The sequence below is a fragment of the Ochotona princeps genome, chromosome 2, assembly GCF_030435755.1.
Source record: "Ochotona princeps isolate mOchPri1 chromosome 2, mOchPri1.hap1, whole genome shotgun sequence".
NCBI lineage: Eukaryota > Metazoa > Chordata > Mammalia > Lagomorpha > Ochotonidae > Ochotona > Ochotona princeps.
The window spans coordinates 104,757,438-104,901,616 of NC_080833.1; the positions used below are offsets into that span (position 1 = coordinate 104,757,438).

Sequence of the window (144,179 nt, forward strand, 5' to 3'; positions counted from 1 at the left end):
ATTCTGAGGATTCCTAAGATTTGCTGACTTTAACTACATGAGCCCAGTGAGTTACAAATTTTGTAAAATTTTCTCATGATGCTGGAAGTTCATTTCCTCATAGCCGAGGATCCAACATGTTTAGAGATGTACCATTATGTCGGAAAGATTGATCTCGGGCCAGACGTTGTAGCACGGTGGGTTAAGCTGGTGCCCGGGACACCTGCCTCTCATATCAGGGGGCTAGTTTGAGTCCCTACTACTCCACAATCAGCTCCCTGCTAATGTGCCTGGGAGGCAGCACACTCATACAGACCAAGTACTTGAGTTCATGCCACCAGGTGGGAGGCCCTGATGACCATCTGGCCCAGCCCAGTTGTTAGGGACACTTGGGGCATGAACCAACCAATGGACAATTTTTTTCTCTTTTGCCTTCCAAATAAATTATCTTATAAAAGTTGGTCTGAGTAAATAAAATCTCACACAGTATTTCCACTTTAAACGTTGTTGAAGATTTAGTTTTAATATATTTCTGTGCATTTGAGTGACTTAATGCCTTCTAGAGCTAAAAACACAGAAACCTCATCACAATCAGTTGGACAGTGTTCAGATGAACTAATCATAGATCTGAAGTTCAAGGGTATGTGCAGAGAAAATAACAATTCAATGTTATAATCTGTTGGCAAAATGATTCATCTACTCGTTCCAACTCCATAAGGTTAAAAATAATTTAAAAATATGCAGCAGAGATAAGATGTATTTATTCCTGTGAAAACAGTTCTGTTGTGGGCCTGTAAATTGATTGGCGAAAAAAAGACACTCAGTTTTAATACAGAAAAAGTCGCTGCCACTGTTTATGTAGTAGCTATAGTCAACATCCCTGAATAGAAAATTGTCCAGTGGTACCAAGGGATATAATATCAGGAATTATTAGATTCAGATTTTAAATCCCATTTGAAAAACATTTTATTGGTTCTTAAAAAGTCTTAAAATTAGAAATATTATACTACTCAACAAACATACCAGAGTTGAAGGAAATTTTTGGAACATGGAGACTAATAGGCATAAGAAAGTTAACTTATTTTCTAGAGGATTCCACAGAAACTAGAAGTGAGTGTTTTCAATTAGACAATCTACTTGATTTTGGGGGTCTCATTCCATCTTTTGTGTCATTATAGTGCTGTGCATGTTAAATAACAAAAACAAACACCACCTAGTGGCTAAATCCTCACCTTACATTCCCCTGGGTTCCACATGGACACCAGTTCTAATCCCAGCTGCTTGTTTCCCATCCAGCTCCCTGCTTGTGGCCTGGGAAAGCAGTAGAGGACGGCCCAAAGCCTAGGGACCCTGCTCCTAAGTGGAAAACCCGGAAGAAGCTCCTGGCTCCTGGTTCCTGGTTTCAGATTGTCTCAGTTCTGGTCATTTGGGGAGTGAACCAGTGGATGGAAGATATTTTTTTTCCTCTCTATCTCTCTCCTCTCTGTAGGTCTGCCTTTCCAACAAAGCAAAAAGCGTAAATATTTTTTAAATGAATGAATGAATGAACGAATTAATGAATTATGTATTTTGCATGATCAATATGTTGCAACATTAAGATTGGACTAGATAGTGCTCGCTTCGGCAGCACATATGCTAAAATTGGAACAGTACAGAGAAGTTTAGCATGGCCCCTGTGCAAGGATGATATGCAAATTCGTGATGCATTACATATTTTTTAAAGAATAAAAATAAATAAATAAATTTTAAAAATTGGACTAGATACAAATCTGCCACTCAACGGAGATTTTTTATTTTAAAGATTTATTTATTTGGGGCCCGGCGGCATGGCCTTGCAGCTAAAGTCCTGGCCTTGAAAGCCCCGGGATCCCATATGGGCACCGGTTCTAATCCCGGCAAATCCACTTCCCATCCAGCTCCCTGCTTGTGGCCTGGGAAAGCAGTTGAGGACGGCCCAAAGCACTGGGACACTGCACCCACGTGGGAGACCCGGAAGTGGTTCCTGGTTCCCAGCATCGGATCGGCGCGTACCAGCCTTTGCGGCTCACTTGGGGAGTGAATCATCGGATGGAAGATCTTCCTCTCTGTCTCTCCTCCTCTCTGTATATTTGACTTTGTAATAAAAATAAATCTTAAAAAAAAAAAAAGATTTATTTATTTGAAAGGCAGAGTTACAGAGAGAGTGAGAAAAGAAAGCTTCTAATCACTGCTTCATTCCACAAATGGCTGCAACGGCCAGGCTAGGGCCAGGCCAAAGCTTCATTTAGGTCTCCGAAATGGGTGGCAGGAGCCTCAGGACCTGGGCCATCCTCCACTGCTTTTCAAAGCACATTAGCAGGGAATTGAATAGAGAAGTGGAGCAGCTGAGACATGAACTAGTAGCTATGTGGGATGCAGGCATTGCAGAAAGTGGCTTAACATACTACACCACAGCACCAGCCCTATCTACTGTCAGTTTTCCCATTCCCTGCAATTTCACAGCAATTCCTCAAAAATATAAAAAGTATGAACAACAACAACAAAGTGTGAACAAGAATGTTTTATCTTACATGGGGTATAAACATTATTTATAGAGAACAGGCACAGGTTTATCTAGTTAAAAGTAATATAATTAATGTTATTAAAATATATCTTGTTTTATTTTTAAAGATTTAATTTTAATTGGCAGAGGGAGTTACTGAGAGAAGGTGAGACAGAGATACATCAATCTTCCATCCCCTGGCCACAATGACCAGAGCTGAGCCACCCAAAGCTGGCAGCCAGGAGCTTCTTCTCTGTGTCTCCCACATCAGTGCGTGGGTAGCCATCCTCTGCTGCTTGCACAGGCCATAAGCAGGGAGCTGGACCACACGTGGAGCAGTCAGGACATGAACCATGCCCATATGGGATGCTGGCGCCACAGATAGAGGCTTAGCCTACCGTGTCATAGTGCCAGTTCCACAACAGTATTTCTAATAAAGCAAAGGAAATAATTATATCACTTCCAGATCTTGTCAGTTTATTGAACCATGGAAGACAGTTTCAAACACAGTACAATAAAAGGGAAATAGCCAAGTTGGCTTGCATTGCTTTGGCATTCACTTTTCCTCCAAACAACCTAATCTTGATCCCTACAACACATAGCATGGAAGAAGCTAAACAAGGAGTGGGTGGCCCATCAAGATAATTAACAGGGAAGCCCACGGGGAAGTGCAGTCTCCCCCACAAACCTTGCTTCTCCTATCTCCAGAACCCAGCTCTTCCTTCCTCTCCATCTTCTTGGGTACATCCTCCCACCCCTCCACTCCAGGAAGAGTCCCAGTAACCTCCCTTCCTTTGTCTCCCGGCTACATTGTATTCTCTATCCAGCAGCCAGTTTGATCCTCTCCTCAGCGTCATCCATTTAAGCAAAATAAGTCAGCCTCCTCACAAAGGGGCGCTGCAAACAGTGTCTTCCCCAGTCTGTCTGCCTCTCTCACCACGGCCACCTCTGAGATGTTGCAACTATCCTTGGCTTTACCTGTAGGGTCTTCAGCTAGGTTCCACAGGACTGATTCCTTTCACTCCCTGCAAGTGTTTGCTCAATGTTTGGTTTTCAGCAAATGATTTCTAACCATCCTCTATATAACTGCAATGCCTACGCATTCCAACATTCTCCCCAAGTCTCTTGTTTCAACCTGTTTTGTTTTTCTCTGTTGAACTTACTGAAATAAATTGCGATATATTTTGGTTATTTTGTTTGTCGCCTGATTGCCCTTGCTAGACTGTAAGCCCCACTCAGTTAGGGATTTCTCTCTGTTTTGTTCAGTACCATATTTCCGTGGTTAACACACAGCAGGTGTTTTAGCAATGCTCCCCGCATGAATGAATTCCCCCCTACAAACCCTCTAGTAACCAGTGCCAAGAACGGGATGCCTACGTGGGTGTCACAGATGCTTTCCTGCAAGGAAATGCAGACATCTTAACTCAATTAAAATTAAATGCCTTAGCCCAATTAAAAATAGCTACTTTATACATTTGCAGAACCAGACAAGCCCTCTCCTCTTTCTTATCTTAAGCCTTTATGTCATCATTGACTTCCAGAAGGAGTTGCTAAGTGCCCTGTGGAAAGACTTACTTTGCCCCGAGGTGTGAGCAGTCTTCCCTCCTGAAGCTGATAAATTTCACACTCCTTCACTAGGAATCCAAGAAAGGAGATAAATCCTCCTGCCATGGAAGGAAAGCTTTCACCAAAATGAGAGAATGAGAGCTATCCCCAGGAATTCACGTATGGATGGAAAGGAAGCGCATACACTAAGAAGTGTCAAGGACAGACGACTCCAAGTCGTACATCAGTTTTGAGGGTTCCATACCCGTGCCAGGCAGGTACATGTTATTGCCAGATTTATATTAATACACTGCTCCCAGGAATTGAAGGAGACACATACAGTATATCCCTGTAAAGCAAAGAGAATGATTGTTAAGATACAACATCAAATTCATAGATTTATGGATTGAAGTTTCAGTTTCTGTCTTCATTTGAGAGACAGAGGTCTAGTGAGCTTAAATGAGTTCTCAGGGTCCGTGTTGTGACATGGCAGCTTACGCCATTCTCTGCAATGCCAGCAATTTAGATGGGCACCAGTTCAAGTCCCAGCCACTCCACTTGCAATCCAGCTCCTTTGCTAACATACCTGGGAAAGCAGTGGAAGATGACCCAAATGCTTGGGCCCCTGCCACCCACATGGGAGACTTGGATGGCATTCCCAGCTCCTGTCTGTGGCCATTTGGGAAAGCGAACCAGTGAGTGGAAATTCTGTCTGTCTGGCTGTTGGATAAAATCATATTTTTTTTAAAAAAATCAGTTCTCAATTTCATTCACATATTTGTAGTTGAAGAGTACAAATCAGATCACCTGATTTGCAATTCAGGGTTTGTTTGCCTGTTTGTTTTTTAATTCTATTCTCTAACTTTGAGAGGTCTCCTGAACAGGATTTAAACCCTTCTACAATTTCTGCGTTTCAATTACTCAAGAGATAAAATACCTAATTTCTTAAAATTATTCCTAAATTAAGTTATGATGAGTCTGGACATTACTGTACACTGGAAGGCAAAGGGAAAGAAACCCCAAACTCATTGCTATTTGCGTATTTTGTGCCGTGAATGGAAGTAACTGTTATTGTGTAAGACTAATTATAGATTTCAGTGTTCACACATTCAAGCTTGAATGTGTCTTGTGCAAATCTTCTTAATCTAGCTAAGATTTTATTTCCTAATTTAAAAAAGAGAGCACACACTGCAACGTATTATGTTGTATACAATAAATATAGTTTTGTCAATTAAAGAGGATAACAGTTCTACTTACATCATGAAACTGTTGTGAGAATAATGCAGAGAAAGTATTTAACTTATGGCCCAGCATCCATATAAACTTCAGACATCATTTCAGACATGAATAGAAATTACAATCAGATACCCATCTTAATGACTTCATATTTATTAGATACATCTTCTGAGTTAGAATTTGATTTGAATCGTCAATGATTACTTCTACCTAGTCTTTAAGAAAATAAAAATTTACCAATATTAAGCAGGCATTCACTAACCTTAGCCAAAGCAATCCATTTTTCCTCACTCCTATAACCAGTTCCCAGGGTCACAAAGCCTGACAGGTAACTGAAATGTTCTTGGTAGTGCAAGGGCGCCCCCTGTTGGAAAGCTGGAAACAGCCAAAGCCAAGTTAAACAAAACCTTATAAAAACAGCTGGTGTGGGCTCCAGTTAAATCGTTCAACAGTTATAAGACATTGAACCTAAGCCTGGCAGGAAAACAGTGTCATGTCATTTGTTATGGAAACACCTGAATGGTTAATTCTACATCCCTGTAACATCCCCGTGGCTTCAGAAAGAAATACTACCTTTTACTTTGTCAACTTTAATAGACCTTGGGAAGAATTTCTCAATCCTGAGCAACAAAACTAACAATCTCTCAGAACTTATCCAGACCTCTCAAGTAACATCCTTGGAACATTCTTCCCCACGTCGGGGTCTCTAAGGCCTCATCTAAGGACCGTTCCCATCCCTGGCTGCTGATGTGGTTTGACAGCAAGGAATGGCTCCTTCCCCCTCTCCCCTGTGGACACAGGAGAAAAAATAAATAAATAAAGCTGAAACATTTGTCCCACCCACCTTCCTCCAGTTCTGTCCCTCTCTATCCTAATCACAGACCCACATAGACATGCATCCCTCTCAACTATGTAAACAATATTAAAAATAAAATAAATTTAAAAAAGAAATATCACTTTTTTCCCAGAATCTATACCATATAACTCAATACAATTATTGGCATGAATAACCTGGATAATGTTTTGATCTCTTTGTTCTGTCTACATCCAGCCCTAAATCCTATTTAGCATGCTCCTGTAGCAGTTTGCCCAGTCAGGAGTTTCACTGACATTAAATATTCATTAGGTAGCTTCTGTGTGCTGGGCACTGCCCTACCTGACAAGAAAGTAACAAAATATTCTGTATCCTAAAAGAAATGGCAGCCTAGTTTTCAAACCAGACTTATATAAAGGATGTATATGAAGAAATAAGAAGGTCCCCTGGTAAATTACTTCTCTCAGGTTGTGGCTTGGAAGCCCTTTCTCTGTGGGTCCCTCTCAGTGGTTCATGGAGACATCTGTAGTCTCAGCTGCTAGGCAAGGCTCAGCACAAGATGGCTACCGCTCTTCAGTACTGCCATTAAGAGAACACTCTCGAATAACAACACTCTCTGCATAATGACACGCCAATTTCTTCAAGTGGAAGGATATTTGAAGAAAATATTTTGTATCTAATTTTTACAGTATGAAACTCTTTCCAGTGAAGAAAAACAGTGATCTGGATTAAACGCTTGATCAATAGTAAGTTATTTCAAAAGGAATAATTTCAATATAACAGTACATACATGACTCTTGTTACTAAGGAAATTGAAGCAGTTCTAGGAATATGACTTTCCTAGTGTTTGCTTCCTAGTTTTTCCTGTTTTCTTGAAACATTATTATTTTTTAAATCATTCTATTTGAAAGGCAGAATTCCTTTCTCAAAACGCCCACACCAGCTACAGCTGGGCAAGGCCACGACAAAACCAGGAGCCCAGGACTCAATCTGGATCTCCCTCTTGGGTGGCAGGAACCCAAGCCCTTGGGCCATCTTCTGTTTTCCCAGGCACAGGAGCAGGGAGCTGGACCGCAAAAAGAACAACCAGGACTCATGCTGGCACTGTGATCTGGGATGCTGGCATGGCAAGCAGCAGTTTAACCTGTTCCACCGCAGCGCTGGCCCCACAATCCTGATCTTAACAGGGATCTTAGCAATAACCTAGTTTGATTTTTTTTTTAAGGAACAAGAACTCTTTGTGTATCTCTTTAACATTAGAAACTATTTTGAAATTCATTTTGTGTATCTTAATAATTTCTCAAAGAGACAAGTGACCAATTTAGCTTCAGTTTCAGTTTTTGGGTGGGAAAATTTCAAAGTAGTAAAAAATTAAAGTAGAGAATATTTGAAGAGGGAAACTAATTAAAAATTGATTAAAGTCAGGCTAAAGACAGCACTGGATTCTTACACCAACCTGAGACAGGCGTTGTTTTCTGCATTTGCAATTGAAGAAACTCAGCCCCAGCAAAGTTTTGGAACTGGCCTAAACCACAGCAGACTCAGATCCACATTGGTTTGTCCCAGGGCTAGTAGTTTTTTTAATTTTAGTATTTATTTTTATTGGAAAGTTAGTATACAGAAAGAAGGAGAGACAGAGAGGAAGATCTTCTGTCCGATGGTTCACTATGCAAATGTTCCCAGCAGATGAGCTGAGCTGATCTGAAGCCAGGAAGCTCTTCCAGGTCTCCCACACAGGTGCAGGGTCCCAAGGCTTTGGGTTTTCCTTGACTGCTTTTCCCAGGCCACAAGCAGGGAGCTGGATGGAAAGCGGAGGAGCTGGGGTACCAAGCAGTGTCTATATGAGATCATAGTGCATGCAAGGTGAGGACTTTATTTTTATTTTATTTATTTTTTTTTGTTTTGTTCTTTTTATTTAACTTCATTAATTACATTGTATTATGTGACACAGTTACATAGATACTTGGGTTCTCCCCACCCCTCCCCAAACCCTTCCACCATGGTGGATTCCTCCACCTTGTTGCATAACCACAGCTCAAGTTCAGTTGAGATTCCCCCATTGCAAGCGTATACCAAACATAGAGTCCAACATCTTATTTTTATTTTATTTTTAAAATTTCTTTTATTGGACAGTCAAATTTACAGAGTGAAGGACAGAGACAGAGAGAAAGATTGTCCATCCTCTGGTTCATTCACCAAGTGGCTGCAACAGCCAGAGCTGAGCCGATCCGAAGTCAGGAGCCAGGAGCTTCTTTCTGGTCTCCCATGCGGATGCAGGGTCCCAAGGCCTTGAGCCGTCTCCATTGCTTTTCCAGGCCACACGCAGGGAGCTGAATGGGAAGCAGAGCAGCCAGGATATGAACTAGGACCCAATGGGATCCTGGCATATGCAAGGTGAGAACTTTAGTCACTAGGCTAACGTGCCAGACTCTGGGCTGGTATTCTTAACCTCTGTTTTATACTTCTCCTGTTACTTGAACGTAGTATTTTGCGGGCCCAGCGGCGTGGCCTAGCAGCTGGGGTCCTCGCCTTGAGCGCCCTGGGATCCCATATGGGCACCGGTCCTAATCCCGGCAGCTCCGCTTCCTGTCCAGCTCCCTGCCTGTGGCCTGGGAGGGCAGTCAAGGATGGCCCGAGGCTTTGGGGCCCTGCACCCACGTGGGAGGCCTGGAGGAGGTTCCAGGTTCCCCGCTTCGGATCGGCGCGCACCAGCCGTTGCGGCTCACTTGGGGAGTGAATCATCGGACGGAAGATCTTCCTCTCTGTCTCTTCTCTCTGTATATCTGACTTTGTAATAAAATAAATAAATCTTAAAAAAAAAAATAGTATTTTGCTTAAACATCCATGAGTGTAAATTTACTGAAGTAAATTATTGAGTAAATAGATAACATAGGAATAAGAAATAAGAGGGCCCAGTGTGGTAGCCTAGCAGCTAAAGCATTGGCCTTGTACACACCGGGATCCCATGTGGGTGCCGGTTCTAATGCCGGCAGACCCACTTCCCATCCAGCTCCCTGCTTGTGGCCTGTGAAAAGCAGCTGAGGATGGCCCAAAGCGTCAGGACCCTGCACCCACGTGGGAGACTCAGACAGGCTCCTGGCTTTTGGATGAGCACAGCTCCTGCTGTTGCGGCTGCTTGGGGAGTGAATCATCGGAGGGAAGATCTTCCTCTCTGTCTCTCCTCCTCTCTGTATATCTGACTTTGTAATAAAAAATAAATAAATCTTAAAAAAAAAAAAGAATTGTGAGGGACACACTTTGTTTGGAAAGGGGTTGATTACACAAGTTTTTGGTCATACCATCTGATCAGGGGCTGACTTGATGGATGATATTATTTATTTATTTATTTAAGATTTATTTATTTTTACTTCAAAGTCAGATATACAGAGAGGAAGATAGACAGAGAAGATCTTCCATCTAATGATTCACTCCCCAAGTGACCACAACGGCTGGTGCTGGAGCTGATCCAAAGTCAGGAGCCAGGAGTCTCTTCCAGGTCTCCCATGCGGGTGCAGGATCCCAAAGGTTTGGGCCGTCCTCAACTGCTTTCCCAGGCCACAAGCAGGGAGCTGGATGGGAAGTGGAGCTGCCGGGATTAGAACCGGCACCCATATGAGATCCTGGCGCTTTCAGGGCGAGGACTTTAGCTGCAAGGCCACCACACTAGGCCCGGGATGATATTATTTAAAAGCTTTTTTTTTTTTAGATTAAAGTCAACTTCATAGTAATAGTACACTGATGCAGAAGTAGAATTTAGTCTTTGTTTTATCTTTATATTTCTTTCTTTTGGGGGGTCTTTTACATTAAAATAGCAATTTTCTATGGGTCTGAGCAGGTGAAAGGGTTTTGTTTTGTTTTGATTTCAGCTGCTGGGTCTAGGGAACAAACATTTTATCAAGATGATTTCTTGTGCTTTGTGCTGTCCTGTACTGTATCTTGGATTACTTGAGTGGAGTGAATCTCTCACTATTGAGAGCTAAGACCAGTTCTTTAGTCACCCCTCTGCTTCAGTGAATGACTCTTTCCTACAGTGGATCTGGTTTTGTTTCAATCGAGTACCTTTGACCAGCTTCCCCAAATCCAACTCTATATGCCACATAACCCCAAAAGAAAGATTCTAAGGCATTGTGATCTGCTTGATGTGTTGTTTGGGGAGCCTTGTGAAATAAATGTGAAATCTTGAGCTGTGTTTATATGGAAATATTAATATGTTCCCAACAATTAAATAAAATTCCTAACAACATTTTTTAAAAAGATTGATGCAAAGGAGAAGAGGTACAAGACATATAACTAATGCTGTTTCAGCAGCTACCTTCACACACGATTATGCTGTCAGCATCAGTCCTGAAGAATCGGCTCAACAATCAATACATGCTAAGGGATAAATTGTGTCTCCTCTCTTTCCCAATTTACGTAATGAAGTACTAAACCCCCAGTATCTCTGAATGTTAATGAGACTACACTAGGACACTGGCTCATGAAAGAAGTGAGTACATTAACCCAAGGCCCTAATGTACCAGGACTGTCCTAATCTCCTCTATAAGAAGAGGCGATTAGGACACACACAGGGAGGAAGTCAGTGAAGACACTGGGAGAGAGGACACCCACAGGAGGTACCTCAGAAGAGAGCAACCTTCCACACCTTCACCTCGGCCTTGTAGCCACCATCCCAGGACGAAAATAGCATTCCATTGTGTAAGCCATCCAGCCTGCAGTAGTCTTAGGGCAGCCCTGACAAAGAAATACAGACCCTGACATAGAAAAGGGATGACTAAAGGGATGAATGTTACATTCTATCCTGTATTTAATTCTGTGCAAAGCTGAGACCCATGGCTGCCCTGCCACCAGTAAAGCCAGAGAAAACACTTATAATTAAATAAGATAGATAAAGCAGACAGTGACACACGAGTACCATGTGTCCTCCACCCATTATTAAAAATTAAGCATATGGAGCAGTTTTTGTTTTTGGGGAACCCCAGACTCCCACTCCAGCTGTGGAGCTCCCACCCCACCCCCGTCCCCGGCCCGAATCTGCATCAATATAGGCTAGCAGGCACCTTGACGACCCAAATAGGCAGGGAAGCGTGATTTAGCACAGGCAGCCCCTCCGGGTCCCGAGTGGCCGGGAGCATTACCCACCTTTCCTTCCCCTCAGTCCCCGTGGTCCCTCCCCTCACCGCCGCCCCCCCAAAAGGGCTAAAGACCCAGCGTGACCGCGGCCTCCGAGTCAGCTTCAAGCAAAAAGTTCCCCCTCAGCCTCTCCGCTAGCAGGCGGGAGGCACCCCGGCCTCCGAGCCCGGAGCCCGGCCGGGCGGCGGCTGCCCGACCCGCGTCCTCCCGCACCCTCAGGCAGGAGGACGAGGAACCACGGCAACGTCACCCACAGCACCCCGGACGCCTCAGCCAGCCGGCCCGGGACGCCGGACTCCGCCGCGGAACTACAACTCCCGGCAGGCTCGGGGCGGCCCGAGCTCCCGGAAGCCGAACCCGGCTGGGAGGAAGCAGCTGAGAGACCCAGCCAACAGGCCCAGGGGTTCACTTGGCCAGCCAAAGGGGGCGGGAAGGGCTCTGGGACACCTGTCAACTCGCCACCATGAACGTGGTGTTTGCCGTGAAGCAGTACATTTCCAAAATGATAGAGGACAGCGGGCCCGGGATGAAAGTGCTTCTCATGGATAAGGAGACGGTGAGTTTGCTTTCTTTTGGATTGCCCAACCTCCCTTCCTCTCCCTACCTCCGTCTCTCTTCCTCCTTCCCACTCTCCCTTCCCGTAGCGGGTCCCTGCGATTCAAGTAGAGATTTTGAAATGCAGAGGGTGTTGGAGTGGAGCTGCTGAGTTGCATGTGCACCGGCTTGCCCCAGTGCATTTGCAGTCCGAATGGCTCTGTCCACTTCCCACACAGAGAACAGTGTCCCTGCGGGCAAGTGGAGCCTATGCGAGAAAGCCAGCTCTTGGAAGACTTGGGGATGGTCCTGTTCTTTCAGCTCAGTGTTGGGTTTTCCAAGTCAAGTTGCTGGGCTGGCCACAGACCCAACACAGAGATCTTGGAAGTGATGGAAAAGATGCTTTGAGAAACATGTGCATTGTTCGTACTCAGCATGCTTTATTCCGGTCTGGGGCTTCTTGCTTTGCGCTAAAGAGTCAGTGTTCTATCAGATCTGAGCATTCCCCGTAGCGGGCCGGTCCGAGTCCTCTGGACTGTAATTGTGATTCGCTTTCTTCACAGACCGGGATCGTGAGCATGGTGTACACCCAGTCCGAGATTCTTCAGAAGGAAGTGTACCTCTTCGAACGCATCGATTCGCAGAATCGCGAGATCATGAAACACTTGAAGGCAATCTGCTTCCTGCGACCTACAAAGGTACCACCTGCACCCGCCTGCCACCTCCCTGGACAAGCACAGAGCCCTCTGGTTGGAAGGCATTCAACAGAAATAATAATAAACTTGTAAAACTGTCATTTGTGGCATCATGACGATCCCAGTCTGCCACAGTTGAAACCTATGGTCTCTTCCTTCCCCTGTCTCAGTTTGCTCCTGGAGGCTGATTCTTCCACCGGTCTTTTAGGTTTACAGCTGCTCCCAGCGCCAGGACCTGCTCTTAACAACCACATCACTTTACTCCTGGTTTATTGTTGCTGAATATCATGCCACTTCATCTTCTACACAGCTCTCTGTGTATTGAAAAGTTACGGTGTATTCACGTCTATGCCTGGGACCCGATGGTGGCTCAATTTGGCTTCAAGCCTGGGATCTGTGTAATAGTCCAGCGAAGGCCTTCTTTGGCTGCTCTGTTCTTGTCCCACAGACCCCGCCTTCCTGTGTCCCACTCTGCTCCTTTGTTGCCCAGGAGGCTACTTTATAACTCCTGTGGGTGTGTTCCCTCCTGGCGCCTCTCTGTTTTCTTACCTAAGGAAGGGCTCCCTACCTTCTCACCACCTTCTGCAACCAGTTTGAGTATCACCTACTCTTAGCACCTTCTGTTAGTCTTGTCTGGTATATTTTCTTGCTTCGTGTTCTCGTTCTTCCAACTCCAAAGGACTTTTACTATCATGTCAGTACATTCTATACTTTCCAAAATGCAAATCTCATCATGTCACCCTTGCTTGAAATCCTTGAGTGACTTCTCACTACTCTTATGAAACTCCCTCATGACCTGCGAGGCCCTGTGTGTCTGGCAGTCCATTGATATGCTGACCCTGTGCCACAGCATCCCTGTCTCTGAGCACTGTACTTCAGCCATACTCACACTTTAGTCTGTGGTACTCCCATCGTATCATGCCACAAGACCTCTGCACAGGCTCATCCCACAGCCTGGAATTTCTTGGGCTCCTGAAACAAATCCCCTGGCCTCCCCTCTTAGAAGCTGTTAGCAATATCATCTTTCCCTTATTGCTTGTCACAGGTGAAGTTGTACATGGTTGCGTATTAGTATTTGTCTTTTCTGCCGGCAGTAAGCTCTGTTTTTTCTCGCTGTTATTCTCAGTGCCTGCTGCACAGTGGACACTCAGCACATACTGCAGACTGAGTCATGCTGAGTTTGAGTAGTTTCCATCTACTTCGCATTTGCAGCTCTCAGACATGACATTTTCACTGAAGTAGGATGTCAGAGATCATTTGCTTCATTATCTCCTAATCTTGTTTATCAGAGAACTTCATTTGTGACCATAGATACCCAAACTTCATTAGGAATCTTCTACTTCACTTTGTCATTTTTACCTAGTGTATTATTTAAAGTAAGTTGTTTTAGGTTTAAAATCTTTATTATTCAAAACAAATTTTCTTTAAGATATTAAGTTCACAGTGCACATTTTGTCTAAATGACATTTTTAAAAAAGTGTATTTATTTGAAAGCCAAAGAATCAGGGACAAAGAGAGGTCCTCCATCTGCTGAATCACTCTCCCAAATGGCCACAAGAATCAGTCCTGGGTCCAGCGGAAAACAGCCGGGAGGAATTTCGTGCTGCTCTCCCCTGTTAGTAGCAGGTCCCACGTACCTGGGCCGTCGTCTGCCACTTTCACAGGCGCGTTAGCAGAGAGCTGGATCAGAAGCAGAGCAGCCAGCACTCAGATCCATTTTCTGATATGGGATGTTACTATTGCAAGGGGTCCTGAAAGGCCAATTAAAATTATCTTCGCATTTAAAAATAAATATGCACTGTTTACATTATTATTAATTCTGTAAAAAATGTTATTTTTATTAAAAAATTCAAAAATAATAGATTTAGCTTGGAGTTCCAGTTTACACTGAAATTTAGCTATGTGTAATACTATCAAGAATAGATAAAACCTAGTCCTAGTTACTCCTGTTCTGCCCCAACATTTTTTTTTTAAAGATTTTTTTTATTATTATTGGAAAGCCGGATATACAGAGAGGAGGAGAGACAGAGAGGAACATCTTCCATCCAATGTTTCACTCCCCAAGTGAGCCGCAACGGGCCGGTGCTGTGCCGATCCGAAGCCGGGAACCAGGAACCTCTTCCAGGTCTCCCATGCGGGTGCAGGGTCCCAAAGCTTTGGGCCGTCCTCGACTGCTTTCCCAGGCCACAAGCAGGGAGCTGGATGGGAAGTGGAGCTACCGGGATTAGAACCGGCGCCCATATGGGATCCCGGGGCTTTCAAGGTGAGGACTTTAGCCGCTAGGCCACGCCGCCGGGCCCCCAACATTTTTTTTAAAGATTCATTTATTTTTGTTGGAAAGTCAGATGTACAGAGGAGAGACAGAAAGAAAGATCTTCCGTCTGATGATTCACTCCCCAAGTGACAACAACGGCCGGTGCTGCGCCGATCTGAAGCCAGGAGCCAGGAACTTCCTCCCACACGGGTGCAGGGTCCCAAGATTTTGGGCCATCCTCGACTGCTTTCCCAGGCCACAAGCAGGGAGCTGGATGGAAAGTGGGGCTGCCGGGATTAGAACCGGCACCCATATGGGATCCTGGTGGTGCGTTCAAGGTGAGGACTTTAGCTGCTAGACCACCATGCTGGACCCTCTGGCCCAGTATTTACTGATGTGCCTGAGAAGGCAGTGGAAGAGTGTTTAGCCTCCTACCACCCACGTGTGAGACCCAGATGAAATTCCTGCTGCTTAACTTTGGCCTACCAATGCTGGCGGCTGTGGCCATTTGGAGAGTGAATCAGCTGATGAAAGACCTCTCTGTTTTTCTGTCTCAATCCCACCCTCACCTCTCTGTCTGGCACTCCTTCTTTCTTTTTATTTTATTTTATTTTATCTTTTTAAAATTTATTTTATTGTATTGTTGTTGACAATCTTTATTGTATTGTTGTTGGGCTTTAAAAAAAAAAAGGTTCAGGGGGTATAGGGAAGTGGGTAATACTATTATGTCCATATTGTTTCCATCATGTATCTGAGGTAAAGGAGGATATTGAGGGAGAAGCCCCACCCGGTTTCCCGCCTACTCCAAGTCCCGGATGTGGGGCATGCTCTGAGATATTTGCTCAAGTGGTTTTAATAGTTCTCCAATTCTGAATCGCTGCCAGTTTTGCTCGATGAGGTCGTCCACTGATTGATATGGTCCATCATAAAGTCTCCGTTTGCCCCATATTTCGCTGCCAACATATAGCTGCGATGAATGATTGACCTGTTCTATCTTCTGTCTTGTCTTGGTTAGAGTTCTGAGTCCAGCAGTTTGATTGGGGAGATCTCCAAAGAAACTTTGAGGTATTCCCAGATTAGTTTCTTGTATGTTCTAGCAAGCACAGGGCCAGGCACAGTCCATCACCCCGATCAGCTGGTGGTTGCAATTGCTGGGTTGGTTCTGTTTTCAGTCCCGACTTCCACTGGAACCAATGGGTGTTGCAGTCCAGTCTGGTTCTGCCCAGCACGTACTCGGCCCTTACATCAACCAGTGGGAGCTGCAGTCTAGTCGGGGCAACCCACAATAACCCCCACCAGGCCCGCCCCCTACCCTGGTTTGCCGGTATGTGTAGCAGTAGACCAGTCTGTCCCCCAACCCATTTGGCTCTTGTACTTGGCAGTGGGTATTAAAGCTTAGTTCCATCTAACCAACTCAACCATCCAGCCCTCACGGATGTTGTTGTGGCACTCCTTCTTTTAAAGAAATATTTAAAAATATATATATAAAGCTTACATTACCGTCTTTTGTAACTGAATTCTTATGTTTGATCATGTACAAATGGGCTTTTTTTCTACTAATTTTTGTGCTTTGCAATTGTAGAAAAGGCCTTCACTTACTATTTGTGAATATTCCACTGTTATTGCAGTTGTACAGTCTTAGGACGTGGTAAGACAAAAACGAAAGTGAAGGTTGATTTTATAGGAATTGAAAGATTTTGTTGTTCTCTGTAAGAATTTTGATCAGGGGGCCTGGTGCAGTAGCTTACTGGGTAAAGTCCTCGCCTTGCTTGCACCAGGGTCCCATATGAGTGCTGGTATGTATCCCAGTTGCTCCGCTTCCTTCCAGCTCCCTGCTTGTGGCCTGGGAAAGCAGTCGAGGACGGCCCAAAGCCTTGGGACCCTGCGCCAGTGCGGGAGACCTGGGAGAAGCTCCTGGCTCTTGACTTCAGATTGGCGCAGCATTGGCAATTTTAGCCACTAGGGGAGTAAACCAGTGGACAGATCTTCCTTTCTGTCTCTCCTTCTTTCTGTAAATCTGATTTTCTAATAAAATAAATACATCTTAAAAAAAAGAATTTTGATCAGATAAATGCAATTCAAATAGAAGTAACTTTAGGCACATTTGTAGCATTATTATCAATTTTTCAAAAAGATTAATTTATTTTTATAGCAAAGTCAGATATACAGAGAGGAGGAAAGACAGAAAAGAAGAACTTCTATCCTATGATTCACTCCCTTAGTGGCCGCAACGGCAGGAGCTAAGCCAATCTGAAGCCAGGAGCCAGGAGCTCCTTCTGGGTCTCTCACATGGGTGCAGGATCCCAAGGCTTTGCGTCATCCTCGACTGCCTTCCCAGGCCACAAGCAGGGAGCTGATTGGGAAGTGGGGCTGCCGGGATTGGAACTGGTGTCCATAGGGATCCTGGTGCATTCAAGGCAAAGACTTTAGCCACTCTGCTATCATGCCAGGCCCGCATTATTATCAATTTCATGTTATATACCAACATTTGTGTCCTTTATATTTCTTTAAAATTTTTTTATTTTAAATTTTTGATTTTATCGTACAATTCTATATAGTCTGGGATTTTCTTCCCCCTAATTTCCACCCCCTGACTGATTTTTCCCATATTGTCACAACAGTACAATTCTTCATGAGGAGTTATAATTCCATCAGTCTGCTATTTAAGTGTGCCCTGACATTGCTGGTACAGACAATATCATAGTCCATCATCCCATTGCCTAGATATATCCAACACTTTCATTGGGAGTCCATCTTTTGTTTGGAAGTAGGAATGCATGTTGCATTGTGTCTTCACATCTGGATATGGTAGTCTCCATTACTCCACCACTATACATTCCAATTTGCATGATGGTTTCCTTATATTAGAACATACAGTATTTGTCTTTTTGGAATTGTCTTATTTCACTGAGCATAATGGTTTCTAATTACAAATGTTATAATTTCCTTCTTTTTGATGGCTGAATAATATTCCATGGAGTAGATGAACCACAGTTTCTTTAACTACTCCTCTTTGGGTGGGCATCTGGGTTGTTTCTATGTCTTTGCTATTGTAGATTGTGTTGCTGTAAATATAGGATTACAAATCCCCTTCTCATATGTAGTTTTAATTTCTTTTGGATATATTCCTAGGAGTGGGAGAGCTAGATCATATGGCAGGTTTATTTGCAATTCTCTAAGCATTCTCCATTCTGATTTCCATAGGGTTGTTATAGCCTGCACTCCCACCAGCAGTGAAGGAGGGTACCTTTCTCCCCACATCCATGCCAGCAGGTTTTGTTAGTTGAGTTCTGAATGTAGGCCAATCTGAATGGAGTTAGGTGGTACCTCATTGTTATTTTCATTTTTATCTCCCTGATGGCTAGGGAGCCTGAGCATCTTTTCATATGCCTGTTAGTCATTTGAATCTGCTGTTTTGAACTATTCATTTCCTTTGCCCATTTTTTTTCACAGGCTTTTAAAAAATAATACATATTTGTATCTTAATTTGGGAAACATAATGCAGGTAGCTAAAACTTAACCTATAGGGCCTCACACAATGTCTCAGTGGCTAAATCTTTGCCTTGCATGTACTGGAATCTCATATGGGCGCTGGTTCTGTCCTGGCTGCTCCACTTCCCATCCAGCTCCCTGCTTGTGGCCTGGGGAGGCAGTTGAGGACGGCCGAAAGCCTTGGGAGCCTGCACCCACATGGGAGATCTGGAGGAAGCTCCTGGCTCCTGGCTTCGGATGAGCTCAGCTCTTGCCATTGTGGCCAATTGGGAGTGGATCATCGTCCGGAAGAACTTCTTTTCTATTTCTTCTTCTCTCTGTAAACCTGCTTTTCAAATAAAACTAAATCAGTCTTTTAAAAAATACCATAATATTGAATTATGTAAGATTCATAATTAATATATTTAATGTATCTCTTTGTCTCCAGTCCTTACCCCCAGCATATACATATGTAATCTAAATTCAGCATATGCTAGATTCTTATTTTTAAGATTTACTTATTTTTTATTTGAAAGGCAGAATTTCAAATAAAAAAGAGAGAGAAAAACAAACAGTTAGGGATATTACATCTGCTGGAACTTTCCCAAAATGGCCACAACAGCCAGAGCTGGGCTGGTTCTCAGATGGGAACCAGGAACTTCTTCCGGGTCTCCCATGTAAGGTGCAGGATCCAAGGACTTAAATCATCTTTTGTTGCTTCCTCAGGTGCATTAGCAGGGAACTGGATTGGAGGTGGATCAGCCAGGAATCACACTGGCATCCATATGGGATGCTGGTGCCACAGTAGACTTAATAAATAAATGAGTGACAGTTATTACTTTTTATGTAAGCACTTCATCTCACAGCTCTTAGTCACATCTTGTTTGTTCTCTGCCCTCTAGGAGAATGTGGATTATCTAATCCAGGAGCTGAGAAGACCCAAATACAGTATATATTTTATTTGTAAGTATATGAATTTACTTTTCCAGTCACATAACTGTATCCAAGCTAGTCTGTTCTGCTGAACAGATCATATCATTGATAATTTCACTGAGTTAATTACTGTCAACATCTTGTTTGTTCAATAAAATTTTTCTCCATTTGATTTCAAAGGCAGAGGGACAGAGACAAAGCTCTTCCAACTATAATTTACCCCACAAGTGCCCATTGCAGCCGGGCCTGAGTAAGATTGCAATCAGGAGTCCTGAACTCACACCACGTCTCCCATATGCGTGACACCTGCTGCCTCTCGGGGGTGTACTAGTTTCGAGCTGGGTGGCAAGTGGAGGAGGGGGACACAACCCAGACAGTCTGATATGGGAGCACATGCCCCAAGCAGTGTCTTCCACTACTGTGCTAAAAGCCCACCCCAAGCCTGGCTTATTTCAACCTCTGTCAAAAGATTAAAAGTCTGCGACCAGCATTCCTTTTAGAGAGCTAAATATGGTTTTTGTTCATCACGGATTGCTGAGGTAGATTGTGGCATCTTCAAGATGCCTTGTCAGTGCAGTTGCTTAATTAGTGAGATTTCACATACCACCTTCACCTTAAAACAAACGTGCATGCTTATTCCTATTTTACCCTCATAAATAGAAGCACACAAGCTGATTTATTTGTTTTGAGGGAGGGTACACTTGAGCTAGCTGTTAAAGTTAAAATTTATATGGTAAATGAAAACATTCTGCTTTTGTGCACAGCTTTTGGCAGGCAGAGGCTGTGGTATGGGGAGTCTTGAGACAAAATACATTTGTGGTTGCCACTCCATGTATAGGGTCTTTCTATTCCTTCCTTCCTTCCTTTCATTTAACACGTGCTGTATGGAAGTTACATCTGTTCTCCTCTAGATGTCATTACTGATCTTTATAGGATTTTTGTAGTGTGTTTGGTAAATCTCTAAAACCAAGGGTGAAATTTAGTGAAAGTAGGGCATTTGAGAAGTTTTGAAGCTTACTTAAAGGCTTTATGGTTTTAGGATTTTAAATATAGTCTAAGATATACATACTTTCTCCTTTGGCATTACCTGATAATGATATAAAAATCTAACATTTCTAATTAGACTTTTTGTTTTATGAATAGCTCTTGTGCATATTTTATTTAATTTAGCCACTGCAGACACCCAAAATGATGAAAAGATGATCAGCTTTGTTAGTCTGTAATCTGAGTTTTTATTTGCTTTTATTTTATTGATTGAGGGTTTTTTTCACAATTTTTTAAATTCGACTTTTTGTTTTGAAATAATTGTACTCTATCATATAAAACTGCAATAAAATAAAATAGTACTGCAGGGGTTCTTTACATTTTAACCCAGTTTTTCTGAAGTAGCATCTTACAATGACAGTATATTATATTAACTGGGATATTAACCCTGATACAGTCGGATACAGAATATTTGTACCTACAAAGAATCCCAGATATTGACCTAACTTTCATTAGCCTCCTCTCCTTCCAGTCCTCTCATTAACCTTGTCAATGACCTATCCCTTCTTCATTCTGAGGTACTGTCATTTCAAGAATGCACTATGCACGGAATCCTATAGTATGTAATCTTTTGGGTTTGATTTATTATAACTCCAGATAATTTTCTGGAGATTCATTCAGCTTGTTTGTATCTTTTCTTTTTTAAAATTGGTGATGGAGTATTCCATTTAATGGATGTACTGGCTTATTGAACATTTCACTGCTGCAGGCTGTCTGGGTTGTTTTTAGTTTTGACCTTAGAGAAAACTGCCGGAAACATCTCGGTATGAGTTTTTGTGTGAATGTCGGTCTTCATTTTTCTGGGATAAGTAATGCCCAAGAGTGTGATTGCTGAGTCATATGTAGTCACATGTTTAATCTTTGAAGGAACTGCCCAATATTTTCCAGAGTGACTAAGCCATTTTACATTTCCATTTACAGTGTATGGGTGATCCAATTTGTTCGCCTCCCTATAAACACTTGATGTTGTCTTTTATTTTACAGGCGTGCAGTCATTCCAGTAGCTTTTAGTTTTGTCACAAGCTAATTCCTCAGGAAAGCACACTGTTGTACTCATAAAATAGACTCTTTTGCTGAGTCTCTTGGCTAAAAATTGAATGAGTCATGAGGTGAAAGACCTCTTGTCTTCTAAAGAGTGCTTTCTGATATAGCAGATGAGGCTTATAAAGGATAATACATTCAGTATTTACTCTGTAGTTCCAAAGATTGACTTGGGCTTAAAGATCTATGAAGCAGATAATAAATTATATTAAATTAGTATGTCTATGAAAGAAAGACTGTTGAAGTTACCTGGTTGGACCAATCAATTTCAGAATTTTATTTGACTGGTTAAATAAAATGAATTTTTTTGTGTCTACTAAATCTTTTATATAACATGCCTCCCTTTATAAAAAACATTTTGTTATGGAAATCTACAGTGCATACAAATGTAGAATAGTATAATTAACCCCAGTGTATCAGTCATTCAGTTTCAGTGGTTACTGAGCCATGCCCCAGTATTACTTTAGCTGTATAGCTATAGCTACCCCCAAAAATATTATTTTGAAACAAATCTAAGGTGTGTAATTTCATTATAAGTGTATCGGTATGCATGACTAAGAGATAAGGACTTATTTTTCAAAACTACCCTACAATTATTGCATCTAAATAACAGTGAAAAGTAATTTCTTGCACTTTCAAGTATTCATTCAGTGGAAACTTTCAAATTATTCCGTTTTTTTCATTATTTATGTGAGTCAGGTTCAAAGTAAGATTACATGTTCGTGCTGGTGAATATGTTAAGTTTAAGTTTCTGTAATCTTTCATAGTTCCCTCCTGGTTCACTTTTGTGCAATTTATTCATTGAAGAAATGGTTAAGTTTTCCACAACCTGCAAGTCATGATTTCATTCCAAAGGGAGTTTAATCTGTTCCTTGTGGTTTAAAATGTTTGTGTTCCCTAGTTCCTGTGAATTCGATTTATAGGTGGATGCAGAACCTTAATTTCATTAAAGTTTGATTTATTTTTGGCCAGGATATGTTATTAGGGGTGTTATGTGCGTTCTTCTTGTGATGTTAGCAGCTGTTAAGACTCAGAGCCAAGGTCCATCCAGTCATTCAGCAAGGGTTGGAAACCATGATATCTTAATTCTTCTGCTAATATTCCTTGTTTGTTTTTAGCTAGCACATTCCTACAAAGAAAAATTCTTCTTATCTTCTAGCTACCTGATGTACAGTTTATACATGAAAGACAAGATAAAGGCTTGTTTCTTTCCCTCTACTTGCTAGTGTCAGTGTAATCACTTGCTTCCCTTGCATTCTCCAGTGTCTTCACTGTTTTTGTAGCACTAAGAAAACCTCTGGGGTTTAAATATACTTGTGCTTCTCATTCCAGTGGGAAGGTGTGTGACTGACATGCACCACTGTGTGTACTAAACCTCCCGTATTCATTGGGCTTTGACTGTCGGCCCTCTTCTGCCTAGTTGAAACAGAGATGATCTCCTTTGAGAGTGTCACTCGTGTCTGTTTCAGATTTCAGTAATGTGATCAGCAAGAGCGATGTGAAGTCATTGGCTGAAGCTGATGAGCAGGAAGTTGTGGCTGAGGTTCAGGTAAATATATTGGCCTTTTAAATATTTAAATTTAAAAAGTCAAGAAGGTGGGGCCAGTGTGGTGGCATAGTAGGTGGAGCCATCACCAATGATACTGGCATCCAAATGGGCTGGATTGGATTGAGACTTGGCTCCCATTTTTTTTTTTTTTAAGATTTATTTTATTTTTATTACAAAGTCAGAGATACTGAGAGGAGGAGAGATAGAGAGGAAGTGGAGCTGCCGGGATTAGAACCAGCGGCCATATGGGATCAAGGCGAGGACCTTAGCCACTAGGCCACGCCGTCGAGCCCTTGGCTTTCATTTCTTTTTCCTTCTTGTTTGTTTGTTTGTTTGTTTGTTTGTTTCTTTCTTTCTTTCTTTCTTTCTTTCTTTCATCATTTGATTTATTCATTCTTATTGGAAAGTCAGATTTACAAAGTGAAGGAAAGACAGAGAGAAAGATCTTCTGTCTGTTGGCTCACTGCCCTAGTGGCCACATGGCAAGAGCTGAGCTTATCCGAAGCCAGGAGCCAGGAGCTTCTTCCTGGTCTCCTGCACAGGTGCAGGGTCCCAAGGCTTTGGGCCATCCTGCTTTCCCAGGCCACAAGCAGGGAGTTGGATGGGAAGTAGAGCAGTCAGGACACAAACCAGGCCCATATGGAATCCCAGCACATGCAAGGTGAGGACTTTAGTCACTAGGTTACCATACTGGGCCCCAGTTCCTCCGTTTCTAATCTAGCTCCTGCTAAAAGCCTGGGAAAAGCAGTGGAAGGTGACCCTAAGTGTCTGGGCCCCTGTCATCTGCATGGGAGGCCTGGAAGTATCTTCTGACCACTGTCTTCGCCTACATTAACCCTGGCCATTGGGGCCATTTAGGGGAGTGAATCAGCAGTTGGAAGATTTCCCTTTCTCTCTAGAATTCCTGCTTTCAAATAAATAAACATAAAAAAAACATACAGAGCAAGAAGGTGCTGGTCTAAAAAGAAAGACTGTTATTCAGACAAAATGAATGTGCATTGCACAAAATATATTTAGTACATCTGGGAGAGATTCCAGTTGGATAGGACCAAAATTAAAGGAATGAGTGAGAATAAGGAGGGTGAGCTAATATAATGGCTTACTCTAAGTCAACATCTCCCTCGTGGACTACACTGGACTGCAGAATTCTTTTTCATCTGAGTGTGACATTGTATGTCAGAGGGCGGGTTTCACGGATCTCAGGACAGAATCAAATACTGTTCTTAGTTTTATGAGCTGTGTTCAACAGCAGAAATGTGAATACGCTTGGGAGAGAATGAGGTCTCTTAAAGTTCTGTTTGTGGTTCTTATGCTTTGAAGGTAATAACTGAACATTGGTTCATTAGGTTAAAAATTGGAAACTAGGGCCCAGTGCGATAGCATAATGGTTAAAGTCCTCGCCTTGAACACGCTGGGATCCCTTATGGGCACCGGTTCTAATCCTGGCTGCTCCACTTCCCTTCCAGCTCCCTGCTTGTGGCCTGGGAAGGTAGTTGAGGATGGCCCACAGCCTTGGGACCCTGCACCCATGTGTGAGACCCAGAAAAAAGTTCCTGACTCCTGGCTTCGGATTGGCTTAGCTCTGGCTGTTGCAGCCGCTTGGGGAGTGAATCAGTGGACGGAAGATCTTCCTCTGTCTCTCCTTCACTCTGTACATCTGCATTTCCAATAAAATAAATAAATGTTTTTAAAAAATTGGAAACTAAACATGCTGCATGCTGTGTGATAAATTATATTAGAACATTATTTGTTACCTTAAATGCCTTAGGTTTTTTTTTTTGTATGCTTATCACAAATATTTGAATAACTTTTATCTCCCAAGTGAGTAACAGTGTCTTCTGAGACAGCAGATAAACTAGTTTATAATTTTTCAGTGTGATGCACCAAGTGATAAAAGAATAAAAAGAATGACCTATTTTAAATCAGATTGTCCTTCATGAAATACATTGTACAACAAAGTTACTTCTACATGAATATAACATTGTACATATTTCAAAATTTTATTTATTTTTATTAGAAAGGCAGATTTACAGAGAGAAGGAAAGACATAAAGATCTTTCATCTGCTGGTTATTCCCCAAGTAGCCGCAATTGCTGGAACTGAGCTGATCTGAAGCTAGGAACCAGGAGCTTCTTCTGGGTGTCCCACGTGGGTGCAGCGTCCCAAGGCTTTGGGCCATCCTCTGCTGCCTTCCCAGACCACAAACAGGGAACTGGATAGGAAGTGGAGCAGCTGGGACACAAACCGGCACCCATATGGGATCCCAGTATTTAGCCACGAGGCTATTGTGCCAGGCCCAACATTGTCTATCTTGTCATCACTAGAAGTCCAATGCGCTATCCATTGTGCCACAGAGCCACCTCCAACATTGTATATCTTACTGCAGTGTTTTATTAGTGCTAATTGATAAATATGCTGCATCGAGTTCTCTAGAAATACTGTGTGTTTACAACTTCTGTCTTTTAAAATATTATTCTTGTTGATATTTTATTATTTTAATTATGCCACACTGATTACTGTTATTTTTTTAAAAGGGTCATTTGTTTATTTCAAGGGCAAAGTTAGAGAGAGGGAGAGACAGGAAAACAGATCTTCCATCCACAGGTTCACTCCTCACTCCCCAAATGGCTGTACTGGCTAGAGCTGGGCCAAGCTAAAGCCTGGAGCCTGGAATTGCATCTGGTCTGCCATGTGGGTGCAGGAGCCCAAACACTTGGGCCATCCTCTGCTGCTTTCCCAGGCCATAAGTAGGGAGCTGGATCGGAAATGGAACAGAGGGTACACTAATCTACCCTCGTATCGGATACCGGCATGGCAGGCAGTAGTTTAACCTGCTAGATCCAAAAGCCTACCACTGTTAATTATTAATTGAACAATTTTTGTACGTTCTATATTTGATTTTATCATGCAGTGTTATATCAGACTATGAAAGTATTGCTGCTTAATACAGTTAGTGTCATGGAATAACTTTGTGTTTTATTTGCAGGAATTTTATGGTGATTATATTGCTGTGAACCCACACTTGTTTTCCCTCAATATTTTGGGCTGCTGCCAGGTATGGAAGAAAAGAATGAATGAAATTAGTTAATTTATCAGGTAGGAGTTAATTGTGCAAGCGATTGGACTTACCAGAAAAAGCTCAAATATTTTCTCTAAATATTTATTTTTAACAAAAAGGGACGAAATTGGGATCTAGGCCAGCTCTCCAGAACAACTCAAGGACTGACAGCTCTCCTTTTATCTCTGAAGAAGTGCCCCATGATTCGTTATCAGCTTTCATCAGAGGCTGCAAAGAGACTAGCGGAATGTGTTAAGGTATGCCCTGTCCCTGGCTCCTTTACCTCACTGCCACGCGCGTTCTTGTCATCCTTGAGAAATGAAAGGAATGTTTATTTCATCTACAGCCAAGGAGATAATAATATGTTGGGTTTCCTGACAAAGAGGTCAGTATATTAAAACAAAAAGTCATATGTTAGAGCTAAGATTCTTAATTTTAGCACAAGAATATTCACAAGCTGTTTAACTCTGTGTGTGTGTGTTTGGTTCCACTTAAACCACCTATAAAATAGGGTTTCACCTCTTAAATGGTGTGGTACTAAACTTTGTGAAGCTTCTAAATCCTTTTGTGAAAGGCCCATCTGGGTACAAAGAACTGTTGTGAAGTGTGGTTTTTATTTAGTGATCTCCTATTTATAGCATGGCTCTGTGCAGCTAACTTGTTGACCAAATCGTTTTTCTTTCTTACCCACAGCAAGTGATAACTAAAGAATATGAACTGTTTGAATTCCGGCGGACAGAGGTTCCTCCATTGCTACTTATTCTAGATCGCTGTGATGATGCCATCACCCCACTGCTAAATCAGGTGCAGAATTCTTTGTTAGATTAATAGAAGGATGGTTTTTTTAAAATTTTAATACATTTTATTATTATTGTTATTATTTTATAATACAGTTTCATATTCCCTTATCCCCTCCCCAGTTCCCTCCCCCCCCAGTTCCTCTATATCATTACTAACGTATAGTTCTTCATAAAGAGTCATATGTCCATCATTGTGGGCATAGACAATGGCAGAGAGTCCAGAATCCTATTGTCAAGATATACTATACAGTTTCATTGTAAGTCCATCTTTGTCTGGAAGTAGAAATGCATACCACACTACATCCTCACATCTGATTGTTAGTCTCAATTTCGCAGCTACTGTACATCTCCTTAAATGAAAAGTCATGATTCAAAATCAACAACAAAAAGAAAAATAGAAATTTACAATGCCTGAAGTTAAATGACATATTACTAGATATGACAGTCTCCATTACACAGCTACTATACATCCACTTAAATGAAGAGCCACAAAACAAAATCAACATCTGGGAGAAAAAAGAAATTAACAACATCAAGAAGTTAAGTAACATGCTATTAAATGACTAATGTGTAGCTGAAGAAATGAAAATCAAGAACCTTCTTGAAGAAAATGATGCCACTTCATGATCTATGAGTCATTGAATGATTTAATCAGAAGAAAGTGTTTTGAAGAGATGAAAACAACAGAAAACAACAAAACCCATGTGATATAGTTTCCGCTGATCTTTGTTGAAGTGTGTCTCCTCCAGACATTAAGCAGATGGGTTTTGTTTTTTAATCCAGTGTACTAATCTGTGACGTTGATTGAGCTTAAGCCATTTGCATTCAGGGTTTAATATACATGGGTGTTACTTTGGTCCTGTCATTTTAGGAATGGGTTGTTCATTGGTTTAGTCTTCTGTTGTCATTTTACTGGGATGTTGTTCACCTTTGCCTTTGGTTTTGTTGGGTGCTATTCCTCTTTTCTGTCAAGGGAACTTCTTGAAGTATCATTTGTAGGGCAGGTTTGGAAGAGGCAAATTCTTTTAGCTTTTCTTTACTGTGGAAGAATTTTATTTCATTTTCAAAGACAAAAGAAAGCTTTGCTGGATATGTTATCCTAGGCCGAGAATTTTATTCTTTTAGAATCTGGAATATGTCATTCCATTCTCTTCTTGCCTGTAGAGTTTCCTGAGAGAGATCTCCTGTGAGCTTAATTGGCATTCCTTTATATGTCAATTGATTTTTTTCGCGTGCACATTTAAGAATCTTTTCCTTATGTTCGATTAAAGAGAGCTTGATTATCATATGTCGTGGTGAAGATCGCTTTTGATCAAGCCTGTTGGGAGTTCTGTGTCCCTCCTGGAACTTGTTTCCCAATTCTTTCTCCAGATTAGGGAAATTTTCCCTTATTATTTCATTAAATACATTTGCAAACTCAGCTTCTCTTTCTGCACCTTCTGGGACTCCCATAACTCTAATATTTGACCTCTTAATAGTGTCTTTCAATTCTTGAATACTTTTTTTGGCCTGATCCAGCTCTGCTTCCAGCTTTTTGTTTGTTTCCCCCTGATGACAGGAAATACCTTCCATTTCTGAGATTCTTTCTTCTGCTTGCTTCATTCTATTTTGGAGACTCTCCACTGTACTCTTAATTTGCTCTACTGTGTTCTTAATTTCTGATATGCCAGCCTTGATTTGCTTTATTGCTTCCTTAAATTCTTTGAACTCTTGCATGTGCTTCTCATTGTTGATCAGAATCTTTAAAATGAGTTTTATGGATTCTGTGTGCCCCATTTTCTCAATGTCTTCCTCAGTTAACTCTGAGGTAGGCATAGGGTTTTGCTCCTTTGTAGGGGAATCTTCGGTAATATTCATTGTGTCTTTGTCTCTTCTTTTGCTCTTGGTCATTGCACTTCTGGTTAGCAGAGTCTTGAATTCCTTGGGGCAGGTTTCTAAGCTTTGTCACCCACAGGTCTACAATGCGATGTTACTTTTGCGGTTTGTACACAACTTTTTCCTTGCAGCCACTTGTGCCACAACCTCCAGCGAGTTCCAGGTCTGGGTTCTACGTCAGATTTCCACCGTGGTCTGCACAGCCCCAGCTCTTGGCTCGCCACTCTCCACCTCCTGTGATACCGTGGTGAGGCTGCACTGTTGTCACTGCAACCTTTCTCCCACTTCTGGTTGGAGCAGGTCCCAGGATTAGAGAAACACCAGGTGTCCTATATAATTAGGTTGTTGGTGGTGCTGATCTTGCCAGAACCTGTTGGACTTTAGGTCTGGGTGCCACACGGACCTATTTTGACCCGTACGATGCCAGAGTCAGTATTATTTTCCTGTGCGACCAGTGCAATCTATGGACCTCAGCGAGTTCTCGCGAGATCAGCACATGCGCAGTTCACTATTGTCCCCTGCAGTCCCAAAGCTATTGCCACAGTGCCCAAAATGGCGCCTGACATACAACCACTATAGTTCTTGATCTGCTGGCCGTCAGGTCCGAGGGCTACCCAGACCTGTCAGGTCCGAGGGCTACCCAGACCTGTCTTGGGTGGAATCCGTAGAATGCCACGTTGTTGCAGTTCACTGAGACAGAAATGAGCTCACTCCCAGCTCAGGGCATGCTCCATCCCTTCTCTTGCCCTTTTCTTCTTTCGCAAAATGGCGCCCAATTCAGCTCTAAGGAGCTGATTGGGCTGTGAAATCCACTCTGTTCTCACACTTCCCGTCTGAGATCTGCTGCTCTGTCTCTGCTCCTGGTCAAATCAAACGGACCAGCAGAACGGACAGTTCTTTGTCTGAGTTCATCACCAGTGCTCCCAGTGAAAGTCTCTTCCCACCTGGTTGCTGGTGGAGTTCCGGATGCTGGTGGTGTTCAGATCGCCGTGCTGGAGTATCAGTCTCTGCAACACCACACTGTTGTGTCCCCTGCTTTCCTGTGTTGGTCAGTCTCCAGGTACCCCTCTGCTGTTGTTCTGTCCCTTCCTATTTCCTGAAATATGTCCTGTCTGCTTCATCCTGATTAAATGTTTTTCTGTCCTCATAAACGTGTCCTTACCCTGTTCTGCCATCTTGATTCTCCTAGAAGGATGGTTTTAAGTGGTAGTCCTCAAAATAGAAATAGGGAAGCAAACAGCATTCTCTGTTTGTTTGCCTCCTTATTTTCAGCGCTTCTTGTTCTGGTCTTGTATTTCACCAGCTCTTTGGTATCACTGTTCTTCCAGCCATAATCATTAATTCTTTCTTCTGCCTCATCCCTCCTGCCCCTTTCTGCTACTATCCCTACTCTTAACCAAGACCATCTCTAAATTCTGTCGGTCCTGATTTCCAATGTTTTCTCCATTCTTCTTGTTTTTTTTTCTTTTTAAAGATTTATTTATTCTTATTTGAATGATTCACTCCCCAAATGGCCACACTGGACACGGATGAAAGCTGAAGCCAGGAGTTTTTTCCAGATTGCCCATGTGGGTGAAGGGGAACAAGGACTTGGGCCATCCTCTGCTGCTTTCCCAGGCACATTTGCAGGGAGCTGGATGGGAAGTAGAGCAGCTGGAGCTTGAACCAGTACCTTTATGGGATGCCAGTGCTGTGGGTAGAGGCTTAGTCTACTGTGCCACTGCACCAACCCTCCTCTGTTCTTTTCCATTTTTATTGCAGTTTCCTTGAGCAGATTCTAAACTCTTGTAGGAATACTGACATAGTCATCTACTACTTTTGATTTCTTCTTATTCTAATATATCCACAGATACAATCTCGTTAATTTCCTTTTCCTAAAGCACAGCTCCAGTCCTCATGCTCCTGACTTAAAAATTTTGATTGGCTCTCATTTTCTCACCAGATTAAAAACCTCTTGAACTCAGCATCCGAGTGCCTTTATAGTGTAGGACAACCCTCACATAAAAACCTATGGCTTGTTGCTATCTAGATTTGATATGCGACATCCTTCCTGCTTCTGTGTGCCTGCTGCCTAAACTCTGGAATGTTTGGAATACCGTTTCCTCTCTTCACCCATCAAAATATTTCTCCTTTTAAAACCAAGCAAGAGGCTGGTGCCATGGCAGAGTAGGTTAAGTCTCCCTCTGTGGTGCCAGCATTCCGTATGGGCACCAGTTCATATTCCAGCTGCTCCACTTCTGATTCAGCTCCCTGCTAGTGGCAAAGTGGTGGAGAATGGCTCACGTCTTGGACCCCTACACTCATGTGGGAGAAGCAGAACAAACTCTTAGCTCCCAACTTTGGATTGGTTCAACTCTGGCTATTGCAGCCATCTCGGGAGTGAAGCAGTGGATGAAAGAGTTTTGTGTCACTCCCTCTCTCTCTGACTTTAAAATAAAAGTAAATAGTAAATCTTAAAAAAAAAAAAAAAAAAAGAAAGAAAGAAAGAAAAAAAAAACTGGCTTCATAGGGAAAGAGATCTCTTGATCCAAAATGTGTTCTTTACACCCAACAAGACAGCAAGAGAAAGGTTTGTATAAAATAAAATATCTTCCTGAAGATTGTGTTTTTTATATGAAATGCATATTTTCTCCCCCAAATTACTGTGGCACTTTGTGTTTCTCTCTCTGGTTTCATGCTATACCTGTCATGTTGTATTCACACATTGGTTACTTTCACTCGCCCCTAGTTGTCCATTCAAGACAGTGCTTCATGGGTGTGTGTTTTGCAAGTGTAAGCACGCCGCCTTGCTCCTGTTAGGCTCTCTGTCAATAGTGGCTGAATTCATAGGAAGAGGCACAGGCTTGTGTTTCAGTTTCCTCCCAGCTTATTACTAATGTTACTGCCTAGGGAAATCTGGGGCTGTGAAATGAAACTTCTCTACAATAGAAGACAGCCTTGTAATCCTGAAATTCAAAGTAACATATTTTCACTATTAGAAACTTTTTGATAATATAAGAGGAGGGGGGAGAAAAAAAACAACAGTTGCCTATACATTCCATCTCCCAGAGAAAAGCAAGCTATTCTTTCAACATGCCTTCCTGTTACATGCCACATAGAGATTAGAGGTTAAAAAATACACTTTCTGCCCTCAGAGATCTCGTGGTTCAATGAAGAAAGAAATAAACAAGTAATTTTGATTGTATAGTAAGAGCTGTGGTGGAAGTATGCACAGGCTGTTGTCCATAGAAGCACTCAGCATTTTGTTGCATTTAAGTAACCTGAAGAAAATGCTTTTGTGAATATTCCTCTGGCAAATCTTCTAGGACATAAAATAACCGCTTAAATTATTTCTTCATAAGTTTAGTTTGCTGAAGATAAAATATATGAATCTAAGTACTTTTAGCATTTAGATTCTAGGTTTAAAAGATAATTTTCTGGAAAATAGTGTAATTTTATATAAGAAACCTATGACTAAGAATAAGTCATTGTCCATAAATGGTGAGGAGGCAAAATTGGGGGATTTCTCCTTGCTGTTTTCTAACACGGGAAGTCAGTCCCACCTCACAATTTATATTAAATCAAAAATTAATTCAGAGGCAAGTTTCTGAATATGTCAGTATTTTGATCAACTCACAAGTTTTTTTTTTTTTTTTATAATATTAGTGTTCCTAGGATAAATATAGCACCACTCAGATCGGCAAGAACACTAACACTTCTCATGCTGCAGAAAACCACAGCAGCGTACAGGAAATGGTACAGCTTGTAACTGCAGTACCAATATAGCCCTATCTGTGAAGCCAAAAATACCCTCTTCATTCACAGGCAGAAAGTCAAACTAATGACAGATCTCATTTGTTTTCTTTCCAGCAAGTATATTAATCCTTCTGCCCTGCTTCCAAAAGTGTGAAATCAAAAAGCATTTTGACTATTGAGTGCTTAACCAATTAAAATGACCATCTTAATATTTATTATAGTACAATGTATTAATAAAAATTTGAATTAAAGAATCTCCATGTAGAACCAGTAGTTATTAAAATGTCACTGATTTTCATTTGTTTTCCTGAACATTTACTATTTCCATATTTTGCCAGTTACTTTTTTTTTTCTGTTGTCATGGTTTTTTGTTTAGTGGACGTATCAGGCCATGGTCCATGAGCTGCTGGGAATAAACAACAATCGGATTGACCTTTCCAGAGTCCCAGGAATCAGCAAAGACTTACGAGAGGTCGTGCTGTCTGCGGAAAATGATGAATTCTATGCTAATGTAGGTAGCTTTTGCATTTTAAAAATTGCTTTTATGCAAGAAGATCCATATTGGCTTATTAAAACAGGGCCACAAATGGGATTTGAAGTGAAAGGATGATGGAGCCATCTTATAAATAGGATATATGTCAAGAGAAGACTTGGATTCTGACCCTTTAACAATATGTTTTTTGTAGAGATCACATAGTTATTTACTTCTCTCCCTTTTAGTAGCTCTTTGTGAGAATAGTAATGATATTCATCACCAGTGTCCTGGCTGAGGTCCAAATTTGGTCATTAGAATGGAATTTTCCTGCCCTTCAGTTCTGTATTCAGGATTCTTTTTCACTTTTACATTTTCTAAAAGTCACTGGCTAGTTGATTAACTCTCCTTTCAACTCTGTTTCTCACAGAATATGTACCTCAACTTTGCTGAGATCGGCAGCAATATAAAGAACCTCATGGAAGACTTTCAGAAGAAGAAGCCAAAAGAACAGCAAAAACTAGAATCAATAGCAGACATGAAGGTAAATTAACCATGTACATGGGTCACTAATGTTTGAAACTTTGGAACTTTCCCTGTAAACAACATTTCTGGAATCTTCTGGATCTGATTTCTACCTTGATTTATTTTGTTTGACTGGATCCATATTTTCTGTAATGCCTCTCTTTAGCAAAAAATGTCATAATAAATTATGTGCATTCTTTCCATTAAACATAAGAAAATGCCATGTAATTGGGCGTTTAGATGCCTTAGTCCAGGCAGAAAAAGAGACATGCTGTTTTTCCCCCACCACCTTCTTCATGCATGGCCATTCTCTGCCAAGGAATAACAGAGCCTCTGGTTGATGTTTTTCCCATGGCAGGCCTTTGTCGAGAATTATCCGCAGTTCAAGAAGATGTCTGGGACTGTGTCAAAGCATGTGACGGTGGTTGGAGAACTGTCTCGGTTGGTCAGTGAGAGGAATCTGCTGGAAGTTTCAGAGGTTGAACAAGAACTAGCCTGTCAAAATGACCACTCCAGTGCTCTCCAGGTCAGTCCACTTTGATGAGCACCTGCTATGTGAAAGACACTGCCAGGCAAGTGCAAGAGACACAAAGCCAAGGAGGCCCTCACTGGCGTGGAATTTAGTCCACCAAGGAGTTGAGACAAGAATGTGAATGAACGTTACTTAAAATAAATATATGCTAAGAACCCACAGGACAAGTATAATGGGCATTCCCTGAGTATTTAGTCAGTTAATCACATATTCATGAAGGCATCCTCATCTACTGGAAGGAGCTAAACTAAACTCAAAAGACCTGGATTTTAGTATTGGGTTTATCACTTATTGGCTTTGTGACTTGAAGCTCTGAGCCAGTTTTCTCATTTGTGAAATAGGCATGATAAAATGGACAGTTACCACATAGGGCTGGACACCCTTTCAAAGTTGCATATTTTGGAGCCGGCATTCCATGTGGGCATTGGTTCATGTCCCAATTGCTCTACTTACTATCCAGCTCCTGGGAAATCAGCAGAGGATGGTCCAATGCCATGGATCCCTGCACCAATGTGACTTGGAAAAAGTCCTGACTTTGTATCAGTTCAACTTTGACCGTTGTGGACATTTGGGGAGTAAACCAGTGAATGGAGGACCTTTCTCTCTGTATCGCCTTCTCTCTGTAGCTCTGCCTTTCAAATAAACATATTTAAGTTGTATATGATAATGCATTATCTAAGTCCTTTTTATTTTAAAGATACACTTATTTATTTGAAAGGCAGAGTTACAGAGAAAATGAAAGTCAGAAAGAAAGAGAAAGGTCTTTCATTTGCTGGTTCACTTCCCGAAAGGCCATATGGCCAGAGCTGGGCCAGTCAGAAGCCCTTAGCCAGGAGCTGCTTCTGGGCCTCGCCCATGAATGCAGGGGTTGAAGCACTGCGAGACCATTCTTCACTGCCTTCCCAGACACATTAACAGGGAGCTGCATAGGAAGTGGAGGAGCTGCATAGGAAGTGGAGGAGCTGAGCTGGATCAGAAATAGAGCGGTCAGGTCTTTTTTTTCTTTCTTCCTTTTTTTTTTCCTTTATTTCTCCGTCAATAAATTGATTTTTGAAATATTTTAATTTGAAACACTCTAATGTGAGAATTTGTTAGATAATATTTCAAGATATATTTAGCGGAGTCAAAATTGTATAATAGGATTTGCAGTTATTATGAAGCATTTCTGGAGAAGGTAGTGTTAAGATGAACCATTAAAGAATGAAGAGAATTTGGAGGAGTATTACAGTCAGTAATAACAAACAGCAAAAGCAAAGATGCAGAAGTGTGCAGGAAATAATAAGCAGTTTGACCTGTGGAGAGTGGGTGTGGAGGAGAAAGAGGAGATAAAATTCAATTGGTAAACAGGAACCAGTTTATGAAGCAGCTTGAGAAAGGAATTTGTACTTGCTGAGGCTGACAAAAAGATACAGTGTAGGATCTTATATAGAAAGTTGGTTGATGACAGTAGTATTTTTAACAAAGTTTTATCTCGTAAGGATGATTTAAAGTTGGCAAAATTAATGCCAGAAGGAACCAATCAGAGATAATCCCAAAGTTCCTGAGAATGACAGAATGACAGTGAGTTGGGAATCAGGGTCCTTTGGGGGGGGCCGTCATTTCTAAGCCATTTAATGGAGGTGCACTTCCTCATGGATAGGATCCTGACTCAGAAACCATTTTCCTTCTTTCCTTGCTGTAGTTCTGCTCCATTTTATAAAACAAACCAGCCTGGTATAATATTAGGAGACAACACAGGTTTTGAAGCTAGACTGTTCTGGCTTATATCCTATCTCCATTAGTGCGAATTCCTTTGGGAAAATTGTTTCACCTATGCCTCATGGGTAATGATTTCTAAGTTTTGGGTGGTTATGAGGTTCTGGTGAGAGAGATGAGTGCTGCATGTATGATAGGTGCTTTAAAATGTCACTTCCTACCTTGGAGCATGACTTCATGGATAGGTTGTATAACTAAAAGAAAGAAATCTACTTGTGAGTCCTCTACTCATATCTAATGTTTACTAGGATTCAGAGTTGTTTGTTTTTAATTTTTAAAATTTTTATCAAAATTTCCTCTGGAAATAACACCATTTGAACTTCAAAAAGATGCTACTGGCTTTATATTTATGTAAAGTACATAAAGTCATGACTGTTATTGTTTTGTCCCTGTGTTCCAAATCTTCACCAAGAACTTTATACTGGTCTTATTAATGTTTTAAATGGTATTAAGCTCTTAGATAAGTGTTTGGTGAAGGATATATATTAGTAAAAACTTAATAGTTTTTTTTATTAATAGTCTTAATAGTTTTTCATACTCCTAACTTATTCCTTATGTATATTCAAGGTTAGTTCTCTCCCTCTTTATTATCTTGCTCCCTCTGTCTCTTTATTCAAATGGTACCATTACTGTTACACAGAGTTGTGCATTTTATGTTTTAACTTAATCATGTGTGTCACAGATTGTTCCAGATTAGAATCTGAAGACTTTCTTTTTTATTTGAAAGGAAGAATGACACAGAGAGGTAGAAGCAGAGAGACAGGGATCTTCCTTCAGCTGGTTAGCTTCGAGAATGTCCACAGCAGTCCAAGGCTCCACCCAGGCCCCTGAGCCATCTCCCGCTCACACCCAGGGCTGCGTTATCAGGAAGTCAGGGAATGGAACCCAGGCTCTTTGATATGTGGGTATCCCAAATGGAATCTTTTTTTTTTTTTTTTTTTTTAAGGATTTGTTGTATTTATTTTAAAGGTAGAACTAGAGAGAGAGATCTTTCATCTACTGGTTCACTCCTTAAATGACTGTAGTGGCCGAGGTGGGCCAGGCTGAAGCCAGGAGCCACACTGAAACAGGAGCCAGGAGCTTCGTCCAGATTTCTCACATGGATACAGGGGCCAGAGCAGTTAGATCATCTCCTGCTACTTTTCCCAGACCATTAGCAGCGAGCTAGATCAGAAGTGGAGCAGCTAGGTCTTGAACTGGCACCTGTAAGGGACACTATCGTCACAGGTGGCAGCTTAACCCACTTGCCACAACAGCAGCCCCCAAACAATATCTAAACTATGCCAAACTCCCACCCCTGTTTCTTAACCATTAAGTGGCATCTTTTGTAAGGGGGTTGTCATTATACCGCAGTAGGTTAAGCCGCTGCCTGTGATGCTGGCATTCCACGTTAGAGTGGCAATTCAAATCCCAGCTGCTATGCTTCATATCCAGTTCCCTGCTAATGCACCTGGAAAAGTAGCAGAAGGTGGTTCAGCTGTGATCGTTTGGCCATTCAGGGAGTAAATCAGAGAATGGAAGTTCTCTTTCTTTCTGGTCTGTCCTCTCTGTCACTCTTTCAAATAAATAAAATAAAATTTTAACACATAAATCATATTGTATTTTACTTTCACCAACTTTAAACAATACTACTACTAACAGTTTATAGTTGTTTTGTGAGACTACTAAAAATATTCCTAGATGAGAAGTCTTTAAAAAGATTGTGGAAATAAAAAGATTTGAAATATTTTTACAAAGAAGTATATTTAACTTTTAACTTCATTCCCAGGAGTTTTAGTCTCATATTTATCTCAATAATATAAATTTTCTTCCTCTTATTATGTAAAAGCAGAGTTTAATCCTGTAACCAAATTTAAATGTTCATGTTTCTTCATAATTTTGACTTTTCCCTTTAAAACAATAGAACTAAGCTTAATCCCTGTCCAATTTTAGTATCTTTATTTGTGTCTCACCGCTATATGGAAACCAGTTAGAAAGTTATTGTAATTCTTTGCCTGGAAGATTTTTTGTTTTTGTTTACTTAAAAATATATAATGTAAAGATATAAACTGTATTTGTGATCACTTGATGATTTTGGAACATATTCTGTCAGAGATGTTCTTGCCCCTGGTGTGGAGGTATTATGGGTGAGCAGTTAATTTGGAGTCCTGCATCATAAAGGGTTTCTTTGGCTGCATGATTAAAATAGTCCATAAAGGGAACTTTTGTCTGATAGTAAGTAGATGCTGGGGGCCTGACTCCTAGATGGGTTATGGCATTCCTTGGCTTGACCTTAGATAATGATGCATCATGAAGCAATGAATTGAGGGTTTTGAGTACAGATGGGGTTTGCTTTACTGAACAGCAAGCGTATCATGGTAAGAAAAAAATGTACACATTTGCTAAAACTTAACCTATAAGTTGCTGCCATTTCTAAACTGCCATTTCTAACCAGTTACCCTACAGACTGTTAAAACTTTGATTTAGAAAGAAGTGTACTGCAATTGAAACATACATGTGTCCTTAGAGGAGACTCCCTTGATTAGGAATACAGCTCTCAACCCATGAAGAGAAGCAGCTGCCAAGGAACAGTCCCCTTACCCCATGCTGCCAAGCATGTCTTATCACAGATGTTCATGTGAAGGGAGGAGTGAGTCTATTTTTTTATCCCTTTCTTGACCTTGGGTAAAAGATCTCAAATCATACTGCTAATGCGTAAAGCAAAAATGCAGTAAATATCTGTTAGAAAAATGAGAAAGAAGGATTCTATTTGAAGCAATGTGAAGTAGTGACTAAGAGCTTGGACTTCTGATGGCTTCATTTTGAAAATGATTCTGAAGCCCTCTAAGCTTCAGTCTTTTTGTCTTTAAAACTTGGAAATCCTTATGTCAAAGATTGTCATGAGGGTGTAATGAACTAACACATACAAGACACTTAATATGGTGCCTGGTACTTGCAACCTCCGACAGCAGTTAACTGTGCCCCCTAGGACAGTTAACATTATTTGTTGGTACATCCTATTTTCTTTAAAAAAAAAGGGGGGGGGGTTGTTTTGGTTTTTTTTTGTTTGTTGAGAGACAGAGAGATAGGAAAAAAGAGACAGATTTCCAATCTGCTAGTTCACTAGCCAGAAGTCTACAAAGGCCTGGCCTGACCTGGGCCAGGTTAAAGCCAGGAGCTGAGAACTCCATCTGAGTCTGCCACACGGGTTCCAGGAGCTCTCACCTGCTGCCTCCCAGGATATACAACAGCAGGAAGCTGGAACACAAGTGGAGCTGAGACTGCAGCCCATGCACTCCGATGTAGTCTGCTGTGGGCCCAGGCAGCACGTTATCTGATAGGCCAGATGCCCACACCTGTTGATTTATTCTTTTATTCCCTGTTACTACATTAATGGGACAGTATTTAACAAGGGAAGAACCTTGTTTCTTGGGTTAAACTAAAGCAAAAAATGGAGTTAATCATAATTAAATTCATCTGTGATTGTACAATAGTTCAAATATAGACGTATGTCAGGCACAGCATGGTAGCATGGCATGCTAATCCTTTGGCATCTACTTTCCATATGGGCACTAGTACGTATCCTGACTGCTCCATTTATGATCCAGCTTTGTTGGTGGCCTGGGAGGGCAGTGGGAGATGGCCAGGGCCTTGGGCTCCTGCATCCACATGGGAGGCTGGGAAAACGCTCCTTGCTTCTCAAATCAAGCACAGCTCAACTCTGAAAGATCTCTCTCTTTCTCTTTCTGTGTGTGACTCTTTCTCTCTCAAAATCTTCCTTTCAAATAAGAATAAATAAATCTTAAAAAAAGGTATACATATGTCATAAACATTTTTCTTTGCTGAAATGCATCATCTTATTTTTCATAGATGAAAACAGGAAAGCAGCCAGCCAGAAACAATGGGAGAATCTCTATCAGAAAATAATTTGTTTTCTTACTGATACCATGTGAGCAAATATTAGTTCCTTTTATAAGCTTGACCTCCAAATATTGGATGTTTGTTCTTCTTTTCCTATTCCTTGATTAGGGCTACACTGTTGGAGTTCACTGTAAGGTTTTTAAATCCTATCATCTTAAGTAAGCAATAGTTTTGTTTTGCTCTTTACATTGTCATTGTTACTACGTAACAGTGTGCTTTCTCTCTTGATACTTACCAGGCTTATGGGAAATTTAATAAGTAAAGAAAAAATATATTAGTTTTATAATTGAGTTATATCTGCAATAAATACGACCATGCTGCACATACCTGCTATTTAATTAGATACCTCTCATTCTTTTTTAAATTTTTCTCTTCTTTGATTGATGTCCTGGAACCTCAATTTAACGTATGACTACGTGTGTCAAGTTGAGAAGTCAAATAGCCATGAGGGAAGCAGTCCAAACTGAAGTCACAAGATACCATGGGATCAAGGCTTCCCCAAGAGCTGATGTAGTGAAAGAGGAAAAAGAATTCAGCTTGTACCGACAGGATTCCTTTCACGAGGGAATAAATAAGTCCAGTCAGTTCTTGGATCTGGGCCATAAGTTGGGTCCTAAAGGCTCAAAAGTAGGCAAAGTGGTCTATTCACAGTAATCGGAGGTCAGATCTGGGCCGAGTTCTCAAGGGAGAGACGTGAGTCCAGCCAGGGGATCTAAATACCTGAACCAAATCTCACAGAATGGAACTGGATGCTTTCCTGGGAAACAGAGCCGGGGTCAAGATCTAAATGAAGGTAATTAGAAGGGAGCGAGTAGGAAGAGCACAAACTGATTGCTACAAATAGTCTGTGACCATGTCCAGTCCAGTGTTGAGGAGGTAAAGTTGCTTGTTTTCTCAGATTTGCTTAAAAGCTTAGAGACACTTCTGAAGTTGAGCTGAAAAGAGAGTGACTGCAAGAACAGGAAAATAAAGCATTATATGGATGTGTGTGTGTGTATATATATATATATAAAGAAAGTGACAGAAGAGATCCCACGTGGGGTTTCTTAATGATTTAAACCTTTTTGTCAAGTTCATTGAGATGTGTGAAATTTTACATATGTAAGTTGATTGTGCTCTGAAATATTCTTGTTCTAGTAAAAAATATTGGAACCTGTGAACACATATTCTAGATAGGTTGGATCTCATGATTACTTTGTGGACAATTTACCCACAAAAGGGAAAAGAAAATTCTACAAACATGGGAACTGAACCTATAGAAGAGAAATAAATATCTTCCTTTTTGTTCTAAGTATGGTAGTGAAATATAAACTCAGAAAAGCATAATAGGAATCTCTTAGAGAGCTTGCCACTTAAAAAAAATCATTTATTTATTTTGAAAGAGTTATGGAGAAAAGGGAAGAGAAAGATCTTCCATCTCTTGCTGATTTCTCATTGGATGTCGGATGGCCACCATGGCCAGAGCTGAGACAGGCCAAAGCCAGGAACTTCATCCAAGTTTCCCACTTTGGTGGCAGGGGCCCAACTATTTGAGCCATCTTTTGCTGTTTTTCCCAGGCCAATAGCAGGGAGCTGGATCAGAAGCAGAACAGCCAAATCAAGATCTTAGCAGCACCCAGATGGGATGCCAGTGTCGCAGGCAGCAACCAGAACCGAGAGCCTGCCACGTGAGACCTATGTGGGAGGTTCCCTGTATCTCTATCTCTATTTGACATGAACAGCGGAGTTTTAGACATTGGACATGATTGCTGTGGGGGACTAAAGAGATGATGTGTGGGAGAGCCTTCTGTGAGTGGTGAAGTGTTACCTAGATGTTTGTTGTTTCATTTTTACCATCCATTGCCCTCCAAGGCTCTTTCCAGTCTTTTAATCCATTCCTTTTTTTCCTCTCTGATTTCCCTGGTCCTAGTATAGAAACACTGTTCTCTGTCTCCCACAGTAATTCCAACTCTTAATAATTCTTCAGGGTCTTTTTCCAATGTCACCTCCTTCATGACATCTGTTCCGATTCCTTAAAAACCAGATTTGCAGGCCTAACACAATAGCCTAGTGATTAAATGCTTGCCTTGCATGCGCCAGGATCCCACATGGGCACTGGTTCGTGTCCCGGCAGCTCCACTTCTTTTCCAGCTCCCTGCTTGTGGCCTGAGAAAGCAGTGGAGGATGGCCCAAAGCCTTGGGATCCACCTGAAAGAAGCTCCTGGCTCCTGGCTTCAGTTTGGCTTAGCTCAGGCTGTTGCAGCCATTTGGGGAGTGAGCCAGCAGATGGAAGATCTTTCTTTTTGTCTCTCCTCTCTGTATATATGCCTTTCCAATAAAAAGGATAAATCTTGTAAAACATTGCTTTCGTTAAACTTACCCCCTCTCCCTTATTATGCTAACTTTGAGTTTTTGTTTTGTTTCTTTGCATACATGTTTCTGTAATAACATCATAAACTCACATTCTGCAAAATCATGCATCAAAAATAAACAAGGGTTATGGAGAAGTAGGGTTGTAAGCAGATCACTTAAAATCTAACTAGAAAAAAATTCTAAGCCACATCCTAATTAAAATAATAACAGTCCTAGTTAGGACCATAATGCAGTGACATCTCCTGGCATTTGTACCTAGAAATAAAGTCAGTCCATCCTCCATAGCTATATTATTGGTATTCATATTTTCTTTACAAGAGCTTGAAACTGTTTTTTTCTTATAGATACTAGTTTCATCAAAGTAAAAATACTTTTGAGAGTAGCTTTTTTTAAAATTTTGCTTTTTAACAGTGAAATCACGTTGTCTCCTTTCATTTGTGTCTGCCCTTTCCCCAGACAGTTTAACCTCACAGTAATTACAGCAGTTCCTAAAACCACAAAACCAGATACTTTTAGCAAGAAATAACTCTGAAGACTTCTCTTGTCTTCCTTTTCCCTTTCATTTTTGTCACCTTGGTAAAGCTTCCCTTCTGGGTTAAACTGATATCTTCTTGCATATTTACCACTCCCCTGGAGCTGAAGTGCTTGATCATTTTAGTACTTGGTAGCACAGTGGGTTCTAGCGCCGTCATCCCCCTTCTCCAGTATCTGGGAGCCCACTCAGGACAAAAGTTGTTGCTTAACTCACCTGTGCCTCCCCAGCAGTGCTTGACATACCGTCTTAGGGAGATTCAAAATGTGCTTGTTATCTTGGATTAAAATATCTTATCTGCTTGATAATGAACACACCTGTGTACTGTGTGGACTGTCTCTACCATGAAGACTGACAAAGCATAAATGTGATCTTGGCTGGCTCCCTTTGCCATCAGCACCTGAATCCTACACAGTTTGGAGATTACCTGTTGCATTCTCAAGGCTCTGTCAATCATAGCGATACATATTGTTATCTCCGATGTTTAGATTTTTAAGCCCAATCCCACATAAGATTTTAACTTGTCTCCATTCAACAATCAGTCACTAACACTAAAGAAAGCCAATCAGGTGATTGTGTGCTGTTATTGGTTGAAGTGTTGAGAACAGTATATTTCTTGTTTTAGCAAGGAAATTACCATTTAGGCTTTTGGAGAAGAAAAGAGAAATTTTGTTAAGTTCATTTTTTTGTCCTAGAGCAAGTACAATGGGACTATATTTCTATGTTTAGATATTGTTTCAGGCAAAAGGGTTTTAATGTTGAATAGTTAAGATAGTTGGTAAATGTGTGATCTATACATTGCCATAGTGATAATCCTGTGCGTGAACTCAAATGTATCATTGCCATTCAGTAATTATTAGATTCATGGCCTCATGTAACAGATCAGTTAAGTCCAACGTGGAAACACATCAGCTCTGTCTTCCTTCAGAACGTCAAGAGGCTGCTGCAGAATCCCAAAGTGACCGACTTGGACGCTGCCCGCCTGGTGATGCTCTATGCTCTACATTATGAGCGACACAGCAGCAACAGTCTACCAGGACTAATGATGGACCTCAGGAATAAAGGCGTGCCCGAAAAATATCGAAAGGTAACCCGATTTAGATAATAGGCTTATCAAAGGAACCAAATCTGTTCTTTTAGTCTGAGCTTTAAGAAATGTTAGTCAGCCTTGCTGTTTTTAATTTGCAAGAACATCTGATTGTCTTCTCATATCTTCATTTCCTTATTGTCTTATGAAATGAGCCTCCTGATCCCTAAGCAATAAAAGATTGTTTGTTTTGTAATAGCTGGTGTCTGCAGTTGTGGAGTATGGTGGCAAACGGGTCAGAGGAAGTGACCTCTTCAGCCCCAAAGACGCCGTGGCTATCACCAAGCAGTTCCTCAAAGGATTGAAGGTACAGATGTCTGGCCAGTGCTTTCCCAAGGGAGAACAGTTGACGTCGTCCCAGCTGAGAGCAATGAATCTGAACTTCAGCCCCTCTTGAGAACTGCTTTGATTTAGACTACATCAGTCAAATGAACTCTAGCAGATATTCTCTTGATGGCTGTTTTTTTTTCCTTTGGGTGCTGTCTGTTTTGGAGCGAGATGAGCATTGAACCAAGTAGATGAGCAGGAAATCGTTGAAAGTCTTTCCAGGAAGCACCCAAGAGTAAGAAGACAAATGGTTCCGTTATTCACAGCTGTTTTACTCCGTTTATCTACAATCTAAGATTTGCTAGGTAGTTTCTCTGAGACAGAAATCGAAGGTGAAGTGAACATGTTCATCTTTTTAAAATACCATATGCTGGAAATAGTAAAAAAAATATAGTTTTTTTTAAGATTTATTTATTTTTATTGGAAAGTCAGAATTACAGAGAGAAGGAGACACAGAATGATCTTCCATTTGTTGGTTCACTCTCCAAATGGCCGCAATGGCGACAGCTGAGCTGAGCTGAAACCAAGAGCCAGGAGCTTCTTCCGGGTCTCCCACATGGGTGCAGGGTCTAGGACTTGGGCCATCTCCACTGCTTTTCCCAGGCCACAAGTACGAAGCTGGATGGGAAGTAGAGCAGCCAGGACATGATCCGGCACCCATACGGGATGCTGCGCTTAGAAGTGGAGGATTAGCCAGTTGAGCCATTGCTCTGTCCCCCATCCCCAAATTAGTTTTAATATGCTAGCCTTCCTGTTTTCCCTGAATTCCTCTCCTCTCTGAGTGTTTCCCATCTTCTTTTCGACATGGTCCTTTCCTTTTATTTGTCCTGCTTGTCATTTTACATCTTCACAGCAGGATGAGAGTCAGTGAAGACATGATAAAGAATATAAGCATCTCCATTTTTCAAAATTTCTTTATAAGAGCCGCACTTAAATTGCAGGATACTTTCATGAATTTGGAACATTTCTAATTGATTAAAATAATTTTTAAAATCTCCTAAAATTTCATTTTCAAAAAATTTATCTATGTTTATTACAAGGTCAGAAACACAGAGAGGAGGAGAGACACAGAGGAAGATCATCCGTCCGATGATTCACTCCCCAAGCGGCTGCAATGGCCAGAGCTGAGCCAATCCGAAGCTAGGAGCCAAGAGCCTCTTCTAGGTCTCCCACATGGGTGCAGGGTCCCAAATCTCTGTGCCATCCTTAACTGCTTTCCCAAGCTGCAAGCAGGGAGCTGGATGGGAAGCAGAGTAACTGGAATTTGAACCAGCACCCATATGGGCTCCCAGCACGTGCAAGGCGAGGACTTTAGCTACTAGGCCACCGCACTGGGCCTTACTCCTAAAATTTCTATTTGAAGCAATCCCATGAAATGTCTGTTAAGTGTATATCTTTTTCTGATCAGATTGATAGTTTTCCCCAAATGACAGAAGGATCATTTTCCTCTGTTCTAGGGAGTAGAAAATGTATACACACAGCACCAGCCTTTTCTACATGAGACCCTGGACCATCTTATCAAAGGAAAGCTGAAGGAAAACCTCTATCCTTATCTCGGCCCCAGCACACTCAGGGACAGGTAAGATGACAAAGATATCAAAAGCAGAGCAGATAGGAGATTTTGAGAAATGATAGGGATTAAAAATGTGGTGGTATCATTCTGCTACCTACTCCTTTCTCTGTTTTATGTCAGTTCTAAGAATCTTTTGGTTTTACATATGTTAACCTCAGATAGGAATTTCCCAACAAAGCATGAAATGATTATTTGCTTTGGAATAAACAAACAGGTGTTTTGGAGGTCTTTAAATCATTGAATTCCATATGTTAGTGTCAGAGCAGTTTATTTGTTCCTTTAAGGTTCAGTTCTATGGCATCTGGCATTTGGAGTTTAAAACATTAAAGCCAAAAATAGATTTGCTGTCTGGTTACCATCCAGAGCAGGTTGTTACTATTTTAGATGAGGACTGGACTTTGCCAAATGTGGCCAGCATGCACACTGAGAGACCTAATTAATAAAGGCCATTTGTTGCAAAGGAAAAAAGCACGGTTTTCATCTCAAGTATTAACTAAAGGAAGCAATTAGCTGTCATTTTAATCCAGTGATTAGTTGGTTTTAGCAAAAACAGAACTTGTCCAGAAAACTTAGGCCAACAAATTCTATCGAGTTAAAAATTATGCTCTTATGTATTTTTTGGACCATATGTTGTAAAGGGCCTAAATATATAAAGCTGAATCCTATTGATAAGTTACTGTTGGTAGAATATTTGTATTCTTTCAGCTAATCATCATCTAAGAGCCTGGGATGTATTATGTTTTCTAAATATATTAAATCTGTGAAAGGAGAAAATGATTTGAGATATGTGGCTGAGTCACTTACATTGCAAAGCAGATTTTTTTCTCATTTTTACTTTTTAAAAAATCTCTGCAATTTGATATGAAGGGGTGGGTAGGGTAGGAAATCTCTAAAAAAAAAAATTCCAAGGTTGAGAGGCAGAACATCTTGTGTTACAAGGAGAGAGTACATTCATTGAATTGAAACGTTCAAGGACTTTGGCATCAAGGTCCAGAAATGCCAGCTAAGCAGGAAGAATAAAAATCAGCCCAAAGTTAGTCTCCTGCCTGAGAGGCTTTTTGAAAAACATGACTCTATTCTTGAGCCTTCTTATTAATGCAGTAAAACTGAAAATGTTAAATTGCTTATGAATTTTATATAAGGATAACTAATGTGGAGGTTGGCTACTTATTGTTTAAAGGGTAAAACCATGGTTTACCAGAAGAATGTGGTGTGTATGATCAGTGCCCCACAACAAACTTTTCTAATTTGTATGATTCGTTTCTTTTTTTTTTTTAAAGTAGCTTTACCTTCACCTTTTTCTATTTTTTCTTTTTTTTTTAAAGATTTATTTATTTTTATTACAAAGTCAGATATACAGAGAGGAGGAGAGACAGAGAGGAAGATCTTCCATCCGATGTTTCACTCCCCAAGTGAGTGCAACGGCCGGTGCTGTACCGATCCGAAGCCAGGAACCAGGAACCTCTTCCAGGTCTCCCATGCGGGTGCAGGGTCCCAAGGCTCTGGGCCATCCTCGACTGCTTTCCCAGGCCACAGCAGGGAGCTTGATGGGGAGTGGAGCTGCCGGGATTAGAACCAGCACCCATATGGGATCCTGGAGTGTTCAAGGCAAAGACTTTAGCTGCTAGGCTATGCCGCCGAGCCCTGTATGATTCATTTCTAATGGGAGCTCACAATGATGCTTTTTCCAGCTAAATGCAGTGTTTCAGTGGTCTGTTAGCATTTGTTACTGTAAGCTAATATGTACAAAGGTAGTTCAAAAAGTTGGTGGAAAATGTAAATTGTGTTTTAGTTCCATTTTTCCACTAACTTTCTAAGTTCCCTGGTATGCAATTAATAATTCCATCGCTTCCTCCCTTTATACAAAAGTAGTTCTTGAACACTTTCAGCATATCAACTGTTGCTGATGCTGGGGATACAGAAGTGATAGTCAGGGCAAGGTACCTAGTCTCAAGGAACTTATGGGATGGAGACAGAGAGCAAACAAGCCAGGAAAGAATCTGAGGGTGTTAAGTGCCATCAAGGAAAGTGCTGGGCAGTGAAGGCTACCTTAGGTGGAAAGCCTCCCCGAGGTGGTGTTCAAGACAGACTTTAGTCACAAAGAAGAGCCAAGGGAGAAAATACCTATTAGCTGGAACTCCAGAGCGAAGGCCTTGAAAAGAGAGCGCTCAATGAGTTTGAGAAGGAGAAGGAACCCCATGTGGCTGGAACGTGTAGGTAAGTAGAGAAGTGGTTGAAAAGATGGGTCACACAGGGTCTTGTAGGCCTGGTAGAAAGGTTTTATGTTTTTGTTTTATTTTTTGAATTTTAAGTATTAAAAGAAACGAAGAGTTTTAAGCATGTCGGCGACATGAAGTGAGCAGTACTGAAAGATCACCTTATGGAGATGGATTACTGCAGGCAAAAATAGGAGCAGGGAGCTTACTGAGGAGGAGGCTGTAGTCGTCCATAAGAAATGAGAAGAGTTGAACAAGACTCAGAAAGAGGGATAGACTTTATAGGCTTGTTTAATGGGCCAGATTGATGAGCAAGAGTGAAGGAGAAATCAGGGACAATGCTCAGGTGTTGAGAGGAAGTAGAATTTTGCTGTTAAACTGGAGTTGCCTATTAAATAACCAGGAGGAAACATACCATACTAAGTTGGTAGTTAACGAGAGATTCATGATATTTAAAGTCACAGAACTCAGTCAGATCAGCTAAGGAGAAAGCATGAAAAAAGACAAGAAGCAGGCCCAAGCCTGAATATTGAGCAGAGGATGAAGGCTAGCAGTGGAGACTAAGGAGAAAGCAAAGACGTAGGAGGGAAGCTACGAGAGCAAAGCATCCTGAAGACCCGTGGTGAGTGGCCAGCCATGCGCAGTCTGCTGAGAAGTGAAGATGAAGAAAGCAAAGCAGTCAGCAGGTGGGCAGCATGAAGATCTCTGATCTCATTCCCCAGCTTCACAGGAAGGCTAGAAACCATGTGGAAGAAAAGTGCAGAATGTAAGATAAGATGACAAATGTATGCAACACATTTGAAGAAATTTTATATAAAAGAAGCAGATAAATACAGAAGAAATGCAGCAGTTTATTTGTAATTAATGAAACATATCCGGCAAAGAAGTACAAAGATACTTTTAGAAGTTCATGAAAAACTGAATGAAAAGATAAGTTTGCTTTGGTGTGACAAAATTTTGAAATCCATGCATAGATTATTTTATAATATCAATTCTCCGTAAAGTTTTTTTGAGATTTATTTAATTTGGGGCCCGATTTGGTAGCCTAGTGGCTAAACTCCTTGCCTTGCATGTGCCGGGATCCCATATGAGTGCCAGTTTTTGTCCCAGCTGCTCCAGTTCCCACCCAGCTCCCTGCTTGTGGCCTGGGAAAGCAGTTGAGGATGGCCCAAAGCCTTGGGACCCTGCATCTGCGTGGGAGACCTGGAAGAGGCTCCTGGCTTTGGATCGGCTCAGCTCTGGCCATTGCAACCACTTGGGGAGTGAAACATCAGACAGAAGATCTTTCTGTCTCTCCTTCTCTCTGTAACTTTGACTTTCCATTAAAAATAAATTAAAATAGAAGCTGCAATCCCTGGAATTGAGGTAATTCAAAGCCAGGAAGCAGGAGCTTTCTCCCGGCTTCCCACATGGGTGCAGGGATCCAAGGACTTGAGCCATCCTCTGTTGTTTTCCCAGGCCAAAATCAGGGAGCTGGATCAGAGTGGAGCAGTCAGCACTAAAATTGGTGCCTGTATTGGATACCAGCACCACAGGCAGGAGCCTGGCCATGACACTGAACCCTCCCCAGACTTTTGGAAGACTCCTCTATGCATGGATTTCAAGACCTTTTTTATATCAAATTAATTTATCTTTTAAAATATTTATATATTTATTTGAAAGGCAGAGTTACAGAGAGGGACACACACACACACACACACACACACAGGAGAGAGATATTCCATCTGCTGGTTTACTTCTATTCTGATTTACAGCATGACTGAAGCAGTTGGGCTGGATCAAGCTGAAGCCAGAAGCCAAGGATTCCAAATCTCTCTCTCTCTCTCTCTCTCTCTCTCTCTCTCTCTCTCTTTTTCCCTCTCTCTCTAATTCTGCCTTTCACATAAATAAATAAATCTTTAATAATAAGTAGTAACAAAGAAAATAAAGTGGTTCCTGGATTAAGATCTCATTTTAAGTTCTACTGATTAGTGGAGTTACTTGTGATGAAGTTCAGGTTGTATTTATGGATGTGGGTTGCGGCGACTGGAAGAAGTTGATTGCGCTGTGAGATGAGGGTGTTAGGTGGGTCATCCACATTGGCATTAAAGTCATTGAACATCCAGAAAGAAGGAATGAAAAGCAGGGTATTAAGCCAGAAGCAAAATTTTCAGGGATAAAAATGAGCAAGTGAGACTGAATCAGTATAATTATGTTATGGGCTTTTTTTTTTTTTTTTAGTTTTTTGTGATGTTTACATAATTGATCAGGGTGGGAAGGGCTGAGGATCAGGGGATGGTGGGTGAGACCCTTGTTTACACATTTTCTTCTTCTGCTTCCTGTATATTGGGGAGAGGGGGATGCAACCAGGCTCCCAACTGCCACATTACTTGAGGGATGGAGAACTGCCACCCAGTATCACCCCGGGGTCCCCATTGTGGAGCATTTTCTGGGGATTCTGCTCATGTGGTTTCAATAGTTCTGAAATGCTGCTGATATCATTGCTCCAAGGATGAGGAAATCCTTGCAAGGCCCACTGGCTGTCATAGTCCACCTCCGAGTCTCCATTGGCCCAGATATTTGCTGTCAAGTTTCACTGGGATAATGGATCAGTTTATTCTGCCCTCCATCCTCAACAAACTGATGGGTGCTGTGGTCCAGCCCAGCCCTGCCCAACACTCACTCAGCCCTCATATACATGTTATATGCTTTTAAAATGGTGGAAATTTTGAAGGAAGCAAGGAGATACAATTTTTAAACTACACTGGGGGCCAGAGAAGACCTTTGGTCCTACTGAACAAAAGGGAGATTATAGAGGGCTTGAAAAGACTGTCACTTAACAGTTCAATTTCTAAAAGTTGACATATGGATATATTGTATAAGTACATAAAGATTACACACCTTTGTTCGCCAAAACATTGTCAGAACAAAAAACAGAACAAATTAACTATTCATTAATAGTGGGTCAGTTTGCTATATTACAGTACAATACTATGAATTCTTTATTTAACCTGGCATAACACTTTATGTGGTGGGATATGAAGCTTCCTGTTTTTCTTTTTTCAATATTTGATATAGAAGATGCTATTTTATATCTTTCATTTGAAAAACCATATCAGCATAAAGATAATATATCCATGTACATAAAAGTAAGTGCTTGGCCATATATGTGCATTATGTACAGGTGTATACAAACACAAATGTGTGTGTACAGTAACTATGAAAATAAATAAATTGTTCATAGGTACTACCTCTGATATTAGGATATTTAGATAGTAGTTAATCATACACATGGCTGTCCTTCCTGTTAACTAATGTATTAGATATTGTAATATTAAAGTAAGAATTATGGTTTGTTCATCTTTGGAGTTTTCATAACATTTTACATAGTATCTCACAAGTAGTAGATGTCTAATAGACATTTGCTCTAGATATGTAAGCATCTATAACAGTTAACATACCGACATTTTAGTTGGAAAATTTTAAATCAGAGTATAAATTTAGTTTTTGCTGCCAAAAATGTAGACCTTTGCAGTTTGTGAGTAACCCTATTCAGTGTTTCGGTTGTGCATCTGCTTGGCCCCACTGTTAGCAATCGCCACATGGAGACGAGTCATGGATCTTAGTCATCTCTATGGTAATGTAATTCTAATTATGGTCAAATTTTTTGGTTTTGTTGTTGTCAGAATATCAGAAAGTATCAAAGGGGATGTGGCAAGAGTACAATTTTGCCAAACCAGAACAGTTGGACAAAGTTTACAGCACTTAGCTATTAAATTAGTGGTTAAACTGTTTGGCACTGTGGCTGCATCCACAAATTAGGTTTGAGTTTTCTGTTGCACGTGGGATTGCCACAAATCCTATTTCTCAGGCCATTTTTTTTCTCCTGAATTTTCCTGACTAAAAAAAAAAAAAAAAGGAAAAACGTTTTCTTGTGAAAACAAAATGGAGCTGTATGATTCCACATACCAGACTCAATCAATTTAGAATGGAAGTGCTTCTCACATTTGGCCAAATTTAGTGGAATCTTTGTTTCCATAAAAGCAACAATCATTTTACATTGGCCTTTTTTTTTCTTTAGTAAATCCTCGTAAGAACACTGCCATCTGTAAATAAATTTTAAAATGTAAATTTTAGACATAAAGTGTAATGATTCAGAAAGCAGATAAAATGTTGCCTTTTGAATATTTATTTTTTCACTTACCCGCATATAGAAATAATTTCCAGAAATTTTATACACAAAAAAGTTTTTTTAATCTAAAAGAGAGACAGAGATCTTCTGTGTGCTGGTTCACTCACCAGATGCTCACAACAGCCCAGGTTGGGCCTTTCTGAAGCCAGGAGCCTGGGATTCAGTCCTGCTTCCCAAGTGATGACAGAGACTCAACTACTGGAGTCATCGCCTACTGCCTCCCAGGGTATACTTTGGCAGGAAATGGGAATTGGAGACATGGAGCTGAGACTGAAACCCAGGCTTTTTAATATGGGATGCAGGTATCCCACACAGCATCTTAAAAATCACTGCACCAAATACTCTCAATATTTTTAGTTTATTTTTCCCACAAAAATGAGATGAAATGGTTTGGGTCCTGAGGTGGCCTTGTAAGTCTGCACACAGACTGAACTGGCTACTGTTTTCTAATGTTTAATGTCTGCATTCATTGATACTGTTGGTTGCTATGGTGAATCCCAGAACACAGGAAAATGTGCACACAGCATGAAACTTAGGTATTCCACATTGGTTTGGCCATGATTTTTAAAAGATTTCCTGAACATTTTACCATTGGCCTCATCCAAGCATCTACCTTTGTAAGATTCATTGGGGAAACAAATGAAAAGGAAAAATGTCAGAAAAACTTAATTTTTTCCCTTAGGTGTTCTATAAATCAGCTTGAATAAGTAATAGGAGGCTCAAGAACACAATTATTAATGTTTTTTGAACATAGTTATCTTTATTGGGTATACAGTTAGCCAGGCTACTCTTGTGTCTAGATTTGGTCCTTATATTTATTTAACCTTCACTCACAGTTTCTCACTATATTTTCTTTCCTCTCCTATAATACAAAAATACCTTGGCACAGTGAAATGATCAGATTAAAGGACTGTATCCTCCTTCAGTTTATTCCTCCTGGGGCTTGCTTTTCTTCTCCAGAAGAGAGAGGTGTGGGACAGGTGTTGTAGCACAGCTTGGGATGCCCGCATCCTGAACTAGAACACCGGTTGCACAGTCCTGTCTAATCCACACTTTATCTCCAGCTCCCTACTGATGCTTCTGGCAGGTGACAAATGATGGCCCAACTGCTTGTGCCCTTGCCACCTACATGAGAGACCATGTAGGAGTCCCTGGCTGCTCACTTGGGCCCAGCCTAGCTCTAGCTGTTGCTGCCACTTGGAGAGTAAACCAGTGAATGGATGATCGCTCTCCTTCAATTTGTCTCTCCCTCTCTTCCACTCTGCTTCTCAAATACAACAAATAAATCGTAAAAAGAGAGTCAGAGTCTAGAGGGGTATACTCTTCAAACCAGGGATGATCTGAGGTCAGCTAGAGAGAAGCAACTTTATCTTCCAGGATGATACTCATTTGCCTGCCTGGTGATTTTAAATTGAACCATCAGAACAGTTCAAGCAAAGGTGATGCAGTCTGATTCCTCTCATTAGTCACCGGATGACCGCTGGATGCAATGGAGAAACTTTCTGTTCTCAGTGAAATTATCTGTGTGTTCCCAGGTGTTTATCTATTCAAAGTAAATGGCATAATGGGCCTCAAGTAGAGTTGGGCTTCACCATAAGGAACACTGACCATGGAAACTCACTGTAGCGCAAAAACTCATTTTCTAGGAAACAAGTAGCCTTGAGAATTTCATTATTTCTGAACACTATAAATGCCGCCCACTCCCCAATTTCCAGATGATCTGATCCCCAGATAGTTACAATATAAAACAAGCTGTTGTTGAAGGCTTTCTCCTTAATGGTACATTCATATAACATTAGATAGTCCCCACACAGCTTATCCTGTACACCCTTAATGAACATTAAGACAGCTGTTACTGCACTTCAGATGTTCTTACTATATCAGATTATTGGTACTTTCTGGAACCAATATGGTGGAAAAATTAAAAATTAATATCCTTAGAAATTTAGTGTTAAAAAGATGCCTATTTAACATATTCATGAGAGTAATACTATGATAAAATTATAGGAACTCAGGTAAATCTTTCAAATGACAGCCAACATAGTTTATTTCATTTTATTTATTAGTGCATTCCTAAAGATTCTGACAAGAAATGAACTTGAGTTTTAGGTGTTCATATTCCCCTCCATTCCTGTAGAAATATTGGTAAGAATTAAAGCAACACATATCAATTGGAGGAAAAGAAGATAACCATATATTTTGCCTGAATAATCAATCTGTGCATAATTGAGAGTTCATTATACTTGATAAAAAATACTACTGCCAAAATCATGCAGCCCCTTCCTGAGGAAGTGACCTTTCTCAGCCAGAAAGCAAAACTGGCCAGTAGCTGGAAGAAGGACATCTTATGACAACTGGTAATACTTTCATAAAGTTTATGAAGAAATCGGACCTGGCACAGTAGCTTAGTGGCTAAAGTCCTCGCCTTGCACGGGCCAAGATCCCATATAGGCACCAGCTTGTGGTCTGGCAGCCCTGTTTCTGATCCTGCTCCTTGCCTGTGACCTAGGACAGCCCAAATCCTTGAGACCCTGGGAGGCCTGGAAGAAGCTCCTGGCTCCTGGCTTCAGGTCAGCTCAACTCCAACCATTGTGGCCACTTGGGGAATGAATCATCAGAAGATCTTCCTCTCTGTCTCTCCTCCTCTCTGTATATCTGGCTTGCCAATGAAAAATAAATAATTTTTTCAATAAATTAATTTTTTAAAGTTTATGAAGAAATTTCCTACAGCCTAAAGCACAGGATTAACAGGGGGTTCATAATTTAGCCTGAGGTTGTATACATTTCTTTGAGCTACTAAAAGAACTCACACAAGTTATAGAGTAGTGCTACTACAAATCCATTGTTTCTAATCACATTGAAATTCAGGAGCGAGTTTGCACTGTAGATAGAGATTCGGTAGTCATCAACAAAGAGAGATACTGAAGAACACAAAACTAGGTGAGATGATCTCAGGAAGTGTTGTCCATAGAACTTCCAACAGTGATGAAAATGGACTACGTCTGTTTTATCAGAAAGGCAGCCACTAGCTAAATGGCTGTTGAGCACTTGAAATATGGCTAGGACCACTGAGGAACTGATTTTTAAATTTCATTTCATTTTATTTTGAAGGTGCATGGGTGGTTCAGTGGTAGAATTCTCATTTTATTTTGGTTAGACTGATGTTGCTGATGGCCCCAATGTTGAACAGAGCAGAACTGGGGAACATGTACAGTTTACACAATTTGGGAAGAAGGGAGGACAAAGAGCTGGACTCTGAGTATACCAGCATTAAGAAGTCAGGGAAATGAGATGGAACTATTAAGGATCCCTGGAAATTAGCAAGTAAGTGAAGAAAGTATATTCAAGAGAAGCAGGTGATCAACTTAATGAACTGTTACTGAAAACTTGAGTAAGACAAGGACTGAAAAATAATCAAATGGTCAAATGGAGCTAGTAATACAACCTTAACAAAATAAGTCATTAGGTAGAGTCATAAGGGTCAAACCTGAACAAAAATTAGTTTTTGATAGAACGACCATGGGATAATTAACGTTTCTGAAATTTTGCTTGCTCAGTTATAACTCTTGCCTCTCAAACTTCTAAGCCAAATACCTGGAAAATAACAGGTACTCAATAAAGGGTCAGTACTGGTTTGTGGTCCTTTAGAGAGAAGAAAATAAAATTATATTCACTCGTTAAGTCATTTGTTGCACAAATATTTATTGACTCTTCACTATGTGCTAGGTACTGTCTTAGAATCAAAGACTAAGCAATGAACAACTATCTCCCCTTGCAATTCCCTCATAAAAGCCTCATAAAGCCTACTTTATAACAACATATGTAACTATAGAACAAGAGAACAGAGAATGGAGTGTAACAGAGGGCCAGGGCAGAAAGATAAACTAAGGTTGAGAAAGATTATACATTAATTAAGCATTGCTCCAGTTTTTTATCCTTGGCAGAGAAAGAGCAGGGTCAGATCTGTGTTTGGGGAGATAAAAATGGCTTACAAAGAAAGTGGAAATGAAGTACCAGTAAGTCTTGACTATGATAGGAGTCTGACAGTCAAACAGGGGAAACTGAGTTAAGTGACAGAATTGAGATAGTCTGAAGGTAGAGTTGACATAAATCAGTGGCCAACAGAATAAGGACAGGATGAAAGAGTAGGAAATGAAAGAATTAATAGTAAGATGATGTGAAGTTTCTGAGATGATTGTACATGATTTGGAAGACTATGAGCATGCATAGCAGACAGAATAATGCTGATTCCCCAAGCTCCCAAAATGTGCATGCTCCAATTTCTGAAGCCTTTCTAGGCAAAGGGACTTTACAGATGTGAGTAAGGATGTGAACCTTGACCTAGGGAGATGATCCAGGTGGGCTCAATCTAATCACAAATTCAAAAACATTGGAGAACCTTTCCTGATGATTATCAGAGAGAGATGTGCAGCAGGGTAAGAGGCATAAGATTTTGCTAGAGGAAGGAAGTCAAGGAATGCAGTAGCCTCTAGAAGCTGGGAAAAGGGGAATAAAACAGATCATTTTCTGGAAAACCAGAAGGAACATAGACCTGCTGACAGCATTCTTTAAAGATAAAAAAGATTATTTTTATTGGAAAGGCAGATTTATAGAATGAAGGAGAGACAGAGGAAATATTCCATCTACTGGTTCATTCCCCACGTGGCTGCAGTGACCAGAGCTGAGCAGATCCAAAGGCAGGAGCCAAGAGTTTCTTCAAGGTTTCCCATATAGATGCAGGAACCCAAGGCTTTGGGCCATGTTCTGCTGCTTTTTCAGGCCACAGGCAGGGAGCTGGATCGGCAGTGGAGCAGCAGGCTACAAACCAGTGCCCATAGGGAATCCTGGCACTTGTGAGGGATGTATTAATCAATTGAAGCATTGCGCTGGGCCCTGAAAGCATTCTTTAGGCCAGGGAAATCCATGGCAAATTTCCTGACCTCCGTAACTACAGGATAATACACTTGTATATTTTAAACCATTAGATTTATGATAATTTGTCTCAACAGAAAGAAAACTAATAACAGTGTCATTCACTAAAACAAGGAGTATAAGAAGAGAAGCAGAAGAAAAGTAGAAACTAAATAGTAGAGTTCAGTTTTGAAATTTTACTGTATATTATTTTCTTTGTTTTTGAGAGACTGACACAGACAGAACTCCCATCTGCTAGTTTACTCCCCAGTTGTCCTCGGTGTTCTGGACTGGGCCAAAACCAAAAACCAGAAACTTAATTCCACTCTCCCACATGGATGTCAGAAACTCAGTTTCTTGAGCTATCATTCCTGCATTCCAGGGTACACACACATTAATAGGAAGCCAGAGTCAGAAGCTAGAGCCAGACATCACACTTAAGCATCCCAATGTGGAATGCAGGCATCTTTACCAGTAGGTTAAATTCTTGCCCCCAGAGTTCCATTGTGGACACAGGTGAGCCTAAATGTCTGCGATGCACAGAAAGGCACACTGTGATGTACAGAAATGTGCAGAGCTGGAACCAAGAAAGACAGTTAAAGCTAAAGGTCTGGAGTCATGGTAACGTGGTAGTCCAGTCTAGATAAAATTTGTAGGGGAAAATGAGAATCAAGACAGGACACTGAGAGTAAACAACCTGTAAGCTGAATAAAGAAAAAGTGTTTTTTTTAAATCTATTCCATTAAAACAGCTGTTAGTATGATCATCAGTGACCTCTATTAATAAAATCCATGGTTATTTTTCAGTCCTAATCTTAGTTGACCTGTCTTAAGTTTCCCTTTAACATCTTTAAAACACTTGGCTCACATAATGTCATATTCTTATGGTCTTGCTGTTATCTTTTATTATCTTGTTATTCTTTATTTCCTTTGAATTTCCTTCCTCAACTTCTGCTTCAATGTTGTAGCTTGCCAGGGTCCACCCTGAGCCTCCTTTCTCACATTCTGTTGTCTCTGAAACTTTACATGCTGGTGACATGCAGAACTTTATTGGAGGGCTCATAATAAGGAGTCATGATGAGAGGTGACTTTTTCTCACCCATCAGTCCGAAAAGACAGATCTTTGAATATACATGATGTTGATGAGGATATGAACAAATGGGTACTTACCTGAAATGCTGTTTGCAACTTGGCAATGTCTATCAAAATTTCAAGTACATGGTTTACCGAAGATAAGGGCAAGGAGAAGAATGGTGTATATAAATATTCTTTGTGTGTGTGTGGGGGGAGAAAGACAGAGATCATAATATGTAAAAGTACGATTAAAAGACAAGGAACAGTGTTTGCCTCTATAGAAATACTGGGGAAGGGAGGAAGAACAGCAAGAGTGATAAGAAGGAAAATCACTTTTTCAGTCTGTTCCCCTTTTATATATTTTTTTGAGATTGAAAAAATTAATTTATACAATAATTTCAAATATTTTTAGATCTGCATTTTAAAAAGTCAAACGACCCCCTTTTATATCTTATGCCATGTGTATGCCTTTTTGTAGCAAAAAATAGCGTATTTTACAGTCACAAACATTACCATAGTATATGTAACAGCATGTAATTCTTACAGCACTGTGATACTAATTACATGATTTCAGGGGGACAGTCTTGAATGGAAGTTAGTTTGTCTAAAAAAGTAAATTTAGTGTTTTAAAGGCATGATTTTAGTCCACATACAAATGTTCTAATTGACTCTCTGTAATGAATTGTAAAGTAAGCAACTCTTCATCATTGGGAATTTTTACCCCTTTCATTGGAGGATTTCTGTAATTCAGAAACTATATGAACATTTTAAAATAGCCACGCTATCTGATCCTGCTTCCAAAAAGTCTCCCCAAAACAATTACCCTCTCAGTTAATTCATTCATGGTGTTATAGAAACAGAAAGAAAATGTGCAGTTGGGTTTTTAAAATGGCTTTTGCAGAAGCGTATATATTCCTTGTTTAGTCTTATATCAAAACTTCCAAAATGGGTGCTTCTGCTTGATGTAGTTTTAAATAGATTCCAGTGGGTAACTTAACAAAATATCTTGGTTACTAAAATTAAGCATTTTATCTCCTTTTGTTGGGGTGAGAAAAAGAACAAAACACACTTTAGCAAATTTGAAGCCCTTGTTGCTGGTACAGGAGGTAGTCAAGAACCACCCACTTTGGTTAAAAAGCTATTTTGATAAGGAGTGAGACAGTAAACAGCACAGTGCTCCCCAGACGAAGCTAGTGGCCGAGCTAGTATGTCAGCATGTCCACTACAAAACCACCCAATTTTTCTTCTTCTTCTTCTTCTTTGGTTTCCATGGCTTCTTTTTCTTGGTCTATCAAAGAATTAAAAAAAAAAAAAAAAAAAAGATTTTGGGAAGAGGTGGAGTGCCTAGAAGTACCATTAATTTATGGGCCTCATTCTTTTCTAACATTCAGAACACCAATGTTCCTAGTTCCCATGTTACCATGTTATGGGGACATGAAGATCTGCCCATAATGCTATGAAGTCATTGGATGGAAGGCATTGTGACAGCAGTGTGCTAAGTGTTTGCAAAGGGGCTTCGCCATGAAAGTAGATGTGTAGTAGAGACATAAACTCTGCAGCCTCTTGAATATCAAAGAATATTTCTACATTTGGTTCCAGCAAACACCATTGTGCTATTCTGAAATCCACAGCACAGAAATTATGAGACATCCGCTCATAAACAGAAAGCAAATCACTATTCAGCATTTCCTGCTGTGTTTCCTGCCAATTTCAGATAATTAAAACTTTTTTTAAACCTCTTTTTCCATTCTCCTTAATTCTGCTTCCTCTACTAGAAAAGAAAGAGAAATTAAAACTCTATGTATATAATAGTAACAACAGCTCTTGGCCCTTTTTTCCCATTATCTTGTGACATTATCTTTCTTTCCTGTGACAGACCTCAGGATATCATCGTGTTTGTAATCGGAGGAGCCACCTATGAGGAAGCACTAACGGTTTATAACCTGAACCGCAGCACCCCAGGAGTAAGGATCGTCCTCGGAGGAACCACAGTGCACAACACCAAAAGGTAAAAGACACCCAGTCCTACAACTCTGTCCCTTTTGCTGAGGAAAAAAGCTTCCATTCCCTTTATGTTGGAAAAGTTTGGTCAGCGCTGTCCAAATGACCATTGAGCAAAATGTTCAGGTGTTTGTAGCATCAGTTCTTGGATTTACAACTTGATGAGAGATACTGTAGTTAAATTCATAAAGCAATTATTTCGAAGATCTGGAGAAGAGCCATCCCTTACTATTTTTTTTTTAAAGATTTTATTGTTATTGGAAAGCCGGATATACAGAGAGGAGGAGAGACAGAGAGGAACATCTTCCATCCGATGTTTCACTCCCCAAGTGAGCTGCAACACGCCGGTGCGCACTGATCCGAAGCCGGGAACCAGGAACCTCTTCCGGGTCTCCCACGCGGGTGCAGGGTCCCAAAGCTTTGGGCCGTCCTCAACTGCTTTCCCAGGCCACAAGCAGGGAGCTGGATGGGAAGTGGAGCAGCTGGGATTAGAACCGGCGCACCATCCCTTACTATTAACAACTTGTTTTTCCTGTATTCAAAGAAAGAGAAATTTAAAAGCCACAGACTGGCACTTTGAAAAATGCATAAGTATTATAATATTGAATTCTGTGAGTTTTTCCTATCTTGCTGATTAATTACATCAACCCAAAAAGTATTTAATAAAAACAGTAAAAATGGGGGGGAAATGGTCTTACTTCAAGTGAGTCACTATTAGGAAAAACAACGTAAAAAATTAGAAAATGAGCACCTGAAGAGAGAAAAAGAACCATGGATTCCTGGGATCCAGGGAAATCAGCAGATGTTTTATGGAGAAGATAGCATGTAAGCTGAGCCTTGAGTAGAAAATGGACGTATGGAGTTCACCAGATGAGCGAGACATGAAGGCTGTGGGCAGCATACGTATTCAAAGAGCAAGTGGTCAACTCAGAAACATGCTAATAAAGTGAAAAGTTTGAGTGGTTGGCACGGGGAGAAATTTTTATTATGTAGAAAATGGGGAATTATTGAACAATTTTTAGCACAGAAGAGGGTTGTATTGTTTTAGGAAAATTATTTGGTAGCTAAGGGTAGAGGAGGGAGAGACTGGTGAACCGTGGCTTGCTGATTAAATGCAATGACTGGGGACCCCGAGAAATCCATATTGAGTACGCATCCATGAATAACTGAAGGAGTCATTAAAACGTGTTGTGGCTTTTTTTTGTCTTATATTTTTGTGGGTTTTTAAAAATATAACCTATCTCTTTTATCGTGGAGGTGATCTGTGTTTATCCTGAAATTGTTTTGTAATTCTAAAAGTTTAAGGGAAAAAAAAATCCCCTTAATGTAACCACTGTTACATTTTGGACTCTGCAGACTTTTTTTAAAGATTGTATTGATATTTCTGTGAGTATGTGGGTAGAAATGTATTGCATAGTACATTCTGTCTTGTCACCTGCATTTTTTCGGTCTATCATAGACATCTTTTAGTGTTAAATATGTAATCATTCATTCATGAACCAAATACTTACTGGAGGATAGCCAAGGGATAGCTTCATTGAAACATAAGACTGTTATCATCCTTGTCACTCTGAAAATCCTAAGTATGTTAGGAGCATTATGTCAAGAACTGGAGAAAAAGGCTGAGTACCTTTCAATGATTTCACATACATATACACATATATAATGCACAAAAGTATAATATATGTATATATATGTGTGTGTATATATATAGATAGATATAGATATAGATATAGATATAGATATAGATATAGATATAGATATAGATATAGATATCTTGGGCAGAGTTGGTGGCCAACTGGTTAATCCTCTGCCTGCAAGCACCAGCATCCCATATGGAAACCAGTTTGTGTCTCAGCAGCTCCACTTCCAATCTAGCTGCCTGTTTATGGCCTGGACAGACAGTGAAAGATGGCACAAGCCCTTGAGACCCTACACCCTCATGGGAGGCCTGGAAGAAGCTCCTGACTCCTGGCTTTGGATCAGCTCAGCTGTGGCCACTGCAACCATTTTGGTACTGAACCAGCAGATGAAAAAACTTTCTATCTGTCTCTGCTTCTGTCTATAAATCTGCCTATCCAACAAGTGTGTGTGTGTGTGTGTGTGTGTGTGTGTGTGTGTGTGTGTGTGTATAAAATCTTTAAGAAAATAGCTTTCTCAATACAATATCAAAGTGAACACATTTACTCCTGCCTGCTTACTTCAAGAAATACAACATTACCAGCACCCTCACAAGTGTCCCATAACGTCATATGCTCCCTCATCACTGCTACCTGAACAGAGGTATTTCTTTCACCAGAAAATAGTTCACTTGGATTTAAAAATATTTGTTGTATGAATGAAGAAGTTGAGCCTTCATCTCTCTCTATCCTTCTCACAAATAATAGAAGAATAAATAGGCTGTTTTAACCAATCACCTTTCTCCCAGTTTATCTGGGTTTGTGGCCTAACATTTTAGTTCTAGCAAGCTTTTCAATTCCCTGATTATTATTTTCAGTGGTCATTGTTATTTGGCTTTACCTACAAATTTTCCCTCTTTTCTTCTTCTACTTTGTTTCTTTAATTCTGGCCCTCCTTCAATTCAGTTTAACTAAAACACATCCTTTAGTATTTCTGTCAGCTACTGGTTAATTTGCTGTTTTTGTCTAGAACTATCTTCATTAAGCAAAGTTTAGAATTTCAGGTTGGTAATTTTTTCTCAGCACTTAAAATCAAGATGGCAATGTGATATTGTTTTCAGCAGTTGCTATTAATAAATCAGCTCTTAAGGTTGGCATTATGGCTGGCATGTGGTGGGTAAAGGTACTGCCAAGCTATTCCATTTCCAATCCAGCTCCTTGCTAATGTGCCTGGGAAAGCAGTGGAGAATGGTTCAAGTGCTTGGGACCCTGCACTCATGTGGGAGACTCAGAGGAAGCCCAGCTCTGCCTGTTGCAGTCATTGGGAGTGAACCAGTGGGTGGGATATCTCGCTCACTGTCTGTAAATCTGACTTTCAAATAAATAAATAAGTAAAACTTGAATATGATTGCTTTTCATCTGTAGGTTATTTATCTGATTTTTTATTTTTATTTTTTAGCTTAATATTTATTTTTAAAGGTGTGGGGATTATAGACCTATGTGGAACTCAAATTCCAATTAGGTTGGGGTTTGGGGTAGGGAGAAAGATGGGTGAAGTAAATGTTTCAGTTTTCCTTCCTGTGTCTGGTGGGGATGGGGGGAGTAGGCCCCTACTTGCTGTCACACTGCATGGGAGCCTGGGAATGGAGACTGTCCTATGGGGCCCAGATGTAGACAAATGTTCCAAGGGTGTTACTTGAGTCGTATTTGTTCTGAGAGGCTGTCGGCTTTGTTACACCAGAGGTGTAACATTCCTTCTTAGGCCTGTTGGCTAGCCTTGTCTACCTCAGTGTTCCCGTAGACTGTGGTGCTTGTTGTTGTAGAGCCTGGGCTGCAGTGATGTTCATCCTGTCTGATCTGCTTGTCATCTTTTGACAAGGTACACTGTCCTCTGTTGGCTTAGATGAGCTGGCTGTCTTGTCTTTCGTGTTCATCGGGGCATGCTCTCCATTCTTACATGAGGATTAGCAACTGAGGTTGCCCCAGCTCTGGCACAAGAGGGGCATGTGGACAAGATGCGGGGGGACAGGTGGACTTGACTGAGGGATGGGCGTAGGGTGTTGGGAGACGCACCGCAGGCCTGAGGAGCCATGCCTTGGTTCTCTGCTCCCCTGGGAGCCAGGGCCCTCCTGCCCTGGGCAGGGCTGAAAGGAACCCCAAGATCACCCCTTTCTCCAAGCTGGCTTGTGTCCTGGCAGGGCACAGGTAGTCCAGCACACACTGCTTCCAGAAAAAAAAAAAAAAAAAAACATTTACTCCAGGATTAGACCTGCAACATTTACTCCAGGATTAGACCATATGTCTTTGTGATTTTTCCTGAGGTCAGGAATCCAGCACAGTGATCTAGTTGTGAGCCCCCTGAGAAATTTCACCTAGGAGATCTTCAGACCTTGTACTTATGTGTGCCAGCTGGTGCAATGTCAGGCTCAGTCAGCCCCCTGCACCTACCAATGTGTTTGCCATTGGTGCAGCAACCTGATCAGTCCCACCCCTCAGCCCTGGCTCTCATGTGAACTGGTAGCTGCTACAGCCCAGCTCAGCCCAATCTGCCCCCAGGACCAGCTCTCATGTATGCCAGCAGGTACTGTGGCCTGGCTTGGCCTGGCCCACTTCTATCCCCAGTTCTGATGCACATCAATAGGTGCTGCTGTCTAGTTGAAACAACCCTTTTGAACCCCATTTATGCCCACCCCTAGCCCTGTTGCTGATGGATTCTGTGCCCAGCCCAGTGTGGCCTGTCCCCAGCCCCGATACTCACCACCAGGTGCTGTGGCCTAGTCAGGTGACCCCAAAGAACCCGTACCAGTCCTGCCTCCAAACATGGCTCTCACAAAGCACTGGCAAGTGCTGCAACCCAACCTGGCCTGGTCTGTCCTCAGCCATGGCTTCTCTGTGTGCAGACAGGTCTTTTGACCTGACCCAGAGAAGCCCTCTAGATTTCCCCTTTCTGATCTAGCCCATCTCAGCTCCCTCAATTACCTGTATGTATGTGTATGTTCAGTGGCTCAGTCCGTGGAAGCTTCCAGAAATCATTTTATAAATTTCAAACTGGCATTCAATGACCCTCATTCCAACCCAACCCCAGTGCCCCAGCCCCTAGGAGTGCATGACACCCCACACACATTTGTGGCTGTGGCAATGGTGTGGGATGGCCCTGGATGGCAGACACCTACACCTACAGTGGCACAGTAGTCAATCCATCCTCTTATGTCCAGATCTTTAAAAAGGAAAAAATAGGTATCTGTGGGCCCACTGGTATAGTTAACATAGAGCTGGCATTAACCAGGTCCAGATTGCCCACCAGCTGTTGGCTATTTTTCTCCTGACTGTATAACACTTGCCTAGATACAAGATAACCTAGGCAGTTGCCCACAGCTGGGGATGAATTTTTTTTATGATTACCTTTTCACCTTTAGTATTCTAGTTACAATACTATATATAAATATTGATATACTTTATTTATATTACCTGGTCTGAAAATTCATATGTGGCATAATTTCTAGAAATGTTCTAACCATTGTTTCTTTGACTACTGCCTCCTTTTCATTCTCTGTTCTCTCTTTCTGGACCTCTTTAGAGGTAGAAGTTGGTTCTTCATATGTTCTTCCTGTCTGTTGTTCTGTTACCATGATTTGAATATAATATAGCTCTTGAAATTCTGAAAGACTTTAAACCCCAAACCACAAGTTCGTGGTACTAATAGGGTAAAAACTCGACCCAGTTTGGTATTTAGGAGGTGAGTCCTGATGAAAATTCCTTAGGTCACTGGGAGAGTGCCCTTGGAAGATACCTCTTATAAAGGGCTTGTTATAGAAATACAAGCTCTGGTTGTGCCCCTGTGCCTCCTGGCTCAGCATGTGATCCTCCCACCCTGTGTCCTGTCCATTTTTGTCCACAACTTCACCAGAGACCAAACCAACAGGGCCACCTGATCTTGGATTTGAACCTCCAAAATGAAATTAAACTTTTTCTCTTTGTAAACCTGTTTGCCTCAAATATTTTGTTGTGGTGATAAAAAGATAATACTCTCATTTTTAAAATTTTAACTTTTTGATTTAATTTTTAATATTGTTTACATAGTTAAGAGAGATGAATGCACATGTCGGCATTAGTGTGGGGGAGGGCTGAGATATGGAGAAGAGTGGGTGGGACAAATGTTTCCGTTTTTCCCTTTATTTTCCTCCTTTGTGGTGGTGGTGGGTGGGTGAGTGTGAGGACTGCTGCTTGCTGGCAAGCACCTGGAGATGAGGGATGGTCATTTGATGATGTCTTAGAAACCTTAATGAGGGCCCGGCAGCGTGGCCTAGCGGCTAAAGTCCTCGCCTTGAATGCGCCGGGATCCCATATGGGCGCCGGTTCTAATCCCGGCAGCTCCACTTCCCATCTAGCTCCCTGCTTGTGGCCTGGGAAAGCAGTGAAGGACGGCCCAAAGCTTTGGGACCCTGCACCCATGTGGGAGACCCGGAAGAGGTTCCAGGTTCCTGGTTCCTGGCATCGGATCAGCGCGCACCGGCCCGTTGCGGCTCACTTGGGGAGTGAATCATCGGATGGAAGGTCTTCTTCTCTGTCTCTCCTCCTCTTTGTATATCTGACTTTGTAATAAAATAAATAAATCTTTAAAAAAAAAAAAAAGAAAGAAAGAAACCTTGATGAGAGGAAGAATGCTCCAAGGGTATTACTTGAATGGTTTTGAGAATTTAGAGATGTTGTCAGCTTCATTGCACCAGGGCTAGGAAAATCTTGTTGTCTGTTTGTTGTTTGTTTGTTTTTAATTTTAGATGATGCTTACATAATTGATCGGGTGTCAGGGTGAGAAGGATCGAGGGTCAGGGAAAGTGGGTGTGATTATTGCCCCCAAATTTTCCATTTCTTTTTCCTGTATCTGGGAGGAGGGACAAGGAAAATCTTTCCAAGGTCTTTTGGCTGACCAAGTCCACGTTAGTGTATCCACAGACCCAGACACTTACTGCAAAGCTTGGCCAGGAGAGTTTTCCAGCCTGTTGTGTTTTCCATCCTTTGTTGAGATACACTATATCCTCTGCTGGCCTAGATGAGCTGGCTGTCATGTCCCCTATGTGCATCTGGGCATGCTGTCCACTGTACAGGCATCAGCAACTGAAGAGGCCCAGTCCTCATACATGCATTCCAAAGTTAGACCACATATGTTGAGATTTTCCCTGTGGCCAGGGTTTGAGTCCAATGATCTAGATGGGGAGTGCTGCCAAGAAACCTTGCCTGAGGTAACTTCTGATTTTAGGTAACTTCTGATTTGACTCTTGTGTGTGCCAGTTAGTGCAGGGTCAGGTTCAGTCCAGCCAACACACGTATGGTAGATGCACCTGCCTGGTCAGTTCCACTTCCAACCCATCATACACATGAACTGATAGTTGCTGAAGCCTAGCCCAGCCCAGCCAGCCACAGGCCTAGCCCTCACGCATAACCAGCGGGTATTGTGGCCTAGTTGGGACAACTCCCAATAACCTCCACCAGGCCCACCCCCAGCCCTGATTTTTGCACAAATGCATGTGTGCTGCAGCCTAGCCTAATCCAGCTTGCATCCTGTTCAGCTTTCAAGAACACCTATGGATGCTATGGCTTATCTCATCCCAAACTGCCTCCCAGACCCAGCCCACATGTGTTGATGGGTGCTGCCACCTTTTCCAGCCCAGACCACCGCCAGCCTTGACTCTCATGCTCACCAGCCCAAGCTGCAGCCTGGCAGGGGAGTACCCCCATTTCTCTACCAGTTGTGCTCTCAGTTCTGGATCTTGGACTTGCCAATGACTACTGCAGTCCAACCAGACATGACTTGTACCCAATCCCAGCACTTGCCAGTCTTATTGTGGCCTTGTCCAAATGGCCTGCCTCCAGTCCCAGCTCTCATGCTCACCAGTGGGAGTGGCAACCTAGCAAGGAGATCCCCAAATTACCCTACCAGGTCTGCTCCCAGTCTCAGTTCTTGAGCATACCAGTGGGTGCTTCAACCCAGCCTGGTATGGCCTGCCCTCAGTCTCATTTCTTGCCAGTAGGTGTTGCAATCTTACCCACTTGGTGTGGCCCACAGCCTATCCTGGCTCTTATGTGTACCGGTGGATGCTGCAACCTGGCCTGCCCAGCCTACCCCCAGCACTAGCCCACACACATGCCCACAGTGCAGCAGCCCTGCCCTGCCTGGCCCACCCCCAGCCCTTGCTCTCCCACCCAGTGGGAGCTGCAGCCTGGAAGAAGAGTTTTCTAAGTTTGCCTGCCAGACCTGCTCCCAGCCACAGATCTCATACATACTGGCCAATGCCACAGCTCTGCTTGGCATAGTCTGCCATCATTCCTGGCCTTTGCACATGCCAGTGGGTGCTGCAGCCTGGCTCAGCCTGTTACCACCACCCAACTCTTGCACAAACTGGCAGGTGTTGCAGTCTCACGGAAAACAGCCCACAAGTCCCCTATAGAATCTGCCCTCATATGCATTTCTCTCACATTCCAGTGGGTTTTTCAGCCCAGCCTGACCTAGCCCAACCCCTGTCCTGACACTCATGGGCAGATACTGTGACCTAACCTAGCCAGGCGTGTCCCCTGGGCCCACCTTTTGCATGCATCAGCAGATGGTGGGTGATGCTATTTAGCCCAGCCCAAGTCTCCCACATGGGTAGGTGCCTTGGCCTGACCCAGACATGACCTCCAGTTTCCTCCCTCTAAACTGCTCTATCTGAGCTCCCTTGCCTACCTCTAAGTGCAGCGACCCAGTCCATGGAAGACCCCAGAAATCATTCCTCACTTGTTAAACATACTGTCAGTGGCCCCCACTTTAACATGTCCCCCAGACACCCTTCTCCAGGCAATCTACAGCCTCCCTGCCACAGGGCAGCTTGCACCATGTCTGGGGGCTGAGGTGGCATGTTCTGACCCAGCATCCTCACCTTCTGTTGCACTGTGCCATGCAACAGTGCACCAAGTTCCACTCATATCTTTTAAAAATATATAAAATTTTGAAATAGGATAGGCAACTATGCTGGCACACTGGTACAGTTAGCAAAGAGTTGACATTAACCAGTCCCAGGATGCCCACCAGCTACTGGCTGCTTTTCTCCAAGCAGTGTAACACCTGCCTAGGTAAAGGTAACCTATGAAGCTGCCTAGAGCTGGGAAACATGTCTCATTTATATTACCCGTTTGCTATCTGTGCTACCTTTAATATAATATATTTTCTAGATCAGTATTCCATTCAGTTGTTCTCTCCTGAGCTATATTTATTTAATGTTATCAAGTATTTTAGTTTAAAAGATTTCATGTTTTGTATCTATAAGTACTATTTGCTTCTTGCCTAGTGTTTTTATTATTCTGTTCTCATATTTCAAATCCTTCATTTTTCTTTATAATCTGAAGTACTTAAATACCTAATTCTGCGTTTGTGTCTGCCAACATTAGCTCATGATGAATCATTTCTGCGTGTATTCTTGAATCGTGAATTAGCTTCAGCGGGTTTTATCTATGGAACCCAGGAGGGGCCTATGTTGAAGATATTTCTCTTCTGCGTAGGTTTCCTTTCACTTCAGTGAAGTATGTTACCAGCATTATTGGGCTGGAAAACTTGCTCGTGTTAATTTCTATACCACATCGACAGGTTCTTGAACCATGCAGACTCAATACCATCTTGTGCTCAAGCCTGCTTGTCATCTCCCTGTGCAGATAAGCTTTTTATTTTTTTTAATTCACTTTCTCAATGTTTCTGTCCTGTGTGGAAGTCCCAATATAATTTTCTTCTACCTGAAGCCTAAGCTTTGTCTCCTAGCCATGGCTATTAAAATACAGTGTCCATGTTTAATGTAACTGGCATGCAGTTACCAGGTGGTCATAACATGAAAAACAAAATCCTAGTCCCTTGTTGTGATGACCCTTGAAGATTTCTCTCATGTTCCTGAAAGATTTTGTATCCATGTAAAAGGATGGTTATCATTTTTTGGTTCCACATTTCCATAGACAGATATAGATATGGATATGGATGTAGCTATAGCTATAGATATAGATATATAATTGCAAGGGAATTTTTACCTGTGTAATCTTAGTGCCCAAAATAGAATTGTCAATATGGTTATGATCTTAGGAGAGTATAAAAATGTAGTAACATTATATGAATCTTATTCTAATTTGAGACCTATTAGATGATATTGTTTGGAAGGGAAGCTAGTATGAGACTGAGAATTCTGTACCCAGTTCAGTAGTCAGTGGTGTGCTCTCGAATGCTTTGAGCACAAAAGTAGCATACTGCTATCACAACAATTTTATTCAGATTTCTCCCTTTGCTGCTATTGCGGCTAATAAAAACAATAATAATAGTACTTATTGAGCATATCTTGTGTGGGAGATACTGAGCTAAGTACTTTACTTATATTGATCTATTTCATCTTCTCACAAGGTACACACCGTTTATGTCTCCAATCTGTATATGCAAACTAACGTACATAGAGGTTAATTAACTTAACCCATGTAAACATGGAGTTAAGAAATACAGTCAGGATTGAAAGCCTGTGCTTTTCTTCCTAAGTATTACCTGAATACTTGATACTGTATTGCTCTCTAGATAATATTTAATAATATAGGACTCAAAGTGCTTTGTTTATTATTTGTTGATAGCCATTTAGCATTTTTATCCTCTTGATCCAAATGATATGGTTTATTTGTGAGGAGTCTTCAGAAAATACATAGAAAATGTATATTGTGGAAAAGCTGCATTTATTTAAGATTCCTTGTACTAAAATAAGCTAAGTTTTTTATTCTCTTGTCCATGACCCTTCTGAAGTTTCCCCATAGATGTAAACACTCATATGTTCTTAATAAGCCCCTGCATCAGAATTCAAATAGATTGACTCTTAAGTGATTCTTCTGAGCATTAATATTTCCCACTATTTGTATCCCCCACAACAAGTGCTTAGGAATTATAGCATCTTCTCTCTAATTTGAAATCTCAGAGGTTTGAAACTAAATATCTAAATTGCAACTTAAAAATTAGGTTGCATCTAAATGGAAGGATAGATTAGCAATGATTTTCATATGTTTATATAATTTTGTCATTGCACAAACAAACCAAAAGGCATATTATCAGATGTTTCGTCTAATAGTACAGTGAACATGATTTCATTTTACTTTTTAAAAAAGGAAAGTGCAATGGCTCAGCTACCTAATCCGCTACCTCCAAGAGCCAGCATCTCTTATGGGCACCAGTTTGTGTCCTGGCTGCTCCACTTCCCATCCAGCTTCCTGGTTGTGGCCTTAGAGAAGAGTAGAGGTTGGCCCAAAGCCTTGGGACTCTGCACCCGTGTGGGAGACCTGGAGGAAGTTCCTCCAGGTTTATATGTAAAGCTCCTGGCTTTAAATGAGCTCAGCTAAAGCTGTTGTGGCCATTTAGGGGGGTAACCAGCAAATGGAATATCTTTCTGTCTCTCCTCTCTGTGAATCTGCATTTCCAATGAAAATAATTTTTTCAAGAAAAAGAAAAGCAATGAATGAGACATCTGGATTTTCCTTAAGTTGGTCTCTTATTTCCTGAGGAAAATAAGAAAGCAAAGCAGCCTTGCAAAAGCTGTCTAACAAAAATCTTCCAACTACAGTGAGCTTTGGTATTGCTTTATGTGGCCCAACAGCATTTTGAGCAGTTCCTATCTAAACACATCTTAGCAACTGACAATCCAGCAATATCTTAAGATTGCTTGACCAGTGAAAACTCTTAAGACAACGGAGTAACTGTAGTAATCACCACACTAGAAATAATTTTAGTTAATATTTGCAATGTGCAAATGGTTTGCTATCAGGTTTTAATAGTTTACTTTTATGAATGTCTATCCTCGAGCCAGTAAGCAAATAGTGAAATGTATCACTGTCAGTAAGAAGATAGAGGAGTTGGGTTTCAGAGAGCAGTCATTGTAAAGGCTTAAGTAATTAAAAGCAGCAAGCGTTTCAGCCTCCAGTGGAAATGCTGTAGTATCCATGATGAACTTAGGCCACCTTGGGTTCTAGGACGGAGCGGGTTGCAACTCTTGGTACATGTTATCATTCTAAACTCTTGCTCAGGAAAAGCTAATGGTTTTTTAAGATCAGAGTTTTTGGTGGTTTTGTTGTTGTTCTTCTTGTTCTTGTTTTTGTTTTTGCTTTTACCTACATCAATTATAATTTTCTGTGATCTAGCAATAAAAACCTTGATGTGAGGAGACAAAAAGTGGAGTTATTTTTCTGTGAATTATTAGGGGAAGGGAAATTTTCATATAATTTCCTGTATAATACTTGGGTTATTTCCTAAAGAAAAGACCAGTGCAACAAGTGACAAAGATACAGCATGGGAATATTACTCAAGAGACTTTGCTAATAGGAAAGTGGTGCACTTGTAGATGTGCTGTGATGTATACCCTCCTTCTTGTACTTGGAGTCAAATAACATGTGATATGGGCTTCCCAGCAGGGATGTGGATTTGTGGATTACCCAGCAAGCAGGAAAGACAACATATCCGTTACTGAGAGAGTGATGTGCTGATGTGGAAGTTACTGTCCTTTCATAATGGGAAAGGCCTCTCTGGGATATTGTATCCATTTGATTCGCCTGATGTTAACAACTCTTAAATAAAATCTAACGTTCCTGCAAATTTATTCTGTTAACAGATAGCAGAATTAGCACTTACTAGTTTATTATATGAAGCAGTTTATCTAATATAATAGGTGGACAGACCAAATCAATGTCCTGGGATATTAGATGAGTGCACTTCAACAAGTCTGTGGGGAAAAAAAATCATGTTAAGAGATAAGTTGATTTTAGTGCACAGGTTTTTTTTTTGAATTTATTCATAGTTTTTTCATGCTTACATCAACCTTTTGAAGACCCCTCATATTTCCAGTGTACATCAAGATTGCCTTTACTCTAAATGGAAACAATCTTTTGTAAACTGCAGTATAAACTAAAGAAGAGAAATCAGTTAGAGTAAGGCCTCTGTGTAAGTAAGCCACTTCATCCTAAACCCAAAGTGCCTGGATATGTATAACCCATAGATCTTAAAAGGAAATATACATTAGTGTAATCTGGAATTCCAGTTGGCATTCAGAGTTATAATCGAAGTGGCTCTTTCTTAAGTAACTCCTTTCTTTGAAACAGATCCTTTGTGACTGTCGAATATTTTTCAAGGACTCAAGCACTGGTCACGATGAAGCAGAGTTCTATATACATGGGCCTTCCCCGTTTGCACGATTTATTTGTCATGCCTGCTCTAATTAGATGTATTGGGATTATCTTTGTTTAGATTTAAACACCATCTAAAATTGATGGCCTGTATTTGCTGTTATGACACCAAAAATTTTGCATAAGCTAATTATCTCCTTAGCAATATTCTTAATAAAACTGCCTTCTGAGTAAAGAGGCAGTCAAGTGTTTTCTTCTCTCTGTATTGCCATATGAAGTTTTAATGTGAATTTTGGATTGCCTTGCGCTTTCTTCCTGAGAGTAAGGAAATAAGAGGAGGAAAAGATAGTACCCAGTCACAGAGAGCTCTGCTTTGTTGTTGTTGTTGTTATTTAAGGTAGATTTACAGAGAGGAGAGACATAAAAAGAGCTTCCATCTGCTAATTCAGTCCTCAAATAACCATGATATCTGGAACTGAACCCATTCTAAGCCAGGAGCCAGGACCTTCTCCAGGTCTCCCACATGGGTGCAATCCCAAGGCTTTGGGCCATCCTCCACTACCTTCCCAGGAAATAAGCAAGAGCTGGATGGGAAGTGGAGCAGCCAGAACACAATCCAGTGCCCATACAGGATCCCAGCACTTGGAGGTAGAGCTCCAAAGCCAGGAGCCTGGAGCTTCCCCCAGGCCTCCCATGCAGGTACAGGGTCCCAAGGTTTTGGGCCATCCTCCACTGCCTTCCCAAGCCACAATCAGGGAGCTACATGGGAAATAGAGCAGCCAGGACACAAACCAGTGCGCACATAGGATCCCAGCTCATGCAAGGCAAGGACTTTAACTACTAGGCCACCAACCTGGGCCCCAAGGTCTGATTTTCAATTTTCTTCTTTAAGGCAGAGAACCTGCCCTGAGAAAGCATGTGGGTAATGCATTTAGGAGTGACCTGAAGACATCCCAGTGGCTGCCGTAAGCTCTGAGTCTGGTGTGTCTCTGGGTATATAGGCTGTCACCTGCTGTCTCAGTGTTTCCCCTTAGTAGGGAGTTCATTTCTCTCCCCTTACTACTTCCCTCTTCATTTCTCTCACTAGTCAGATTAGCTTAATATATCCTCAATTAGGAGCGGAAATGTCAAATTCCAATTTCTAGGCACTATATATGACATGCATTGTTGCTATAGCACCACAGGTATTTTCACCAACATCTATATGGAGCAGTTAAAAGTCATATTGCCCTAGTTATTAGTTTAGAATAGGTAAATATTTATTAAACAAATGAGAACAGCAGAAAGCCAATGGCTAATTCACTTAAATATTTACTGAGCATTTAAATATTTCCGTGAGTAAAATGAAAACCCCAACCCTTGTGAAATTTGACTCATAATGCAAGGGAGACAGAAATTAATAATAAACTTAATGAGTAAGTAAATTTTATATAAAATGAGAAGATGTTAAATGCAATGAGGAGAAAATGTGAAGCAGGGAGATTCATAGCACTTGGGGAATGAGATTCATCACACTGCTCAGTCTGGTGTCAAGAGAGTCATTAAGAGATTTGTGGGTCAGCATTGTGGCAGAGCAGGTTAAACCACCAAGAAGGGCACCTGCATTCTATATGCAAGTGCTAGTTTGAGTCCCAGCAGCTCAGTGCTTCTGATGCAGATTCCTGCTAAGATGGTCCACGTACCTGGGTTCCTATCACCCACATGAGAAACTAGATGAGCTCCTGGCTGTTGGCTTCAGCCTGGCCCAGACCTGGCTATTGTGGATACTTGGGGACTGATCCAGCAGGTGGGAAGGTATTTGTCTGTCTACCTCTCTCTCCCCACCCACTTTTTACCTCTCTTCCCACCTTCCTCCCCTTCCCCCTTCACCATGCCTTTCAAATAATTTTTTAAAGGAGATTTGTGCAAAGACTTGAAAAAAGAGGGATGTGAGCCAAGTAGATGCATAAGCAAAGCATCCCAGATACAGCCAGATCTGTGTGGTAAGGCAGGCTCTTACGCTGTGAAGGAGCCTCAGGAGGGTGATCCACCCCGGTGGAGTGAACAATAGGAACAGGAAAAAGCTGCAGTCAGAGAGATATCTGGGCGCTGACAACGCAGGAACTTAGAGTGGGTTGCGAGGATTGGATTTTCACTATGCATTAAAGAACTTTGTAGGGTTGGGTTTTAAAAAATAGTCTTATTGAAATATAAGTCACGCACTATACCTTTCACTCATTTAAAGTATGCAGTTCATGGGTTTTCAGTATATCTATATATTCTGCCATCAATTTTAGAACATTTTCTTATTTTAAATTTATTTTTGTTGGAAAGGCAGATCAGATTTATAGAGAGAAGGAGATACAGAGAAAGATCTTCCATCTGCTGGTTCACTCTGCAAGTTGCCACAACAACCAGAGCTGAGCTATTCTGAAGCCAGGAGCCTCCTCCAAGTCTCCCACATGGGTGCAGGGTCCCAAGGCTTTGGCCATCCTCTGCTGCTTTCCCAGGCCACAAGCAGGGAGCTTGATGGGAAGTAGAGCAGCTATGGAATGAACCGATATCCATATGGGATCCTGGCACTTACTAGATGAGGATTTAGCCACTGAGCTACCATTGAGGCCCTAGAACATTTTACAACTGATCTTAGCCTAAAGGCCAAGAAGTGATCCTAGAACATTTTTGTCATCTCAGAAACATTGACCTTCTCAGCCTTAAGCAATTATTAATCTGATTTCTGTCCAGAAAGTTTCCTGTTCTGGCCGTTTTATCTAATGAAGTCCTCTAGCATGTAGGTTTCTGTGACTGGATTCTTTCCCTCACCCATGTTTTTAAGGTTTATCCATATTGTGGAAGACATGAGTACTTCATTCCTTTCTGTATCTAAATAATAGATCATGGCATGCATGTACCATTTTTGTTACCTATTTGTCAGCTGATTAGCATTTGAGGTATTTCCATCTTTTGGCTAGTACGGCTATTATAAATCTCAAATATGGCTAACAGAAGTGTAAATTGATATAACAGAATTTACACTGTAATTTTTCAATGAATAAATGTGACGTTATGTATTCAAAGGTATAATACTGTAAACATATATATATAAGTTTTCGCGTATGTTGTAGTATTTTAAACAGAATCATGTTTGACTGTCAAAAGTTAAGTATATTAAAAGAATTATCCACCAGAAGGAACATTGGTTGATTTTAAAAATGCAAGTTCTTGTGTGTATTTAAGTAAACTATAACCATTACTTATTCACCTGCAATAAACTGAGCCAATATCCTAGTTGTGTTTCTGAAGCATGCGATCCTACCTTGCAAATAAAGGAGCAGCTTAGGTTGGGTTTTGAGCTGACCGACCTTATCACTTCACAAGTCAATCAATATTAAAGAGTCTCCACTGGCAGCAACTGACACTTTCAGTTAGCTATGTGAGCCCAGGGCCAAGAACCTGATCCATATAGGTGGAATTGTTCTGCTATTAGAATAAAATGCCTGTCTTCATGGCATCAGTGAATAGATGAGACAACAGGGCCTGCTCACCTGAGCTCTGCCTGAGCCCTACTCTTTGATACCATTGGTTCAGTACTTTGTCAGACTCTGCGCAGAGGGCAGGAGAGATCCTGCTAGTGGGGACTCCACATTAACAGTCCCCTCGCTGCCAGGTGCCCCTTCACATCAGTAACCATTACTCTGGAGCACTACTGGGTTCAGTTAAGTTCTCATTAGTCATAAACCTGAAAAATAATTCATTATCCCACTTTCCATTTGTTTTCCCTATAACCAGCAAAGACAATGTTAACCGATTAAAAAAAAAAAAAAAAGGAGGTGGGGAGGGAGGGATACTGAACCACCAAGTAATCCATGCCCATTTTAAGATTTAAAAAAATAGGGACTGACATGGTGGTCCAATGGCTAAGTCCTTGCTTTGCAAGCGCCAGGATCTCATATGGGAGCCGGTTCATGTTCCAACTGCCCCATTTCCTATCCAGCTCCCTGCTTGTGGCCTGGGAAAGCAGCAGAGGGTGGCCCATGGCCATGGGACCTTGCACTACACGAGAGACTTGGAAGAAACTCTTGGCTCCTTGTTTTGGGTGGGCTCAGCTCTGGCCATTGTAGCCACTTGGGGAGTGAACCTGCAGACGGAAGGTCTTTTCTGTCTCTCCACTCCATAAATCTGCTTTCCAATAAAAATAAATAAATCTTTTTTAAGTAAAAATAATAGTAATAATATTAATGAAAAATAGAGGGCCAGCATGGTGGCTTAGTGAGCTAATCAGTTTTCTGCCTGCCCTGCTAACATACCATATGGGCATTGGTTCAAGTCCTGGCTGCTCTACTTCTGATCTACCTTCCTGCTAATGGCCTGGGAAAGCAGTAGAGGATGGCCAAAGGCATTTGGCCCCTGCATACACATGGAAGACCAGATAAAGCTCCTGACCCCTGGCTTCAGACGGACTCAGCTCTGGCCATTACAGCTGTTTGGGGAGTGAACTAGCAGATAGGAGATCTCTTTGTCTTTCCCTCTCTCTTTCTCTGTAACTTTGACTTTCAAGTAAAATAACTAAATCTTTTATAAAATAGAAAGTATTACTGATACTGCAGCTCAGAGCTAACCACTATTAATATTTTCACTTATTTCTTTTAAATATTTTTCTCTAGAGAAATGCTTTTAAGTTTTGTGATTTTTTTTTTTTTGCGTAATTAGGCTCATAGAAATCAAAATTTTGTAGATTGGTGTTTTTTTCTAAGATTTATTTCTTTTTATCTGGAAGCCAGAGTTACAGAGAGAATGTCTATGTACTCACACCCCAAAGGCCATAATGGCTGGAGCTGAACCAATCTGAAGCCAGAAACTTCCTCCATGTTCTCCACATGGTTTGAGGCCCAAGGACTTGAACCATCCTCCACTGCTTTCTAGGCCATAGGCAGGGAGCTGGATGGAAAGTGGAGCAGCCACAACATGAACCCATGTGAGATGTTAGCACTTGCTGGTAGATGAACCTGTTATGTCACCATGCCAACCCTGTAGATATTTGCTTATTTATTTATTTAGATATATTTATCTTCATTGGAAGACAGATTTGCAAAGAGAAGGAAAGACAGAGAGAAAGATCTTCCATCTCCTGGTTCATTCCTCAAATGGTCTCAAGAGCTGAAGCTCTAAAGGCCAGGAGCCGGAAACTTGCTGCAGTACCGCATGTGGGTGCAGGGACCCAAGGCTTTGGGCCGTCCTCCACTGTCTTCCCAAGCCACAAGCAGGGAGCTGGATGGGAAGAGGAGCAGCCAGGACAGAACCAGAGCCCATATGGGATGCCGGTGCTGCAAGGCAGAGGATTAGCCAATTGAGCCATTGTGTTGTGTCAGCCCCAGTATTTTTTATTCATATTGAATCATTTTCCTGGGTTGCTAAAAATTATTTAAAATAATCTTAATGAGTATATAATTTCAATTTTGGGTATGTATCTTCATTTAATCATTTAGACTATTGGGCTTTTTGAATAAACAATAGTAGCCATAATGTTACAATAAACATCTTTATGTGAGCAAACTCTTATCCTTGTTTCCGATTATTTCCTGAAGATTAATGTGCAGTGAGGCAGTCTTAAGAATTGCTAGTACAAGTGTCAATTGGTATAATTCCTGTGGAAACCAGTTTGGCATTATATAGTCAAAGCTAGGGTATTGGCTTCATGACTCTTGTTAAGTTAGTGTCTTGATTTTATTTAAATTGAAACTTTTTTTTAAAGATTTACTTATTAATTTGAAGGATAGAATTTGAGAGAGAGAGGTAAGTGCATCCATCTGCTGGTTCATTCCTCCAAATGGGCACAAGAGCTGGGGTCAGACCCCAGCCAAGCCAGGAGCCTGAAACCCCACTGGGTCATCTTCTGCTGCTTTCCCCAGACACATACGCAGGAAGCTAGATCCAAAGCAGCACAGGAGAACCCAAACCAGCACTCTCTGTCAGCGGCAGCTTAACCCCGTTCACTATGCCAGAACGACATTCCTGTTTCTCGATTCTTAAGAAGGTCTTGTTCAGAGGGTGGGAATGTGCTGCATCTTGATTGAAGAGGTGCTTATATGACTATACGTTTGTCAAAGTTCTCACATAGCCTTAAAATTGGTGAATTTTATTATATGTGAATTATATCAATAAAAACAGAACACCAAGATATCAGGCTGAGGCAGTAGATAAATAAAAAATAATTTAAAAATGAATGGTTTGCTCACTATGTAATCCACTGCTATTTAATACCATGTCTCAGATGCAGTTGATACCAGCCAGTGTGATTAGTTACACACTTCGAGAAACATTTATCTGTTGAAATTCCAAAAGGGAATTATAATGATGTTAAGAACAAACTAAAACTTACATGGCACTTGCTATTACATAGTATACGTGTGTACTACTTTATACCCGTGCAGTCCAGTTAGGAAGCCTCTAGCCACCGGTAACTGTTAAACACTTGACATCTGCCTAGTCTAATACGAGATGTGCTGCAAAGTGCAAAATTCCTTACCAAATTTTAAAGAGTTGTTCCAAAATAATACCTCACTTATGTTTTTGAGAAGTTGATTATGTACTTAAATGATATTATTTGGGATATATGACTGTGATAAAATATCCTGCTGTAATTAATATCACTTGTTTAACTTTTTAATGTGACTAGTTAGAACATTTTTAATTATTCATACAGTTCACACTTATGACATGTGCTGCTTTACCCATTTAACTTTGTTTAATTTTTGTAGTACCCTTATTAGGCAGATACTTGCATTATCCCTACTTTTCAGATGAGGAAATGGAGGATATTTAAAAAGTTTAAGTACTTTGCCCAAAGTCATAAAGCTAGCAACTGGTAAAGCTGGCACTGAACACAGTCTGTGTCTAGTCTGAACATATAGGCATTCAGCTGGAATAATGCTTTGGGGAGGTTTATCTAGCTAAGATTTCGTTAAAATCTTTTCTTACAAATGGTACTTATAAGGTAAGAAAAATATGGGGTTTTTTTATTTTCTTATGGAAATATATGTTTTTACCAAATGGACAACATGGAAAATTTCATGCCTATTATACAATGTTGTAAACTGAAGCAGGGCTACAAATAGTATAAAAGTAAGGAATCATTAAATTTAGTCTGAAGATTTTTGTCATTCAAAAGTGATTAAGAATGAAGCTTAAGAAAGAGATTCTCTTTGAATAAAAATTAGTGACTTGGTGTGGGAATTTGGTGCAGCAGGTGAAACATCCCTTGGGATGCCTGCATCCCACACACAGGCATGGGAGTTCAAGCCCTGGTTTCTCCTGGCTCTGCCTCAATTCCGGCTTCCTGCTGGACACCCTAGGAGTTTGCAGGTGATAGCTCAAATACTTGGGTTCCTGCCAGCCATGTGAGAGACTCTAATTGAGTTCCTAACTCATGGCTTTCAACTAAATAAATTGTAAATGATTCACTTAGGGTAGCTGTTATTTTCCTGTATTCCTCTCCTGAAATGATGCCTAAGTGTTGATAACAACTGACAGAGCCAGTAACACCCACTGTTACTCAGGCCACAGTTGACATCTTGAATTGAACTGGCTGATTCATGTTCTCAACAGGTACTTTGTAGATGTCTACCTAAACAAGTAACACTAGAAACTTAGACCGTCTCCTGTAACTGCAAGTGGGCTCAATCTCTGAATTATTTACAGAAAAATTAGGATACTATGACAGAATGTGCATTTCAAAGGAAGGGAAAATCAGAGGGCACTCTGCTTCCTCTATGGGCATTCCAAGATCAGTTTTGAGACTGTTGGAACTGTCACCTTCTTTGTGGAGATTTTCTTTGGGGGTTTGTTCTCCTCCTGTAACCATTGTATTGACACCACAGCAGGAGCCAGGCTGGAGTGTATCATCTGTCACTGACAGGGAATATATTGAGGGCTTGCACTGTATGTGGTTCTCTGCACGATGATAGAAGGCTAAAGACATGTTGTATATTTGCAAGATCTCAATGTCCATATAATGACATATAATGAATAACTTTTTAAAAAGCTGAATTTAACTCAGGATTCAATTTTAAGTGTTCTCTGTGACATACTTTTAAAAGTTTATCTATCGGGGGCCCAGCGGCGTGGCCTAGCAGCTAAAGTCCTCGCCTTGAAAGCCCCGGGATCCCACATAGGCGCCGGTTCTAGTCCCGGCAGCTCCACTTCCCATCCAGCTCCCTGCTTGTGGCCTGGGAAAGCAGTCGAGGACGGCCCAAAGCCTAGGAACCCTGCACCTGCATGGGAGACTTGGAGGAGGTTCCTGGTTCCCGGCATCGGATCGGCGTAGCACCGACCATTGCGGCTCACTTGTGGAGTGAATCATTGGATGGAAGATCTTCCTCTCTGTCTCTTCTCCTCTCTGTACATCCGACTTTGTAATAAAAATAAATAAATCTTTAAAAAAAAGTTTATATATCTATGTATCTTTCTGTCTGTCTGAGAGGCAGAGATAGTGAGAGACAGGGAGAGCTGTCATCCAGTGGCTCCTTCCACAAAGACCCAGAACAGCCAGGTCACCGGTAGCCAGAGGCCATGCAGGTCTCTTGCGTGGTGGGGGAGCTCAGTGGCTGGAGCCCTCACTGACGCCTCGCAGGCTACAGAAAGGGAAGCTGGTGTCAGAGGCTGGATCCAGGTACTGAGCCAGGGATTCCAGGATAGGACATGAACACCTTACCCAGCATCCTAACCGCCAGGCTAACACCTGCCTCAGAAACAGCCTTTTATTACAGTACCAATAATGATACAACAAAGCAAAAAAGAACACATCCGTACTGCCACCAGCCAGCTACAGCGAGTGTTGTCAGCAACCAGGTGTGAAGCCTTTCAGACCTTGGCTGGGAATGTATGTACACGGGTTTTTGAATAAAGAGAAATATACTGTGCATGTGATGTCAACAAAAATATACTTATGACCATTTTTCAGGACTGAATCACTTTCTATTACTTGTGTCACCATTTATTTAACCAGTCCTCAGTTTTTTATTCATTCTGCAAATATTTTGGGGGCATCTGTTATACTTCAGGAGTTGTCTTGAGGCTGGACATACAGAGGTTTATGAAACAAATATTGTTTTGATATTAATTATTTATAATTTTCACTCAAACAATATCATATTAAATGTCATTTTATTTACTTCTTATACACTTGTCCAGTTGTCCACTTGCTATAATAATCAAACATAAGCTAAATGCTACACAGACTTCATTACATATACCATCTCATTAGTCTCATGAGGTAGGAGTTCCGTGGTCCCAATTTTCAGATGCAGGAACTGGCACTGTTATGGGATACTGACCTTTCAGACAGTGGCTTAACCCACTGCACCATAACACTGGTCCAAAAGTATAAACTTAAAAAAAAAAAGATTTATTTGCTTGTTTGAAAGACAGAGGGAGATAAAGAGAAGCAGATCTGCCATTTGTTAGTTCACTTCTCAAATGGAGGCAATGGCCAGGCCTGGGCCAGACAGAAGACAGGAGCCTAGAGTTTGTCCAGGTCTCTCATGAGGGTGCAGGGGACCAAGGACTTGAGCCATCTTCTGCTGCTTTGCCAGGCCACTAGCACGGAACTGGATGGGAAGTGGAGTAGCTAAATCTCAAACTAATGCCCATATAGGATACTGATATTGCAGGTGGTGGCTTTACCTGCTATGCCACACCATTTGCCATGTGTATAAAATTCTTAAGAACATGAATTACTAAATCGCCAGCCAGAAATGTTTTATTATACCTTTACAGTATATAAACATGATTTTCATATCTTTACCCCATGATTTTGCTAATAGTAAAGTTAGCTGCTGTAAATTCTTAAAACAAATATAAAAAATAACAATTCATATGGGAAAGATGGGTTTAAAAGCAACTTATTTCTAAAGTCCTCGCCTTGAAAGCCCCGGGATCCCATGTGGGCGCCAGTTCTAATCCCGGCTGCTCCACTTCCCATCCAGCTCCCTGCTTGTGGCCTGGGAAAGCAGTTGAGGACAGCCCAAACCTTTGGAACACTGCACCCGCGTGGGAGACCCGGAAGAGGTTCCTGGTTCCCAGCATCGTATCGGTGCGCACCGGCCATTGCGGCTCACTTGGGGGGTGAAACATCGGATGGAGGATCTTCCTCTCTGTCTCTCTTCCTCTCTGTATATCCGGCTTTCCAATAATAATAATAAAAATCTTTAAAAAAAAAAAGCAGCTTATTTCAACCCAGATGCAGAAAATGAGGAGAAATAGATTAACAGTATAAAGTTTAAAGAGACTAAAGTAAGGAGACAAGTCAGAAAGGTAGATGCTGCAGGGCAGTTATTAACGTGGATTTCCTACACACTGAAAGCATAATATAGCACTATATACCTTCTAGTGCCAGACTCCGGGCGCTTAGGAGGCACTGGTCTTTTTTCTTCTTCCTAAAAATGCATTGACTTTTATTGGAAAGGCGGATGTACAGAGAGGAGGAGAGAGAGAGAGGAAGATTTTGCATCTGATGATTCACACCCCAAGCAGCCACAATAGCTGGTGCTGTGCCTATCTGAAGTCAGGAGCCAAGAACTTTTTCCAGGTCTCCCATGCAGGTGCAGGGTCCCAAGGCTTTGGACAGACCTCAGCTGCTTTCCCAAGCCACAAGCAGGGAGTTGGATGGGAAGCAGGGTTGCTGGGATACAAATGACGTCCATATGGGATCCTGGTGTTCAAGGCGAGGACTTTAGCCGCTAGGCCACCAGGCCAGGCCCAGGAGGCACTGGTCTTACACTGGCTCCGTGACAACCCCTCGCACAAATGCTCCACCCAATCCCCATTTTTCTCTTGCTTAAGATATTTTGAATTAATTTCTTTTTCCTGTTGCCAGAATGTTGAGTTATGGCTAAATGTAACTACAAAATAAATGTGCCTTTGCCTCACAAGTATGTGAAATATTCCTTTTTTGAAATATGTAAGATTCAACACAATAATTTTATATTTGTTTCAGTATTTTTTATTTTCTATGATATGGTATTGTAGGTATAGGGATTTCCCCTTCCAACTGCCCTTCCTCACTCCTCATTCTTCCCCCCGCCCCCACTGTTTAACCCTATATTATTACAATAGTATAGTCCTTCATCAACAATCACAAGTCCAACATTCTGCAGTTTAAGCACAACATGGAGCTACAGACATAGGCAATGGTAGAAATATTGTATCATATTTCAATATGATTTCAGTATCATATTGTCAAGGTATATTTGACAGTTTCATTGGGAGTCCTTCATTTATTCAAGAGTAGGGATGCATACTGCAATGGATCTTCACTTCCCAGTACGCTAGTCTCCATTATAATAGTTCATCTCTAAGAATATATATGTATATACATGTTTACCTATATGTCTATTTGTTTTGTGTTTTGCATGAATACTGCCTTTATATCAGAGAGAACATATATTGTCCTTTTGAGATTGGCTTATGTCACTGAGCATAATAGTCTCCAGTTGGAACCTTTTTGTTACAAAAGGTAGAATTTCGTTCTTTTTAATGGATTAGTACTCCATAGAGTAAATGTAGCAGTTTCTTTATCCATTCCTCTTTGGATGGGCATCTGGGTTTATCTATGTCTTCACTACTGTAGATTGTGCTGCTGTAAATATAGGATTGCAGGTCACTTTCTCATATGTAGATTTCATTTCCTTTGGATATATTCCCAGAAGTAGGATAGCTGGATCTTATAGTAGGTCAATTTCCAGTTGTCTGAACATTCTCCATACTGACTTTCACAGTGGCTGCACTGGCCTACACTTCCACCAACAATGGAGTAGGGTACCTTTTTTCCCATATTCGTGTCAGCAGATGTTAGTAGATTTCCAAATGTCGGCCAATCTTACTGAAGATATATGGAACCACAATGTGATTTTTGTTTGCATTTCTCTAATAGCTAGGGATCCTGAGCATTTTTTCATGTCTGTTTGCCATTTGAATTTGTTATTTTGAAAAATGCGCACTCAATTCCTTCACCCATTTCTTAGCAGGGTATTTGTTTTGCTGTCACTGAGTGTCTGAGGTTCTTTGTATATCCTGGATATTAGTCCCCTGTCTGTTGTGTAGAGTGCAAAGATTTTCTCCCATTCTGTTGGTTGTTTCTTCACTTTGTTGATCCTTTTCTTTCTGTGCAGAAACTCGTAGTTTGATGTAGTCCATTTGTTATTTTGGCTTTGATTACTTGTGTTTTGCTGATTTTCTAAGTCTACAGATGCCTATGTATTGTACAGTGATTCCTGTATTTTCCTCTGAAAATCTGTTGAGTAGATTAATAAAAAGTGCAAAACGGAGGGAAAGGCTCTAAGATGCCAACTATGTATAATAAGATAAAAGTGACCCACTTTACTTCTGTACTTCAGTGTCTACATTTCTATGTGTCTTATGACTAGAAAAATACTGAAATGTTCTATTAGGTTGTCGATGCTTCTGTTTGATGCTAATAAGATTGTTTACATAGAACAGTGCTAGCTGATAATTCTCAGCCGTAGCCCTGAGTCATCATTCCTCTGCCGAACTGTATACCTGCCCCAAATGAACGATGCATCCTTTGGAGGAGCTGGTAGGTATTCTTGCAGTGAAACTATCATTGACCTTTTGACCTTAAATAAAACTTGCTTATAAAGCGCCTTTTGATCCCATTTGGTCTTATAAGACCCAGGATAGCACAGCAATTAAGAACATGCATGTTGGGCCGGGAGCAATGCATCAATTAGCTAATCCTCCGCCTATAAGCACCATACATGTGCTGACTTGTGTCCCAGCTGCTTCACCTCCCTTCCAGCTCCCTGCTTGTGGCCTGAGAAAGCAGTAGAGGATGGCCCAAAGCCTTGGGATGCTACACACGCATGGGAGACCAGGAAGAAGCTCCTGACTCCTGGCTTCAGATCAGCTCAGCTGCACACATTGGAGTGAATCAATAGATGCAAGATTTTCTTTCTGTCTCTCTTCTCTATAGATCTGCCCTTCCAATAAAAACAAATCTTGAGAAGAGAGAGAGAGCATGTACATTTTCGTGTCCTGCTGCCCAATCTAAATCCTGTAGTGCTACCCCATATCCATTTGTATGACCTTAGGAAAATTACTTCACTTTGTAGTGCCTCCGCTTTTGCAATAGTAAAACAGAGGTACCTACCAGCACCTCCAGATCATTGCTCCTGTATCTGGATGATATAGTACAAGGAGTCTTCAATAAGTCCAGGGAAAGTAGTATTATGGGGTGGGGGGAAACACTATGAGTGGATCTCACACATCTTTGTGCCAAAATGAACCTTTAGCCCCTTTTCCACAAAGTACCTGTATATTTGTAAAATGCTTTAAGGAGATCCGACACAGGGCAAGCATGCACTAGAGGTTGCTTGCCACTACCACTGTCGTTATTGTGTCTGGAGGAGATAGATTTTCTGTTAGATCATTTGATTTTTCATGATGACTACATGGCTGATCAGGGTGTGAAGGATCAAGGGTTAGGGATAAAAGGGTGAAATCATTATTTCAAAATTTGCTACTTCTTCTTGTTTCTGGGGGAAGGGAAAAGATAAAGGGGGAAGCCAAACCGGGAGCAATGCATCAATTAGCTAATCCTCTGCCTATAAGCACCATACATGTGCTGACTTGTGTCCCAGCTGCTTCCCAAATGTCCAGGACCCAGGAATGGGAAAGTGCCACCCAGGGTCCTGGTGTGTGCATGTTCCAAGGGATGATGCAGGCCTCCAAATGTCCACTGGCTGACATGGTCAGCCTCAAGTCTCTGTTCATCCAGATTTTTGTTGTTATCGTTTGCCTGGGGTAGTTGTCCCATTTATTTTGATCTCCTTCTTCTGCCTTGGTATCAAATGGGCTGTCGTCTTCTCCAGATGCATCAGAGTCTGCATCCACTGCTCTGCCTTGTTCACTGAGAAGGACTTATTCTTGCAGGCACATCTACAGAGAGGCGATACGGAAAGATCTTCCATCCACTGCTTCACTCCCCAAGTAACCACAATGGCCAGAACTAAACTGAGTTGATCCAAAGTCAGGAGCCAGGAGATTCTTCCAGGTCTCCTGTGCAGGTGCAGGGTCCCAAGGCTTTGAGCCATTCTCTATTGCTTTCCCAAGCCACAAGCAGGAAGCTGGATGTAAGTGGAGCAGCCAAGATACGAACCGGTGCCCAAATGGGATCCCGGTGCATACAAGGTGAGGATTTAGCAGTGCCACGCCCAGGAGATAGATTTTTAAACTTTGATATTCATCACCACCACCACCTCTGAGTAACATGCTTTGAAAACCCTTTCTTGTAACATATTTCAAGAATAGGATTATATTAGCACCCCAAGTGGGAATATAGTGAAGCAGTGATAAAATTACTGTGAAGGTGGTGCACAGGCCAAGTGCTCACACCTGGGAGAATTGTGAACAGTTCCATTTCCATTTGGACTCACTTAAAATGCACACACACCCCACCAGGACCCAGAGATAGTACCTCGGTAATCAAGAGACCTGCAGACAGTCATCAGCAACCATAGTTGTTACCATTGGCTCTTTGGGGACTTTGCTGCTTGTGTTTTTTCAAATAGCAGCCACCACTGTGCTCCTGTGGTCGTGGTTGCTGTGACCCCTCTGCGGTCTTGAGCTTTCTCAGTGGTGTGAAAGTGCATTTGTAGCTCCTTTTATTCTCAAACGATGACCTCCTTCCAGATCTTTGTATAACTGATCTCACAGGCTGTCCTGTTCCTGAGAAGTTCATCTTTTCCCTTGTGACTTCAAGGGCAAGTTCTTCCTTTTTCTTCATGATACTGCAGTGAACGATACATGTACAAAGCCAGATCCCACAGAATTTCATGGTTTCATTTTTTTTGTCCTGTTTCTTTTCATTGGGAGTTAAAATAGGGCCAATAGCTCTAGTTTGTTTCTTTGTTTTATTTGCTGTGTTGGTTTTTTTTTTTCCCTAAGTCAGGTATCGAGGTCCCTTTAACAGCCAACTAATACGTCGTTCATGGCAGTGTGTCATAGGGAAAGCAGCTTCAGTGAGCAGGTTGTAATCAGAACATATTTTAGATCATCTTAATCCAGTGTCTTCAAAGCTCCATTCTACTTTTTTAACTTGTGGAGATACTGGGGGTCAGTGCAATGGCTCAACAGGGTAATGCTCCACCTTCAAGCGCCAACATCCCATATGGACACCAGTTCATGTCCCAGCTGCTCCACTTCCCATCCAGCTCCCTGCTTATCAAAGCAATACAGGCTAATCCAGGTCCTTGGGATCCTGCACCCATGTGGCAGACCAGAAGCAGTTTCTGGCTCCTAGCTTCAGATTAGCTCAGCTCCAGCCCATTTTAGCCAAATGGAAAGTAAACCAGCAGAAAAAAAGAATTTTCTCTCTTTTTCTGTATAAATCTACCTTTCCAATAAAAATAAATAAATCTTTAGGAGAAATTGGGGAGCTACTAATGGCATTTCATTTTGAAAGAGAGTCCTGTGGCCAGTTCAATGAGGAAAACCCCACATGTCTCACTTGGAAAGTCATGGCTCACATTAGCATACTAGCTGTCCACTATAATGGATACTCTTGATTCCTTCACCTAATCCAAGGACTAAGAAATAACCATAACAAATCCATCCAGGTGTTCCTCTGGAAATAAATTCCTCAAGCCAACATTGTGATGCAGCAAATGGAGCAGCTGCCTACAGAGCCGACATCCCACATGGGCAGATCCCAGCTGCTCCGCTTCCCATCCAGCTCCCTGCTAGTGGCCTGGGAGGGCAGTGGAGGACGATCCAAGTGCTTGGGCCCCTGCACCCACGTGAGAAACCTGGACGGAGTTCTTGGCTCCTGTCTGGCCCAATCTACCTGTCGTAGCCATTTGGAGAATGGACTAATGAGTGGAAGTTTTCTCTCTTTCTCTCTGTTCCTCTCTCTCTCTTTCTTTCTACTTCTTTCTCTAACTGCTTCTCAAAAATTTTTTTTTTAATTTTAAATTTTTTCTATCTTCCATCTGTAGTTCACTCCACAGGTGTTCCCAGCAGATGAAACTGAACTGATCCGGACCCAACAGCTTCTTTCTGGGTCTCCCACGTGGGTGCAGGGTCCCAAAGCTTTGGGACGTCCTTCACTGCTTTCTCAGGCCACAAGCAGGGAGCTGGAAGGGAAATGAAGTGGCTAAAACATATACTGGCACCCATAAGGGATGCTGGTACCACAGGCTGAGGCTTAGCCTACTGCACCATGGCACCGGCCTCCACAGTTCTAGTGTTAGTGAGAAACAGTTTGTGAGGTCTAGAGGAACAGTCCTGAAAATAAGTGAAGTTGTTTTTAGACTTTGAACTTTCAGAGTTTTAGTTTGGCTGTTTGGGGATCTTCTTTCTACTCAGTTGTGATTGATTTGAATGTGGCATGATGCAAAGGGACTTAAGAAAGTTCATGGAAAAACAGAGTTAAAACCTAAGTGCTGGGCTGACATTGTGGTGTGACAGGTAAAGCCTCCACCTGCAATTATAGGCCTCCTGTATGTTTCTGATGCATGCCCCTCTGCTCTGTCCCTCACCATACTGGTGTAACTCTGACATCCAAATAAATAAATAAGTTTTTAAAAGGAACCTTTTTTGAAATTTTTAAGTACAATTTAAAGAAAGAAATATATCCTTCATTTCTCCACATATGTCAATGCCTGCCTAAATTTTGTATTTAATTCTGTTGCTTTGACTGGGGGAAGATTGTATTTATTCTTTAGTTTGGCTTCTTTGGAGCTTTATAAAAATGTTACACTTTTCACTAAATGTTTTCCAGTGATTCATCTGTAATGTTGTAGGTAACCTTGTTCCCTTACTCTGCAATACTACAGCGTGTGGCTGTGTGATGTGGCTGTGTGAACGTGTCAGTTTGCTTCTCTCTCCAGCTGCCCAGAGACATTGGAGAGTTTCTGTGGTGTGTGTTAACATTGCTCCTTGCTAGGAACACAGGAAACGTTAGCCAAGAACATTAAAAGGGCATTAGGATTACATTGATTGGGAGCACATTTGAGACAGAGAAGAAAACACAAAGATAAATAAAATGTCCCTATCACCAGTGATCCTGTGGTCCAGTGAGGAATACAAACAAATCAACCTTTCTCAAATTAGGACATGATGAGTCTCGGGACACATAAGTACAGAATCAGTGAGATATCTTTTGGAGTGTCCATTTTTTTTTTAATCTGGGGTAATGTATAGCGGTAGAACAAAATAATTAAAGACTTTAAAAATATTTATGGGACACCATGTAAACTGTAACATTGTTCAAACAGTACCAGAAGTCAAAACAAGATATAAGCTGATGCACCATTCTGATCCATGCCCCTGGGACCAATGAATGTGTTCTATTCTGCTATTGGATTCAAAGATATCAAAGATTTAGTATGTGTTAATGAGATACATTTAAGTAAAATGTTTCCTAAATCAAAATACTCCTGACAGGAAGAAAATGGTGTTTGAGCCAGACCTTGTAGGGCCAGCGGGTTTCCAGAGGAGAGAGGAGTGGTCAGGGCCAAAGGGGCAGCACCGCCACACACCGGAGGAGGAGGAGGGGGTCTGTGCGGCACCGTGACCAGGACTGAAAAGGCTGCCACAGTTAAGTGTCTGTCCTCAAGGAGCAGGAGAATTCCGTGTGGAAGGTTTCTCACATGCGCAGATAACCCAGAACTCTACCAAACAAGAGCATGGGAAATACATAGTATGTGTGTGAGGGGGGGGGGACCTGAATGGATTCAAACATCTTTTTACCAAAGAAAAATTTTTTTGACCTAGGAGGTCCTTTATTCCAGCAGGGAAAGGACAGGGCCAGAGGCAGAGGGAGAGAGAGAAAGCAAGGGGAACGTGTCCTGCTGTGGTGGCAGGAGGGGGCTGCAGTGGAACAGGAAGCGGGCAAGATGAAGGAGAACTGGTGAGAGCCAAGCGGGGCAAGGGGCGGCACACAAGGAAGAAGAAGTCTAATATGATTCTGACCACATATTTTCTTTTACCAAAAGTTCCATTTTCCAGGAACTTTTTGAAGTCTCATTGTAGATGTTACTTTCCAGCCATTTTTTAAAAAATCTTGTTCCTGATAAAATTTCCATTGGGGGCGGGGGTGGGTGGCACAGTAGTTTAGGAGCTAAAGTCCTCACCTTGCATACACCGGGATCCCATGTGGGCACCAGTTCTAATCCCAGCAGCCCCACTTCCCATCCAGCTCCCTGCTTTTGGCCTGGGAAAGCAGTCCAGGACGGCCCAAAGCCTTGGGACCCTGGCACCTGCCTAGGAGATCCAGAGGAGGCTTCCGGCTCCTGGCTTTGGATCGGCTCAGCTCCTGGATATTGTAGTCACTTGGGGAGTGAATCAATGGACGGAAGATCTTCTTCTCTCTCTTCCTCTCTCTCTATATATATGACTTCATGATAAAAAATATATAAAGCTTTAAAATTTTTCTATGGGAGGCCCGGTGCAATAGCATTGTGGTTAGAGTCTTCGCCTTGCACGCACCGGGATCCCATATGGTCGCTGGTTCTAATCCCAGCAGCTCTGCTTGTGGCCTGGGAAAGCAGCTGAGGACAGCCCAAATTCTTGGGGCTCTGCAACCACATGGGAGACCCGTGGCTCCTAGCTGCGGATTGGCGTAGCTCCAGTTGTTGTACTCACTTGGGGAGTGAACCATCGGACAGAAGATCTTCCTCTCTATCTCTCCTCCTCTCTGTATATCTGCATTTCCAATAAAAATAAATAAATCTTTTTTAAAAAAAAATTTCCATGGGGTATTTAGGGAACATACTGTAGGTGGCATTGAAGTTGAGATCCTAACTTCTTTGAAAAATATGGGTTTGACTCATGCGTTCAACAGCAAACACTAAATTCAGCCTCTGAGGATGTACATCTGGAGGAGATTATAATCCAGCTGTATATGGGCTGACAGGAGAAGTTCTTAGGAGAACTGTCGCAGCTCCCACTGAGCCGTTGCCCTCTGCCTCCTGACCTGCCTTGCGCTGCCTCCTCTTCCTGGTTTCCACTCTGCTGGGTTGCTCACAGAAGCCTAGGCACATGCCACTGTTCTCCCCCATCTTTTTTTTTTTTTAAGATTTTTTTATTATTATTGGAAAGGCAGATACACAGAGAGGAGGAGAGACAGAGAGGAAGATCTTCCATCTGCTGTTTCACTCCCCAGGTAGTTGCAACAGCTAGAGCTAGAGCCAGGAGCCAGGAGCTTCTTCTGGGTCTCACATGGGTACAGGGTCACAAGGCCTTGGAGCATCCTCGACTGCTTTCCCAGGCCACAAGCAGGTATCTGGATGGGAAGTGGGGCGGCTAGGATTAGAACCTGCAACCATATGGGACCCCGGTGTGTGCAAGGCGAGGACTTTAGCTGCTAGGCTACTGCGCCAGGCCCTCCCATCTCTATTTAAAAGTCCTTCCTTAACTCCTTTTCTCTTTCCAGGTTCTATCCCATTTCCCTGTTCTCTTTTATAGCAGTTCTCTACAGAACTAATTGTTCTCCGTCTCCAGCTGTCCCTCTGCTGTATTCTCGTAACCCCAGAGAGTCTGCTGGACCACTCCCTGAGGACTACACTTCCATCACTCCTCAGAATCGTGCTGGCCATGGTCCCCAGGGCCCTCCTTAAGGGCCTTGCTTGAGCTCTCCTGTCTCATGTCATACTATCTACCATCTTCTTCACTTAGGCCACAGCAGCCTCCTTTTTGTTTCTCAAATATGCCAAACCATTGTCCCTTGGCACTCAGTGAATGGGCTTCAAAACGTTTAGGGCGGTGGGGAGCGCAATGGCTCAATGGCTAAATACTCGCCTTGCAAGTGCCGGGATCCCATTTAGATGCAGGTTCATTTCCCGGCTGCCGCACTTCTCATCCAACTCCCTGCTTATCTGGGAAAGCAGTGGAGGATGGCCTAAAGTTTTGGGAGCCTGCTCCCACATGGGGAGACCTGGAGGAGACTCCTGGCTCCTGGCTTCAGATCATCAGCTGCAGACATCGCAGCCACTTAAGGAGTGAGCCAGCAGATGGAAAAACTGTCTCTCTTCTCTATAAATACTATCTGTCTTTCCAGTAAAAATAATCTGTTAAAAAAAAGTTAATAGGGGATAACCATTTGACCACACTGGTTAAAACTCATCTTGAAAAAAATAATATTTGAATTAAAAATAATAAATAAAATTAAATTTAAAAAGAAAAGACTCACCTTGGTACACAGACAGCCCAGGTTGGAGTACCTGGCTCAGATACTGACTCCACTCCCTAGTTCAGGTGTCTGCTGATCTGTATCCTGAGAGGTGCTTCAGGCACTTGAGTCCCTCCCATCCGTATGGGAGACCAGACTGGCTCCTGCCTTCAGCTGGCCTAGCCTTGACCACTGAGGGCATTTGGGGAGTAAACCAACAAATCGAAGACCTCTTTCTCTGTATCTGTATATCTCTATGTCTCTTTTAAGTAAAGTGTTTTAAAATTCCTGGAGAAATACAATTAAAAGATAAGGTTTGGGGTACTGAAAAACCCTTGAAATACATACTACAGGTTTTTTCATATTTACATTTTTTTTAAGATTTATTTATTTTTATTGGAAAGTCAGATATACAAAGAGGAGGAGAGACAGAGAGGAAGATCTTCCATCTGTTGGTTCACTCCCCAAGTGGCCACAACAGCTGGAGCTGAGCCTATCCAAAGCCAGGAGCCCGCGTCCTCCTCTGGATCTCCACACAGGTGCAGGGTCCCAAGGCTTTGGGCTGTCCTCTGCTGCTTTCCTTGGCCATTAGCAGGGAACTGAATGGGAAGTGTGGCTGCCAGGATTAGAGCCCATATGGGATCCTTGAGCGTACAAGGCAAGAACTTCAGCCGCTAGGCCACCAGGCCAGGCCCTCTACTGTACATTTTATATCGACTTCTTTTTTATTTTATTTGTTTGGAAGAGTTACAGAGAGTGAAAGGGGAAGAGACTGGGAAAGAGATGTCTTCCATCTGCTAGCTTACTTCCTAAGTGGCCACAGCAGCTGGGACTGGGCCAGGCTAAAGCCAGACACCACAAGCTTCTTCCAGGTCTCCCATATGGGTGCAGGGGCCCAAGTACCTGGGACCATCCTCTGCTGCTTTCCCAGGTGCATTAGCAGGGAGCTGGATAGTAGGTGTTGTAGCTGGAACTTGAGCTAGCACCCAAATGAAATGCTGATACTTCAGGCAGTAACTTAACCTTCATGCCACAGCATGAAGCCATCGATCAGCTTCCTGAAGACACCCACTTTGTTCATGCATTCAGGTCTTGGTTCCAATTTCAGTGTATCAGTGAGGCCTCTATCTACGCACCCTATTCTATTCTATTCTATTCTATTCTATTCTATTCTATTCTATTCTATTCTATACTGTGTATTTATTTATTTGAAAGTCAGAGTTACAGAGAAAGTGAGAGAGAGATCTTTCCTTTGCTGCTTCACTTTCCATATGTTCACAGTGGCCAGGCCAAGCCAAGTCTCTACCAAAAACCTGGATCTTTATCCAGATCTCGCACATAAATACCTGAGTCACTCTCTGCCTGGACCAAAAGCAGGGAGCTGGAACAGGGGTGGAGCAATCAGGACATGAACTGGCACCCCTATGGGATGCCTGCACCACCAGCAGTAACTTCTCTCAGAACACCAGCCCTGATCACTACATTCTAAATCTCACACACCACTGCCTTCTCCATTTCCCCTTCTTTCATCTTGCTTGTTTTTCTTCCTTTGCATTGTTTTCATCTGATGTACTCCAGAGAGCCAGGGCAGCAGTGCTGGTGTTGGGAGTGCATATACTGAAGCCAAGCTGCCTGCAGTTACTGAGGCCCAGCTCTGTCGCTCCCCACAGAAGAGCTCGATGTCCTTGGGCCTCGATGGCTTTGTCTATCTCACTGGGACAGTATCTTGCAAGGAGTAAGTGGTATTTGCTTATCATGATGATGGTTACTATTCTTTTCCCTGCTGATCGATTCTTCCCCCCCCCCCATGAGGACATAGTTATTTTGCTTGGTTTTATCACTGCGTTCACTTCTTTGAGAACAGTGCTAAGACATAGTTGCTCAATAAATGTTTATCATCCAGGTTGTTTTTCCTGGAAGGAGCGACGGGGCGGGGAGTCAGAGAGACTTGGCTGATGTGTACTACTTAAACCTTTTACAAAGGATGTGTTTGTACATCACTCAGGAAACTTCTCCACTTGTATAGAAAACAGACATGGAACCAAATAAATTGAAAGACTGCATCAGAATATCTACAAGCTATAGAGGAACCGATATGTCACTGCATAGGGCAGACAGTGTGGTTAAGAGCAGCTTCCTGGAAGAGTGATAATATAAGCATTAGTTTTAACTAGACCCCAGCATCCGTCCATGCAGTGTGGGAGAGAGGAGCAGAGAGCGTGTGCAAAAGCAAAGGGGCTGTAAAGAGTGTGAGCGCCAGGGTAGGGAGACTCCTCGGTGTTGAGAGCTATGAGAAATTCCATCCTGTCCTCCCCATGCACTCCCATCCTCTGGCAATTCCAGCTATGTGTTTGGCTGCAATTAGAAGCTTATTGCTCTATTAAAGCAAATATCATGGGCTTTTCCTCATTATTTTCCTGAAAGTCTTTTTCTGTTTTCCTGCTCCCCACATGTTCCATTTATTTTTCTCATTATGTGACTTTATAGCTTAGATTCATTTAGTGTCTTTGATGTAAGAAACCCAGTTGTAATTTCTATCTGGAGTACAGTGAAAAATAAAAAATATATCTTTGATTTAAATCTACTTACAGTAGTACTTCAAAAAGTATATGGAAATGGAATTCTATGATAAATTTGTGTATAAAAAAAGAAGTTGAGATCTACTCTTTGTTTTTTTTTTTCAAATGTTTATCTGGTTGGGTTTTATTTTTGCTTCTGGGGGAGCAGAGAGAGAACTTCCCTCCACTGATTCATTCCCCCAAATGTTTGGCAACCAAGGCTGGGCCAGGTACAAGCCAAAAGCCCAAAATTCAATCTGGGTCTCCCACGTGGGACACATAGACCCACCTTCATGGCTCTCAGGTGCCTTAGCAGGAGCCTGCATGGGAAACAAAGGAGCTAAGACTCAAACAGGCACTCTGGGCTAGCATGCAGACTTCCCAAGCAGCAGCTTCACTTGCTGCAACACAACTCCCTCCCCAGCTTCTGTATCTCTCCTCTCTCTCTCCTCTCTCTCTCTCTCTCTCTCTTTCTCTCTCTCTCTCTCTCTCACACACACACACACACACACACACACACACACACGTTTCATTTTGTTATGATATATAGTTTTGTTTAAGGGCAGAGTTGTTTAGCTGAATTGCCTCCATTTAAAGCAGTCCTGTAAATGTTGATCTCCCTTACCAAAGGTTTAAAGGTAAAGAAACAGGGGACCTGTTTTTGGCACAGGGGTTAAGTCCCCACTTGGGATGCCTGCCTCTCATTTTGAAGTGCCTGGTTCTAGTCCTGGCTCCGCTTCCCACCCAGCTTCCTGCTGATGTGTATGTATCCTGACCCGTGATGGCTCAAGCACTTGGGTCCCTGCCGCCCAAGTGGGAGATCTAGATGGGCCTCAACTTGGCCCAACCCCAGCTCGTGGGGGTGTTGGGAGAAATTAACTAACTCACTCACTGTCTCTTTCTCTGGATGTTTCAAATAAAATGAAAATAACAAAGTGAATAAACTTACTTCTCACTGTATGTCTCAAGACTTTGGAGGTAGATGTTTTAAAATCAGGGTTGGGGTTCTGCTTTCTGCCACTCACCTTCTTTTTCTGCAGACTTGGGGAAGCACCCGGATGCCAGTACAGTCTGAGAAAAGCAGCAGTGTTCATGTGCTCTGTTAGGTCCTGGTGTCATTCCTGTTTATATCACGCTTCTTTCTGAGCCGTGGCTGTGTACTGTCTCTGACAGCCTCTCAAGGTGGGACTCACAGCAGGTGTTTGATAGTTCAGTGCCTAGTCCATCACGGTTGCTCAGTAAACATTTGTTAAGTTGAACTGAATTGAATAGAATTGGATTATAGTACCACAGAGGGAATTTTTTGAGTCTTCTTTTTAAATGAGGTTGATTGAAAACAAATCTAGAAAAGGATAATTCTTTTTTTAGTCTAAATTTGGGGTACAGCTACCAATATGTTCATTGCCCATAATTTTTAAGCATTCTGTGCAATGACTCATCAAAGTCTCCAAATAGATGCTTTTTTTTTTTAAGTTACAATGGCCTTAGGAAACAAAATTAGGCTTGGCCAATATAAATAGTGTTTTCTGTTTTCAGTTGATATACAGAGGAGGAACTTTAAGTGTAATTTTAGGGAAGTTTTTTTTCTTCCTTTGTAGCGGAGTTGCAAATGAAACACACATCACCTGATGAGTTTCTGCAGGACTTCCCAGCACATTTGTTCCATTCTTACTAAAACTTACTAATCACTTAAAAAAAATTATTTATTTTCGTTGGAAAGGGAGATTTACTGACAGAGAACAGAAAAATTATCCATTCGCTGGTTCACTCCCCCAAATGGCCATAACAGCCTGAGCTGAGCTGATCCAAAGCCGGGGGATAGGAGCTTCTACCAGGTCTCCATGTGGGTGCAGAGGCCCAAGACTTGGGCCGTCCTCTTTACTTGCCCAGGCACATAAGCAGGGAGCTGGATCAGAAGCGAAACAGCCAGGACTTACACCAGTACTCATTTGATGCCAGCACTGCAGGAGAAAACCTGATACACCACGGTGCTAACTGATCACTTTCTGTAATGCATTTGTTTGCTTGCTTGTTTTTATTTTGTATTATCTTTTTTTTTTTTAAAGGATTTATTTATCCTGGGCCTAGTGTGGTAGCCTAGTGGCTAAAATCCTCTCCCTGCATGCCTACAATTCCATATAGGCACCAGTTTGTATCATGGCTGCACCACTCCTGGCTTTGGATCGGCTCAGCTCCAGCCGTTGCAGCTACTTGGGAAATGAACCAGCTAATGGAAGATCTTTCTTTCTGTCTCTCCTTTTCTCTGTAAATCTGACTTTCCAATAAAAATAATTTTTTAAAAAAAGAGCTAGTGTTAAAAAAAATTTAATCTTTATTGGAAAGGCAGATCCACAGAGAGGAGGAAAGAGAAAGAGAAAGATCTTCTGTCCACTGATTCTCTCCCAAAGTGGCTGCAACAGCTGAAGCTAAGCCAATCTGAAGCCAGAAATCAGGAACTTCTTCCAGGTCTCCCACGCGGTTGCAGGGTCCCAAGGCTCTGGGCCGTCCTCTACTGCTTTCCCAGGCCACAAGCAAGGAGCGCTGGATGGGAAGTGGGGTAGCCAGGATATGAACCAGTACCCATATGGGATACCAGCACGTGCAAGATTAGGACTTAACCACTGAGGCATCACACCAGGTCCTGTATTATATTTAAGGGGTGGGGGAAAGCAATGCTGGGGCCGGCAGAGAAGCTCAATGGGCTAATCATCTAGCTGCAGGTTTCAGAATCCTATACGGGCACCAGTTCTAGTACTAGCAGCTCCAATTCCAATCTAGCTCCCTGTTTATGGCCTAGAAAAGCTGTCTAGGACAGCCCAAAGTCTTGGGACCCTATATCCACGTGGGAGACCTGAAAGAAATTCCTGGCTCCTGGCTTCTGGATTTGGATAACTCAGCTCTGGCTGTTGACACCATCAGAGAGTGAACAACTGGTGGAAGATCTCTCTGTCTCTCTCACAACCTCTACTGCTGTCTGTAAATCTGCCTTTCAAATAAAAATAAATTTATTTTTTTAAAAAAGAAGGAAAAGTAAGTGGGGGACAGCCTTCTGGAGTAGATGGTACGGCCACAGCCTGTGATGCTGGCATCCCATAGGAGTGCTGCAGTTCCCCTGTACGCCACTGCAATCCAGTTCCCTGCTAAACCTGCCTCGGGCAATAGGAAGGATGGTGCAATTGCTTGGGTCCCTGCCACCCACGTGGGAGACCGAGGTACAGTTCTAGGCTTCTGGCTCCCACCTGGCTCAGCCGCAATCATTGTGGCCATTTGGGAAGTGAAAACAGCAGATGGAAGATCTCTTTTTTCTCTCTGTCTCTTTATCATTCTGCTTTCAAACAAATAAGTAAATTAAAAAAAAAAAATCTGATGCCACTTTGTAGCCTGGATAAAGAAGAAACTGGAGGAATAATGCAAGTTCTGAACCAGTTTCAGGAGCACAGATAAGAGGACTTAGATAATGGGGTCCTGAGACAATAGAAGGCCTTACATTAGAAATTATGGATTCTAGGCTGGGTGCAATGTCCTGGTGACTGAATCCTTGCCTTGAGAGGAAGAAAGGGAGGGAGGAAAATCTGGGTTCCTAACTAGATATTTCACATGTGAACTGTTTCTATTAACAGATCTTACAAGTCTAATCCTAAAACACACAGTGAGGGCCCTGGCAAAGAGCACAAAGGGACTGTCCTTCCACTGTGGCTGCCCTTGGTGCGCAAGCGAAGGTGTGGTCCTACACTGTGAGAGCTGCCCAGCTCTCCTCCCGTGCCACTGCACCTGCTGCATTCTCACCTAGTTAGATGTCCTCAGCAAGAGAGTCTGTTCTTGGTCATACTATCGTTTTAAGTAACCTCAAATCTGCTTATCAGTTTCCTAGAGGAAGTTGTGGCTTCTGGAATGCACAGCCGAAGCAAGGAGAGCTCACAAGTCACCTCGAGGTCAGCCAGCAGAAGATGAACCGGACGGAGAGGCGGGGAGAACCGCACCACTTCCCGACTTGCCTCCCACTGCAGGCTCTCCCCACCCAGCAGAGGTGTTGCGGGATGGGGAGTGGAGAGCTGTGGATCATGGGCCTGTTGTAGCCCCTCCCCAGGCAGGCCGCAGGTTCCCCACTGTCGGCACAGAGGCTGAAACCCTCCCTGATCAGCTGAGAAGAAGTTGGAGCCCAGTCCAACCCACTTTCTCATGATTTCCTTTTCAGACAACTGTGTTATCTACATACTGGTGAACTCGGTTCTGGTGAACTCGGTTCTGATGAACTCGGTTCTAATGAACTCGGTTGGGATCTTCCTTGAGAAAAGGGGTATCAGAACCTGGAGGGGCGTAAAAAGTCACTGGGGGCTGCAGATGCCTCTCTCGTTGGTCCCCTCCCTCCTCCTGGACCCTCTGTGCTGTTTCGTTTCTGAAAACTCACCAGGTGTCTTCAGGAAGCCATCCAAACATTCCTACATTGTTTTCTGTGGCATTGAAAAACCATGTATGACAATAAAAATCCATTTTGTGAGAAGGTGTGATTTGATTTTATGTCATTGAAATTAATTTATGGGATTTAATGAGGTGGGGCATGAGCTGGCTTTTAAACCAAGCATAATGAAGGCACTTACCCCTGCCTGAGGGAGATTTAAAGTATGTGAAGACAAATAAGATCTGATAGCATTCACCCTCTTGAAAGCAGCAGAGATTGATGGTGTCATTAATGCCAATAAATTAAGACACCTTCAAATCCTCACGGCTGTGGCCAGCAACGCTAGCCTCCCATGTGAACACAAGTTCCAGTCCCAGCTGCTCCTCTTCCTATTCAGCACCCTGCTAACGTGCTTAGGAAAGCAGCAGAAGATGGCCCAAGTGTTTGAACCACTGTCACCCATGTGGGAGACCTAGATGGAATTCCTATCTTCTGGCTTGACCTGGCCCAGCCCCAGTCATTGTGGTCATTTGAAGAGTGAACCACAGCATAAAAGATCCTCCCTCCCTTCTTTCCTCTCTGCCTTTCAAATAAATAAATCTTAAAAAAAAACACCCTGGTTTTCTGTAGGGGTGTGTGTGTTTCAGTATTACCAATATGTCTACTGTTAGACAGCCCAGAGTCAGCTCATATGTATGACTTTGGGATATTACCCTGTAGCTCAGGCTCTTCATCTAGAAAATGAACGTAATAATACAAAGGTATTTAAAAGAAATTCCTGAAAAATTAAATTAAACCGTGTTTATCTTGATGCCAAAAAAATTGAAATCATGCATTCTTCTACATTGTGTACAGTAACCACTCAATAAAGTCTAATAATTGTAGTAAGAGTGACTCCTGTCTCCAAGTTAAGAATCATTATGCAAGGTGACTAGACTCCTGGAAGCCCTCCCCCTGCACAGACAAGGGGAGGCTAACAGGTCCCTTCCCCATTTTCTCCCAGTCCTCAGCTCTGGTGCCATTACATGCATACCTGACACCCTAAGGCTTCTGCCCCATTATAGCTAAGATCTAAGTCCTTGTGGTTATTATCCTTTTAATTTTTTTATTTACTTCAAAGAAAGAGAGAGATCTTCTGTCTGCTGGCTCATTCCCTAAATGGCCATAATAACCAGGTCTGGGCCCTAGGAGCTTGGAATGCCATCTGAATCTCCCACATGAGTGGCAGAAGCCTGAGCACTTGGGCCGTCTTCCACTGCTTTCCCAGCTGCATAAGCAGGGAGCTGGGCTGGAACTGGAACATCTGGGACTCAAACCAATGATTATATGGAATGACAACAGTGTCACAGGTAGCCAGGTTTACCTACTGTACCTCAATGCCAGTTCCCCTGGGTAAGTTTTTTTTCTTTCGTGTGTATGTGTGCGTACGCATGCAAGCCCTTAAAAAAATTTTTATTTGAAAGGCAAGAGTTAGAGAGAGGAAGATCCAGAGAGATAAATGTCTTGAATCTGTTGGTTCACTCCCCAAATGGCCACAATGTCTGTGACTGGGCCAAGCTAAAGACAGGAGCCTGGAACGCTGGGTCTCCTACATGGCTGCATGGTCCAAGTGCTTGAACCATCTTCCATTGCTTCCCCAGGCATCCCAGTAGGGAACGAGATCAGAACTGAAGCAGCCTGTGTTACAGGCAGTAGCTGAAGTGAAAGCGCTGGGACACCAGTCCCCAGGAAGATTTTTTTGATCCTTCAATTAAAAAAAAAATAAAAGATCTACCTTTATTGCAAAGTCAGATCTATAGAGAAGAGAGAAAGATAATTCACATACAGAGAGGAGGAGAGACAAGGAGAAAGATAATTCACTCCCTAAGTGGCCGCAACGGCCAGAGCTGAGCTGATCCGAAGCCAGGAGCCAGGAACTTCTTCCCGGTCTCACATGTGGGTTCAGGGTCAAGGCTTTGCACCATCCTCGACTGCTTTCCCCGGCCACAAGCAGGGAGCTGGATGGGAAGTGGAGCAGCCGGGACATGAATCGGCGCTTATTTGGGATCCCAGTGCATGCAAGGCAAGGACTTTAGCCACTAGGCTACCACACAGGGCCCTGATCATTCTTTTTATAAATCTTTCAAACAGCCTGCACTTACCATAGTAGTCTTTTAAATGCAGCATTTTAGTTTATATGATCTTTTCAAATAACCTCCCTCTTCCAAGCAGGATTACCTGTGTTTCCCTTACTCTTGGGAAAATAGTTCTTTGGGATAAAATGAATAAGAACAGAGATTTTTCTTATATCATTATTACCTGTATTGTATTTCTTAACTATCAATATGGGCTCCTGTTCAAGACCCAGCTGCTCCACTTCGGATCCTGCTGCCTGCTAATGCGCCTGGGAAAGCAGCAGAGGATGGCCCAAGTGCTTGGGCCCTTGCACCCCCATGGAGACCTGGAATGCTCTCCAGGCTCCTGGCTTCATCCTGGCCCAGCCCTGGCCATCTAGGGAATGAAGCAACAGATGGAAGATTTTCTCTAAATCTAGCTTCTTCTCTCTGTAACTCTGCCTTTCAAATAAATAAAAATAGTAAACACCTTTGTCTTTAAAAACATTTTTTTAAAAGAAAAAAACAAGTCTAAGAATGAATCCTACCTTCAGGGTGTGTAATGCCTCAAGTTGGTCTCTCTTTTATTAAGAATCATTTCTATGTAAGATTTACAGAGATGGTTTCATTATTACCATTCCTCTGTTGTCCTTTTTACAGGCAGTACTTTAATTAAGGTTTTACATGCTTGAAAACACTCACTCCCCCACAGGAAGAAATGCCCTAGTCCAAACTGCTGAGTCCCATGGGCTCTACTAAAGCTAAGGCTTTTGCTTTTAAAGGACTGTTCGGTTCTGCCCAGTCAATGTGCAGAAAGTAGTTCACCAATTGTTCTGACAGCTCCCTTCCTTCTCCCTGAAGTGGAGTGACTTATATATTATTCAGTTGGGAGAAGGAAGCTGCTGGCAGTACCCTGTAAGCTAGCTAGGGAGCAGACCCATCATGGGTCCTGCCAGGATCATCTCTCCACCAGAAACTTCCGAGTTCTCTCAATGAGGTGTGTACATGGTGGTGTTGGGCTCACTAAGAAGACAATGCTATTAAAATGTGTACAGGAACCCAGAAGTTCCTACTCAGATTTCTCAGTCCCGCATAGATGCCAGTTCAAGTGAGTGGAGATCCATCTGTTGAGAGTGACCTCAGCTTGGAGAACAGGCCTCAGGGACGAGTGCGGCATATGGCGAGAGGGACGAGTGGCAGGACAAAGTGAGACAAGGTGAGAGGAGGTAGGGATGAGAGACTGCCCGAGGTTTATGTAACATCTTAAGGAGCAGACAGGTGGGAAAGCTGCTGCAGCCCACATGCATCTGCTCCCCAGTCTGAAAATGACTTTGGAGGGTTTGTTTTCTCAGTCCCTCTGCCTTATGTTCCACAAAGCAGTAACACTCCCAGGCAGCCCAGCAGCCCCGGGCCCTGCACTGGGACACATTCATGTCATTGTTGACTGAAAGTTACTGAGCAAGAAGGAGCAAGCCATGAAGTCCTCCCCACTCTCCTCAGGCCAGCACCCACTGAAACCACAACCTATATGTTGCCTCCCAGACAGGATGCAGGCCAGCTTCCACACCAGGGCCCGGGCATGTTTTTTTTCTTCACGAATGAACATATCCTGGGGTAAATTTTTTTTTTGTTATTGATTAAAAGTAATTCAGTTATTTAGAAAGTCAAAGAGTTACAGAGAGGTGGAGATCTCCCATCCATTCATTCCCTGGATGGCCCCAATAAGCCAGGAGCCGGGAGCTCCATTCAGGTCTCCCACATGGGTGCAGGACCATCGACTTGGGCCATTGACTGCTGCTTTGCCAGGCGCTTTAGCAGGGAGCTGCATCAAAAGTGGAGCAGCCGGCACCTATTTGGGATGCAGCGGCATAGGTGGTCACTGTTAAGACACTCTGCACATCACCAGTGCCTTTTACTGCTTTTAATAAACAGAGGGATAAGAAGTGGTGGGGAAGAGGAAGTAATGTTTTGGGGGAATTGAGTATGTGTGTGTGAATGCTAATCCACTGAACTAGAAACTCACATAAAACTTGGGCAAGTTATTGATCTGCCCTGTAGCCTCGCTAGGAAGGAGTAGGAATAATTGCTCTTCATATGCCCTGTGATGCCACTAAAGATTAAAGAAATAATATGTGAGGTTACTTTTTTAAAAGGCTCATGGGAAAAGGGACTTGTTATAGTTTGATGCAAAGTGGTTCTGAAATTCAGGCAGCTTCTTTCATGATTCCTGTTTTCCATGAGTGTTTGAAGACTTTCCTCATTCAAGCTCATTTTTAAAAGCATAAAGCTCTGTGTCCATCAAAAAAAGAAGGAAAAGGGAAAAGAGGTTGAAAGGAATGTTATTGGTCCAGGAGCAAACACTGGGCTAGGAGGAGAGACTGGCCCCGCCCTCACATGCAAAACGCTCCTGTTCCTCAAACCACAAATCAGCCAGCACGTCCTTCTATCTTGAGACAGCTCGTGGAAATAAAGAATTTTTCCCCTTTGGCCTGCTCCTCTATACCAGAAATTTTTATTCATTTTATAGTTATTGTGTGCCTACCATATGCCAGGCAATGTGTTCATCTGCTTATTTCATAATTCGCACTAGAGGACAATAATTTTCTCTTCAGACGACTTTCCACGGGTCACTCACTATTCCCTCCTAAGTTTCCTGGCTGGTGGAAAGGGCAGCTCATCGCTCGCCAGGTAACGTGCAGGAATGGCCACATGGAAACAAACTGTGACTTGACCAAAGGCCACAGAGCAGATGACACCTCCAAACTCCATCCTCCAAAGCCTCAAGCAGCCAGGGTGTCCTGCGGGCATAGCTGGTGCAAGAGCACGCCCCATCAAGGCAGCCGCTGGGCGTGAACTCTTCCTCCTCTGGATCCCAGAGCTGTGGACGCCGCACGCTTCTGACGCGATCCTTGCAGCTGGGAGAGCTCTGCAGGTGGTGGGCCGTTTAACCCTCACCTGGAGCTCACGTGGCAAGCCACTGGGTCTATGTAACGGCTCTCGGCTTCGGCGACAGAGTTCCACTTCAGCCTGCACTTGCCGATCCCTCAGCCTCCCTCGCTCCCTCGTGCCGTGGAAAGCCCAATACCCGGGTTCCTCGGGGGCTCAAAGAAGGCCTCGGAGGCTTTGAAAGCTGCCGCCAACACGTACGCCTGTGAACTCTGCTCCCAACCCACCCACCCCACCCCTGACACGCAGCAGGAAACTTCCTCCCCCAACCCCCGCAACATTTGACCTGCGCAGCCACGGTCCCCACCACCCAGGCTGCGAGTGCGAAATGCCGACGCCAGCCAGGGCTGAGGTGCCCTGTGGGCTCGCGCCCCCGGGCCGCCTTTGGGGAGGGCGTCAGAGGGCTCTGCTTCTGGGTTCTCTCTTGAGTCCGCGTCGAAGCCCGCCGGCCCGCGTCTGCGGATCCCTCTCCTTCTGGTCGCCTCTCTCCGCGCGCTCTGGGAGCAGTGCTCCGGCGAGGCTCGGGTCTTCCTCAGCCTCGCCGAGTCGGAAACAAAGGCGGGGGGCGGGGGAGCGCACTGGCTGCGGCTCCGCGATTCGCCCTTTATTCTGAACTCGCAACGTCAGCGGCCCGCGGATGGAGCTGCGGGGCGCGGGCTGGGCCGCCCACTGCGCGCCGGGCCGGGCGAGCGGGCGGCGGGGGCGCGCTCGGGGGCCCGGGCCGCGTGGGCGCCGGGATGGAGGGCGCCGAGGGGCGGGGAGCGGGCGTGCGTGTGTGTGCGAGTGCGAGGGAGGCCGGCCTCTAGTGTAACCGGAGCTACAAAGAAGGGGAGAGTCCGGGAGCGGGCGGGAGGGAGCCAGGGAGGAGGAGCGGCGGCGGCGGCAGCGACGCCGGGGCATCTCCGACACCCGCCCGTTGGGAAGGAGCCCCTCGAGGCGGCCTGGGCCCCCCAGCGCGGGCCGCTCCTCGGCCCCGCGCCCTCGCCTGCCTGGAATGATGAAGAAGAACAATTCTGCCAAGAGGGTGAGTGCACAGCCGCCGCCGGCCCTCAGACCTCCCGCTCACTTGGTGCGCCTGCGACCCCGGCCCCGCCGTCGGGGTTGTGAGTGGCCGCGGCGGCCTGCGGGACCCCTCGAGCCCCCGGCCGCGCCCCAGTCCCGGCTTTTGCCTCTGGCTGCACCGGGCTTGTCCACCATGCACCGAGGGGAATAGGGGAAAGGAGGAGAGGGAAAGCTTTTGTTTGTTTACTCGCGTTGCGGGAGAGGGGAGGGGGGACGGATTTCAACTTGGCTTAGTTTGCGGCCGACCTGCACCCTCGCCTGCCCCGGGCAGCCGGCCGGGTTCGCCAGTCACTGTGCGCTGGTGAGGAGACAATGAGAAATAACAGCGAAACCGAAGAGATGCCGTTAGTGTCGGCGCGGCGGGGGAGGGGTGCAGGCTGGGGCCCCCCCTTTCCCCGCACCCCCGGCGGCCGCGCAGCCCCTTCCTCGCGCCGTTTCGGGTGTTGCTGGAGGAATGGAGCGCCGGCGAGGTGGGGGAACGCCGGGCACCACCGAGTGGGGAGCCGACCTTGCTCCCCAGCTCCTGCCTGTGGCGGGGGGCACGGAGTGGTGGGTCGTGAGGGACGGGCTGGGCCGGCGCGGGGAGAAGAGGCAACGGCTGGAGTCACCTCAGCCTGTGTTTCTCCTCTTGCCCCCCGGGGCCAGGGGCCACAGGATGGAAACCATCCCTCGGCAGCACCGGAGAAGGTCGGCTGGGTCCGGAAATTCTGCGGGAAAGGGATTTTCAGGGAGATTTGGAAAAACCGCTATGTGGTGTTGAAAGGGGACCAGCTCTACATCTCCGAGAAGGAGGTAGGTGCCCTGGCCGCGCCGACACCCCTACCCGCCCCCCACACACACACTTTCCTGGTCTTTGCCCCTTGGCCTCGCCTCGCCCCCTTCCCCCGCCCCCTGCCTGCAGCGACGTTTGGCCCCACGCCCCCCACCCCAACAAGCAAGTTAAGTGGTCTCCACCCCACGGTGTGTGTAGTGAGTGGAAGTGCGTGCAAATTACAAGTTGCGGTTTGCGTCTTCGTGGCTCTTGTTTACTAAGCCGTTCCTGGTGACAGCGCTGACCCCTGCCACCCTGTCCCAGGAGTTTCTCAGCGGCCCTTGCGGCCTCCCTCCCACCTCCGGGCTTGCATTTTTCTCTGTGCTTCAGCGCTCGGTTCTTCCCGGCCTTGCAAGCCCTGAGCGCCACACTGCACCGCGCCAGTCACCCTGCACCCCAGAAACCGCACCTTTGCGGAAGTTTATGAAAGGTGCAGATTATGGGGGAGGTGCATAGAGTTCGAAGTGTTGTATCTTTGGATTCCATGTTTTCCACAGTTTTTGAAAGTCTTTTGGACAGTCCAGGGTTGGTTTCCTGTGACCTCAGGAGAGTATTTCTGAGTAGCAGATAGTTACTTGTTCTCTGCTGCTTTAAAAGAAACAAAAAAGTAAGGGGCTTCTGTTCTTTCCCCTTTCTGCCTCCCGCAGCCCCAGGCCCCGATGTAACTCTGAATAGACCACAGACCACACCGGGTTGGAACCAGAACCCAGGCTGCTAAATGCAGCGCTCTCCCTATTTTGTCCCTAACTCTTGGGATAGGTAACCTATGGCGGTTCCGAGCCATCGGAGTCTGTCCTGTATGGGATAGAAGTCGTTTCCATCCCTGCCCTTGTGACCACATGGGCAGAGGCTAGGAGTGGGGCCTCTAGTCCTGCTGGCCTGGCCGCGTCTGCCCCCCAGTCTGTGTTCCCTTGACCCAGGGAGCTGGGAAGTCCTCCCTCAGTTCTAACCTCTTCTGCTTTCTGCGGTAGCCATTCTTATTCAGTAGGTTATATTTAGGTAAATAAAGCCTTTTATGGTATCAAACCAGACACACACTCAGTCCAAGAGAAAGTGCTCATCTGAAAACAGCACTGGGCAACCCAGGGGGAACTGCGACCCGCCAGGCCCTCGAGGGGGTCAGACCCTGCTGTTGGCACTAAGCTAGGAACGCTGTGGTGGGTGCAGGAACACTTTGGCAGGCTGATTCATTTTGTTTTCTTGTGTTTTTGTTTTGTTTTGTTTAATTTTGTTTTTATTTGAAAGACAGAGTTACAGAGAGGAACAGAGAGATTTCCATCTGCTGTTTCACTTCCCAAATGGCCATGTCAGCCAGAGCTGAGCTGGTCTGAGGCCAGGAGCCTCTCCTGGCTTTCCCATGTATGTGCAGGAGCTCAAGGACTTGGGTCATCCTCCACTGCTTTCCCAGGGCACAAACAGGGAACTGGATAGAAATGGAGTGGTCGGGACACAAACCAGTGCCTATATGGAATGCTGGTGCCACAAGCAGAAGTTTAGTGCACTACGCCACAGCACTGGCCCCAGGAAGATTGGTTTTTATGTTTTCTTCCCATACAAGGTGCTCCCCACAATTTTCTAGCTTTCCAATTTAAACAGACGCACACACAGAGGTCAGTCTATCTCCTGTCTTCCCCGAACTTCATAATGGCAGGAAACCCTGGTGAGCAATCAGGGAGAACTTCCTACACGTCAAAAGGGAAACATGAGACCAACGAAAGGATAGGAGCACCAAGACCTTTTCTTTCCTGTTTGTATTTCGCAGAGAGCGGAGTTGGAGAGCAGAAAAGCAGAGTTGGCCCTTGTTTGTGGAAAAAGGGGTGCAGAGACAGAGGAGAGGGTGGAGTGAGCTAAGCACTCCGTGGGTGGTGTCCCGTGAGTCAGGAACATCTGACTGCCCCCCGGGACCGGTCACCCTGTGTCGGGAAAAGTCTAGGAGAAGAGGGAACAGGAGTGTTCATGTGAGTCCTCTGGAGCAGTGGTCTGGGCAAAGGGAAAAAATGACCGAGCATTATAGGATTTATTCTGCCTTCTAAAGCTCCCTACCTAGTAGGTTGAAGATTTAAAAAAGAAAAAAACGTAATGTTTAGGGTGAATGTGTTCATGCAAGAACGTCTCTTATCCACCAAGGATCTGACCAGTCCGTTTTGTTACTCCCCCTGGGTAAAGGTGGGCTCTCCCGTAACTGTTTCAACTTTAGAATTCGTTGTCTGTTGGTTATGAATCAGTGTACCCATTCTCAGGGCAAGAGCACCTTAGTGAAAGAGGAGTCAAGGGTGCCTTGGGAACAGGGCTGGGCCGCAGGGAGACCTCACAGCAGAGGAAACAGGATTCAGGGGAACCCTTCTGGCGAGTGAGAAGCATTCCCTTTTGTGGGCTAAGGTCAGAGAATTGCAGGAACAGAAGGGCTAGTGTGGGAGATGGGTAATTGTGAATGAGTCTTGGGGAATTAAATGCGGGATGGGGACGGGACACAGTAGAGAACAGGGCTGCCGAGGTTGTCTTTCTTCCTGGGCTGGGCCCTGGAACATACGTGTTCCACCTCCTGCTTCTGTCTCCTACCACCTCCCCGCCCCCAACACTGATCTGGCTCAGTGTCCAGTGCTCCCCAGAGCTTCTTATCAGCCTGTGTCCAAGCCAGAATACACCCTTTCCCTTCCCTTTCCTTTCCCTATGAAAACAGAATGAGCTACCCTGGCCTACCCGCCCCCAGCACCTTCCTCTCCAACTCTCCAAGCGCTCTGGCCTGTGCTGATAGATTGAGTCCTGTGAAAGCAGGTGGAGAACAAGGCTGAGGCATCACCCTGAGAATTGGGAATTTCTGGGAATTGTTCTTAGGTGCCTCTTGCCAGCACCTTATTCTTCTACCCATAATCCTCCAAGAACCCTAGTCTCCTCTCAGCCTCTGATTAGGGACCACAGGAAAGGGTAGGGCCAACCCTTGCTGAAGCAGAGAGATGTATGGGCACTCATTGACTTGAACAAGATTACATGAGTATTCGTCTTTTTCTGTCAGCAGCGCACAGGCCCAGCAGCAGTTCATTTTTTTAAAGAGATTTATTTGTTTTATTGGAAAGGCAGATATACAGGGAGAAGGAAAGAAAGATCTTCCATCTGCTGGTTCACTCCCCAGATGATTGCAACAGCCAGAGCTGAGCTGATCAGGAGCCAGGAGCCTCTTTCAAGTCTCCCCATGTAGGAGCAGGATCCCAAGGCCTTGGGCCATCCTCGACTGCTTTCCCAGGCCACAAGCAGGGAGCTGAATAGGAAGTGGAGCAGCCAGGACACAAGCCAGCACTTACAGGTGGAAGGTTTGCCAGTTGAGCCATTGCATTAGCCCCAACCACCAACAGTTCAAAACACTGAGGAGATGCCAAGACTGTCGTTGGGTTGTTGGATGAAATAAAGAAATACTTATCTACCTCAAAGAGAGCCAGGAGGATGAGTGAGGTCACCTCCATACACAAGATTCTTAGGTCAAGCTGGAAAGTGGGGGCCATTTTATGAAATGATTCCATTCAGCGAGGGTGGATGTCTTCCCATTTAGGCGTGAGACTACTTTTACCTGTCGACTCCACTTTAACAAGTCCTTGGAGTTCCCCATCTCCTCCCAGGAGAACATGACAAGCTCATGGCTGGGGCGTCTCAGCCCCAGGCTCGATTAGAAGAGAGTGAAGAGGCTGCTCTCCCTGGACTGGTGGCTGAGTCTCCTGTCTGGTACTTCTAGTGATTGCAAGCAGATCAAGCCCACAAGCCTCGGCTTTGGAATACCAGAAGTACAGCGAGCACCCCCTTAGGGGAAAGGAGAAGAAAATTCTGTGAGGCTTAAAATAGACCTTTGAAGAAATGTTAGTGGAATTTGTTCCATGATGCTCAGAACAAACTGATTGGGGTTGGAGGATATAGATAGACGTGTGGTCTCTGATTAGATGGGCCACAGTGTTAACATCCGACTGTTGGCCAGAGCGGCGTGAGTGCAGCAGGAAGGGCCGAGTTAAGATACTTGGAAAGGGTTCCTGGACAATGGGGCTTGGTCACTCAAAGTGGAAAAAGACACCAGCCCGCAATGCAATCTTGGAAGCAGGGCCTGGGTACATCTATGCCCAGAGAGAGGTGGTTGAATCAAATGACATTTTTTGGCTGGGCGGGTTAGGTCTGACAGTCACGATTCCTTGGAATGAATGAGGAGGGATGGGAGGCAGAGTCATATTTTGTAGCCTGTCCCAGTCAGCCCACACAGAAAACAGGGGGCTGCTATCTTTATGGTGATGGCACAGTGGAGCGAGGTAGAGTAAGGAAGCTGTGCTGTGGAGTGGGCATTTGGCTCAGTGGTTGAGAAAGCTGCCTGGGACACCACATCCCATGCTGGAGTGCCCGAGTTCAAGTCCTGGCTCTGCTTCCAAAGTCCAGCTTCTGACTAATTAATGCACATTTCTAGGTGGCAGCAGGTGCTGCTCAAGGGCTGGGTCCCTGCCACCTTCCGTGGGAGACCTGGCTTGAGTTCCAGGAGCTCGTGAGTCCATCTTGACCCAGCACTAACTGTTGTGGCCATTTAGGGAGTGAACCAGAGATGGAAGATCTCTCCTTTTCTCATCCTCTCTTCCTCCCTGAAAAAAAAAATGTAAAAATAAAGATACAGTGTAAACATATGACTGGGGAGGTCTTTCTTTTTCTGCAAATGTTCCTGACACCAGCCCTGCCTTTATCTTCTGGATCATCAAGTGCATTCCGGCCTTGCTTACTTCAGGGGGATCAGGTCAGCCTGTTCTTCCTGTCCCTTTGAGGACATGAGCCTTAAGGACACAGGCACTGTGTTGTTTTGGAGCAGAATAGGGATGCCTCAGTATAAGAGTGGCCAAGGGGTGGCTAGAGCTAAGAAGTTTTAGATGGAAACCTACCTGAGGAATCAGAACATGGGGGCACCCAAGTCCTGTCGCCTGATGGAGGAGGCCAGTCTCCTGGCCTGCATAGGCTGGCCCTTTGCAGTGCCATCATGCCCTTAGGATCCTGTCTTCCCCAAAAGTGGTCTCAACTAGCCCTGGGCTGGACGGGCTGACTAAGTTGGTCCTCTGCCTCTCACCCCCAACCCTCCCCTAGGTAAAAGATGAGAAAAACATTCAAGAGGTGTTTGATCTGAGTGACTATGAGAAGTGTGAAGAGCTTCGGAAATCCAAGAGCAGGAGCAAGAAAAATCATAGCAAGTTTACTCTTGCCCACTCCAAGCAGCCAGGTAACACGGTGAGTCTGTCCTGCCACCTTGGCTGCTGGGCCAGGGCCGGGAGGAGAGAGCTTCCTCCTGCAGCTGCTCTGTGTCGCCGTCTTGCCTCGGAAGCCCTCAGTTGCTCTCCTTACCATTTAACCTGAGAATACTGTGGCCACTTCCTTCCCTCCAGGCAGGCCAGCCTTTGACCTCTTCCATCACAGGAGATGTTTTCTCTCCTCCTTGCTAGCTGTGTCTATCCCTATCTCTGTGTCTACTTCTGTCTCTCTTCTCCAGGGAGAAACTCACTGATGCCTCCATTGAAGTTTCTCAGTGTGATTCTCTCTATGTCAAGGCACCCAGTGAAGCCGTGCCTGCTGTATTTAAAGACTCACCATCCTTCACTGAGCCTCCTGGAATGCTCTCCAGAGCCGTGTTCATGTCCAGTCCCCTTCTTGGCTCTGCCTTGGTCATTTTTGTTTGTTTGTTTGTTTAAAATTTATTTATCTTTATTGGAAAGTCAGATTTACACAGAGGAGAGACAGACAGAAAGATCTTCCAACTGCTGGTTTACTCTCAAAGTGGCCGCAACAGCCGGAGCCTGAGTTGATCTGAAGCCAGAAGCTGCCTCAGGTCTCCCACACGGGTGCAGGGTCCCAAGGCTTTGGGCTGTCCTCTGCTGCTTTGCCAGGCCACAAGCAGAGGGCTAGATGTCCACTGCACAAGACAGACAGCCAGGACGTGAACCAGCAACCATATGGAATCTTGGTGCGTACAAGGCAAGGATTTAGCCACTGAGCCATCACGCCAGGCCCTGACTTTTCCTTGGTCATTTTTAAAGCAGCTGCCAAGCTGCAGCAGTTCACAGGAACAAAAGCTGGCCTTGCTTGAGTATAGATGACCCTGGAAGCAGTCTTCCCAGAGCTGGATTTGAAAGAATGGCACACCATTTCTTACTTCTTCACCGTCAGCCCAAGACACTGCCTCTAAAACCCTGGCTGCAACGCAGATCTTATTCTCACAGGCACCCAACCTGATCTTCCTGGCAGTGAGTCCGGAAGAGAAGGAATCGTGGATCAATGCCCTCAACTCCGCCATCACCCGTGCCAAGAACCGGATCTTGGATGAGGTCAGGGGCTCACTGTGGGGAGCGGGACTGGGGAGCAGGGAGGAGGGTCAGGGTGCGGGCCCCCATGCTGGCTCCTCACCAGCTCCATTTACTGGGCTCCCTCCCGAGCCCCTGTTCCCTTTCAGCCTTCCCTCTCAGTCCTTCAGGTCCTTGCTCCCTGCCTCCTGAGGCATGAGGTCATGGCTCAGCTCAAGGAGCCCCTTTGTGTCCAGTAACATCCCTTTGCCGGTGGATTTGTTAATAGAGTGGGTTTGTTTCTCAGTCCAGGGATGTCCAGGCTTCAGGGCTTGCCTGGTGGGCCTGGGGACAGGCACCAGGCCTCACAGTGCCTCTCTTCAGGTCACCGTTGAAGAGGACAGCTATCTCGCCCACCCGACTCGAGACAGGGCAAAAATCCAACACTCTCGCCGCCCCCCAACTCGGGGGCACCTAATGGCTGTGGTACGTATGATGAAGAAGGTGAACGTTTTCAGAGGGCTGGTTCTGTATCAGTCCATCTCAGACAGAACTGTGAGCACCAGAGGCGCTTGTGAGAGAGATGGCACTGACACCGGTCTCACGGTGTCCTCCCCTCCTGGCCGCTCCTCTAAGGCAGAACTGTGGTCAGCACCTGCTCTCAGTCCTTCTGTCACCTTGGGGGTAGGGAGGGAGATAAACCCCCAGAAAAGCAACAAATGGAAGAGTGCACTTCTGCAAAGACAGTGGCCGCTCCAATCCGGTGGCCAGCTGTCCTGATGGTCAGTTACATGACCACAGGCATTCGCAGGGAGGACCTCAAGGAATCCTGTGACACACAAACCTAATGATGGCGTTCACTCCCCTGAGAGAGAGGCAGTCAGACATACCAGGAAAAAATGAGACAAAACCCAAGTTGGAGCTGTGCTTTGCAGTTCACTGCTTGCCTGAAGCTGCGTGTCTCCTAACAAAATGGGGCAGGGGTCACACCTCCCATGAAGGTTTGCTTCAAGGATGTTAGAGTTGCACGTGTAACTACATTTCAGGAACTAAATACACTCAATACTTTCTTTAATTAGACTGTTCTGATAACAGAGTCCAAGTTTCATGGTAAGACAAGAAGTCCCAAGTTCCAAATAGCAAAGGAGGCTGAGGTCCTGGCCAGGAGAACCGTGATAGAAGGGGACAGTGAGCGTGTAGGCATCCTGCGTGGGAGGTCCCTTAGAAAGGGTGTTGTAGGGTGGAAGACATTAAGAGCAATAGAACTTACTGTTCGGATCACCAGGTAATGAGAATGAACAAAGTAGATGAACTCTGGTAAGGGGCCTGCTTCTCAGGTTGAGGAGGGGAATGACCTTTGAGGCAGTCGGTCCTGAATTCCCAGCTGCTTCCAGTCCAGCCCCTTCACTCCCATTCCCTTCCCTCCACCCCCCACACCCCAGGCTTCAACCTCTACCTCAGATGGCATGCTGACCTTGGACCTGATCCAAGAGGAAGACCCTTCCCCTGAGGACACAACCTCCTGTGCTGAGAACTTTCGGGTGGACCTGGACAAGTCCGTGGCTCAGCTGGCCGGCAGTAGGAGGAGGGCTGACTCGGACCGGGCTGGCAGGCTTCCCCAACCTTGGGAGAAGCCAGACAGAGGGGCCACCTACACCCCACAGGCGCCCAAGAAGTTGACTCCCACCGAGAAAAGCCGCTGTGCCTCCCTAGAGGAGATCCTGTCCCAGCGGGACGCTGCCCCAGCCCGCACCCTGCAGCTGCGAGCAGATCAGCCCTCCGCCTCCGTCCCGCCCCTCCCAGGGCAGCTGTCTCGGATTCAGGACTTGGTAGCAAGGAAACTGGAGAAGACTCAGGAGCTACTGGCAGAGGTCCAGGGACTGGGAGACGGGAAGCGAAAGGCCAAGGACCCCCCTCGGTCTCCACCCGACTCGGAGTCGGAGCAGCTGCTGCTGGAGACAGAACGGCTGCTGGGAGAGGCGTCCTCGAACTGGAGCCAGGCCAAGAGGGTGCTGCAGGAAGTCCGCGAGCTGAGGGACCTGTACAGACAGATGGACCTGCAGCCCTCTGAATCCCAGCCCAGACAGACTGCCCCACACAGCCAGTACCGAAAGAGCCTCATGTGAAGAATCTAGAACTCTGTGGAGATGGACAAACTTCTTTCCAAGTGTTTCAGGACAAAGCCTTTTTTATTTACCTCAATCAAAAAAAAAAAAAAACAAAAACCACACAATCAAATCATTGCTCTCTTGCTGATGCCTGACATAGCACCCTTAGGCCTCTTGCCCCACACTGTTCTCCTTGCTGCCCTCTCAGATGGGAGGAGCACAGCGGCGAGAAGGGGCCATGGAGGTAACGGGCCGCTCCGTTCCACAGCAGGCTTGCACACGCACAGAGGTCTTCTATGTCCCACTGAGGATTTCAATCTGAGGGTGAAATTTGAGCCGCCCAACTCCAGTTCTAGGGGCACAGAGGCTAGTGCCAATTGTTCATGGCACACAAAAGTCATATCCCTGCCCTTAGGAGGGCATGTGAATGAAAAATCCCAGTACCCAAACACGGGCTGCTCATAGCTTCTGATTGCGATTGAGCTTCCTTGCTTGATGATGGTTCTTGTCCCACCCCCTCCCCACCACTGATTGACAGACCAGTGTGGTCATTGTGAGGAGGGAGCCTACTCAGAAGAACTAGGGACAGCTCGCCCCGTGCAAGCTCTGAGCTAAGAACGAAACTGCTGCCATGAGGGTAGGATGGAGGAGAAACCAAACATGTCTGGGTTCCTCTTTTGGCCAAGTGAGGGCTTCCTGTAGCCTCTCCCTCTCCTTCCTCAAACCTCTTCCCACATCAGTCCAGCCCCAGTTTCAGAAAAACATGTGCCTGCACCACCACCCTTCCTGGCTGCCCTGGACGCTGCCAGCCCACCTTGCCCTCTTGGTCCTGGCAGGTCCCTTCCAAGGCGTTGTGTTTACTGCTTCCAAAGTTACTAAGATCGTAAGGTTCAGAAAGGGGGATCAGAGACTGGGGAGTCACACAAATGAGCTTTTAAAGCTCTGAAGTGTACCCTGTCTGGTTTTGTGGATCTCATTTGCCAAAGCCAAAACCCAGAACTTCACCTGGGGCAGCCCAGTTGTAGGTACTGCCCAACAGTGAAGCTGCACTGATGTTGGGAAGCCAGGTATGAGGGAAGGCCCTTGGAGGTTGGAGGACACTAGGCATCACCTCTTTTTCTGCCCTGATAGTACTACTACAACTCATGGAAACAAGATGGGTAAATCCACCCTGAACAGTCTCAAGGGAATGGAGAGTTGCTTCCCATCGGGATTTTTCCCTAGGCTCAGCCTGTAGTTCCTGGCAAGGAGCAAGGATACAGCTTGGATGATGGAAAGTACGGAAGCACCACCTTAGTGTCCTCCTGGGGCGTGGAGGAGGAAATCTGGGCTCACTCAGACAACACAGCATGGCAAACAGAGCCCATTGTGGCAACTGTTGAAAGTCTGAGTTAAAATTATACTTTCCTTTTATAAATTTCCAGCTATGTATTAATTTGGCTTTACCAGCATTTTCCCTTTCTTCTTTCTTCTTTATTGCTCCCACATAATGAGTAAAAAAGACAAAAGCAAGAATAAGATTATTCCAACATGTCAGTCATCTGTGGCTCCCAGAAAAGGAGTACACAGGAGAGGCAGATAGCAGGCCGGGGGAAGCAGACAAGAAAGATGAGGGACCTGGCGAAGGGATGGAGCCCATCCCGGGGGTCTTCAGGCCGTCATACCAGCTTCCAGTGCTGCGGCAACTACTAGAGCCACCAGGCAGGGAAATTAACCTAAATTGAGACCAGACAGATCTGGATTCGGATTCTGACTCTGCCACTTACTAGTTACGAGGCTCTGCATGAGACACAAACTCTCTGAGTGCCCATTTTTCGCCTGTACGAGCTGCAGCATTGAATCGGAAATGCCTGTAGGTCAACAGATGGCACTGGCAGCAGCTGTGTGGGTGGGCAGTGAAGCCCAACTGGGGAGCACACGCTGACGGTGAGGGCCCTGGGCAGATGACCAGCTCTTGTGGTCCAACACCTAATCCAGGCCACAGGCTGCCCCCTGACCTCCCTGTAAAGGAGAAAGTGCCAGGTGCCCCCCTAAAGGCAAGAGATACAACGAGGGCAGCGGCAAAGCATGATCCTTGGTCCTTATTTATGTCAAAACATCATACAAAGATGGGCTCCCTCCCCAGGGGGAAAAAAAACCAACCCTTGTGGTGCATGCTGGCATGGCCTCTCTGAGTGTGTGTGATGAGCCCAGGGCTGTGTCGGGAGGAAGGGGACGCCAGGCTGGTTCCCCTTCCTTCCTCCCAATCGCTGTTTTGTTGGAAATGGGTGGATACAGTAGCAGGAAAAAGAGCTCTATGACTCTGGAACCACTCCACTTTGTCACCATGCAGCTGCTTGGGGTCACCTTTCAGGATGCTTCCTCCCTTCCCCCCAACTTGGCTCAACTGTCTTCTGACACAGTGTGGAGAAGGGACACTTTGGGGGGGCTCAGGATGAGAAGAGGGAATGCAGGATGCAGAGCTAGAAGGGGGTGAGGAACTGCAATCAGGCATGGAATATTGTCCTTCTTTAGGTGGTCGGGTGGGCTTGCAGGAGCTGTGCGAGGTGCAGCCCTCGGCTTCCTGAGTGAGAAATGCTGAGGAATTGGCCTGGAAAGCTGATGAGTTCATTTGCATGCTAGTTCCACAGCATAGCTTTAGGTTGAGATGAAAAGGAACGGGGAGAGGGAAAAAAAGAAAAAAAAAATGAAAAGCCCAAGTTTGTCTAACGCTGCTCCAACCCCCACAAACCACACACGCTATGCCCCGAGCGTTGACCCTAAGGGAAAAGCTGTCACCTCCTTCCCCACCCACTCTCCCAGCACTCTGCCAACTGCACCTTTACCTCTACTTTCCCCAGAAGTCAGTCCCAAAGACCCTCCACCCCTCTCAGCCTCAGAGCTCACTCACTGCCCCTCCTCCTCCCTGTCCTCCCTCCTTTCCCTAAGCTTGGTCCATTTCTTTTTCTGCCTCCTTTTTCTACCTCCCAGTCTCCCAACAACAGCAGCCAATCCGCAGCCTGCTCTAGAGCCACACCATATATGGAGATGTTGGAAGGAAACCCGAGTAAATGCAAACACACACACACACACACACACACACACACACACACACACACATACACATACGCGGCTGAGTTTGAGCGCCTTTTCTGCACGTGACCCTGTGCTTATTCCTCTGTAGGAACCGCTCGTCCCACCGCTGTCTGTCCTTGGCTCACCCCACTGAAGGAGGAACCTGTTTGCTATTCCCCACCTTCACTGCAGCCCCTGGAGACCATCCCTTCAAGCCATTGCCTCTGACCTAGATTTCCCTGCACTAATTACAAGCCTAACGAGATCTAACAAACACCCAACTTAGCACAGCTGCGACCCTCGAGGTCAATTAGTGTAGCTCAGCTCCACTCGGGAAATGAGCCATGGAGCCGAAAAGTCGTGTATGTGCCTAACCCCCAGCCCATCACAACCCCGGGGTGCGAAGTGGGGATGGGAAAGTGAGAAAATCAGCGGGACCTGTTTAAAAATAGGATCTGGGAGGGGTAGGAGGAGTGGGGCGAACTGCCTCCGGGTTGGGAAAAATTGAAGAATGCAGATTCACAACTTCTCCTAAAATCAGAGCCTCGGAGGCTGGTGCAACTAAGCAAACAAGCAGAGCTAGCTAGCCGGAAGCAACGTCTCCATAAAGCTTCTGGCGGGGGAGGAGGGAGAGGCGCTCAGCACTGCAGGCAGTGCTTGTACACTCGTCCGGACCGTGGTGTAGGCCCTCAGCCCTTACCCTTGGCTTCCTGCCTTGACAGAGTCGGGCCTTCTGTCTGGTCTTCCCTGCTGCTCTGAGGCAGGCCAGAAATCACTGCTTGCTTGCAGAAATACTAAGCGTAGCCTTGCTTTTGGTGTCCTTCCTTCAGGCGGTGAGGCCGTGCCGGCATGGGCCTTCCCTCTCAGCGTTCCCTCCTTTGGGTGGCAAACAGGAAGTGGAAATGTTTCCTGTCGTCCATCCTGGGCAAGTGGCATCCTAACCTCCACCCCCATGTCTGTGGCTCTTCTGATGGCTGGGGAGTGAGAGGGAGCAGCATGTGTCACAGGCCAGCGGGGAAGGGGCGTGGAAGCCCCTCCCCAGGCCACGGGTTCCTCTCCCCAGCTTATCCACACTTCTGGAACCCCAACAGAGTGCCACAACGCATGCGGATGACACCCCGGTCCATTTCTGCAACCTGCACCCCTCTCCTTCTGTGATCAAGATGCTGCCAGTGGGCCCGGCAGCGTGGCCTAGCAGCTAAAGTCCTTCCCTTAAACATGCAGGGATCCCATATGGGCGCCGGTTCTAATCCCAGCAGCTCCACTTCCCATCCAGCTCCCTGCTTGTGGCCTAGGAAAGCAGTCGAGGATGGCCCAATGCATTGGGACACTGCACCCGCGTGGGAGACCCGGAGGAGGTTCCAGGTTCCCGGCTTCAGATCGGCGCAGCACCGGCCGTTGCGGTCACTTGGAGAGTGAATCATCGGACGGAAGATCTTCCTCTCTGTCTCTCCTCCTCTCTGTATATCTGACTTTGTAATAAAGTAAATAAATCTAAAAAAAAGAAGATGCTGCGAGCCAAGTGCCCATTTGGCATCACTACCTGAGCATCAAACAGTCGTGTTACACTTGTTCTAGGTGGATGGTCATTAAATAGTGCTCTTCAGTGGACCAGCCTTTGCAGGATGAATGCATGATTCTTCCTGTTCCAGTAGGCCCTGCATGGCTGCAGCTGCTACCCGAATGTCAGCTCTTCAGGGGAACCTGCATTGACTAATACTACACGTCACTGAGTGAGTTCCAGGGATCATGGCATATGAGGCTCTTTGGCCCTTTCAAAATTCAGTTCCATGTAAGAAGCCTGAAATGGGCATCAGCATGTTAGTATGGCTGACTGATCCTCCACCTGAGGCACTGGCATCCAGTTGAAGATGCAGCTGCTCCACTTCTCATCCAGCTCCCTGCTTCTGGTCTGGGACGGCAATCAGGGACGGCCCAAAGCCTTGGGACCCTGCAGCCATGTAGGAGACCTGGAGAAGACTCCTGGCTCCTGGCCTCGGATCTGCTGAGCTCCGTCCATCACAACTGTTTGGGGAGTGAGCCAGCAGATGAAGGATCTCCCTCTCCTTCTCTCCTCTTTGTAACTCTGCCTTTGAAATAAAATCAATACACCTTACCAGAAAAGGAAAAAGAAGCAACCTAGGATATCATCCTTGATGAGAAACTGTGCTAACAAGAGAGCCTGAACACATAGGATCATCCAAATGCAAACTGAAAGCAACACACTGAGCAAAAGCTGAGCACCCACAGCTCCAGGAGCCCCCAGAAGTGAAGAAATTAACAAATCGATAGCATCACAAGCCACTGCCTTTCAGGTGGTTTGTTACTTAGTCCTGATTAATGAAACAAAAATCAATTCTTGGGAATGAGGTGTTGCTATCATTAAAACTGTGACTATGTGACATTGACCCTGGGACCAAGCTTCAGACAGGGGCTGGAAGGACAGCAGGAGACCATTCACAGAGGCTGGCTGAACAGGGAGGCATTGCTCGCAAAGTCTGCAGAAGGGGTCACCTACGCTACGTGGTGGTGAAATAATTTATGAAGCCATCAACCTGTGGGAACTTGGAGAACAGCAAAAGTACTTGTTGGAAGTGGCTAAAGAGATATGTAGGCAGCTTGTTGCGAGTATCACTAGGCTTTTCTTAGCTGTGAAGAAGGTATTGGAAGAAAAAAGAACTAAAACAGGAACTTTTCCATCTGGAAGCAACAGTATCAAACAGCCAGGAGTGGTCTCCACCCAGAAAGTCCAAATATCCACAGCAGTGAAATGATGCTGGCGTCCAGAGAGGACGGTGGGCGTGGCCGTCACCACACTGCGTCAGTGTATCATCACGAGGTAAGGAAGAGGGCCAGAGGCCTCTAGTAGCCCCTAAAAGTAAAAGACCCAGCTCAGACATGATAGGGGGATGGGGTGGGGAAGATGCAGCATGGTGGCTCAATAGGCTCATCCTCCTCCTTGCAGAGCCAGCATCTCATATGATCACTGGTTCATGTCCCAGTTGCTCTACTTCCCATCCAGCTCCCTGCCTTTAGCCTGGAAAAGCAGTGGAGGATGGCCACAAAGCCTTAGGACCCTGCACCTACATAGCAGACCCTAAAGAAACTCCTGGCTCCTGGCTTCGGATTGGCTCAGTTCTTGCCTTTGTAGCCATTTGGGTAGTAAACCAGCAGATGGAAGAGCGCTCTCTCCCTCTCTCTCTCTTTCTCTCTGTGTGTGTGTAAGCCCACTTTTCAAATAAATAAATAAATAAATAAATAAATAAATAAATAGTTTTAATTTTTTAAGAAAGCTATTTATTTATTTATTTATTCATTGGAAAGGCAGATCTACAGAGAGGAAAGAGACAGAAAGATCTTCCATCCACTGGTTCACTCCCCAAGTGGTTGCAACCACTGGAGCTAAGTCAATCCAAAGCCAGGAGCTTCCTCCAGTCTCCCACACGTGCAGGTTCCCAAGGCTTTGGGCCATCATCCACTGCTTTCCCAGGCCACAAGCAGAGAGTTGGACAGGAAGTGGAGCAGCCAGAACACGAACAGGCACACACATGGGATCCTGGCACATGTAAGGCAAGGATTTAGCCACTGAGTCACCGCACTGAGTTCAAATAAATACATTTTAAAAAAGAAAAAAATGGACAGACAAGAGCTTCAAAAGCAAAACTCTCTGGCAAGGAGCTAGAACCCCTAGCTAAGGTAGGCATGTTGGGTCAAAGCCAGGGTTGTGAAAATCTGGAGTAGAGCCCTGTTCCTCTGCATGGTGGCTATGCTAGGAGACTGTGGTTCTCTGGATTCCTCTGGACCTTCCCAGCCTGCTGAGGCCGACCACATCATGAGCCGGCATCCCCCACCACATAGGAAAGATAGTGTGGAGGTCTTCCCCTCTGGAAGGAAAAGTGCCCCCTTACAGCTTGCTTATCTTTTTTGGCTGCAGGCCTGGAGCTGAGGTGAGCCAAGAACAGGCTGGACCTTACCGAGGAGGAAAGGGACAAAAGCCCAGCCTGTCCCAGCACAAGCCAGGGACCTAGATTTCAAGGACATGAGAAAAGAAATCTGAAGAACAGCCTGTCAGTTTGGGGGCACTGTCTTGAGATGCGGGATTTATGCTACAAGGACCAGAACGTAGAACAAGTGTGCCACCAGATTGTTCCTCACAGCCTAGATAAGTTGGGGGCCACTCTGAAAACCATGGAAATGATTTAATTGCCACAATAACAGTGGCAGAAGTGATTTAAAAGCTAAGGGGAGGGGCCAGGCACAGTAGCCTAGTGGCTAAAGTCCTCCCCTTGCACGCACTGGGATCCCATATGGATGCCGGTTCGTGTGCTGGCTGCTCCACTTCCCATCCGGCCTGGGAAAACAGCTCAGGTCCAGCTGTTACAGCCACTTGAGGAGTGAACCAGTGAACAGAAGCTCTGTCTGTCTGTATTTCCTTCTCTCTGTAACTCTGCCTTTCCAATAAAAATAGATTAATGGAAGGAAGGAAGGAAGGAAGGAAGGAAGGAAGGAAGGAAGGAAGGAAGGAAGGAAGGAAGGAGCTAAGGAGAGGGGACCAGCGTGTGGCACAGCAAATTAAGCAGTTGCCTGTGACACTGACATCCCATAGCAGAGCGACATTTCGAGTCCTGATTCCACTGCCGCTGACCCAGCTAATGTTCCTAGGAAAGCAGCAACAGATGGCCTTACTGCTTAGGTCCCTGCCAACCGCATGGGGGACCTACAGGCAATTCTGGACTCCTGGCTTTGGCCTGATCCAGCCCCCAGGAGTTGAGGCTGTTTGGGGAATGAACCATAGAATAGAAAATATCTCTCTCTGCCTTTCAAACAAAAGCTGAAGGAAGCAGATGTGCTAGATGTATTCACATGAAACCTGAAGACTCAGCCTGGGATTACGTCCTTGGATGACCCAGAAGACACAGCGCCTACCCACAGCATCAGGTGCGCTGGGGGAGTAGCTGCAGTCTCTGCGGCTCAGTGAGGGCTCCTTCGCAAGAGTTTGTGGGGGAATCCCACATAATTCAGAATTCAAAATGAAAATATATTAAAAAAAAAAGAGGACTTGTGGGCCCAGAGCAGTAGCCTAGTGGCTAAAGCCTCCTTGCAAGCCCCAGATTCCCATATGGGTGCTGGTTCTAATCCCGGCAGCCCTGCTTTCCATCCAACTCCCTGTTTGTGGGTTGGGATAGCAGTCAAGGACGGCCCAAAGCCTTGGGACACTGTACACGCATGGGAGACCCATAAAGAGGCTCCAGGATCCTGGTTCAGCTCTGGCTGTTGAGGTCACTTGGAGAGTGAATCATCAAATTCCTATCAATGCCCTTAAAGGATGCTGGCATTGAAGGCTGTGGCTTTACCCTCTACACCACAGCACCTGCCCCTGTCACAATTAGCTTAATGACCAGTAAAGTCAAAGGGCCGTTCAAGGGGGACTTGACCCACAGAGAATCCAGTTTGTTAAGAAAACATGATGAGCAGTCAGCAAGGGAACTGTTAAATATACATAATCCAAAAACTAAGTGACAGATGAAGATGAAAAGGAGGCTGAGAGTTGCCCCCAATAAAAATATGAATGGATTTCTTAAAAAGATTTATTTGCTTGTTTGAAAGGCTGAGTTATAGAGAAAGAGAGAGATTCTCCATCTTCTGATTCTCTCCCCAAATGGCCTCAACAGACAGGGCTGGGCCAGGCTGAAGTCAGGAGCCAGATCTCCCACCTGGGAGGAGAAGCCCAAATTCTTGGGCCCCCTTCTACTGCTTCCCTGAGTACAATGGCTACAACCTACTGGCCTACATGTGAGCTGGATTATGGAGCAAACCAGCCTGGACTAAGCAACTATACCCACTGGTGCATGCATGAGCTGAAGTGAGTGCAGTCTGGTTGGGCTTTGCCCCAGCATCAGCTAGCAGGTGCTACTACTAGTGCCAAATTCTGTTGAGCTAGACCACAGAACCTCCTGGAAAATACAAGATCTGGGGCTGGAAGTGGATCTGTTAGGGAAACTATGGATACCCCCTCTGATGGACTGTAGCTCCCACTAGAGAGCATGAGAACCAGGACTGTGGGCAGGTTTGGTTGAACAGGTGGTAGCACCCACCGGCATGAGTGTGGGCTGGATAGCGGGGTCAGTCGGGCTGAGCTGGGCTCCAACACCCATTGATGTGTAGGAGAGCTGAATGGGATGCGTGACTGGACCAGTCTGCTGCTCATACCAGCAAGCACAGGAACCAGGGCTGGGGCAGGCCTACTGGTTATTACTGGGAGTTACTCCAACTAGGCTGCTGTTCCCACTAGTGTGTATTAAGGGCCAAGTGCGTGGTGGGCAGGGTTGGGCTGGGCCTCAGTATTCACAGATTTATGTAAGAGATGGGGCTGGAGACAGAACTGCAACCACCAGTGTGTGTGTAGGCTGATGTGGGTGACACACTGAGCTGGACCCTACACTGGCTAGCACACATAGGAGTCAGGTCTGGGGTCACACCTGACGAAGTTTCTTTGAGGATCCCCCAAACTGGACCACTGGACTCATAACTCCAACCACAGGGAAAATCACAGGATCCGTAGTCTGAGCGTGGAATGCGTGTGTCAGAACTGGGCCTCCTCAGCTTCTGAAGCCTGTGCAGTGGACAGCATGCCTGGATACACATGGGGGACATGACAGATCACTGAGGCTGGCAGAAGATGTCCAGTACCATGGAGGGCAGAACAAAATGAACAACACTGCTGGCCACGCTTTGACAGCAGGTGTCTGCAGGAGTCAAGACTCCGAGGTGGAGTATGTCAGCCGGTGGACCTTGGAAGGATTTCCTCGACCTGGAAGCAACACAGTCAACAGCATCTCAGCACTATCAAAACCACTTAAGCAGTACCCTCAGAGCATGCTCCACATCAGGGACCCTAGGATGACACTGAGTGGCCATCCCACAGCCTCGGGTGCTGGTGTGGTTAGGCTGCTGGGAGCAGCCCTCTCCTCCCCTCTCTCTCCTCTTCCCCCAGAAACAGGAAGAATAGACAGGGAGATTGGAAGCAGTTGTCTCATCCACTTCCCCCATTCCTTGGTCCTTCTCATCCTAATCGGTGATCCACATGGGCATGCATCCTTCTCAATTATGTAAACATCATCAAAAATAAAAATCTATTATGAGGGAAAAATAAAATAAAATAATGAAAATAAATTGGGAAAAAAAAAAAAAAAGAAAGAAAGTTGAGCATCCAGGACTCTAACTGGCACCTGTATAAGATATAGGCATTGCAGGACAGCAAGTTAACCAGCTGTGCCACAACAGCAGCCTCCAAAAAGTCAACATCTTGAAGTAGAGAAGTTGTTGGTGGGAATGTGAAGTAGTATAGCCACTGTATAAAACAGTAGGTGACTGCTCAAAACATTCAACAAGAACATTACCATATGATCCAGCCGTCCTTTCGGGGTATGTTTCTAAAAGACTTGAAGCAGAAATTTAAACACATGTTTACACACCCATGTTTTTAGTATCACCACTATGAACCACCAAGAGGTGTAAGTCACTCAAATGCCCATCAATGGATGACTGGATAAAGGGTACAAACGTTGGGATAGTATTTGCCTTTAAAAAGAAGAAAATTCTGCAGCCAGCATAGTAGCATATCAGATTAAGCAACCTTCTTCCTGCACAGACACAAGTCCCAGCTGCTCCGCTTCTGATCCTACTCTCTGCTGTTGCTTCTGGGAAAGCAGCAGAGGACGGCCCGCAGCGCCCTCCTGGGAGGAGCCCTGGCAGAAGTTCCTAGTTTTGTTTGGTTCTGGCCAATGCAGCCATTTGGGGAATGAATCAGTTGATGGAAGATTCTCTCTGTGTGTGTCTCTCAAATAAACAAACAAAAAAAAATGTCAAAAGAAGGAAATTCCTGCAACAACGTGGATGAATCTCAAGGATATTACACTAAGGAAAATAAAGGAATAATAAAGACAAGCTATAGGATCACACAGACAACAGCACGTGCGTTGCTAACAACTGGGAGCAGGCACACAGGGGTTGTTTTCGTTGGTACAGAGTTTTAACACCATAAGATGAGAAAGGTTCTGGGGTCCAGCGTGTGGTGTACAGGCTAATCCTCAGCCTGTGGCACTGGCATCCCATATGGGTGCTGGTTCTAGTCCTGGCTGCTCCACTTCCCTTCCACCTCCTTGCCTGTGGCCTAGAAAAGCAGCAGAAGATGGCTCAAGTCCTTGGGTCCCTGCACCCACATGGGATATTCCAAAGAAACTTCTGGCTTCTGGTCAGCTTAGCTCCAGGCATTGCAGCCATTGCGGGAATGAACCAGTGGATGGAAGAGCTTTTGCTGTATGTTTCTCCTTTTCTTGTTGTAAAAAAAAAAAAAAAAAAAAAAAATCAAGTTTCAAATAAAAATATAAATCTTTGAAAAAAGAGAAAAGAAATAGGATAACACCCAAATGAGATGCTTTATCAGTTATACCTGTTTTTTAAAAGCCAAGTGACATGAATTTCCTAAGGAAGAAATTCTTGAAGGGCGGGAATTTGGCACAGTGCTTGTCCTGCTGCCTGGGATGCTCACCTCCCACAGCAGAGTGCCGGCTTTCAACAACTGGCTCTGTTTTCCATCCCAGCTTCCTGCTAATGCACACTTCCAGGAGGCAGCAGGTGACGGCACAAGTGCTTGGCTGCCTGCCACCCGTTCAGAAGACCCAGACTGAGTGTCCATCTCCTGGCTCTGGCCTGGCGCATCCCTGGCTGTTGTAACCAGTAGGAAATCTCTGTCTCACTCTGCAATGCTGACATTCAAATAAATAGATAAATCTTTAAAAAAAAAAAAAAAAAGGGAAGAAAAGACTTGGAGAGTGTTCCCGCCCACTGATTTATCCTCTAAACACAATGGGAAGGGTTGGGCTGTGGGCAAAGCTGGGACAACTGGATCCGGGTCTCCCAGTAGGTGGAAGAATTCCATTCCTTGAGCCATTGCCACTGCCTCCTTGGGTCTACACTAGCTGGAGCCTGGGCTAAGAACACTAAGGTGGGGTGTCAACATCTTAACCTCAAGACTAAATGAGCCACTTCACACACACACACACACACACACACACACACACACAAAATGCTTTTAAGGTGGACCCCAGGAGCCTTACTGATGGATTAGATGTTGGTGATTGGAAAGCAAGAGCAAGGAGCAGTGTCAGGTAGGTCCTTTGCAGAGCAGATGCCGGGGAGTCCATGGCCCAGTGTGTAAGGAGAGAGCCATGTGGAGGCAAGGAAAGAGGAAGGAGGCAGGGTTAGAGAGGCTCAGCCTGAAGTGCAGGTGGAACCCTGAGGGACCTCCCATTGGAGCAAGTCTGTTGGGCAGAGCCCTGAATGCTTCCGTTCACATGGTGGGGGTCTCCCTGCAGGGGAACCAGGGGCCTCTTTTCCTCAAGGGACTTACGAAGGCCAGTGGGCTAACCAAGGCCTGGGATTGCAGCTGGCTTCGGGGCTGGACCTGGAAACTTGCCTCCTTCCTCCAGCATCTTTTCTAAATTCTCCGCATCTTCGCGGGAGGTGATGCTGCCTCCTGCACGGCAGAAGCGTGGTGGCCTGGCGGATGGTGTCACAGGAAGCCTTATTCCTAAGGGAGGTCTGAATTCCTAACAACTGTCCCCCCATCTCCCCCACACACACTTCACAGGCTGGGCTGGGCCCACCAGTTACATCACAATTGGGCAGAGGAGTTAATCAAGAGAGATCCCAGTGTGTCACCTTCCTTCCATGCACGTTGCTTGTCGTTGAAGCTCCACTTCCCTGTGTTGGATCCCACCCAGAGCCTGGAGTGGTGATCCTAAATGTGGGGTGCTCCCCAGGCATGGATTCCTTCCTGGTGGAAAGATACATCCCTTTGTCTTTTCCTTCAGAAACAGAGTCTAGCACACCATTCACCCCATAACCACAAAAATCTTCCCTGAGGGTGCAGGATCTGGAACTTTCACAGAGCTGCTGTCCTTCCCTGGAGCATCTGTGTCGCCCCCACGGCCTCCAGGTGCCAGCCACCTCTTGTTCATTCTCTCCAGGCTGTGTAACACCATTTCTGCAAAGGATCAGGGTGGGAAGTGTGGATGGTTTCCAACTTTGCTGACTGTGTCGTAATGTATATTCAGTTAGCACAGCTGGCCGCCAGCTGACAGGGACTAAGTAACTGCTGTTGCGCAGTTCTTATTCATGCCTTTCAGATCCTCATTCCCGGCTGATCGTGGTACTGAAGGATACACTGGCCAAGTCGTGGGCCACGGGATGTGGCTTACAGTCATCACTGTATGTTCCGGCAACAGGACGGCACCCAGCATGGCAGCTGCCCTCACCCCAGGTGGAACTGACATCCAGCCTGTGGCAAAGTGGCCTGGCAGATTAGACGGGCATGACGGTACCCACTCTTCCTGATTTCCTTTTTTTTTATGATTTATTTACTTTTATTGGAAAGGCAGATTTACAGAGAGAAGAAGAGACAGAAAGATCTTCCATCTGCTGGATCACCCCCCAAGTAGCCTCAACGGTCAGAGCTAAGCCGATCCAATGCTAGGAGCCAGGAGCTTCTTCCAGGTCTCCTGCTCAGGTGCAGGGTCCCAAGGCTTTGGGCCATCCTCCTGCTTTCTGAGGCCATTAGCAAGGAACTACATGGAAGTGGAGCAGCCGGGACATGAGCCAGCACCCATATGGGATCACAGCATCTGCAAGACGAGGATTTAGTCACTAGGCTATTGCACCAGGCCCTGATTTCCTTTTTTTTTTTTTTTTAAGATTTATTTATTTTTATTGGAAAGGCAGATATACAGAGAGGAGGAGAGACAGACAGGAAGATCTTCCTGTCCGATGGTTCACTCCCCAAGTGAGCCACAACGGACCGATGCGCGCCGATCTGATGCCGGGAACCTGGAACCTCTTCTAGGTTTCCCACGTGACTGCAGGGTCCCAAGGCTTAGGGCCGTCCTCCACTGCTTTCCCTGGCCACAAGCAGGGAGCTGGATGGGAAGCAGGGCTGCCAGGATTAGAACCAGCAGTTATATGGGATCCCGGCGTGTTCAAGGCAAGGACTTTAACCACTATGCTATCGCGTTAGGCCCCCCTTTCTTTTTAAAGATGTATTTATTTTATTTGAAAGGCAGATTTAACAAAGAGAAAGAAGAGTGAGTCAGAATGAGGTGTTCCATCCACTAGTTCACACCACAGATGGCTGCATTAGCTGTAGCAGGGCTGGTCCAAAGCCAGGAGCCCCTCCGGGTCTGTGACATGGGTTCAGGGGCCCAAGGACCTGTGAGCCATCCGCCACTACCTTCCCAGGCTAAAGGCGGGGGAGCTGAATCGGAAGTGCAGCAATCAGACCATGGTCTGATGCCTCTATGGAATGCCAGTACTGCAGATGGAGGACTAATACGTCATGCCACTGCACTGGCCCCTCTTCCTCATTTCTATTTCCCATCCAAAATAGAACACTTTTCATTTTCTAGGCTGGCTAGCAAGGGTATAGAGGAGGTACTTTCAAAGGTTGCTAACGGGGCCCAGTGCAGTAGCCTAGTGGCTAAAGTCCTCGCCTTTCATGCACCGGAATCCCATATGGCTGTTGGTTCTGGGTCCATGCAGCCCAGCCTCCCATCCAGCTCCCTGCTGTGGCCTGGGAAAGCAGTCAAAGACAGTCCAAAGCCTTGGGACCCTGCACCCGCGTGGGAGACCTGGAGGAGGCTTCTGGCTCCTGGCTATGGATCAGCTCAGCTCCAGCCGTTGCGCTGCTTCGGGAGTATATCAATGGACAGAATATCTTCTTCTCTGTCTCTCCTCTTCTCTGTATATCTAACTTTCCAATAAAAATAAATAAATCTTTAAAAAAAATGTTGCCAAGTGACCCTGTTTAGCATGGTAACTCTCAAAGCCAAAGCAGGGGCTTCTCCGACTGCCGAAGCCATCAGTCCCTGTTATATACCCAAGGGTCCAGGAGCAAGGTCCCTAGGTGGTGGTGTGGGTTCATGGCCTCACTGCACACTGGCCTTCAGCCAGGATCACATTTTCCCTTGGTTCTTGGGCTATCCGTGTATGGGGGGCACAGTGACACTTTGAGTCTCAGAATATCAGTCAGTGTCATTTCAGACCACAAAAGCCAAGAGAGCTTCTGGAATGCCGGGATAGCCCTCCTTGTGGTCAGTCACAGGGAGGAGATCTGGCTGGAACTGCTGTAGTGTGCACCTGCTGTGACAGCGCAGGGCCTTCCCACTGAGAACCTGACCACATTATCAGCTTTAGGTTTGAAAATACTCAGGTCTAGGGAATGAATAAGGAATCCTATTTCCCTTGGGAGGCTTTAAAAAGTGTATTTTAGTTTCATTGTGACAAAAAGCATACAAAACATTTATCATCTTAGCCATTTGAAGCGTGCGGTCTGGTAGTATTAAGTGTACTCACAGTATTGTACAGCTGAATCTCAAACCTTTCTCATTTTTTTTGAAAAATGATTTCTTTATCCCCAGCTGTAGACAATGGCCTAGGTTGTCTTGTATCTAAGCAAGTGTTACACTGCTAGAAGAAAAGCAGCCAGTAGCTGGTGGGCATCCTGGGCCTGGTTAATGCCAACTCTGTGCTAACTGTACCAGTGTGATAGTCGTCTATTGTATTTTTTTTTTTTTTGGAAAGTCAGATATACAGAGAGGAGGAGAGACAGAGAGGAAGATCTTTCATCCATTGATTCACTCCCCAAGCAGCTGCAACAGCCAGAGCTGAGCCCATCTGAAACCAGGAACCAGAAGCTTCTTCCGGGTCTCCCACATGAGTACAGGGTTCCAAAGCTCTGGGCCGTCCTCTACTGCTTTCCCAGGCCACAAGCAGGGAGCTGAATGGGAAGCTGGGCCACATGGGATCCTGGTGCGTGCAAGGCAAGGACTTTAGTTACTAGGCATCATGCCGGGCCCTATTTTTTAAATTTCATCCTATTTCATTATTTTTTTTTTTTAAAGATATGTAGGGGGATTTGGAGCTGCATGCCCCCAGTCCAGCTTGGGCCAGCCCATGTGAACACCATTTGGCGCCAGGAGCCCCATGTGCAAGGACTGTGAACTGCCCAGGGAGTGGGTAAGGGAATGTGTGCCAGGGAGGACTGCTGAGGGAGTATGTTGCAGGGGAGGAACTTCCTTCGACAAGGCTACTGTGCTTGCTGACCGTGGAATGCATGTGTCAGAACTGGGCCTTCTCAGGGGCTTAGAGCAATGGACGGCATACCCAGATACACACGGAGGGTATGGCAGTCCATTGGAGCCCACAGTCCCATCTGCTACCACAGCAGAGGATGGAGGGCAGAACAAACTGGTGTCAACTACCCCAACCTGGCATTGACAGCAAATATCTGGGCAAACGGAGACTCTAAGGCAAACTGTGTCAGCCAGTGGACCTTGGAAGGATTTCCTCATCCTTGCAATGGCAAGATTGACAGCATTTCAGAACTGTCAAAACCACTTAAGCAGACTCCTCAGAGCATGCTCCATATCAGGGACCCTGGGATGGCATTGGGTGGCCATTCCCCATCCCCGGGTACTGAGACACTTAGGTTGCTGGGTGTGGCTTCTTCCCTTATTTCCGCCCTTTCCCCAGATACAGAAAAAAGAAAAAGAAAATTGGGAAACAGTGATCTCACCCACTTTCCCCTAACCCTCAACCCTTCCCACCCTAACCAACTTTGTAAACATCATCAAAAATAAAATTAAATGGTATTTTTTAAAATGTGTTTAATTTTGTTTGAAAGGCAGAGTTAACGAGTTAACGTGGCCACAACGACCGTGAGCAGGTCACAAGCAGAGAGCTGGATGAAAAGTGGAGTAGCCGGAATACAAACCAGCACACATATAGGATGCCAGCACTTACAGGTGGAAGATCAGCCTGTATGCCATCCCAGGGTTGCCTCATTTCAGATCCAGTCTTCTCTGAGACCCCTGCTCTAGCCAGTCTGTCTCAATGGCACTCTCCTTCCCCCTGAACTGTGACAATCTGTTTTGCAGCCTTTACAACAACGCTCACAGTCTAACCACTCATATCCTCTCCCTGGGAGGAGGAGCCTGGCCTGCTCACTGTTAGCTTCCTGCCAGCGCACACAAGGTAAGCTCAGGAATTCTGGATGCAGGGGAGCGGGGGCACCATGCCTAACTCATCTCCACACTCCCACCGCACACGATACAGTTCCAGTTAACAACATTAATACTTTCTGATGGCCCTTTGTAGTCCTTGAATTGCTCTTTATTGCTTTACTTGTAGAGAAACACTCTGTGAAAAAGGAGGTACTGGGAGAGTTTTCTCTCTTCCCCTGATGTGCTTCCCAAATGCGCATCAGGGGAAGCACAACTGGGCCCAGCCAAAGCCAGGAGCCCGGGACTCAGACTGGGTCTCCCACATGGGTGGCAGGAACTCGGCTTCATGAACCATTGCCCGTGGCCTCCCAGGGTGAGCATCAGCGGGAAGCTAGGACTGGATGCGAAGCCAGGATTCAAACCCAGGTACTCTGAAACAGTGTGCAGGCATAAGGCGACCTGCTGGGTGCCAGCCCCTCCGCCTCACAAGTCTAAATCCCATATTCTTGTTTGCTGCTAAAAGCTCTCTCACACATTAATGATTGGATTCCTGATTTTCATCAATAAAACGATGATGAAACAAAAACAGCATCCAATTTTTTTAAAAAATGGAAGCCAGGAGAAGCAACCAATTAGAAAGTGCCAAACTCAAAATCTAAAGTCAGGTTCTGGGAGAGGCACGGAGGCCCAGCACCGACCACCAGGAATCCAGCCAGGCTTACTGGGCCAAGCTCAGCCTTGCCAGCACTGCCCTCCCGGGGCTACCAGGCACCCGGCTGGGGGCTCCAGTAGCGCCTTCAGGGTGGGAACGCATGCAGAACCACAACCAGGACCCAGGAAAGCACTGTAACCCCAAGGCAGTCTTACTCCAGCAAAAGGAACCAAGTTAGAGTCTGCCAGAAGATATCGACAGGGGGACGACGCTTGGGAGACCCAAACACAGGAGCTTCGGTTGTCTGGGTATCTTCTGTGCAGTCCTGGTGTGTGTGTGTGTGTGTGTGTGTGTGTGTGTCCCCAGGACCTTGCCAGCCATGAGCAAGTAGCCAGGGCTCTGGAGTGCAGCGTTAACAGCAGGTTAGGTTCACAGCGTGCCCACGCGCTCTGGAGGGTGACCCTGAAACACAGTGTCCCAGAGCTCCATTCTAATCATGGTGTCCCATCGCCTGGTGCTAGACTCCCCAGGCAAACAAAGACATTGCTATCAGGCAGGATGTGCTTGGCGGAGGCATTGGCCATCCTCTCTCCCTCGCTGAGGGCCAAGGACCAACCACACACTTGGTGAAATGAAATTTTCTCTCTAGAAGAGTTCTCTTAGGCTCTAGACACACTGTTCTATTTAAACTTTGATCCTTGTGCCTTTTTATCTCTCTCTCTGTTTTACTTAAAAGTTATTTATTTAAAAATCAGAGAGAGGAAGAGATATAGGGAGTGGAGAAAGAGAGAGAGAGAGAGAGAGAGATCTTTCATCTATTGTTTCAGTCTCCAAGTACAGCAACAGCTAGGATTGGGTCAGACTGACGTCAGAAGCCAGGAACTGTGTCCTGGTTTTCCACATGGGTCACAGGAATCCAAGTAATTGAACCATCATATTCTATGTTCCCGGGAAGCTAAATAAGAAGCAGAAAAGTCAGGACTCCAGTCAGCACTCCGCTATGCCAGTGTCACTTGCTACACCACAGCCCCAATCCCACGTCTGATGCCTCTCCTGTCAATGGTAGCGGCTGCCTTAGGTCACGTGTTGCTCGCCTGGAAAACCACGGCCGTGCAGGCCAGTCACCAGTTACGACCTGAAGAGAACACGAGGACAGAAGTAAGTCTTCATTAACAAACAAAAAATATGCTGTTTACGATGGAAATCATGACAAATGCTCCCTTTTTTTTTCCACTTGATGTTGAAATAAGATCTGGTGAATGTATCTGTTAGTAGGGAAAAGACCAAAGCCATACTAGGCAGCGACACCAAAGTCACATAATACTGTAATCTACATGACAGTCTATGATACAGTATGCCAGCACAGCCTATAATTTCCTACAGAGGAACATGCCAAGAGAATGCCAGCTACTTATGGAAATGTAGTGTTTGGATGAGTTCCACTGGTGTAAGGGGGCTACACGTGTGGCCACTCGAGGATGTGGCTTCCTCCACCTTTTGCAAAATTGCACCATGATCATTAACTTTGAAGTAAAAGTTGTCATCATTGAAAACACGTGTTAAGGCTCCAAATCGCAAAGGGAATCTTCATCTTTGACTATAAACATTTGTTTCCCCGTCTCCCAACTGGAAGGGGGCAGTAGCACAAAAAAATACTTTTTTAAACAATGTCCACAGGGAGTTAACTAATGTGAATTTTTTTTAAAGGATAATGCAAAATACCAACAGGATGATAAAAGTCTAATAGCAACAATGACAGGCTAAAAAGGCCTTGAGGTGGCTGTCCAGCAAGGCACCTTCAAGTCTATCAGCTGCTTGGCACCGGTCTGATTGCTAAATCTGCTTCCTCAGCTTGCTCTCATCAACCTATAGATGCTGATGGTAGGACTCAAGAGTCAGTGAATTTTTAAACACCTCCCTAATGGTATTTATGATTTTAATTTAAAAATTTATTTTACAAATAGCAAGTATTTTTCTAGGATGCTAAAATGTGATGAGACCAGTATTTATGTATTTGTTTGTTTATGTTTTAGATGATGGTTACATTGTCAATCAGGGTGGGAAGGATCTTAGGGTTAGGGAGAAATGGGTGTGATCATTGCTTCTAAGCTTTCTATTTCTTCTTCCTATTTCTGGGGGGGAGGGGAATAGGCCTTACCCAGTCTCCCCACCATCCCAGTCCCCAAGGATGGGGAAGGGCCATCGTGTATCAACCCAGGGTCACAATAGCACATGTCCCGAAAGTTTTGCCCAGGTGGATGCGATAGTTTCAAAATGTTGTCCATCTCGCTGATGTATGGATGAAGCAGCCCTTCCAATGTCCATTGGCTGGTACAGGCAACCTTAGAGTCTTCATTTGCCCAGATATTTACTGTCATCGTTCGGCTGAGGTAGTTGTTGGTATGTTCTGTTCTCCATTCTCTGCTGTGGTACCAGATGTCCTTTGCAGGCCCCAATCAGCTACCATGTCCTCCATGTGCATCTGGTCTGTCCTCTAGTACTCTGTCCTCTACACTGAGGAGGACCAGTTCTCCTAGGTGGGCTCATGGACCTGACCTGAGCCAGGTGACCCGGCCAAGCTGGACGCCCTGGGGCTCATGGACCCTGTCCCACCACACAGGCGGGCTTGGTGACCTGGATCAGGGGACCCAGATGCCTCTGGGCCTCCCTCCCTTGGAGCTCATGGATGCAGCACCTACGGCGTAGCAAGGCCAAGGACCCAGGCCAGGAGACCCAGGCCCTGCTCAACCCCCATGCTCCGGGCTCATGGACCCAACATAGGTGAGCCCTAGGACCTGGGTTAGGAGACCCAGGGCCAGGCTGGACCTCAGACCACTGAGGCTCATAGGTTCAGCACCCTCCACAAGAGCAGGCCCAAGAACCTGGACCCTATGACCGGGACCAGCTGTATCCCGACCCCAGGGCTCACGGACCCAGCCCCTACTACACATGTAGGCTCAGTGACCTGAATCAAGAGACTGAGTCCTCTCCAGGCACCCACCCATGGGGCTCACAGATCCAGCACCCACTGCATAGGTGGGCCCTAGGACCTGAGCCAGAAAGGAACTAGTCTTTTCTTTTTATTTTAATTTTTGATGCTTTTTACATGGTTGATTAGGGTGATAAGCGTTAAGGGTACAGGAAGCTGGGTGAGACCATTATTTCCACATTATCTTTTTTCCTTCTAAACTCTGGGGGAACAGGGGAGAAAAGCGAAGAAGCCACACCAAGCCTCCCAAATCCCTCTGTACTCTGGGATGGAGGACAGTTACGCAGTAGCATCCCAGAGTCCCTGATGTGGGGCATGCTCCAAGGGCACTGCTCAAGTGGGTTTGATAGTTCAACTGTTCTGAATTGCTGCCAGTCTTGCCACTCCAAACACAATGAAATCTCTCCAGAATCCACTGGCTGACATAGTCCATCTTACAGTCTCCATTTGCCCAGATATGCACTGCCAACACTTGGCGGGGGCAGTTGATCAGTCTGTTCTGTTCTGTCCTCTGTTCTGCTACTGGGTGTCCTTTATTGGCTCCATTGTATGGCCATATCCTCCACGTACATCTAGATATGCTGTCCACTGCTCCATCTGAGCCACTGAGAAGGACCAATTCTGACACATGCACTCCAGGGTCAGACCTTGGAACCTGCACTTCTCTCCATGGTTACAGGTCTGAGTCCAGCGGCTAAGTTGGGGGGATTCCCAAAGAAAATTCATCTGAGGTGATCCCAGACCTGATTGTGTACGTACTTGCCAATACAGGGTCTGGCACAGTCCGTTGCCCCAATCAGATTCTGCACATGCTGGTGGTTGCAATTGCTGGGTCACTTCTGTCTCCAGCTCTGTCTTCCACACAAACTAATGGGTGTTGCAGCCTAGCCCAACCTTGCTCACCACACACTCGGCCCTCATGCAAACCAGTGGGAGCTGCAGCCCAGCCAGAGCAACCCACAATAACCTCCACCAGGTCCACGCCCTGCCTGGTTCCCATGCTTGCCAGTATGTGCAGCAGCCTGGTTCTGTCTGTCCCTCATACCATTCATTTCTACTACATGTCAATGGGCACTGAAGCCTAGTCCAACCCAACCAGCCCCACTATCCAGCTCACACATGTGCTAGCAGGTGCCACTCTGTCTAGCCATGCCTGCCCCAGTCCTGGTTCTCATGCTCACCAGCTGGAGTGGCAACACAAGTGCCCACTGCTTCCATACTGGGCCCACTCCCACTCTGCATCCTGCACTCACCAGGTGGTTCTGCCATTTAACTTGACAGATTTTACCCCCTAGGCCACAGACAGCCATTTAAAACAAAACAAAACACACTATTGGGGCCAGCACAGTGGCTCAATTAGCCAATCCTCCATCTCCAAGCTCTGGCATCCTATAGGAACACTGGTTCGTGTCCTGGCTGCTCCACTTCCCACCCAGCTCCCTGCTTGTGTCCTCAGAAAGCAGGGGAGGATAGCCCAAAGCCTTGGGGCCCTGTGCTCACATGGGAGACCATGAGGGATCTCCTGACTCCTGGCTTCGAATCGATTCAGCTCCAGCTATCACAGCCATTTGGGGAGTGAATGAGGGATGGAAGAGCTTGCCTCTGTCTCTTCATCTCTTCATAAATCTGCCTTTCTAATAAAAATAAATAAATTTAAAATTTCATTCTCCAAATGGAGACAATGACCAGGACTGGGCTGGACTAAAGCCAGGAGTGTCTCATGTGGGTACAGGGGTCGAAGCACTGGGCCATTAGCAGGCAGTTGGATCACAAGTGGAGCAGCCAGGACATCAACCAATGCCTAGATGAGATATCAGTGCTCAAAGATAGAAGATTAGCCTGTTGAGCCACAGTGTGGCCCTGGAAGTAGTGTTAAGAATTCCACACCTGGACAGATAAAGATCAGAGAAGATACTTCAGTCTTGAAGCGCTACAGCCGAGAAGCAACCTATTCCTGGTCTCTGTTATTTATTACTGATGCATCTTCCTGGGCCTCAGTTACGTCATCTGCCACATGGGAACAGGTAGGGCCTTACTCACTTAACTCAGAAGATGAGCTTGGGGAGGAGGTGTTCATGTTGGGAAAGTGTTGTTAAGGTCTGTTTGCCAGCCATAACATGCTTTACAAGTGTAAAGAGATTTGGGAACGGGCTCCCTGGATGGCAGCAGATGATGGCTTAATTACGTGAGTCCAAGTTACCATGCAGGAGACCAGAATACAGTTCCTGCGTGTTGGTTTCAGCTTCGCCCAGCCCTGGCTGTTACAGGCATTTGGGGGGCAAAACAGCTAGTGAAGGCATCACCTCTCCTCTCTTCTCCTCCCCTCTCCTCTCTTATTCTCTCCCTCTTCCTTGTGGGGTCGGGGGGGCACCGCCTTTAAAATACATTCAACAACAAATACCTTTAAGATTGATGGTTAAAGATTGCTAAGAGTGATGAATTTTCAGGAACAGCTTCAACAAAGCCCCCAGCCTGAGGGTGCAGTCACAGCCCAGGAAGACATAGACTATGCTTGTATCTGGTATCCTAGGTTGAAATACACATTCCCTCACAAACTCCTTCCAACAAGGCCTGGGCAAAAAGTGAAAGGAAAAGGAACCCCTTTCACGTACACAGGCTCATTAAATCTTCACAGCACTCGTGCCAACTGGGGATTATTACGCCCATTGTTACTGATAGGGAATTGAAGTCTAGAGAAGAGAGGCTCGCTCAAGACCGTGCAACTGGTGAACACCTACATCTAAAGCTAACTCTTCCAAACCAGTGGGAGAGGAGCAAGTGTGCTCACAGGAAAGGAGCAGCTAGCGAGAGGGGGCCTGAAATAAAGGCTCTTTCTCATTCCTCTCTGACATAGCTTTTTATCGAAGTCAGTGAACCGATTTTTCATCTTTTACAAGCATGTCGTGGTTTTGGTCATAAGAAATCATTAAGATCACAGATGAGAGAGAGAGATTTCTGAACCTGGAACACGTAAGGCCTATGCCCTTAGTCAGCAGGAAGTGGCTGCAAAAAATGAGATGAATCGGCCCGGCGGCATGGCCTAGTGGCTAAAGTCCTCGCCTTGAACGCCCCGGGATCCCATATGGACGCCGGTTCTAATCCCGGCAGCTCCACTTCCCATCCAGCTCCCTGCTTGTGGCCTGGGAAAGCAGTCGAGGATGGCCCAATGCATTGGGACCCTGCACCCCCGTGGGAGACCTGGAGGAGGTTCCTGGTTCCCAGCTTCGGATCGGCGCTCACCGGCCCGTTGTGGCTCACTTGGGGAGTGAATCATCGGACAGGAAGATCTTCCTCTCTGCCTCTCCTCCTCTGTGTATATCTGGCTGTAATAAAATGAATAAATCTTTAAAAAAAAAATGAGATGAATCTATATCCCTCAGTAAACTTTAAGATTGAGGGCGAGGAGCCCAGCACAGTGGCCTAGTGGCTAAAGTCCTCGTCTTGAATGCGCCAGGATCCCATATGACCACTGGTTCTAATTCCAGCAGCCCCGCTTCCCATCAGCTCCCTGCTTGTGGCCTGGGAAAGCAGTGGAGGATGGCCCAAAGCCTTGGGACCCTGCAGTCACGTGGGAGACCTGAAAGAGCTGCTGGCTCCTGGCTTCAGATTGACACAAATCCGGCCACTGCGGTCACTTGGGGAGTGAATCATCGGACGGAAGATCTTCCTCTCTGTCTCTCCTCCTGTCTGTATATCTGACTTTGTAATAAAAAATAAACAAATCTTTTTAAAAAGTCAGATATTATATATATAGAGGAGAACAGAGAGGAAGATCTTCCGTCTGATGATTCACTCCCCAAATGAGCGCAGTGGCCAGTTCTGTGCCGATCTGAAGCCAGGAACCTGGAACCTCTTCCGGGTCTCCCACGCGGTGCAGGGTCCTAAAGCATTGGGTCATCCTTGGCTGCTTTCCCAGGAGCTGGCTGGGAAGTGGAGCTGCCGGATTTACAACCGGCGTCCATATGGGATCCCGGGGCGTTCAAGGCGAGGACTTTAGCTGCTAGGCCACGCCACCGGGCCCTATATATCTGACTTTGCAATAAAAATAAATAAATCTTTTTTAAAAATTGAGGATCAGACATCTCTAAGGCAGAAATGAAATGGAACAAGCCGGTGGTAGGCTTACAGGAGTTGGAAGCCATACCTCCCCCCATCCTATCTAATAGTCTGCCTACTTGTCCATCAAATGACCCCTTCCCCAGTTTGTAATCCCTCTCTCCAAGGAGTGAAGGATGCTGTGACATAACCACTACTTCTTCCATGCTCACAAGAAGCCAGACAACAGGGAGGGACACTCTTCTCCATGCAGACACAGGATGAAAGTTAAAACAGGGCCCGGAGGCATGGCCTAGCGGCTAAAGTCCTTGCCTTCAAAGCGCCAGGGTCCCATATAGGCTCCGGGTTCTAATCCCTGCAGCTCCACTTCCCATCCAGCTCCCTGCTTGTGGCCTGGGAAAGCAGTCATTGGGCCAAAGCCCAATGCTTTGGTACCCTGCACCCACGTGGGAGACCTGGAAGAGGTTCCAGGTTCCTGGCTCTGGATCGGCACAGAACTGGCCACTGCGCTCATTTGGGGAGTGAATCATTGGATGGAAGATCTTCCTCTCTGTCTCTCCTCCTCTCTGTATATCTGACTTTTCAATAAAAATTTAAAAATAAAATTAAAAAAAAAGAAAAGAAAAACGTCTCTCTCCCACCTTTTCCCTCTCCTACCACTCTATCCTTGAATGTGTTTCTGTGATTTCCCCATCTTTTAAAAACCTTTGTCAAAAGTAATAATAACAATAATAGCTTTCATATGGTGAATACCACTTAAAAACTTTTACATTGGAGCTGGCTTAGGTAAAGCCACCATCTGTGGTGCTGGTAGCCCTCTGCTTTCGATCCAGCTCCCTGCTTATGGTGTAGGAAAACAGCAGAAGATGGCTCAAGTCCTCGGGACCCTGCACCCACATGGGAGACCTGGAAGAAGCTCCTGGCTTCAGCCTGGTCCAGCGGGCATTTAGGGGAGTGAACCAGCAGATCTAAGATCCCTCTGTCTCTCCTCTCTGTAAATCTGCCTGTCAGAAAAATAAAAGTAAATCATTGATTTATTTATTTTAGATCTTTTTAACATTATTATTAAATCATTGTATGATACAGTTTCACAGGCCCCTGGATTTCCCTTACCTCCTCCCCAGTTTTCTTCATCCCCCACCCACTGAATTCCCTATAACTACAGTATTGTTCTTCATAAACAGTCACATGTCCATGGACAATGACAGAGAGTCCAGCATCCTATTAAGATACCGTTAACAGTTTCATTGGGAGTCTATCTTTCATCTGGAAGTAGAGATGCCTGCTACATTGTATCCTCATATCTGGGTATGATAGTCTCCATTATCCAGTTACTATATATCCCCTTAAATGAAAAGCCACAATACAAAATCAAAAACAAGAAGAAGAAAAGGAATTAAAGATGACATAAAGTTAAGTAACGTTGTACTGAATGACTAATGTGTCGCTAAAGAAATGAAAAAGAAAATCAAAAATCTTGAAGAAAATGATGCTGCTTTATGATCTACCAGTCAGTGAAGAATTTAATGAGAAAGAAAGTGTTTTAAAGAGATGAAACTAAAAAATAAATAAATAAAAATCCATAAGATATAGCTTCTGCTGATCTTTGTTGACAAGATATGTTTTCTGTAGGCAACAAATAGATGGGTTTTTTTTAATCCAGTATGCTAATCTATGATGTTTTGTTGATGAGTTTAATCTATTTACATTCAGGATTAATAAGAATAGGTGGTAGTTTGGTCCTGTCATTTTAGCAATGGGTTGTTCATTGATTTAGTCTTCTGTTGTCATTTTACTGGAATATTCTTTGGTTTTAGTGGGTACTATTCCTCTTCTCCATCAAGAGAGCATCTTTGTAGGGCAGGTTTGGAACAGGCATATTCTTGTAACTTTCCTTCACTGTGAAAGAATTTTATTTTATTTTCAAAGACAAAGGAAAGTTTTTTCTGGGTACATTATTCTGGGCCAACAATTTTTTTTTTCTTTTAGAATCTGTGATATGTTGCTCCATTCTCTTCTTGCCTGTAGAGTTTCCTGTGAGAGATCTCCTGTGAGTTTAACTGGCATTCCTTTATATGTCAGTTGATTTTTTTCACGTGCACATTTAAGGATCTTTTCCTTATGTTCAATTGAAGAGAGCTTGATTATCATGTGTCATGGTGAAGATCGTTTTTGGTCAACCCTGTTGGGAGTTCTGTGCCCCTCCTGGATCTTGTTTCCCAATTCTTTCTCCACATTAGGGAAATTTTCTTTTATTATTTCATTAAACTTTATTAAATACATTTGTAAAGCCAGCTTCTGTTTCTGCACCTGCTGAGATTCCCATAACTCTTAAAGGTGGCCTTTTAATAGTGTCTTTCAATTCTTGAATACTTTTTTTAGCTTGACCCAGCTCTGCTTCCAGCTTTTTGTTTGTTTCTCCCTGGTGACAGGAAATATCTTCCAATTCTGAGATTCTTTCTTCTGCCTCCTTCATTCTATTTTGGAGAATCTCCACTGTACTTTTAATGTGCTGCACTGTATTCTTCACTTTTGTTATATCAGCTTTTCTTTTTTTTTTTTTAAAGATTTATTTTTATTACAAAGTCAGATATACACAGAGGAGGAGAGACAGAGAGGAAGATCTTCCGTCCGATGATTCACTCCCCAAGTGAGCCGCAACGGGCCGGTGCGCGCTGATCCGAAGCCGGGAACCAGGAACCTCTTCCAGGTCTCCCACGCGGGTGCAGGGTCCCAATGCATTGGGCCGTCCTCGACTGCTTTCCCAGGCCACAAGCAGGGAGCTGGATGGGGAGTGGAGCTGCCGGGATTAGAACCGACGCCCATATGGGATCCCAGGGTGTTCAAGGCAAGGACTTTAGCCACTAGGCCACGCCGCCGGGCCCTATATCAGCTTTTCTTTGATTCACTTCCTGTGTGACATATTCCTTAAATTTATTGAATTCCTGTATTACATGCTTCTCATTGTTGATGAGTTTTATAACAAGTGTTTTGAATTCTGTATCCCCTATTTCCTCTAGGTTTTCCTCAATTAACTCTGAGGTTGGCAAAGGGTTTTGCTCCTTTGTAGGGGAGTCTTCAGTAATATTCATTGTGCCTTTATCTCCTCTTTTGCTCTTGGTCATTGTACTTCTGGTTAGCAGATTCTTCTCCTTGGAAGGGTTTCTAAGCCGTGTCACCCACAGGTTTACAATTTGATTTTACTTATTGTAGTTGGTACACGGTTCTTTGTTTGCAGTCACTTGTGCCACTCCCTCCAGTGAATTTCAGGTTCAGGTTCTTGTGTTAGACTTCCTCCATGGTCTCTTTATGCCCTGCTCTTGGCTCACCACTCTCCACCTCCTGTGATATCATGCTGAGGCTGCACAGTTGTCTGTACAACTTTTTTCCCACATCCTGTTAGAGCAGTTCCCAAGATTAGGGAGACACCAGGAGTCCTATATAACTAGGTTGTTGGTGGTGCTGATCTTGCCAGAACCTGTTGGCCATTAAGTTTGGGGACCACACGGACCTCTTTTGACCCGTACGATGCCAAAGTCGGTATTATTTTCCCTGTGGGACCAGTGCAATGCACTGAGCTCGGTGAGTTTGCTCCCAGCCCAGTGTACGCGCAGCTCACTGTTGTCCCTTACAGTCTTAGTTTTTCCACACCGTACAAAATGGCATCTGACGTGCCTCTAGCAGAGCTCTTGATCTGCCGGCCGCCGGGTCCGAGGGCTACTTGGACCTATCTTGGGTGGAACTGCCACGTTGTTGCAGTTCGCTGAGCCAGAAATGAGTTCATTCCCAGCTCAGTGCACGTGCAGTTCTGTCCCACAGCCTTTTCGTCTCTGGACAAAATGGTGCCCGATTTGTCTCTAGGGAGGTGGACTGGGTTGTAAAATTCACCTTGTTCGTGCACCACCCATTTGGGACCTGCCACTCTGTCTCTGCTCCTGGTCAAGTCCAACAGACCAGCAGGATGGACAGTTCTCTGTCTGGGTTCGCCTCCTGAGCTGCCGGTGAATGTCCCTTGCCACCTCGTTGCTGGTGTGGAGTCCCAGCTGCTGCAATTCAAATCACCACTTGCTGAATGCTGCTGGGGCATTTCACACTGGCTAATGCTTCTGTGGTTTAAATGTGTCCTTATCCTATTCTGCCATCTTGATTCTCCTAAATCATTTTTTTAAAAAAGACTTATTTAGGCAGTGGAGTGGGTACCTTACTCTCCCGGCCACATGGCTGTGGCTGGGAAAACTTTTGCTGCACCAGGCTGCCTGCTGGAGGCCCTAGCTCTTCATCTACCACTGCTGGGTTGGGGGAGGGTCCTGGGCTTGTGGGTGGACAGAGCGCCATGTTACACTGGGTTCCACCTGCTGGCTGCCCAGTGGCTAGCTCTGGGGTCTTGAGGGTATCAGTTACTACCTAGGGACATCCATGGATAAGGTCACTGCACATACAGGTGAGAAATGAATTCTGAGGGACACTAAACGATAAAGCCACTGTAGTTGCAGGTAAGCAAGGGGACTGAGACCTGGTAGGTTGGAGGGGAAAGG

General features: G+C 44.4%; 2 protein-coding genes and 1 non-coding gene across 3 annotated transcripts; all 3 read left to right on the forward strand.

Moving 5' to 3' along the window:
- The first annotated feature begins 1,590 nt into the window (after nt 1-1,590).
- On the forward strand, nt 1,591-1,697 carry LOC131479705 (U6 spliceosomal RNA). The gene has a single exon (XR_009245058.1). It is a non-coding gene; the product is annotated as a U6 spliceosomal RNA (small nuclear RNA).
- Nucleotides 1,698-11,508: 9,811 nt separating this feature from the next.
- Nucleotides 11,509-99,221, forward strand: VPS45 (vacuolar protein sorting 45 homolog). Its single transcript, XM_058660190.1, has 15 exons — nt 11,509-11,781; nt 12,323-12,457; nt 19,082-19,142; nt 22,667-22,746; nt 25,733-25,801; nt 25,924-26,061; nt 26,498-26,608; nt 32,591-32,725; nt 33,117-33,230; nt 33,570-33,737; nt 43,211-43,369; nt 43,569-43,676; nt 45,154-45,275; nt 59,517-59,648; nt 99,000-99,221. The coding sequence occupies exons 1-15, from the start codon at nt 11,689-11,691 to the stop codon at nt 99,085-99,087; spliced, it is 1,713 nt and encodes a 570-aa protein (XP_058516173.1). The 5' UTR covers nt 11,509-11,688; the 3' UTR covers nt 99,088-99,221.
- Nucleotides 99,222-105,249: 6,028 nt separating this feature from the next.
- On the forward strand, nt 105,250-115,019 carry PLEKHO1 (pleckstrin homology domain containing O1). The gene is made up of 6 exons (XM_004588840.2): nt 105,250-105,598; nt 106,282-106,428; nt 111,542-111,682; nt 112,669-112,773; nt 113,113-113,214; nt 114,171-115,019. Exons 1-6 carry the CDS (start codon nt 105,569-105,571, stop codon nt 114,852-114,854), a joined length of 1,209 nt encoding a protein of 402 aa, XP_004588897.1. The 5' UTR covers nt 105,250-105,568; the 3' UTR covers nt 114,855-115,019.
- Nucleotides 115,020-144,179: the final 29,160 nt, after the last annotated feature.

What these genes read in the sequence shown, in the direction of transcription:
- PLEKHO1 (XM_004588840.2), top strand. Translation starts at nt 105,569, where the DNA reads ATGATGAAGAAGAACAATTCTGCCAAGAGG. An exon ending in TCTACATCTCCGAGAAGGAG is followed by an intron (nt 106,429 to 111,541) that starts GTAGGTGCCCTG and finishes ACCCTCCCCTAG; the next exon opens with GTAAAAGATGAGAAAAACAT. An exon ending in AGAACCGGATCTTGGATGAG is followed by an intron (nt 112,774 to 113,112) that starts GTCAGGGGCTCA and finishes GCCTCTCTTCAG; the next exon opens with GTCACCGTTGAAGAGGACAG.
- VPS45 (XM_058660190.1), top strand. Translation starts at nt 11,689, where the DNA reads ATGAACGTGGTGTTTGCCGTGAAGCAGTACATTTCCAAAATGATAGAG. An exon ending in TTCTCATGGATAAGGAGACG is followed by an intron (nt 11,782 to 12,322) that starts GTGAGTTTGCTT and finishes CTTTCTTCACAG; the next exon opens with ACCGGGATCGTGAGCATGGT. An exon ending in ACCACTCCAGTGCTCTCCAG is followed by an intron (nt 33,738 to 43,210) that starts GTCAGTCCACTT and finishes GTCTTCCTTCAG; the next exon opens with AACGTCAAGAGGCTGCTGCA.